Genomic DNA, 144,179 nt, shown 5'->3' on the forward strand with positions numbered 1-144,179 from the left:
TTCTCCCTTAATAAATCAAGAGGATTAAAAAAAAAAAAGTATAAATTTAACAGTTCAGTTACACTTGTCTATGTTTCAGCAAGATACAGCTTGCCCTCATTATGACCCTTAGTTTGAAAACTCAGAAGCAAAGGGACTAGGTATGTAATTTAGCTTGTAAATCATTAAAGCCAGGACATATTACTTAAACTGTGAGATCAGATTTTAGTCTCAAAATATTCTTTCAGCTGCCAAAAACCACTTCACATAGAAGCAAAAAATATACAATTTGGTGATTGGTATATTCCTTTCTGAGTAAACATGTGTCACTTTAAGAAGAACAGAAAACATTGGGAGTGAGTAAATATATTCCAAAGAGAACTAAACTAACATTGTCTTTGGTCCTGATTCCTGAATGGGACATTTTGAAAAGTCCAGGGGAAAAATATTAGGGACTATGTCATCTCCTGTTTAACTAATGAAAAATTATTCTTAGTTGAGATAATTCTTCGTAATGCCACCCTACAGAGTTCATAAGTCAAATTTATATGCAGCCTTTTTGGATGAGCAAACTGCACAAGGCTCCTTACTGTACACAGGCTGCAAATAACATCAACCAAGGGGAAGGCAAGCCTATTGCACAAAGCCACATAGGAAAGAGGAGAAACCTCCACAACAGGAAGTTGTGGAGCTGCCTGTGGGGTGGAAAGCACATGGAACTAAGTTCCCTGCCACCCACACACTCACATTTTACTGGAACCAGGTACAGTATCTTGTATGATTCCCTTCTGTGTCAGTGCTTCAGTAACTTTCCTGCACAGGCCTGCTTGCATAAAGAACCTACTCTTCATTTGCTTAGGGGAGGAAGAGAAAGAGAGGAACGTTTTGTGGCAAGGAATAAAGCCTTCCTCCTTCCCCAGCTATCATTTTGTTTTAGTAGGATTTGTTATAATGAAATGGCCAATATTCTCCTGCACAGAACATCCACAGCTATGTAATTGTCAGGCGTCTTCAGGTTTCATATGAACAGAATTAGGTAGAACCAGTAAATCCATCCCAGAAAAGTAACCCCTGGGTAGATGTAGTGACAGACCAGTATTTTCATAATCCAAAGGGTATCTAGTCATTACATAACAGTTTCTAAGAGGGAGACACCTACACCTGTGTTACCTCCATATTTTTGCCCAGCACCTCCAGATTTTAAAGCACACATTCACTTGGTCTTCAATCCACACCTAATTTGCAGGTGGTGGCAGGAATTAAAGCCCACACTGCGCTTTTGCTTTTGCTGGACCGCCCACACCTGCAGCAAGGCCCAGCCTTTCAACACCTTTTCCACACTTCTTACCAGAAGACAGACAAGTTCTTCTGCAGTAGAACTAAATAATTGCAAAAGAACCAAAATCAAAGAGTTGTGTAAACTACACAAATAAGAAGAGCACATCAGTCCTAGCCAACTTGTTCTGTTGAACCCTCATCACTGATATTTGAGCAAGTGCTTAGCTAGGCAATTGTGGACAGCTTTTTGCTGTAAAAGGACAGTAGGAAAGGAAAGAGGATGAGAAGAAAGCAACCACAAATGAGCAAAGAACTCTGATTCATGAATGAAAAAACACTGATCTTGGCAGCATTACAAAAGTAATATTTTCACTAGAATGAACTGTTCTCAAACAATTTCTCCAATATGTTAGATACAAATAAGTTCTCCTTCACTAGTAGGCATGCATGTCTTCTCTTTCCACCTCTTTTTTTTCAGTTCCAAACCCAAATTTATTGAGGCCAAAAGTACTCAGAAAAAAAAAAGAAAAAGAAAAAAAAAAGAAACTCCTTGTCTAGGTTTGCATTTTAGCTGTGTTTCCCTCTCATGGTATACCACAACAGTGATGCAGTATGAGATCTCATTCCAGAACAATATTTCCCTTTTTTGATCCTTCCCTTTTAATAGTCCCCTGCCATAGAGAAACTACCATCATTTAGGGAGTTTCTATGGCAGTATCACTCAGTTTTGGAAATGAATGAGATTTTCTTTGTCTTTCAAAGATATTAGTAAATCAATACTAATGCTTTGACAAACTCATAGTAACCAATAACATGTTACAGATTAGTTAAACCACAAGTGAAACATTACTGCCTGTGGGAGGAAATGTGGCAATTGTTAAACAGTGGCTGGCTTCAAAAACATTTAAAAGTTTAGACAAGCAGCAAAGTAAAGATCCAACCTTAAGAGAAACTTGAAAGGAGATGCAGACAGGCAAATCAAACCTGGAGTTTGGTCGCTATAAGCCCCCATGTTTTTGTAGGTCCAAGTTAATAACTGCATATGATGAACATCACCAGTTTGCATGTCTGATGAAATCCAAATCAGCAGTTTTCTAAAAAAATGCAGTTCCACACGTTTTCATGGGGAAACTGAATATGTCCTTCTCATTCCAAAAGCACTGCATTAGGGGACTTACTTTGGTATTGATTCAGATGAGACATCTGAAATTAGAATTTTTGTGTGTGAGGGCAGCCTGGAGAGATAGATTTTGTGTTTGAAAATTATGTACTATTTCTTTATTTCCTCGGGAAGGCAGCAGAATTAGAAGCAAAGAGCTTCCTGTTGGATATCATGAGTGTGGATTCTCATTACATCTTGGGGTAGGGACAGGACTTCCCCATCTGCTTTGGCTACATCTAGAAACTGAACTGGAGTTCACTGAGTCTGGAACTGTAAACAGGGTTCAAATCCCTATTATGGAAAAGCTTGCTACAGAGTTTAAAAAACAGTTTAAATCCTGTTCCTGAAATTATTCTAAATATCAGCATTACAACATTGAAAACTTGCACTCTTCTAAGATCATACAGAATCATCTGAATTATCTTACTAATTTAGAGATTTCTGAGCTTCTTAGACATTCCATAAAGAATTTTTTCAGAAAATTAACTTGATAATGTCCTAAAAAGTATGACAATAAATTGACTATCCTCCATTATATCAAACCAGCTACCAGAAGCCTCTTTTCAGTGGATATAATTCCTATTTATTACTTGAAAAAGGTAGAAACTAGAGAAAAGTCTTAAAATGTCCACTGAAAGAAGACAATATTTCTAGAAATATTTTAGCATGGTGTTGTGAAGTCTTGGTTTTCATTGTAACTTCAGTTCAGCCCTCTCCCTTATCTTTCTCTATAACAATAAATTTAACATAACAAAAAACCTCGGTGTGTGATGTTTTTGCAAGAAAAGAACATGTTTCAGATGTGGAAAGTTTATAGATTTAAGCTCCAATCAGGTAAATGATTTGGATCAAGAAAATTTACTCCAAAATGTTCTGTGAACTATCAGTGAGATTTTGAACACATTGGTGTAAATTTTTGAAGTTTTAAGAGATTTGAAGAGAACAAATTAAGAAACAAATGGCTATCAGAAAATCTGATGAAAATAGGACTAATGAGGCTACCACAAATATACAATTTCAGTGGGTCTGTTTGGTTTTTTACAGGTGTAAGTCTTTTAAATGTATTTATCCGAATACTGTCAGGAAGTAAAACCTGGTGGAGGGAAGTTTTTGTGGCAGGGATTTCAGGACTGTAAGATTAACTGCAAGGAGTGAAACATGAGAGAAAAAAAGGAATACACAGTATGAAAATAGGATTTTAAGTAGAGACACCAGCTTGTCCATCAGAGAATTTCCATTGTCCCTATCACCATGATTCCCAGTTGCAGAAATCTGAGAGTTAAAAACTGACAAGGTAAATCTTGCCTCTGAGACAGTGCTACACCTCCCAAAGAACTAACCACCAGTTCCAGTCGAAATGATGAGCTCTTTACATGGACTAATGAGGAAATGACTGAATGTCCTAAGGAAAATCACTATTGTCAGGTCCACAAAGTATGGATTCTGAGAATTTTGCCTGGAGTTTCCCAGTGTTGTACAGCAGCAATCTACCACAAAGTTTCCTGGCTAGGTAATAGCAAAACAAGTGGTAATAATTGACATGGCAGAAATGTAGCATTTTGCATTGCTGTACGATAAACATGGGATGGAAAGTATGTCCTAAGTTCAGAAAGGAGCTTTGGTGTCTAGCTCCCATAGTAGGTCTAAAACAGCCAACTCACTGGAAGTTTCTGAAGAGTTTTAGAGTCGCTGTGTACAAGAAGAGCATGCAAAGAGTGTGAATAAATTCAATTAAGTGGAAAAATTCACACAAAAAGCTGAAGATTCAAGAAGATAACCTTATTTGTCATGCAAAGCTTATTAATCACTTTCTGACATTTCATACGCAAATTCTCTGATATTGCAAGTCCACTCAAGCAGCATCTGGAATTACATTTGTCTGTGTATGAAGTAAAATACACTGCACTGTGTATTTGTAGCAACAAAAGTGAGCAGATAACACTGTTAAGACCATAAGGAAATAAATGTCTCACTGGGTGAGGGAAAGGTCCATCCAGCCCACTGTTCTGTTTTCAACAGGGACAGTAACTGATGGGATTTGGGGAGAGTGGTCAAGCCTGGCCTTGTCTACAGGTACCTATTTTTAAGGCCTTGTTTTAATGACACTGCCAATACTGCATGCTGCTGCTGCTGCCCTTGCTAATATATTACCTACCACGAAGTTTGTAAGAAACCATACAGCATTATAAAAAACAGAATCTTTTGCAATGCAAAGCAATAGGAATTCTTTAGTTATTTCCATTGAAAATTAATCTGAGCAAAAATTAGCCTTATAAAAAATACTCCCAAAATTGATCTGATAACACATATTTGAAAAGCACATATGTTAAAATGCCACAAATAGTTTGATAAATTCTGAATCACACAGATATATTTAATTTATGAATGGATAAATCAAAATGTTGATTTAGATCAGTATTTGAACACTGTTCATCAGCATTTTAGATGCTGCTTCCATTTTACAAACGTTGCTAAAATACAGTGGAATTTCAGATGCTCTCCACATTGACTTAACTCATCTGTTACAGAAATCAGTTGGGAATTCTTCTGAATGTCCCATTTGTGAGAGAACAATTTCACCAGCCCATCCTTTTCTCCAAAAGCCAGAGTTCCAGTGCAGTAGCTTGCTGTTGTGATTTAAATATTTTCATAAAACCAAATGTCATATTTTTCTGAATTACAGACTGAATTACTGGATAATTAGGATTTCCAAGAAAGCAGATTACAGGCTACTCAGCACTTTAAAGATGCAGAATTAATAAATAATGGGATTGTTCATGTAATTGCTTCCCTATAAATAGAAGTCCGCTATTGCAGACCCAACTGACATGGATCCAACATTTAATGATTTTTCTAAATCAATATTTCTTAGTGTGGGATTTCATTCACTTTATCAAAAAAAATAGTGGTGTGCGAAAATAGTCTATCCAGGTGAAGTTTTAAAATAGAATGAAATGAACAGAAGCTTTTAAGCTTCCAGTGCTCAGAGTCATTAGTGCAGTGGCTAAGCATGGAGGTATAGAACATTTCTCATCTAATTCTCTTTACATATTAGTATAAACCCTCTGCTTTTATATTCTACCTCAGTAAAATACAGTTGCATTCTTCCTGGTCTGACCACACAAATCCAAGCTCAGGGAACCCAACTGAACTGGAAGCCTGGAGGTGAAGCAGTATACAGGCTACATGGTGCAATGTACAGAAATGTTTCAGGCTTCCTCACCATTTCTTGAATTACACTCTTCCTCTGAGAATCTTTGTCTACCTCAACGGCAGTTTTTACTCATCTGAACTGTAGCAAGATGATACTTTAATATTTGCTTGATCTGACTAACCTCAACACTTTGCTTTTGGCAATGAAGTAGGATCATCCTTCAGAAGGTGGTAACAAAAGGATTTATAAAATCACAGAATCATTTAGGCAGGAAAACTCCTCTCAGATCCTCGAGTCCAAATGCTAAATCCATTGAATTAAATTTTATTTCTAAGTCTACATTTTAATACTTCAAAGTTCTAGTGGACCTGTAGGAATGGCAAGTAAACTGACTTCAAGTTTTAAGTTGGCTAAGGAGCAGAGCTCATCCTCATACCTTTGCTGGGTTTATCTGGGCAAGAGCTATCAGTCAATGAAGTGCAAATAGACATAAACTTAACTTATTGCTGACATAAACTACCAAATAATGTTTTGTCACCAGAATAAAAAGTGACATATGCAGGGTATTCCAGGGATGAACAGACAGCAAATTTTAAAAGCTAATGACTTGCCTGAAAATGCTCCTGTAATTTCAGTGAACATAAACATTGTAATAATTTTGAAATCACTCCAGTATAATTATAACTCTTTTTGTCCCAAACATAAGTTTATACATAAGAATAAATAATTACCAGTTCTCATGCTCTTACACATTAAAAATAGACCAGAGTTATGGTGCTATTTCATTTTAACTGATGGGGCTGATATTGTTCTTATAAGTAATTTGAACATACCACTATGTGTATGACTTTGCTTTTAAAGTACAGAAAGAAATCAAAAGCATGGTTAAGAGCTCAATCCTGCCATTTTATTAAGGCCATGAAATATCACAAAAGCTATGACTGCAAGCTGTTGTGACAGTAGGTCGTAAAATGCCTGTTATCCCAGCACAGTCTTTACCGCACATCTCAGGAGATGCATTATTCTCACAGCCACCTCACCCTAGCAGTACAACTTTCTTACATTACACCTTCCTCCAGAGCAATGTCTGATTGAGTTGTGATTGCTTTCTGTGAAATGATTTGGAACTAGATAGTCCTATACTTGAATGGGAAGCCACCAGAGTAAACAGGAGGGTTTGCTTCAAAAGGTTCCTGTGCTGAAAGTATTAATCAGAGAATTCAAAGGCATTTATAATTCAAACTCCTAAACCACACCATGTCTGTCTCTTAGGGACGGTGTAAAGCTGGCCACCACTGTCTATCTGTCTCTGACAGATAGGCAGCAACTTGTCACTTTGTAGGCCTAGGACCTTCAGTTACCACTCCTCACACCCAGGACCATTTACCATTACCACACTGACCCAGACTGTATCTGTTCCAGCAGCCTGTTCCTAAGACCATTCTTACTGTGTCTGGCACTTCAAGAGGTATTTAATCCAAAAAATATTTATAATGCAGTTATTTCAGATGTGTATGTGACATGTAAATACAACTGTCTTTGTTTCTTCCAACTGTATTTCTTCCTAGTTCTTGAACTACTAAATCCTTTTAATAGGAGTAATCATGTGCAGAATCTGTTTTTATCTTGGTGGCCATGTGGGAGACAGATCAAAAATGTAAGCAAACCTTGCACCTTGCAAGCAAGCAAATGTGCAGGTGCACATTGCCATTAAATATAGCATCATGCAAAATATGACAAAGCACACAGCAGAAAAACACATCATCCAGTCGGAGCCAAAAACCACTGAAAGTACTCTGAAATACCTACCTTAATTACTTTTACAAGGAACATCCATTTAAATATTCCACATGTGTTCTTGGAAAGGGGTTGGTGGGCAATCAAAGGAAAAGTATTCTAACTGCGAACTGCCAAATAACAGATAAGAATTCTGTCATGAACTGTGATACACTTTTGAAAGATGAGCAACTGAAGGGAGAAGAAACAACAGTAAGTCCACACTGCAAGCTGAAAGCAGCTTGGATGCAGTACGTTCTCTTGCTACAGAGCAACAAAGAACAAGAATTTCTGCATCTTCTTGACATTTCTGAGGATCAAAACAAGATCAAATCACCTGAACTGAGTGTTTTTCCTCATTTTCATTCATTCTTTCAAGCTTTGTGAGCAGTAAAGACAGGGGGAAACCTTGTTAAGTCTCCTTAGCATGACAAAAATAATACAAAACACATGCATGATAAGTAAAAGATATTTAGATTTACCAAATTGTTCTGACACAAAGAAATAAAATATAAAGTTTCATTTTAAAAATACTTTTCTATTAATATTTAATGCTTTCACAATTTGCTTCTTTTTCATAGAACAACAGTATGTAGCAGCAACCAAAGAACCTTTTTTTCACAGTGATAAACTGACACAAAAGTTGGAACAGTTTATTACCAACATCTCCATGATGTTTAGTCAGAGTGATGTCACACTTTTAATAATATTTTTCCAAAATCCAATTATTAGGTATAAAGGCATCCAACAGAGATTAACATCACACTCTGTATCAAGTGATAATCTAAAGACTGCAGCAATTGGCAGTGAGAGTGACTGGCTCAGATTTCAAAACTCTTCTGAATGGAGGACAGTAAACATGCTGAGATAATTTCTTTTCCCCCTACAAGATAATTATTCATAGAGGCTCTCCTTTATCAACACAAGAAAACAGATTAAGAGAGTCATGCTTGTTGGTAAATATTAATGGATTTAAGATACTAACAGTATTTGTTTCTCCAGAAGTATTTCATTATGAAAAAAACTATTAAAGTTTGGTATGGAGAAACCCTGCACCTTCTAGTACTATGTTCCCTGGCAATTTTTCAGAACTACTTTTAATTTTCTGTCTCCTCAAAGAATCAATTGTCCATGATGAATTCATTCAATATCTCAATTTAAATGTTTGGTTTAATGTAAAATTTATTTCATCTCTAATTTGCATATTTTGTTGTGTCTTTCTAGCTTCCAAATTTACAACAAAGTGATAAACAGAGATTCCTAAGGGATTTATTTCAGTTATGCTTGGCTTCAGGGTGGTCCTTATTTCAGTCAAAACTAGAAAACTGATGCATGACTTCCAAAGCAAAAGCCACACCAAGTTGCAAAAAAATAATTCATTCTAACATTTCACTGATGTACATTCATAGTATGTTCCATATTTTATGTTTATGTATTTTCATTCTGTATTTCCAACAGCCTATAAAAATATTTAAATGGTGCTGTAAGAAATGGTACAGCTGACATATCCTTCAAATTTTTTTTCTGAAATAGATTCTTTCACTGGTACTTATAAGCAAGTACTGTATTTTTAAAAAGCCCAATCCTTACAGAATACTATAAAACATTGAAACAATTAATGCATTAAATACAATAATAAACCACCAACACTTTTTCCAGTTAAGTATCACCAGACAAAGAATAAGGAATCAAATTAGAAAATTTAAGAATACAGAAAATATGGTTTAGTGTTTAAATGCAAATGAAAATCATAAGACATTTCCTGCTTGTCTTACAATGAAGTATTACATTTCATTAAAACGTTTTTGAGCAAACATGATGAATTTCACATGAGTTGCCATGTTTCTAAACACCATATTTACTTCATATTTGTCACAGAGAAAAATATCAGATGTTACCCTCTCCCCATTTCCTTCAATTACAATATTTACACATTTGTTGGATGTTTTCCTCTCACCAGAAAACATCAATATTATTAAAATTACACTTGATTTGCCTCTCCTTTCACAACTACATTACAAGTATATTAGTAACAGTTGAGACATACTAATACTTTATCTCTACTAACGCTTATGTCAAGTAAATGTATTTAACAATCTCAGCTACTGCATTTGCAAATGAGTGTCACTTGTCACCTGAAAATAATTGGTGTAGCAAATCCATCTTAAAACATAAATTTTCCCTTTCTTAGGGACTAGTTGAGTAACTTTTCCAAAATGAAGAACGGTAACTGGCTACTGGATTTCTTCCATTTTTTTGGTACATACAGCATGTGTTGCTGAAGCCTACCCTTCATCTACTCAGGTAGGTCTCCATACACACTTTATTTCAATATTTGAAGCATGTAAACTTCTATTTGAGCTCAGAGGTTGTACATGCTTTTGGGCCAATGTGTTGTCTAATGTGAATTAGAATTGTTGACCACCTTCAGAAAACCATTCCTACCTCCCTCAAAGACAGCTCCAAAATACCAGTAGCTATGAAGTGGACAAGACAATGCCATACAAAGTTATAATTCACACAAAGAGGCATCCCTGTGACTATATATCACTGGTTGATAGAATATCATAGAATAGACACAGCAGGGTTGATAAATTATGTTCAAAGACATGCACAGGCATATATTGTGTATGTACATACTTATTTTGGACATAAATTACACTTGCTTTTTGGCAGTAGTGTCTCAGACTATTAATTTATATTTAAATCTTGGTCTTTAATATTCTGCTTTGGACAATTGTATTGTATTTGGACAACTGCACTGTAGAAGTCTTGACAACATAATCAAAGTTAAGATTATTAAAAATCTCTCTTTTTATTTTTTTTTCCTTTTTTCAGTGCTTTTAGATTAAACCTGTTGAAGTTAGCATCGTGTTGCACACTGGAAACACCTGGGTACAAATACTTCTATTTGGAATAAAGAGTAAAACTGTATGATCACTGTTGGATAATTATAGTGCTAAATGGTCTCATTCACAGAAACAACATTTTGATTTCAACCTTTTAGCCACAGAAGTACATGCTCTATTTCAAAGAAATAATTTGCTTTATATTTAAATGCTAATGTTTCAGAAACCCAAATTTTCAGATACATGACTAAAACAAAGTTACAGTATTTACTGATATCAAAAGCATAGTACTGTCAGCTTATGTCTTGCCATAGGTTGTAGAGCATTAAGCCCATTTTTTATTACAAAGCCAAATAAACATTTATCTTAATTTTTGTCCATAGAAATAGTGTCTCAAACTATATTAAATAGTTTGGTTTGTCACATAATACTCTTTCTGAAAGCAAGTATTAAAACTTTTAGCATTCACACTAAAACAGAATTCCTAGAGAAATGAAAGAAACAGAATTTTTCTTTTCTTTCTTTTACTGCAATTTACTTAGAAAATATAACATGAAGATTTAGAGTAAATTACTAAAAATGCTAGATGTTGCAGTGCTATTGCCTTAGCAAGTGCCTTAGTGAAAATAATCAAGCCTAGTCATGACTAGAGAAACAGGCTTCGAGAAGAATTACTTAAACTGTGTTATTACTGTTTGATATGACTATACCTCAAGCTCCTGAAAATTAGACACAGTCCCATCATCTACACAAGTAATTAGTAATTGCATGATTTTCTAAGTAATAATTTCTATCAGTTCAATTTCAGTCAAAAGAAACCAGAATTACTTTTCCAGACAAAAAATAAAACAGTACCAGTGTATCCTATGATATAAACAGAGAAGCTTCAGGCAAATGCCAAAGAATGGAAGACATTAAATTCATGTCTCAAAACTAATTCTGAAAAAAGTAAGCACTTTACAGTTCTTAGCTCCCATCTAGGAGCATATCTTAAAAGGATTGAAATCAATTTTCCTAGTTGAACTGGGAGAACTATCATGCCTAAAATAAAACGTTTTTCACACCTTACATCCAAATAAATCAAATGGGAACTTCAATACATGAGGCAGTAAAAAACCCAAATGTACTACAAATACTACAGCTGCAACGGGGGAGAGCAACATTCTTTTGGTACTTTCAGTGAGCATGCCACAACATTGGTGAAGCACTCTACCTTCATGCTGCAAGTGCTTGTGTTCCAACTTTTAGCAGGGATGAGCCAGCTATGAATAGCTGTAGTGAGCTTTCTTCTTACTTCAGTTCCTACCAGTATTGCTACACTGTGTGTGCTGAGATATTACAGCTGGCATAGTTATAAGGTCACCTCATCCAGCCCTTGTCCATTCAGAAGTGCTTTGCGCCTTTTGCTTATCCTCTCTCATGAGTAGATTGAAGCAATAGGGTTTCTCCTAATTAATAAGGAAATTTATTCTATAGGCTCCTTGAAAGCATTTTATTTTTCCCTTGATACATTCGTCTTTCATGTATTCTACTTGTGAGCAGAGCTGTGAACACTCTCTCTTCTCCCTAGCTTTTCTTTACATCTGTACAATGTACAGTTCCCGTGTACATCCCTGTCATCCTTTGGTTCCTGCTGTTAATTCCCTGCAGTAATTCTGTATGAACTGTGTGGATTAGATAGTGAGCTCTGAGAGGAAACAACCAGATCTCTGCTGTACATGGTGTCCTTCTCCTAAGAGGTTTCTTGAAATAGATTTCTAATAAACTACTATGAACATCCTCCACACAAAGCACAGATAAGATGACCCAAATTAAGGTCTGTAAAGGAGTCTGTTGAATAACAATGACAGTAAACTGAGGTTATCCACTTCATAGCCAAATAAGCCACTTTTCTGATTATTCCAGGTCACAAATATCATATAGGAGAGCCAAATATTTAGGGCCAGATGGTCCAGTTAATTCCACATTTCCTGGCAATCATTAGAAAGGCTAAGGACTTCAAAGGGTGTCACAGGAACTTACACTACTTGGCCAGATGCCACAGGACACAACATTCTGGAAAGGAATAAATAGCAGAGCCTGATTGGAATGAGGTAACTGCCTTTGAACCAGAACTTTGCACCACTGTGATGACCAGACTTCAGAAATTAGGACTTCTCATCCCACAGAGCTGAAGCCCACCTCAGAAAATGATTGAGGACATAGATCTAAGCATTTCCCATGCTTTATATGCCTTCTCTCAGGTAAAAACTGAAATATCTGTAAAACAACATATATACATGTAGGTAGCCACAAGGTTTGGCCTGTGTGATGCAATCCAAATATATTTAAGTTAAATCATGACAGCTTCTTCAGCATGACCATTGCCTCTTCCATTCTTCTCCAGAAAGCAGATAACTCTAAGTCCTTCTATGCACAAAATACTTTTGCTACCTGAGAGCAGATAAATAGAGCACCAGAATAGTCAGAAATGGCTGCTGTCTGGAGAGCTATTAGAGAACTGCTCTTGTCTCCAGGATAGCACGAGGATGGGCTGGAACAGATTGTACACAAATCCCAGAAATCTGACCTAGGTATGCAAAACAGAGGTTGGTATTACAAATGGTAATTATATTCATGCCATATGTCCACTGTCATCTGGTGAAGGCACAGCTGGATTAATGGAGTTTTCTAATATTTCTTCAAGTCCTGCTGCTTGTCAATACCATTGTCAAAAAGTTGCCTTTCCTTAAAATCCTTGTGTGATCAGTTTTCAGTTTTTCAAATCCCCAAAGCACTTGATTTGTTCCTCTTATTATTCACTAGCCTTTAAAATTCTCCAAGTATCCTACAGGCCATGGATTGGTCAATGGACTATTAGGCTGTGCAGTTAAAGAATCCAGTGGACCAAGGGCAACACCCATCAAAGACTTGGATGGAGGTGGCCAAAGGCATCACAGAACTGAGGGTGGGCCTGTTCCACAACTAAGCCCTGCATAGCCTCAGTCTGCTCAGTAATTCTTTTTAATTCATTCCTCCCCCATGGGGTAAGAAAGCTGGAGTAGGTGGTCTGCTGGTCCTCTGCCAAGCTTGTTTTGCTAGCTCCTACAAATGCCCAGACTTAATTAAGGGAAAACATACTGGCCAACTTACTGAGACCTCTTTCCCCTGCACGGTTTACCTGCTGACCCTTCCTGTCCCATACCTCTGACATCAGTTTACTGCTCTTGTGCACAGTCTCAAAGGCAGTCTCAGTAACCCACTCACCCCTTGCATCGTCCCCCGTGTGTCCCTGATAAATCTGTTGCTATTTCCCAGTGCATCCCATCTCTCCTAATACATGCCTTCTGTGCCTCTGCTCCAACTGTCTGCTAACCCAAAGGCCTGGAAGAGCATGAGGGAATAATGGCTTTTATACTATAAAGTGGGCAAGCCTTGTTCCCAGTTTCAGAGCCATGGTTCTGATCTTCCTGGGTGGGCTAGTCATGACCCTGTCTTGACAAGAATTAAGGACTTTCCACACGGGTTGGGCAATATTTAGGCACACGGCATGAGGGAAATGAATCAAAACAGGGATGGGTGGAGGACAGAAGGCTAAGTTGGCAGGGGAGAGTCAAATGAATGTGAGAAAAGCAACTTAGAAGGCCAGAGAACTTTGTAAATCTAATTCTCAAGGCTATCTAAGTTAGATGAATACTGCATCCTTGGGAAATGGGATTAAGGTCAAGAGGAGGAAAAAAGGCAGATGACTTGGACAGCAACTAACTTAATTACTAACCTTCACCTAACTAGCTAAAGAGAGAATCCTAATATTAATTTCAAGAATCTTTCCCAGGAAAACAAATTACTCATTCAGCTATAGTGAAAATATACTGAAAGCTATACTGAAAACACAATATTGAAAAAAAAATATACCTTATCTTTTAAAACACAGTGGTAACCTTGTCTCTTCACTGCCCTGTCCAAGGTTCCTTGAAATTTGATGGTCAGAAGCAGGCTGCAATTTTCTGGGATAAATAAATATCATAATCTTACATCCATGAAGCTATATTCAATGAAGAAATTAACTATCTGTGATGCTACCTATATTGCATTCATCTCAACAAGTACTTCGATTATGCCCAAGGAACTAATTTTAAAACAAGTATCAATGAAAAACAAAAATTAAGCATTTGCATCAGAAATCGGAATTTAAGAGAATTATAGCATGTATTTGACCAGGACTCAGTAGTAATACTGTATAACTTTTGTGTTCATTAGTAACCAAATATAATAAACTTTAAAATATTTTTTTTCAAACACCAAGCCATACTACATTCCAAATTCACAAAATATTTTGTTCATACATTAAGTTTCAAATAACTATATGTAATAATTTCACTGGTTAATGAATATTCAGTGAAGATATTTTTTTCCTTGGTAAACTTGTCACTACTATTTTTCTTTCAGCCACTCAATTTGACTCATGTTCAAAGAGAAAATTTACCCATCTTTATTGAAAACATGATCATTTTTCTATGGACTCATAAGAGAACTGGAGTAGGCCCACAGAGAAGAAACACTCCCTCCTTACTCCATGATATAGTGCATTAACTTCAAAACAGAGTTTTTAGTTTCCTGCAACACTTCCACTGATTATACTGCACCCATTTACAACTTGTTAGTTCATTTTTTATTTCTCCATCCTCTGTAGACTATGCTGTTGATCACAATTCCGGCACAGTTTCACAGCTAGTTTCTTTCACAATCCATGGCCACGTTGCCACCAAAAGGGAAAGTTCTCCCTATTTCATTAAGCCATTGGCCCCTCTTTTGTGCCAGCACTGGATCAGATGGATTGACTCTATTCAGCTGAAAACTATAAAAATTAATTAATTAGTTTTCAGGCAGATCAGATTTTTGATCTAACCAATTACACAGCTGCCTCAATGTTGGTGCCAGCAGAAGAAAAGCATTATAATCCACTGCCTGGAGTAGAAAAGTGATGGCACAGTAGCAGAATGGACTTAAACTGGTTTACACCAACTGTGAAACTGCAGCCCTAAACTCATATGGTACTGAACATACTGACCACCATCTTTCACAGCACACACTTTGAATACTAAATGCTCAAGTAAATAGTTGTTGATGTGACATAGTTAATATGTACAAACAAGAAACTAACATATCACATTAGCAAGCACTGAATCCTCTGTTTATTAAAATGCATACTATTCCACATTTGCCTTAGGATCTTACTGAGAAAGAGAACTGTTAGATAAATCTTTCCCCCTCATCTATTTTTTTCTGCTGCGTAAACATTAACATTTATAACTTGTTATTGAACCTAACCTGACAAAAATACCTGTATTGCCATTTCATCACACGATGAAAATGTCTAATAAATTTTATCTTCATTTTATGTCATATCCCTTACAAAATCTTGCTACTGCTACTATGCATATACTAGTCATACATTTTTGAAAAAAAAAAAATATATTATTTTGATCAGTCCAGTAACAATTAATATATTCACATACAACTTTCATCTACTTCCTCACTGTTCATATGCTTTGTTTTTCTTGTTCCTGTAAGTTTTAGCCCCACAGAAGGTCCTAACATGTAAGCCTAAATGGGTGCTGCATATGTGAAACAATAAGGACATATCGAAGCTAATAGGAGACATAGCAGTAATTTTCTAGAAATGTACTATTCCTATCTGTTGAAATTATTTTATTTCTAAAATAAAAAATATAACAACAAACTCTCTTCTTTACTCCTTTCATCTTAACTATATGATGCTCAACATGGATTCCACCAAATTGAGCCAGTCAATAATTTTATGTCAGCATTGCAAAGTACCGTGGCAGAGCTTTGCTGAAAAATCAATCTAAGTTTTTTCAAGGAACCATAAAGACTATTGTCAGATATTATATAGTTCTAGGGAGAAGTGTGTCCGAATATACTGACAAGAATTAGAAATCACCAGCTTCCTTCCCTCAAATATCACATTTCTAACCATTCCAGAAAGAACTTCATCTTGCTTATTTCTCCCATGGACTCTCTAGACTACGCTACCTAAAAATAATTAAATCACAGAACTACTTTATTATAACTGATAACCTTGTACTCTACATAATTTTCTGAACAGACCCCTAGAACCTGCACTGTTATCAACATATTGCAATCAGGAATTTTTTAAAATTCCAAGGAAAAGAAACCAAACAAAGAACAACCATAACAGAGCTGGAATGTCAGGTTTCTGGCTGTAGTTTTTCCATTTCACCTTTAAATGCCAGAAGTCATTTGTCACTTCTATTGGATTACCTCATAGATGTACAAAGTCCGCCAAGTGCTTTTCACTATTATTTCCATCAACCTTTCAGTGTGATGACTAATCTGCTGCAGAACTACGTGATGTAACACAATGGATAAAAATAGTAAGGAATACCTATGCTTTCTTGTATTGTCAGTCATTTTCAGAGTTCGTCATGCCCTCATGCAACTTTCTGTCCTTATAAAATGAAAACTAAAGCAGCCTTCTGTCCTTCAGTAACACTTATGCATCAGACTGTTTGCTCACACTATATCATATATATATATATATATATATATATATATATATATATATATATATATATATATATATATGTATGTATGTATATAATTATACGCAAAAAACTTACATGTTGAGATTACGACTTGAAGCCCTGAAAATTTAGAAAACACTGGAGTTAGTGGTGTTGGTACAATGCCACTTAAAATGTGAAGACTGACAGAAGCCTTACAAAAAATGTCAGAAAAAAATTAATAATTCTACCTTTGAGCAAGTATTTGGAATGTCTGTAACAAGTAGGGCTTGGAGCCATGCATGATAAGGGCTAAGCAATGTATTTAATAGCTGCTCATTAAGTGCATCCTGCATGAGGTAGGAATTCTGTGGAAAAATAGTGTAATCTCATAATCAAATGTAAACACACAAGGGATGGAGTTTACTCCATCAAAACCTCCTAGGCTTTTTCTCATTCCTTATCCCTTATTGAAGCTCTGTTATGCCCACTGTCCACACTGCTCTTGTTCTTCTCCCAATTCCTTCCATTTATTTATATATGTTTGCCTTTTCCAAGCCTACATTCCACCAAGGCAACTCCTCCTCTGTGTTTTCATGGTGGTTCAAAACAGCAAAAAGAAAAAAAGCCTGACTTATTTGTTCCAATGACTGGACCTAGACCCAATCCAGTTTCAAACATTACAGGAATACATGTGTACAAAGCAGGAGTTAAGTTCAAGGTTATTTTATTTAAAGAAGAACACGGCTGAAAACTTGATTTTTTTGACAGGTGGAACTCTGGAAATACAGTAATATGCAATCCCATGAGCCTGCCTGCAGCAGCAGTCATACCTTAAGCACTGTTGAACGAAAAGTTGGAGGTCATGTAATTAAATGTGGTGCATACACAAAAGCTCAAATCAAGCTGCACAGGTCATGCTAATGCATTAAGTCCTATGATTTGACTTCTGGATTTGAGAACTCTAACACTGTTCTTTTAATACAGGTTGTGAGTGGATGTGCCTGTGTTTGCACACAATATATTTCACAAAATATCCAAATTTGATCAATGCTCTTGATCTAGAGAAGGTGTGATTCACTTCCCACACTGCTTTACACTACTTTAATTTCAGTGTAGTTATTTCTGATGCATATTAATCCACCAGTAAAATATTGGCTCTTTTCATACAAATGAGTACCACTTCCCCCCCGCCTCAGAAATCAAGTTTTATACATGCAGTCACATAGGTACAGGTATCTGCACACTCAAACATCACAACAAAGACAGTGTACAAAGTGTTTCATGTCTATTACATTTTCTGTCTGGCCATGTCTGACTGCATTTGCTCTACTGTATTTTCAGGAAGATTATCTTACTGAGATCGTATTCAAGCTTGCTGCCAGAAAAATTTAGTTTAGCACTAAACTGAAAGTTAAACTAAGACAATAAACTAAACTTACCCCTTACTCCCAGAGGGGGTCCAACAAAAAAAGAACATAAAAGCTGCTTGTTCAGCTGTGGCACTCCTCCTTTAAAGCTATTGTATGACTGCCTCTATTTCAGTGACACATGCTGCCTGTCAGAAGGTGATAGTCTGTCATATTTATTAAAAGGCATTTTATAACTAAGCAGTCTTAAGTAACTAACTAAAGACTGTGATATACATCATGTATGGCATTATAAGGCACAAAAAATGGTTCTCAAAGTAGTTAGCAATGAGTGACTACACTATATAATATTTTCAGCAACACAAAATGATCAGAAAAATATTGTCTAACAGGACAGAAGCTTCAAAACTTTTGACTGTCAAAAGCCATCACTCTCAGCAGCTGAATTTGATTTTGCCTCTCTCTGGTCCTGCAAGCTATATACTTTCTGATAGTTATGCCTTTTCAGGGGCTTATGAGAATAATTTCACCCAACTGTTTCTGCCTCTCATTAACTCTATTTTTTGAAATGTTCCTGACTGCTGATCAAAATACACAATAAATTATACTTTATTTTAGCAGTACTTATTTACTACACCTTTTCTAAACATAATCATCTGATGCATATTTTTTTATCTAGCAATACCATAACATTTAAGGGTAGTGCCACTGCTAATTTACATTACAGAAAGGACTGTACAAAAGGCTGAAGTGCAGAGATGTCCAAGCTCACTTTAAGCCACCTACAAGAAGACATTCTGCTGCATGGCCATGGCCAAACACACCAGCTTATTTAGTCTGGAAAACGTGCACGTTTCCCCAGCAAGATTTCTGCCAGTGGTTAAACTTGCTTATTTATACAGGTATTGGGTACTTTTACATTGTGCTAGATGTGCAGGTTTCATTTACACATCTCTGGTCCTGCCTCAGTTTAACAAGACTTCTTGACTTGGCAGCACTTGCCATGTTGATGCTACTATAAACTTGAAAAGTGTATTTATTTTTCCCTTGGAGACAGCTAGTATGAAATCCTGATATCACCTGATATCACATAATCCTGACACATTCACAATTAAGGTTTATAAAGAAACTAAGCATAACTTTTCCCTTACTATACCTAACACCAGCGCATTGTTAGGTTATTTCATTAAAATTAGGGCAGGTATCATAATACTTTTCCTTTGGACAGTAAAATACAAGGAAATACAAAATTTCAAGGAATAAAATACAATTAAAATATTTCATGAGGCTAAATATTAAATGTGATTGTGTCTATAAGAAAGGTGAACAGTTACTTTGTAAAAAAAAAGTTGGGTTTGGCTGCATAAGAAAACAGCAGGAGAATAAGAGGTCCTGTAAAAGTTAATGCAGGCCTTGACACTAATATAAACCACCAGAATCAAATGGTTGTGAGAGCAGTGCTGCTTATTTCTCTCTGCAAGGAGATAGACAAATGTGATCAACACATATTCAGGTACAGAGATATCAGGTCTTGAAATTACAGAGAAAGAAAAGTGGTCTAAGGAAAAAAGAGATGAAAACCTAATGTACCGGCTGCACTACCTAACAGTTTTCACGCTAAATTCCATTTCTTATTTGTAAGGACTCCATTACCATTAAACTAAACAGATCAATTTCTTTAAAGGAATGTGAAGGACCATCCTATCAATAACCTATTCTGTGGGTAAGAACTAAAAGTTTCAAACCTGAACAAGAAATTACTTTGAATGATTGCTGCTGACAATTGTTTTGCTTCATGCTATTTCTTGACATTGTATCTGGGCGGTAAATAGTTCCTTTCCTCTGAAATTTTGAAATCTCAAAAATATTTCTTCCCCACATTAGAGTTAACCCCAGAAGTTTCAAAGTTTCCCCACATAAAAGCAGTGAAGACAGAGTCCAGAACAGCCAAAAGGCATCAGTTGTCAGTGTCCTTATTTTAATGTCAGACCAGGAATTTGAAACTTTCTGCAACCCAATCCCAGTGCTCCCTTTATTTTAAATATTTTTCATTCATTTCTTCTTTCTTCTTCATTCCTAGTAAAAGTGATCATGAAGTAGCATTTTCAGGGGGAAAAAAAAAAATTACCCCTCCTTAGCAGCTTTTGTAGTAACAGAGAAGAAAAATAGCCAGGCATTTTGCTAGTTGTTAGTGTAACAAACAAAACCAGGTTTCTTGATGAAAATATACTTGTTTATATCAAAATGAGATTATTAATCTAGTCAGTCCTAAGGTGTATGTGTAAGGATGCAAACCATTCTGTTGAGTAAGATATTAAAATAAGTCAACATACTATTAACAACTATTCCAAATATTCCAGATTAAATTGGAAGTGATCAGTCTAACATTATTAGCCAAAGAATTTTCACCATTCATATGAATTTAAATTATTTAAGCCAGTTTCAACGTTTGAAGAACTTTCCAGCTCTCAAGGGAAATATTAAACATATACGTCAGTAATTCACAGACTGCTGCCGCTGCTAGTCACCAGAATTTGGCTTTAATTCCACACAGTTAAAATCTCTCTTCAAATTAAGAGTGTTTAATTCAGTAAAAACATATCAAAATCAAACAGAAACTAAATCAACTTATTAATGATAGACAGCTTAAAATTATACCTTTCCTTTAGGACCTCAGAAAGGGAGGTGCCTGATTATATGAATTATCTGGAGAGTGAGCTGTGATCAATTTACATGGCAGTAAAGAGCGCATAGCTTTCTAATTACTTCCTGCAACATTTGCACACTGAGCTGATGGAACCTGGAGTCCAGAGAGCAAAGAATATGAGGCTATAGGGAAAAGGGACAGTTTGAGCCAAAGGACGTTACAATAAACATTTGGATGCAATTTGCATGGGTGTGAGGAAAAAGCCTGATGGGCAAGAGCTTAGGAGTTTTCGTTTCCCACCCTTCATACGTTTTAGGGCTACTGTAGTGCAGCACTGCTCCCAGAAGGAACAGAGGATGAGGTAGTGGTCCTGGCAATTCAGCCTGCCTTAGGAAGGGCTCTTGTTTGTTGTCTCTTCTTGAATGACTGTGTGGTTTCAGTACGGCCAGCAGAGGATGTTAGGTTGTTAATTTGTCCTTTCATTCTCCCCAGCCATTAATCAGATAGGCAGGGGCTTGCTCTTCTTTTCCCTCTGAAATTCTCCTGTACCATTCTTCAGTAAACCTGGCTATCAAAGGTAGCTTTCAGAGTAGTCACCAGCCATGGAAGGGATTAACAAATCATTTAAGTGCTACCTGACTACTTGAGGAAAGAGGGGCTTTATACTCAAGATCTAACACATTCTCTGCAGATACTGAAGCTGACCACACTATGAATTGCCAAAGAGGTTTCAAGGAATGCAAAGTGGTCCCATTGCTATGCAAGAATTCATTTACAGTAGTATTTATTGAACAGCAGGGTAAGTCATTCCTTTTTGATTTCTTTTCTGAAATGAGACCAAGTGTCAGCTAGGCTTTAGCTTGTCTGACAACCTTTATTTCATGCAAACTGTCAGATACGTATGTTAAAAACTCCCAGTGACAATTCTGGTTCCCACAAAAAAGATTGCTTTTTTTTCTAGGAAGTCCTGTTCTACAGATTAATCTGGAACTTTCTGTGATGTCAGGCAAATAATGCTTCCTCTAGGAGTCCTCTAAATCTGTGTGTGCTTACACACTTCAATTTAATGGACCTAACCCCATTTCTTTAAAAGAACCAATAAGCAGCTTTGTTATACACTTCTGCCTGTGTTAAAAAATTCTTACAGCTGTTTCACTGAGAGGGTCTTCAATCTTCCTTCTTTGAAGAAAGGACTTAAAATTTGGCAGGATCCTTTTCACTGTCACTATGCAGTCTCACCCTGTGCAGACATGCTCTAAACTTCTGAGAAAAATCAGGAGTTTGCACGTGCTCGATGAAAGCTTGCTAGAGGGTATCTACCAACATTCTTTACAGAGCCTGTTTTCACATTTTGTCTTCCAGACTGAACAGAGCTTTTCCTTGCAACAGCTCCTCATGGCTGCCAGAAACAATTATGGCACTGGGCACTGGAACAGAAAAGAGGCAAACAGTCTTCCTGTGTTCTCAATGTTCTTCTTGTTATACACACAGTTCAGAAAAAGAATCACTTGGGTCGGAAGATGCAGTGCTCATAAAAAAAGTGAGTGAAAAGTGTATGGGGAGACTTGACAGGAGAAAAGCTGAAAGGAAAAACTGCTGGAAAAAGTGTGAAAAATATTAATTAGTACTACTAATTCCAACTTAGTACTACTAAGTACAACTACTTCCCACAAGAATCTGGAATAGGAGACAGAGTTCTCAAATTTTAAGTTTCCTCTGCTGTAGGTATCCTGTTGGGAAAGTCATTGCTGAACTGCATGAGTCTTCTCCACAGTGTGGTCAACCCACAAAGGAGATGACAGCTTAGAGCTGTTGCCAAATAGTTCACTTGAAGACACACAAAAGCCTCTGCCACAGGTCAGTAAAATCTCTATTTAATACCAAGATAGCCTGTGTATCTCCACCTAAGAAAAATTCTGTTTTTCAGGAAGGTCCTATTTCCTTTACTACATTCTACCGTGTCAGATATAATGGTACATTAAAATCTAGAGAAAATACGACACATGCTGCAAAGTCTTACTCAAAGTTTAAAACAGGTCAGCATTAGCTTCACCTGTACAATCTTTAATTGCTTCCTGTGTGCAGAAAGAATCTACTTTGTTGTTGTTGCTGCTGTTGTTGTTGTTTTTACATTAATATATTTGAGATCCTTGCTTCATTCAATAGTCAGTGTTTAGGGAACAATTAAGGCCTAGGCTTTGAATAAGGACATTGTCATTAGACTTCTGCCTCATTTCTTCTAAAAGGCAGACAGTACCCTGAAATGAAGAAAAATCAAAGATTGGTCTTCTCTTCTGAATGTGAATTTAAAAGTCCCTGTTGAGCTGAATAAGAGGAGATCCAGAAGGAAGGAACAGCACTCTAGCCCTTGAGGGAGCAGCCTACGTCAGGAGAAAGGTGAGGGAAGAGAAAGCAAGGTCTCACTCATGCAATGGAAGACTGCTCTGTTGGAACTGTTCTGCCTCTGAAGTCTGCCAGAAGACCTGAATTCTTACAACAGCGACACAAGTCAAGAAGATCTCTGCTTTTCACACTTCAGTCTCTATAAAGACCTCAAAACCATATGAGTCATCAGGCCTAAAGTCTCCTGCATTCTGAGGAACAGGAATTCATGACAAAATGGGATTTGCTCTCAGTCTTTAAAGTACACAGCTATTTCTGTGGGGGCACAGAAAGGAGCTCATTTCACAAAGTAAATTATTTCTTGCTCTCAGGAAACTCATTTAATATAGCAGCAATTGCATAGAAAATCCCACATGGAAATTAGTTACTCAAAGCAGGGTTTGGCTAGAGGTCACAAACAAAGCAAAAGGGGAAAACATTGATTATGCAACCACAAAGCTATGCTGTGTTGTCAGCTCATCTGAGGTATATTTAACTGGAGCAACACAGCTCCATATACGGATAGACAGGCTTGCCTGAAAGACAGACGCTGTGACCTCTGGGACAAAACACCCTACTGCCCAACAGGGCTAGTAAGATAAAGGATTCCTGAATTAATTACAATAAATTTATTGCCCAGAATTTACTGATATTACTATAAACAACAGGTGCATGCTAAGAACCAGGATGTAGGGCTACAGGAACCCAAAAGGACTGAAATACACTCAGCTTTCATGTCAGTTCAGAAGTAGCCAGGAGAAGAGACTCTGCTTTTCCACACATTTAGTTGGGAAGCAGATGAAACCTTAAGTCTTTGCCCTCCATTAAAATCTGTTGCACCAGAACATAAAACTAAACCATGTTTTACTTACACCTTGAATAACTTTGGAGATACAGAATGGATTTCAACTCCATCTCTTTTGGACAGCTGCAATTACAAGTCATTTCCTCAAAGAACTTGAAAAGCACAACCAGCAACTGATTTAGTAACCTATGTGACTCAGACAGGAAAAAATATTGCAAAGAGTCTTGAATTCCCTGAATGTTAAACTCATGAGGGACTGTCTTCTTGTCTGACGATCAGTTTCTTAAGGTCCAGTCTGCGTAAATGTTGCTTACATGGCTCTTGGCTCAACAGAAGGACCACAAACGTTGTACACTATGGACCCACTCAACATAATCTGAAGAGAACATTTCCTTCAGTGTAGCTGCAAAATACCATAAATAGGCATTCCCTCTGCTTCCTTACAAAGAATAAAATCTCAGACTTGGCTCAGTAAGACATCTGCTTCACTTGGGGGAGAGAATCCCCTTCATTTCTTTCCTACAACTATGACTATGTAATAGAATCAATACTTTAAACAAAAAGGATGAGTCTACATTGTGCTCACTTTCTCTGACTTAATTATCTGCAAAAAAAAGATTACAACACTATGCAGAAGTAAATTTTACTCCCTATATGCCCTCAAGGAAAAGTTAATTCATAGCAAGTAAGGGGATAGAATAACATGGAAATCAAAGGGCTGTTATAATCACTCTCAGTCCTACTTGTCCTGAACACTTGATGGTTCAGAAGCTAAGGAAAGTTTTTTTCTTTCCTATTAAGTGACAATTGACTTGAACAGAATAAACTGTCATGCAAATTGTTTAGGTATACACATTATGGTAATAAGGGATATACATACATGGTTTATGCTGATACTGAGACAACTGATGCCTACCACAATTGGTAAGACTGGAGATTGGGCGTCCACAGCTATTCAAAGTACAGTGTTCCCTGTTCTTTCTCCCTTATTGCCTCTAGATTGCAATAAAAATTAACAATTCACATGTCAAAATAACACTCCTCTTAATGAACCTGTAACATGAAATCTAGTCCCAGATAAAATGTTCCTTTGGTTTTGAATAAAGAAAACATTATAATCTATTTTATTTTTCTCTTCCTTCAGACAACAGTTGAAAACAATTAGCAGATAAAACATTTCTTGCTCTTTGTTCTTTATATGCAAACACCATGGACACAGTGAAGATAATAAACAGTATTGGTGCCAGTAGAGACCCTTGAGGGACACCACTCTTTGCTGGTTTCCGTTTGGACACCGAGCCATTGACTGACTCTTATCTGCATAATAGTTCTTCTGTCAAATTAATGTCTTTCACAATTTAGAGGCAAGAATGTTGCAGAAGTCCAGAGAGATGACATCAATAGCTCTTCCCTTGTTCACTGATGCAGTTAATCCACCCTTGAAAGCTGCAGGATCAGTTGTGCACAATTGGCCCTTGGTGAATATTTGCCCTTGGTGAAGCCATGATGGCCACCCCTAATCTAACCTGTAAAATGCTGCACACCTTGTTGATGTTTTAGTTAAGAATATGCCTCTATCTTTTTAATTTAACAACACTCATGGTACTCAGATGTGTAAAACCATTTTTTAACATAAGACTTCCGGGAAATGTGGCTTTCAAGCAGAAGAATGTTCCAGCAACAAAGGTTATGCGGATTGTACACTGCAAATAATGTCAGACAGTACAGAGGATTCATTGGTTTTCAGCAAGCATCAGACTGTTATAATACACACCACATAATCATAATCTTTGGGAGCCAATGAGGGGTGACCAGGATTTTGGAATTGCTGACAAAGCTACTAAAATGATCTTTTATTTTGGAAATTGAGTCCTTGTACATATTGCAATTGAAAAGCTTGTGATTATTTTATAGGACTGTTACTCCAGCAATGCCACTGACTGACTATATTCTGCCTGTGGTCATGATTTCATTAAATCAGGGTAACAACTCTGAGAATAAATTTTTGTTAGAAAACATGAATACAAATAGAAAAATTTAGACCCAACCTTTGTATCACAGTAAGATGCAAAAATTTTGACAAACCACTGTTCAATGGGTAACTATGACCTAAATTCCTCTAGCTGAATACTTTCTGCAAGCCAAACAAGGAAGAATTTACCAGTATGAAATATACCCCTTTTCAAACCCATTGGCTTCCTAGGACTTCATTGTCTTATCCATAAAGCTTTGCACCCTCTTGAAATTGCTTTAATTAATAGTGTGTGTCTGGTACCCAGTAAACTGGTTCTGCTGCCATTTCCACTGCTCCTGTTTTTTCCATCGTGGGTAACAGAATTATCACTGCTTGTTCTCAGTTCTGTGCTACTTTTTCTGGTTTTCAACCAGCTCCAAAGACTTCTTGAAAATCTTTATTGCCTCTGATTCACCATATTTTCATACATCATGTGTAGTTTCCTCATCTGATTTATGCATTTTTACCTTTCACCAGCCTCTTTTATCCTCCAGTGCCTTATCCTCCGTTATTCTCTCTGTGAAAACTTCTAAAGGTATGAACCCTGCAACTATTTACTAGATATACTTAGCAGTTATAACTATGTTTTGCCTCACTTAAACTTTATCTCTTTTTAAGTATGCCATCATGTAGTCCTTCTACAATATGGCTCACTGTAATCATTAAGTAAAATTCGGTTTCACTAACGAATAGTTACCCATAAGAAATCAGTGGGTATGTTACTGTTCCTGTTAGATGCTTCAATTCACTTATTTATTCCTGAACAGAGCTTTTCTCTGAAAGTTGGCATATGTTTAAATTACTTCAGTTCTTGTCTTCCTTTCCACTTTTCTGTTATCATCAGTCATCTTGCAAATATAAGACAACATTAAGGAAGGTAAAGGAAAACCAAGAGGGCTGTAGGACAGTGCAATAAAGTGAACAGAGCAAAAACAGAAGGGAACCATCAGACTAAAGAATATGGGAAGAAAACTGAGGAGGGAGTGAACACCAAAGAAGGATGGGGCAAATCACTGTACAAAAGAGGGCTGTGTATGAAAGGAGAAAAGAAGGCAAAGGAAAGAAAGACTTGGGGAGAACACTGTAGCCATAGATAGCATAAAGATTAAACAATAAGAAAGAACAGGCAAAGAGAAGACAGAGAAAACAAAGAAGATTAATCAAGACAAAAAATAATACGCCCTGGGGAGATGATCTAGATCAGAAATAAGGGGTGTTTTTAACCAAAATTGGAGATGCCTCGTATAATGGGGAACACTACAGACCAGACTAGGACAATAAACAGAATAAATATTTTAAAATAAATGAGCACAGAGTGACTAGAGCAATTGTGCTGCTGTACACTCTAAACCAGAAAGAGGTAAGTTATTAACATTAATCTGGTGTTTCTCTACAATTGAAAAGGAAAGCAGGATGGTAAAAGAATAATATAAAACAGGTTGAATATTGGGGAGGGATTTTTTGCTATATGTTACTGATACCTCTATGTGCTACAGTATATTGAATAAGGATAATAAAACCACAGAGCTCTGCTGTTGTCACACAATAACACATGGCAACAGTAAATGTACATTTGACATTGGGGTATATTGCTTCTGATTGTTTATTTCAGCCTTTTGCCAAGCTGTAGTCTGCCCCATTCTTGCTCAACATTATAAATATTTTTTATGGAAATGGAATACACATCAAAAGATGTGATATAATTGTTTTATGAGGCACTGGTTAGACCTCATGCTTAGTTGGGCTCATTTTGCTGCAATTATTGTACAATATAATGGAGTACATGGGATCAGCTCAGTTTTTGATAATTTCTTATGAGAAATTGCATGTTGGCAGATGCACTGATTTCAAGTGAGGCACCCATCTGCATTTGAAGGCACAGGATTCTCCAATGAAAAGAAATCTGCAAAGTTACCAAATGAAACCCTTTGAAATTATATTGTCAGTTTGACAAAATATACTTGGTTCTTAGGGTGCTTTCAACACACAGTGCTTGGTTATTACCATCATGCTCATCTTGTCTAAGGAAAAAAGACTGGGTGACTTGAGAGAGGGCACTTGGCAGATACAATGCCTGAAATAAACCCATGAATTGGTAACATCAGCTTTGTTGAAGTTGATACTAAAATTCTAACTAGCTTCTGCTGTCCTGGGGCTTAAGCAGTTTTCCTATCAGTTTATCTCTTAATTTATCAATCTAACCAGGAAAAATGACAGTGGCCTAGCTCTTTTAGGGACAGGTGGCAGCTTCCACTTGTAGCATCCTCTTTAAAGATTGTTGAAAGGACAACTAGCCCTCTAGACAAGTGGCTGTGCTGGGGGAAAGGAAGGTCTAGTGCCAATCTCTTTTTCCAGGTGGACATGGCACAACAGTTGGGCGTCAAGCATGGTTACGTATCTGAGCAATAGATAACATGTGCTTGTGAGGGTAGTGCATGCCCTTACAGGCATTTCCTAGCTCCTCCTTGGCAAATGCAGCACGCCAGATGGAACTGTTCCTTGGGCTGCCAGTTGGACCACCCTGGTTTGTACCAAACAGGATTTTAAAAAACCCAAGGGAATGGAAAAACTCTGAAAATTAGCAACTAAAAAATAAACAGGAAATGAAGGCAGAACTGTTTCACATGAAGTGCCATAAGTAAATGAAACAGAATTGTCCAGTTGGAATTATTAAAATTATGAATTTAAGTAAAAACACTGTGAATAGTGAAAATAATGCCAGGGCAGAAGGGAAAGGAAGAACTATATTTAAACAAAAAAGCTAAACAAACACAGCTACAACAATGCTATCACTAGAACCACACCTGGATAACTTCAATGTGAGGTAAAGGAATGTGTGCAGAAAAGTATGGCATTCTGAAGGTCTGAAACATGTTAACTGCAGCAAGTTTCCTGTAACCTCCTTTGGAATTCCTTATTTGTCACAGCATAGTCTGTTGCTTGATTTTTTTTTTTCCTTTGTGTAATAGCTCTGAAAATGTAAGGCTCAGGCCAAGTACATAATGGAAGCTTGTATTCCATAATTTGTAAGGATGAGCAATTAGATAGGAGAAAGTCACTGCATAATAACAACAAGAATACTTCACTACTTACCCAGGAACAGTTAAGATTGAACACAGATTTTTTTTGCAGATTAATGTTAAGACACTGTCAGTCTGTGAGGACACACCATTTTCAAAAGACATTATTTAATGGAAATATAATGCCAAAGGGAAATAGCATCACCTACAATATGATAATACTGTTTAAAGCTCAACAAATCAGAAGAATCTCTCTAAAATACAAGGCACAATCCTCTGTTACCGAAATAAAAACTAGATGATCTACACACGACCTTTTCCTTCTGTAGGTTCTGATACTGCAAGGAGCTGTGAAATTGCTTTCTGACTATTCTATTTAACAGTCACACCAACAAAACGTAATACAGAAACCAAAACATTAACAGATATTATTTACACAATGTATCATCTATGCCAGTGTTGAAATACTGAGCAAAATGCTTCAATATGCAAATCCTTTTGGTATTCCAATCATCTGAGACCTTGAGAGACACTAAAGGCTGTGTTTTATAATTTTGGAGTTTTACACAAATGCAGGCACTGGAGCACTTTCATCATCTAAACAGATCCCCAAGAAATTCAAACACAGTGAAGCACAATCAAGCCTTATCAGATATCTTATTAAGTAGGACTTGCTGGGATACTTGAACTGTTAGCCAAAACAACAAAAGCAGCCCATGTTTGTGCAGCAGCCCAGGAGCCTTGAAAAGTCTTGCTCTTCAGCGAGGTGAATTCCACTGAGTGAAGCCTTTGTCCGATCCTAGCCTGGTTATTAGGGTCGGTGGCTTCACTGAACTTAGTGATTTTATGCAGAAAGAAAATCTGAGCCGATTGCTCAGGAACTAAAATGCTTTAACAGAAAGCAACAAACAGCAAGCCAAACAGTTTGTACTGAACGAAACAGGAAAGATGGCACAGGGAAGTCTGTTCCATGCACGAGGACAATGGCAAAAAGTGTTAGGGCATGGCAGGGGTATTTATAAACTTGGAGGAGGAAAGGAATTAGGGCGGAGTTTAGGGAGGGGATCCAATAGGGAAAGGTGATTAAGAATATTAAAATTATTGCAGCAACAAGGAACCAATGAAAACAAGGGAAGCAGAGAACTTTCTGGCAATGATCAACATCCTGGAACTGGAGGATTCTGGGGGTGATTTTTTACTCACCCCTACTGCGTAGGGTTTTCCCACCACCTTAAGCCATGATCCTCTGCACTTGGATTGGAGCTAACCCCAACAGCTGAATAACACTTGATTCTGTGGGGTAGGTGGGGAGCTGGGGAGGAAAACAACAACCAAAAAGAGACATTCCTTTCCTGCATGACATAGGGAATGTGAAGCATCCAGGACAGCAAACTGAAAAATAATCACTTTAGAATTCTTTGGATATTGTGAACTCTCCCTATGGTGTTTCCACACCATCTCTGTCACCACTTTTCAAGGCCGCTGTCTCTGAAGTGTCTGTCACCAAAGGAAGGACCTCTCAGTGGTAATGCTTGTCTACCAAATGTCTTAAGTTAACAGGTGAAACAGCAGAAGGTTTTTTGTTTTTTGTAATTTTAAGTCCCATGGCTACAAGTGTAATATTTTTCTGGTTCGTTCTGCCTTATGAGCACCAACAGTATTTCTATATTTGGAATTTAAAATAATGTGTAGAAGACAAATTCAATACAAGAGAGGCTGGCCAACAAAGAGGACATCATAAGGCCATTCAAGAAGGTGGAAAGAAATTGCATCCTGCTTTAGTTGGCAGGCTACCTTCCTTTCTTTTGCTACCGAAGTGCCACTACACTTCAGTATCCTAAAGTGATAATGCACAAGATGGAACACAAAGCATTTTGTTGCTGTTTTCGGGGTATGTTTTTTTGCCTCTCAAAAAAAAAATAACACAGAATGGTCTTTACAGAAAGACCCTGAGACAAATTCGTAGTTAGAAATTATGCAAATGGAAATCAACAGAGATGTGACAGTTTCAAACAGCTGATGGGCCTCCTCTTCTCTTTTACAACTGGGACTTGAATGTTCCCATAAAAGGATCAGAGGAAGTCCCAGCACAGAATTTCTGTGCCTCAGACATCAAGGACAAAATTTGACTCTGCTACAGGTTTTAATGAAGGTTTTTCTTTAATTCTTAGAGCACAGACACTTCAGCAGCTAAGAATTTTGCAAATTTTTGGTAATTTAGGAATTTCCAATCTCATAGAGAGTAATGGCTTATGTTTTCCTTTCACAAAGTTAAAATTTACACTAAGACCAAAACAACTAATAAGTAAATGAATCAAACTATTAATTTAACATTTACTTATAAAAAATATTAAATATTTACTAATTTACTTAGAACTATCCAAAAGACAAAACCAGGAAATCAACAGAGTTCACACCATCGTTCAACAACTCTCAATTACTGCCCAGAGATGCTTAATTTAATAATAGAAGGAAGCATGCATTTTCTCCCTATACAATATTACCCTAATAAATGTTTCTTCTACAATCTCCATATTTCGTTAGTTTACTTCAAATTTACTCTAATGTTACTCTGTTGACTACTGTAATATGAATTAAATGACAAAATCAAATGCAGATTGCCACTGTGTGGGGCAACATACAAATACTGAAATACAAATGGAAAATTAATTTCCAACAGGCTTAAAATAAAAGACTTGTGTTGTACTGAACTAACTTATATAATGAAGATTTTTAAAATAATTGTATTTAGCTTTCTCTTTCATCATGTCTTATTCCAGTACCATGACTGTAGTAAATTTCCAAAAGCAGGTGATTCAGACACTGTTTTACCCATGACACCGTGTGAAAATAAGATTAATTTTGATGTACATTGTACCAAAATGTCAATACAGCTCCTGCAAATAGTGTTTCATAGCAATACTCATATTTTTTATTGTCAGCTAAAGTGTTTAATGAAAACTAATTACCCATTCTCAGTATGAAGCATCGATGGAGTTGGCGGTGGAATCACACTTGGGTTGCAGCACTCCTCACCATCTCAGCCAAGATCCACACAGCCAAGGGTGTTGGCTACCTGTAAAGCAGTGATTTCATCATTTCCAATTGTCTTCTTTTCACAGATATGTAAACAAATCAGACCATCAACCAATACGGCTCTTTGGAAAGCTGTGTTTCCACAAACATAGAAAATTCAAGAAATTGCATCTCCACAGTATTTTACATTTCATTTTGAAAATGTAAAACTGCAACTATGAAAAAGAAAGAATCTTTATCATTCATTTGAACAGGAATATTTGAGTATTCATATGCTTCTTGCATATACTGATACAACAGATCTTCAGTTCTTTTCTATCAGGACAGTAATAAATATTCCACAATGTTTATAAATTGTGACTCACAAAGCATCAAACCTGTATGACAAAGCACAAAATCTCTCCATTTTTGTTGTTTTATGTGGAAGCAGCTTCTCAGAGCCTTTGATGCCAATGAAAAAATGCATGCTTATCACATGTAGCAATTTAGCAACACAAACTACAGTGTTCCTGTCTATTTTGTGGGTTGCCATACACAAAGACTGCATCTTACATGCCAAATGAAGCAATGAACATTATTCTCATTTAAACACTACAGAAAGTTACAGCACAGCCTGGCTAAATAATTTTCTAAGAGCTTTGGGAATGGAAGAAAATTTTTCTATTATAAACAGTACTTAGATCTTAAGAAGTGCTTTGCATTTCCATAAGACTCCTCAAACAAGTATGTAAGGATTGTGAGCAATAAATAAAGTATCAGCTGAAGTTCAGGTCCAGAAGAGAAGGATCTCCACAGTGAGGGGAGGATCAAGACAGAACAATGGGTAATGACTTTAAACTGACAGAAGACAGGTTTAGGTTGGATATTAGGAAGAAATTCTCCACTGTGAGGGTGTTGAGGCACTAGCACAGCTTGCCCAGAGAAACTGTGGCTGCCCCATCCCTGGCAGTGTTCAAAGCCAGGCTGGATGGGGCTCTGAGCAATCTGGTCTCGTGAATGTATCCTTGCCCCTTGCCCAGGGGGTTAGAACTGGATGATCTTCAAGGATCCTCCCAACCCAATCCATTCCAGGATTCTATGATATGAAATTCAGAGGAACCTGTTGAATGGGCTCTGGATCAAGCCACAATGGAGAGGATAATGCATGAAGAAACTTTGATTTCATTACTCACTTTCCCTTCTCTATTCTATCATTAATTGTTGCTCTTTTCTTTTTTTCTTCAGTATTTTTTCAGTTATAGTCTCATTTTATTATTATTCATGAATCTTAACACTCTTCAAATAAAAGATATTTATCTAGTTTTACCCATCAGTGTGGAATCCTATTCCAGAAATCTCTAAGTTAAGGATCAGTAAGAAGGAAGCACAGGACTGTATCCCCATCAAGTTCTTTTTCTAGAGGTGTCTTATTTATGGCCTACATAACTCCCTCCCTGTAGGAAAGCAGAAAGATAAATAACTCATAACTACTATGTTATCTGCATGAAATTACATTTTTAACATCTTGTTCAAATCAGTATTAAAACTTTAAAACTCTGTCTCATATCCAAAAATACTGAAAAATTTAGAATTATTACCTGCCCACTCAGCTCTGTCAAAACAATTTGATTGTGCAGACTTCCAGACTAGTTCACTGATTTCTTGGTACAACAGCACTCTCAGGGAACATGCAGCTGTCACTTAGAAGTGTTTCCCAAAGTTTTGTCTATACAGATTACCTCCTCCTGGGACATGCAAGTGCCCCTGGTGTTAAAGTTCAAACCCTTTGGAAAGCCATGCTTGGTGGAGCAATACACAAGCCTCCCAGAAGAAATGAATGTTTGGTGTGAGGTTCTACTAGAAAAAACACAGGTCCAGAGAGAACAAGCCACACAGTCCCTCTGCTCCTTCAAGCTGCCAGAGGCACAGGATTCGAAGGTCCTCAGAGCCTTCCTTCCTTACATATAGTCAGATAAGTTTATCATAAGCAGTTCCACAGAAGTACATCTCAGACTCTGTATTAGACAAAAAAATAATTATGCTGGAACAAAGAATTCCCTTGTGAATATCCAGCTGACCCCTGAGTTTCCAAAAAAATGTCGAGTGGCAATAGACAACTCATCTGCCTCCCACTGATGCTTGACTGATTTTCTAGCAAGATTCAACAACTCATCCATGACATAGACATGATCTTGCAAGCAATGTATTTCCATATTAAAAACCATTAAGAATCATTATTCCACTGGATGTGTCTCAAAAAATTGATCCCTCATGAAAGTCAATACTATGTCTGAGTGGTGACCTATATCTACTGATCTTGTCCCAAACACAGAAAGTAGTCTGTAACTTTGTATCATCCAATGCTATTCTTCTGTTTTATAATTTTGGCCTTATTATAAAAAATTATATGGGGAGTAGGAAAAGTTAAAAAGCTGGAATAGTGATGACTTTAAATCATGTTTTTGCCCAAATTAAAATTGAACCTCTGCCGTAAGGGTTAAGTGAAGTCTGTTTACCTCATTCAGACAACATCTAGTCTGCAGTGACCATTCCTTGGGAAATTAGGGATTCCCTCACATCTGTAAAAAATTACATGGAGTGGTACAGCTCATCCTTAAAGTTCATTTGATAGTGATTGTAATACATGCCTTAAGGTTAGGATGGAGTGCTTAACTCAATCACTTGATTATATGCAGAATTTCAAATGCTGCAGAAGCCAGGCTGCATATGGAAGTTCTGGGATTGAGGACAACTCACCTGGAAATCAAGGCTTCTATTGTTCATATCCTACCACAGGCAGACCATATTCACAGGGAGAACACTACTATCTAATAGAGAAAGAAACATGCAATAGACTAGGAGTTTTCTATTAGAGCTGTCTAGGAACAGATGGTTCCAGCATCTGCTATTGTGTCTCCTTATCCTGGGTAATTTATTTATTTTTTAAAATGTGGTTCGGCCTTAAGTTCAGTCAAAGTTCATCTGGCATCCACATCAGTTTACATCTTTATCCAAGGATCTTCTTTGTTCATGCATCTTGCAGTCAAATGAAAGAAATTACTCACATATTGCCACCTGTGTGTGAACCCACCACCTACTTAGATTTATTTCTCACCAAAGTTAGTGGACTCTTCACCTCAAGGTTTGAAGAATTTAGACAGTCCGATCTGTCTTTGAAGATCACATTCCTGGCAGAATAGTATCAGACTGCAAAACCAGGGAGTCCCAAAACCTGATGATTTCTCAGTACTCTGTGCAGATAAAGCAGATTTTGGCCACATCCTAAGCTACTGGCCAAAAATGTGCTGGCGTTCCATTTTAATCACTGGGAACTGGAGCATGGTTTTTTGTTTAAAGATGCACTATTGTACATAATCTAAAATCCTTGTGCTTGAAATTTGCTGTGCATCACAGGAGTGTGAGTGGGGGCAAGCAGGCCAAACTGAGTGACTTCAGTGAGGGATTCCCAAAGAACATCATCGGTAAGAATTAGCTTTTTACAAAATGACCTGTTTCCACCAGCTTTTGCTTTACAAGACTGGGACTCAGGCTACAGCTTTAATCCTCTCCAGATTCGGGTTGGTAACACAATGTTCCAAACAGGGAGACAAGATGGTAAAAGTAAAGAAAAGAGAGGGTAAAATTTGCAACCACAGGTGAGTGGAGGTTGGATAGACATTTCGAAACAATGGCCTGATGTATGTATGACACTGCACAGAAGTGTCTGTGAGCCTGCAGAGCTCGTGTGTGATGCCAGAAATGTGAGGCAGCGTTTGGCACTGCTTGGAATCACTTAACATAGCAGAATGACTGATTTGGGGCAGGCTGTCAGCACGGGACTGAGGATGAGTGTCACGTACAGGGCTTCCCCCGTGTGTAGGACCCTGGGTAGCTGTGAGAACAATGCAACAAAGAGCAATTGAGGAACTCCTTACTTTCCAGAAGATCAATTATGGTACTGAACTAGAGATGTCTTTCGGAAAGCTGCATCACATATATATGAATTGGACACATCCTGTTCCAGAAAAATATGTGGCAATGGTTGCTGACTCCACTGTTATTTTTCATCTGTGTGAGAAAAGATTTCTTTAATTGTAAAGTAGCCCCAAGTTAATGTAGCATATATGCCCGATACGCAGCAATGCTGTACACAATGCTGTAGCATGTATTATACAAAAGCTACAATGAACAACTTCCCCAAACTTTGATTGACTTGATCAAATTAGAATATTTGGTACTTTCTGTATCAAATAGCAATTGACTCACACTGATCTATGGAATAAAGGGAAATGCATATGCACTGAATTAACACAGGGAAAACCTGTGGAAATCCTGTCTAACATCCCAGTCATTGGGCAGCTCACAGCAGATCCTCATGACCGTTTACTTTTAACACTGCCAGGGAAGAATTTCCATCCCCACACTCAGCAGGCTATAAAGAATACTAGGCACAAATATTTAAGTCCATTATTTAGTTCTGGAATGCACAATATCACTTATTCAGAAAGACCTTTACTACTTTGGTAAGTATTACAAGCATTTCAGAGTTCTCCTCTTGACTTCTTATGCAAATTGTTCCTACAGCAAGTTATGGATACTTCAAATATTGGAGTAAGGCACAGCATACACCTGGCTTGTAAACTGCAGTACAGAGTGGGATTACCACAGTCCCTGGCAGGAAAGAAAGATTTTTCCCACAGCAGCTTCCTTTGTTTCTTTGTAACACACATAAATAGAGACCCGCTGTTGAGGTGAATTACAGCAGGTAGTGAAAGTATGCAGGCTATAGGCAAGAGGGCCTCTTGAGTCTTCATTCCCTCATAAAATGCTTTGCTTTATCTGCCTCCTAGTTAGACCAGTCCTCATTGCAAAACTGAACACACGTAATTGAAGGTTTGTGTTAGCAGCTGACGTGATGTGCTAAAACAATCTGCAGGTCCTAATCCCTGATGAGCCAGTCAAGTGGAGTTAGCATCAGTCCAATACTGCTTTTGTACACATATGGGAATCAGGGTTTTTTGAAGTCTTGTGTAGAGAGGAGACGCATTAGTTTACAGACTCAAATGGTCCAGGTGGCTTCAGCTGGGTGAGAAATTTTCTAAGAGCAATGGGGAAATCGGTGGTAAAGGTGTACCCTAAAAACCTTTCTGTGACTGTCTGGGCACCTATTTTCCCACAAAAAATATCGTAAGAAGTCCTGTTCATTCATGCTATACCAGCTTTCACACCTTGTATTTGTGGTATGCAAAGACAAGCAACATGTTATTCTCAACCCCATGAAATTATGTGGGCTATAGTATAGGGTGGGGAGAACCAACCAGAAATGTTTTGACCAACTGAAAAAATTCTGTTACATCACAAAACAAAAATATAAGCAAAAATATAATGGTTTTATAAACTTCTGACTAACCACAAGACATTTTAATGAAACCATTCCAGCAGTTTTCCTTCTTCATTACCAGAGGAGCTGCTACAGCGAGTGGACTTGTGGAGTTCACAGCTGTGGGGAACTCCTGCCATTAAGACTGTCCCAGAGTCAGAGTTTCCTGATATTTCAGTTCTCTGCCCTGAAGCCACAGGAACCCCAGCCCCAGCGATGCAGCCCAGAGCCAGAAAAAACTCAGCTTCACTTCTAATGGGACTCTAAGGACAGTTGGGCTTTCACCCAAAAAAAGCCAGAAGCACAGGAGCCCAGACTGCCAAACCTTGAAACTCCTGCCCAGGTCCTCATTCCAAATTTCCAGATTCCTGTGTCTCTGTCCATCTAGCTGACAGAAAACAGGGAGATGGGAACTTGAACTTTCAGGAGCTGCAGCTGAGGTAGAAGCCTCAGAGCTTGGGCTTTCAAGTTTGGTGTTGTTTCAAAGTAATTTAAACAAACTGTGGGACTTCTAGAAAGATTTTTCTGCTTTTGTCTCTAAAGGAAACATACAGAATTTCAAATTAAAGGCTTTCCTTTTTTTTTTTAAGAATTTAATCTGGAAATAGAACTCTAGTTTTGAGCATCTATAGCACAGAATCCATGACCGAGTGTTTCTTACTGGTCTAGGATACAGATAAGACCACAGAATTTTAGAATATTTTAAGTTGGAAGGGATCCATAAGGATCATCCAGCCCAACTCCCTGCTCTTCATAGAACTACCTAGACTGAAAAGGAATCATTGTCTTCACAACACATCCTACAGTTTATACAAGGACTCACTGGAAAGAGTAATCGTAATAAGATATGGAGAGATTTCACCCTCAAGTAAGTGGATCTGAAAAGAAAGAAAAAAGCTTTTTTCTCTTTACAAAATAAATGTGTTTCAGAAGTTCAACTCAAATTCCAGCTAAAACAAGAGCAGAGACACTCTTCCAGGGACTGAAGTCTTCAGACTGAAGACTGATAAAGACTGCCTTATCTAATTGTGCTCTTGATCACCCCTCCCACAGGGGTGATGCTCCCCTACTAGTATCTGAAATACCATAATTTCTCAGAAGATCTTAATTTCATAATATCATAATTTCCAAGCCTTCTCCGACACTCCAGTATTCATCCTCGTGGCATGTCAGGTATTTGCCACCAGTGTGGAAGGTTGGAATTTAGCCCTGATGAATACACATCTCAGGTGTAGGTGAGGTGACCACATGGGAAGTTTCCCTGTGAATCACAAGAATATGTAAATCTGTGTAAATATGTAAATCTGTGTAAATCAAACAACATCTGTTGTTAGTTTAGGGATAATTTGATGCTCCTGTTTGCTTCTATCAAACCTGGTGCCATGAAATTTCTTTGCCCAACTTCTGCTCCTATCTGCAAACTCCTGTGTAACTGTATTTCCCAAAAGTGACTCTAGCTGCTACACCTTTCGTCTTTTGTTCAAAGTGCTGGGAGTTCATGGACCTAGAAACAGAATCATTAAGGTTGGGAAAGGCCTCCAAGTCCACCAAGTCCAATCTTTGACTGAGCACCACCACACCAACTAAACCACAGCACTAAATGCCATGACCAGCTGTTTCTTGAACACTTGACAGAGATTTCACCCCTCTCTGGACAGTCTGTTCCAATGCTTTAACCATCCTTTCACTGAAAAAAATTCTTCCTGATGTCCAACAGGGCTTCAAGCCTGAAAGCAAGTTTCTTGGGGCAGCTGAATTCCCTTGCAAAATGGATATAGCATAAAATAATTTGAGAAACAGTAAGTTCAAGTGCATGCCACAATCAGCCTTACATTCTGACACATTCAATCCACACCATACAGGTACCCAAGGAAGTAGCATTAGATACATAATAATACTGATGACTTAAAGTCATGGTGTAACTAACCACAGTCTGTTTATCTCCCAGGCAGAACTAGAAGAAAATCTAGATACATTCAAACAGTGTGGCAGAAACAGCTTCCCTTTCTAAAACTTTCTAAGCCTTTCACACATAATTGCATTGTGACCCAAAGATTCTTACTTATGTCCTACAAAGATTCTCATCTGAAGAAATAACAGAATTTATTCAGCTCACTTATGGCATCACCATGTTTAATTACTTCTAGTAATGAGCTTCATGTGACAGAATCCAGGTTGCCTTAAAAAACTGACATGTTTATTACCCATATTTCCTATGTGTGTTTTTTATTTCATAAATATTCCCTTATCTCTGTTCATCAGAGAATGGAAGTCGCCTGAAGTTAACACTCTGAACTGGCATATGCTAACACTGATCTTAAGGTTGCATTATTAAAATTAAAATAAAATCCTGTATCAACCAAGAAAAATACTTCATTAGAAAAGAAGCCAACTTGTACTTTTAAAGATGTAAAGGAACATTAGATTAAATCAAGTCATCTTGCACAAAATCCCGAGAATCAGCAATTTCTATTCAGAGGTTTTAAAGAACATTCAACCTTCTTCAAGTCTTGCTTATATATCTTTACATCACCCCATCAATATAGAGCTTGAAGTTTTGAACACTTTATATTATACAAGGTCAACAGGGCATTCCCCAGAATCGCTGGGAAATGTCTCCATCATAGATCCATGTAAAATTTCTGTGTAGAAAAAGCTCCTCACAAACTGTCAGTTCTTTCTTAGTTTGGCAGCTTGATTTAAAGTCCATTTTGGGAAATCTTTCTCTATCTAATTAATACACCTCAAACTCACCTCGTCTGAGAACTGATACAGATATTTATGCCTACACAGGGAGACACACAGACCTCCTGCTCTGTCCTTAGGCCACTACAGTTCTGCCAGTGTAACCCCCTGTGAGGGAACTGCTTGGAAATAAAAATTACTTTATTGTGATACTGTCATTCTGCTGTATACCAGAATCACTTTCATTTCAGAATAATCAATGCAGTACCACAGAGTAATGGGAAGGGTACAGCTTTGTTGTAGAACTGCACTGCTAGAGTTCTGCTATGTCAGGTTGCTCATGGAACAAGTTCGTATACTGCAAATCAGAACTCTTCTCTAAAACTACAAAGCAAGGATACGGTATCTCAGGAATACACCCTTATTTCACTCACCAACATGAGTGCTGAAGCCCAAACTGCACCACAGGCCTTCCCTACTCATGTGGATATAGCTCAAGCCTTGGTCAGGAAAACCTTCGGTCAAATGAGAGTTAGTGGCAAGACAAGGGGTAGTCATGAGTTGCCTTCAAAAATGCACTTGAAAGGAGAGGAAAGAGTATTTGTGTCTACTCAGTGCTATTTATCCATGCCAAACTCCTATTTAGTTCAGTACGGCTGTTGAAGAGCTCAAGTGTAAATATGAAGAGACCCGCTTTGTTTGGTGAAAAACAGGAACAGGGCGTAGTCGGTATAGAGACACCAGTGCGCGTGAGGAACTTAAGGCAGTACTTTTTACCCTTTCTCCCTCCTAAATGGGATCCCTAAAGGGGATACAAGCCAATTTTTCCTCAGTTTCTGGGATGAAAGCAGCCAGTCCCTGGTAAACACACCTCCAACTTTGGTTATGCAGCTGCCCTTCACCTCCAAGTCAGCTGCTGTAGCTGCACCTGCACCTCAGCTACCTCTGAGGGCTGGGGTTCTCTGGGCTTCCATCTTTTTCCTCCATTTCATGCCTGTTGGCCTTCCCTTTCTAGATGGCTGCTGGCCTTACAGGTGCTTTCTTGCCCACCAGGTACTTGGATCTTCCTGTTCTTGCCACACACAGGTCTCTCCTTCTGGGCACACGGGAGGACGCTCACCCCTGCACATGCCGCTCCCTCACACCTTTGTGTGATGGCCGCCGTGCCGCCATCGCCAGCAGATTGTGCCTCGGTCATTGCGCCCACACACAGCAAGGCTCTGCCAGCTCGCAGCACCTTCGGGGCAAGCCGCGGAGCCGAAGCTCCGCTGGAAAAAGCCACGGGGAGCTGAGAGCAGCTCCCGCCGTCGACGCCCGCCCCGCGCTTGGCCCCACGCCTCTGGAACCTTCCGTGGCGTTGGGGATGAGCTGTGGGGGCAATGGGCGGGCAGACCCCGAGCCGAACGCTCCTCGGAGCGAGGGGAGGGAACCCAGCCCCGGGCACCACCTACGGCGCTCGCCTTCCGCCGGGCACCGCCGCGATCCCACCGGCTCCCACCGAGAGAGGGGAGCGGGAAGCCGCCCGCCCCCTCCCTCCCTCTCTCCGCCGGCCCTTCGGGAGGCCCGGCTCCAGCTCCCCCGGGGGGAAGGGGCAGCCGGACACCCTGGCCGGGGGGATCTCCTCGGGGCGGGGCCCGCCGCCGCTCCCTCCCGCCGGGCGCGGCCCCCGCGCCTCTCCCGCTTCCCGGCGGGCCCCCACGGGCGGCACGCGCGGCCGGTGGATGCCGCCGGGTGACGTGCAGGGCGCGCGGTGGCAGCACCTCCCCGCGCGCCGCTTAAAAAGAAGAAGAAAAGAGGGAGCGAAACATGAGAGCCCGGACGAGCCGCAGCCGCCGCCGCCGCCGGCAGCAGCAGCAGCAGCGGAGGGAGCATCGCCCGGCCCGGCCGCCGCCGCAGTCCCGCCGCGGGGACACCCTTCCTATGGGACGACAAGTGAAGGGCTGCTGCCGCCGCCCGCTGCCCGGCCCGCCCCGAGCCTCGGCGCTTCGGCGCGGCAGCGGCAGCTGCTAAAACCTGTGCCGCTCGCACAACTTTGCCGGCTTCGAGCATCCTCCCGCCGGGGCTCGGGGGCTCGGTCCTCCCCGTTCCTGCCTCTCCGCGTCCGCCTTTTTGGAAGAAGCGGGGGTGGCCGAGGTGGTGTTCCTCCGTCGGCTCTTTAACCGCTGCTGTTATTATTCTCCTCCAGACTTTCCCCTTCTGGGGGAGGGAGGTGGTTTCCTGATCTGAAGTGCAAAGAAAAGTCAGTGGGATTCCCCTCCTTCCTTCTCCCCCCACCCACCCCCCCCACCCCCGGTTTGGGTGCATTCACACGCTCCCTCAGGCATGATGCTCAAGATGCTGCCGTTTAAGCTGCTGCTGGTGGCCGTGGTTCTGTGCTTCTTCGAGGGAGATGCCAAGTTTGGGGAGAGCGGCGCCCGCAGGAGAAGGTGCCTCAACGGGACCCCGCCGCGGCGGCTGAAGAAGCGGGACCGGCGGGTGCTGTCCCCGGAGGCCCCGGGCGGCGGGGAGGCGATGTGCCGCGGCCTCTACCCCCGCCTGTCCTGCTGCTCCCGCTCCGAGGCGCAGGGGCTGCCGCACGCCGAGGCCAAGGTAGGCACCACCTGGGGCTGCTCCGGGCTTTGGGGAAGGTTTCTGGTGTTGTGGATTTGTTTTGTTTTGATTTAATATACGTTTTTGCGCCGAGCCACGCACATGCCGCGAACCTGCCGCGTTCCCACGCGGGTGGGGGCGATGCCGCGGCGGGGGGCGGCCGCTCCTGCCCGGGGGGGGGGGGGGGGGGGGCCGAGGGCGCGGCGGGAGCCGGATCCGGGAGTGGGTCTGGCGCTGCCTCGGGAGCGGGGAGTCAGCGCAGGTCGGCGTCCCGCGGGGGGGGCGCTGTGCCGGCTCTACCGCCCGCTCTGCCTCCGAGTTACTTTTTGTCCGCAGCGCCCGAGTTTCTGGCGGCGGCCCCGGCGCCGGTCCCGTCCCGGTGCAGCGGGGCCGGGCCGCCCGCAGGTACCGCCGCTGCCCAGGCGCGGCTGCGGGGAAGGGCGGAGGAGCCGGGCGGGCTCTCGGCAGCGGCAGCGGAGGGGCCGTGAGCTCGCCCGGCGGTGCCATCCGGGTTGGGTTTTTCCTGGCGTGAAAAATCGTGTCCAGTTTGCTCCGCGTGCTTACTTCGGGAGGGGGTTTGAGTAGTGGCGTGATGCCGGTGTACGAACATTATTCCGTGATCTCCGGCCGCCTCGGGGCCCGTGTGCTACTCACGGTTCCGTGTATCAGCGCCGAAGGACCCCCGAAGTGTCCGCTGTGCAGCCCCGGTCTCCCGGCTCTCGCCCGGGGTCGGTGTCTCTCCAGGTGCCGTGAGATACTCTGTCTTTCCACATTACCTGGCAGCCTCTCTGCCCACTTTCAAGCTGCGGTCATGTGAAGGGAAGCACCTCCTCTGCTCACCGATTTCTTAAAATTGTCAAGTTCTCTGCATCCTTTAGCAAGTTAAATTCTGCTCATCAGCCTGTTGCTTAGATTTTCAAATGCGTGGGTACCTAACCAGGCAGGACCGTGTTTGATAAGGTGTGCTGTGCTGGCCAGTGCTGCGTCCGGGGGTACGCACAGGGAGGAAAGTTGCTGAATAATGTCATTAAGAATCACTGCACATGAAATAAACAATCAGGTGTCTTTTTAAAAAAAAATTTATTACTTTTCCTTTTTTTTTTAACATTTCATCCTCCTTTAGGTTTAATTAAGAATTCCTCAGTTACAACTCTCTAGTTGTCAAGGTCTGAGAGACTCTTGGAAAACTTGTGTTTCAGTCTTGCTGGCCCAAGCATAATAAAAAAAAAATACCCAGCCTGAATCGAATTTTTATGCTCAGTTCACGGTAGATTTCACTCCATTCTCATGTAAACAGCTTCTACGAATCAACATATGTGTCTGGGTGGTATCTCTCACTTTGTTTTGTAACAAAAAGCCATATTGCATCATTTAATTTGCTCAAGTCATGCAAATAGGAAAAAATCAATAGGACAAAAAGGGGTCGACTTATCCTCCTCCCCACTAAACTGCTGCCCACACACAGAGTCCTGTTGCTTATGGCAAAAGAATAACAACAACACCATTGTGTTTGTTAGTTGGTTCACTAATGGGTGAAACTGGAGAACATCATTCTCCTTCAGTCCCCAGCTCTGTCCAAATGTTCATGCCTTTTGAGGGAGCATTTGTCCTACCCCCTCTATTCCCAGATGATTGAGAACTGTCTTACTGCAGGTTTTCAGCTGCAGATCTCTCTTTATTCATACCATATGCAACAGCAGTTTGAGATTCAAGGCAGATATATTTCTTCATGTTGTCTAGAGACAGTGTCATTAGGGTCCTGTGTGATGATTGAATTAAACTATAACCACACACAGATAACCTGAAAGATCTAGCTGGAAAAAAAAAAAAGGAAAAAATAATAAGGACTGGAAAATATGTCCTTAATTCACCCTGTTTGCAATGTCTCGGTGGCATATATGCTATTGAGATTATTCAGTGCTTGGAGACCCTTGTGGTAATTGGTTGAATGCAATAAACTGGAAGTTCAATTTTGGTTAGTTTTCCATCCCCAGGCAGTTGAAGTGTTTATTCTCTTCTTACTATTACTTCGAAAGATCTTTTAATTCCTTTTCAATGTGTTTTTTTTTGTTACAGACAGTACTAAAAACCTGATGTAAATGTGAAGAAGTGACCATATATGTCACAGTACCTATTTCTGAGCTGTTGAACCCATTTTGTATTTTCTTTAAAATATAAATTACATTTTTAAGGAATGTTATTTTACAGGGTTGTAAAATCAGACTTTTTTCACCAAAGATTAATTTCTATGAAACTCACAAATCTGCTTTATCGTATCTGATAAATGTATGTTTTAAAAATATGTCAAAATATATGCCATTTATACTTGACAGAATGGGGTGGTCATTCTGTAAAAGACATGGCAAAGTATGATATACATTTGAATGTAACTTTTCTAAAAGCACATTTTTTTAAACTGTGTTCTACTACAGTTCTCAAACCAGCTTTTTTAAACTCCATCATCTACCTACGTGATGATGGAATGGCCATGCCATTAACAGAAATCTGAGCACTGCCATCTTTAAGAAACAAAAAATATTAATTAATATTAATTAATATTAGACATTCTAATAAGAGCATCTTGATTAAGATCCTGGGTCTGTGAGAATTTTTGACCAAATTATTGATCTGTGCTTATAAATGAAAATACCATCTGCAGTTTTATGAACAATAATGGAGCTACCATAAAGAGCAGATAAAACATTACACTGGCTCAAGTAAAATATTTGCATCCTGTTGTTGACATTTAACTCTTCTATTTTTCTGACAATATGCCCTTGTGTATGAAGGGCTACTACATCCCAGCCAAACATTGTAATATCAATTTTTCTAGAAGTTTGCTTGCAGCCTCACAGGCAAAGAAGTCCTCTCTACCTTGGATGGTTTCACAGCCAAGGCTGTCAAGGAATGGGTGAAAAGTAATTGTTTTCAAGTGTGCCCTTTTACAATCATTTGTTTGCTCTGGCTCTTTCATGAACAAAGGCTATTGTTGAACACATCCAACTAAACAAATAACTCATCTTGGGGTCCCTTTAACAGCTGCCTTGGTACAATGATCTATTTAAATATTACCCTAAAATTGAAACTGAACTCTTTAATGACATAATCCAGCACTATAACACAGAAGAGGCATATGTTCAACTCAACATCTGAATAATCTCATCATCAGATGATTTTTAGACATAAATGCTTGTATATCAAATATGGCTTAATGAAATTACTTATTTCACTGGTTTTTTTTTCCTTCTGTTAGCATCAAAATTCTACTGCCTTTCTCTAACTAGATATGGCAGAGTACATAAGACAGATGACAGTATCAGTCGCAAAGAATTTCTGTCTATTGTGTCATCTTCTGTCTTGTCTTCTTTTACACTCTTCCTTCTGTTGATAAACCAACTTAATATGCTGTGCTTTCCTGTGGATTTCAGGATTTATTTTACCTTTAGTCTACCCGTTTTACTTTCATGTGGCTAGAGATTAAAGGATGATCTAACAGATGTTGTAAATTAGTCAGCAGCAGGCATAATCATTATTAGGCATGTTGCAATAAATGTTTGGAAGTTTTACATATTTTCCAGAGCACAGTTAGTTTAAACCACTGCAGTTTGATGGTTTCACATACGACTTTAAAAATTGAAGCAGAAAATTAGTTTACATTTCTTCAAAAGACCAAAGCCATTGTCAACTTTCAAAGTAGATATCCAACAGAAAAAGCGTCATTTAAATAAGTATTTCAGAATCTGCTTAGAACTGGTTTAGTATTCTCCAGGATAAATACATTATCGATTTACTGAAATTCAGAATAGAGACTTGTCCTATCTCCAAGCCAGTACAGTTACACATCAGACCTCACACAGAGCAAATGTTACCACCCTATTTTGCTTGAACATTCTAAAAGTTAAGTAACATTGTACTTGATTTTCAGATAATTGATTGACTCTCATTCCCTAATCTTCCGATTAGCTATTATATGACCAAGATTCATTCCAGAAATGACATGAGGGGGTGAATTCCTGTGGTTAATTCCTGGATAGCAGCTGCTCAGGGGGATTAGGATCCTTTTGTCTTAACTTTGAGGACTGAAATGTTGGCAAGCCTGTATCACCAGGCAACGTCAATTACGTTTTCCACAAGAAACAGTAAATTAGCTTTGCCATCCTGTAATTTATTCCCCCCCCCCCCCCCCCATTCACAATGTGTTCTGGAGTCTTCCAGTAGAAGTATAGAAGTACAGTTTTCTATCTGCATCTCTGTGGAGTTAATTCAATAAACACGCTGAATATTTACCTAGTAATACCTTGTGTTTACTTGTACTTCTAAACACACCACCACACTGTTACCACAAGAAAGCCTGAGATGAACTCCCTGATGAAAACTTCTGAGACTTCTGCAAACCAGGTGGTATTACTGCATGTAGGCAAGTACTTTGAAGGGTCTGTACTCAAAGTCCTTTGATGGAAGCACCAAAATGGGTCATTTCATCCTTACTTCAAGAGACAAGTGGCATGATGTTATTAAAAAGGAGCATTTATGGATAGTGGTTTTGCTCATCCTCTATTGTCTTCAGACTTTGTCCTGTCTGACAGCCAATGACCTGATTGAATTATACAGGCCCCTTCCCTGTATCAGAATCGCAGCATCCCTTAGGAAAGTCCAGCTAGTGCAGAATATTGCCCCAGAAGGATGGATTGCTGCAAGCATGTCAAATCTCTTCTCTACTACCTGGACTGCATCCTAGGCAGTATTCAAAATCAGTAGTTGGTTATAGTTTACAGAGGTTATCATTACATTTTTAGTTCCTGTCTTCAAGATTTACCGTCTCTAGAACAACATCTGAAACTCAAGAAAGAACTCTAAAGTTAAGAATTGTACTGCTATGGCTCAAATGCACAGTCTAGCAAAAGAAATCCGAACTTTTTCAGGAGAAAAGAGCCCATGGCCATGGAAGAAATTCCCAAAAGAATTCAGGACTAATGCAAACCTTTTGCCATACATGCAACATGCAATTAATTGATTACTGTCTTAAAGCTTTAAAAAAAAAATGAAGACAAACCCTTTACAAAATATGTAAGACAATTATATTCTTAATAAAGGTTTGAAGAGAGATAATAAACTGTATGTGGCAGATGTTAATCACATTACTCACCTGCAGGTGCTCTGAAGATGAGGGTAGTTTGACAGCAGATAGTCTGAAGAACAGAAAATTTAATGCATTTAGTGATCTAGAAAAACCTGAAGGAATTCTGTTTGAAGCCAATGGCAGCACATCCAGAATAAGGGTAGAAGCCAAATGGTGTTCTAATCAGTGGTCCAACTTCCAACACTAAACTTTAGTACGCATTTCAGATGGTGTTTTGAAAATACATGTATGGTAAGAATAAATTTTCCTGGACAGAGTTTGCCTTCTAAATTAAGGCTGTTTTAAATAGGATATTGTTTAAATGTATGGGCCACATATTGTGCAATATTTTTAATAATATCTGTTTTAAACAATTGAAAGTGCATTTCTCTCAAAAATTTGAGGTCTATGTAATTATGCCCCATAAATAAAAAGGTGAGTTCAGACCTGTGTTATTAAAGTACAGCATCCTAGAAGAGACCTGACCTATGAGACAGCAGACTCAAGCATATCCAGTGTGCTCCTGCTCTAAATAACTTATCAAAAGTAACTTAGATAATTCCTCTTAATGCTGGCAAGGCAAGGGAATGAGATTGGAAAGTCCTTCTGTAAATCTGTAAGCTCAAAAATAGGAACTATAGAAAAACTAGCAATATTTTCAAATGTGTGATTGCAAATATTTACAAATTTCATACAATACATGTATTTATCACATCAGTATTTTTTAACATAAATGTCTTACTGTTTCAGATTATATAAATAGCAGAAAGAACCTGAGCTTTGTTTTTGCACTGGATTAGATTCAGACCTCTCAATGGAGAGAACACATTTCCCACTGCCCACCATTGGGATGGAAGATCAAAAAACAATCCATGTGGTTAACAATAGATTAACAAAGTGCACTGTATTCAAAAGCTAATAAAGACAACTACGCTGTTTTCCATTATTTTTCACGATTTGATGACATTGCACTCCTTAGGCTCCTGTGTTTACTTAAACACATCATCAGTTGTGGTTTCGTGCCTCTTTAAGTGTTATGCATACATAATACATGCTTTTTTTCAGGACAAAGTTACAGTTTCCATATTGGCACAAACAAGACATTTTAAATTCTACTTTTGCACTTATAATAGAAAAATATATCTGAAAGTATACAGGGTTTCTCACCTCCAAATAGTGTGCATTAGAGACAGCAAAAAGCAGAGCAGCATTTAAAGCATGAAAAATCCATTACACCTGCTGAATTCCACAGCGGTCATTGCAGCAGCCAGGCTGTGGTGTCGTTCAAGATACACCTATTTTACAAATACCTAGATATGGTTTTCCTGATGTGCTCTGATGGGAGAATTTTAAATTTTAGTCTCTAAACACTTGGGTAGGCCACCTTACAAGTTAGGATTTTAGGTATTTCTTGTAAGAGAAGTGGGCAGGCCTGCTGCTGTAACTCCCTCATATAAATGATTCTTCTAGTTCAGAGGTTGCCTACATGATGGCAGGCACAGGTCCTCAAAATAACCTGAGTACTGTATTCTGATCTGAGAAGCAAGCTCAAATAGGAAATCTTATAGAAGATTCTGTAAGAATCCTCTATAAGAAATCAGAGAAATGAAAATCTCACTGTAACAATGGCATATTGCACATTTCATAGTAATAACTTTTGCACCTCCAGAACAGTGACATGAAACTCAATGCATTGATAGTAACTGTATTGGTTCCACTGGCATTATTTATGGCATTAGGCAATGTAATCGTTCTTTATGTAAGATGGGGACACGGGTCACAGGTTTACTTGTCTCTGGTTTGTGGCTTGCAGGTCCTTTCTGTTACCAACAACACAGAATGTGCAAAGCTACTGGAGGAAATCAAGTGTGCACACTGCTCACCTCATGCTCAGAACCTGTTCCACTCACCTGAGAAAGGGGAAACTCCTGAAAAAGAACTAATGCTTCCCTACCTGTGCAAAGACTATTGTAAAGAATTCTATTACACCTGCAGAGGTCACATACCAGGTAAAACTCGTAACAAAATATGGGGCTAAAGGATGCCTTGATATGTTGATGTTGCCTGAGCAGTTATAGATCCAGCTTTTAACCAGGAAAAAACCTCACTAATATCCACAGGGGAACTTGCCTAAGCGGGGGCAGAATGTCTTCACAGCAGATCTTGTGTAGGGAGATAAATACTTTGAGGACTTTCTTGCCACCGTCCTGTTGAACACACATGGTTTGATTGTTGTCAAAGGCACCTGAAACTATTACCTTTGCTGAAATATTAGTGTGTTCATTCTAATCATGCAAACAAGCAGCTGGCCATCTAGAAGGCTATTCTAAATGACAGATTGCTTTAAAATGCAAGAAATAAAAGGTCCTGGCTGTTTGTAGCCTCTAAAAGCTGATGAGTAAAGTGTTTTTTCTGGTTTTGTTACCCTAGAAACTGGTGTTTTTTTTCCACAGGGTTTAAAGCCCATTGAAATCAAAGGGCCCTATTTGATAGACTTCTGTGATCTTTGAATCACTTCCAGCATGCTGTTAACAACCAAATTCTTAACTTACCTAACACTTCCTCACTGTAGTCAGTGGAGTTAGCTGGACATAACCAAAAGCAGAGTTTGCCCTGTGTTGTCTGAGGCAGTCACCAAATGTGTGCTATCACTTGTAACTATATCAACAAAATAACCGCAGAAGATGGCTCTTTTAGAAACAGTGTCTTAAGACACTATTATGTTAAATAACATCTTTGGTATTCCCAATAGTAAATTATTTATATGTTTAAGACTGTCATTTTTAAACTATGCTTTTTTCCCTGTCCAAACACTACTTATAAATAATGCCACACAGGAGAAAATAATTAAATTGGTTACAATTTTTTTTTATTATTCCTTTAAACTAGCAACACAGACTGGAAAAAAGGACTTGATAATGAGATGAAAAATTAATTTGTGAATAGTCACTTTTAACATATGAACACAGCTTTGTAATATAATATAAACATATTTGACTAAAGGGGATAGTTTAAGTGGATGGGATTTGGAGGACGTTTTTTTAATTGCATGCGTACAGTGAGTACTTGTTTTCTCTGAAACCCTAAGAGCACAGGGATTTTTTTGTAGCGTTCTTTTATTGACTTGAGAAAACATTTTGAATTGACTTACTTTTTCCCTTTACTGCGGTTTAACATGTATCTCAACCCATTCAAATATGAAAATATTATTATTGTCTTTATAAACTAAGAGATGTTTCTAAGGCTTTCTTAAACCGGCTGTTTCTTGCTCTTTATCACATTCCCCAAAGCAAAGCAGAATAGATCATAGTTGCCAAGACTGCCTGCTGAACAGCGATAACAGATTAGATATTCTAAATGTTTGGCCCTTATAAGAAGTCAGCACAAAGACATTTTTGACATGAGTTTGTAGCTAGCACAAATGATTTTCATATTCTGCAGAGCGAGACCCTCAGAATTGTTTTGTGAAATTCTGTGTTTATGAGGAAATAATTTGTTTAATTGAAAAAAAGTGAAAGAGAGAAAAGGGAAAGAAGGAGGAGGTGGAGGGAGGGAGGGAAGGAAGGAGGGAGGGAGGATGAGAAAGGGCTGAGCAGCACAGGAGCTACAGCCACAGGAACCTCGCTCCTCAGATCAACATATGTGGTGACGAATGACAAATTTATTTTTCTACAAAGTTTGTGTATATGTAAAACTGCTGAAGTGCATCAAGATGTCAAGTGCTTTTTGTGACCACCCAGGTTGCCTTGAAAGATAACCAGATGAAAGCATAACTTTAGCACTGGGCAGAGCACTGCGCTTTGCAGGAAAAGAGCTTGCATACTTTAGCATCAGTTAAAATAGGATTTTTCCTACATCAATCATATGCTAATAATTGTTCTAAATACCTGTCCTGAAAGTAGGTTTTACTAACAAAAGCTTGTTGCATGCTTACATCCACCAACAGGATTAATTTGGTGAGTTGACTGGTACTCATGGTTGTTGATACCTATTCTAGGATTTCCCAAAGGTGTTCATTAAGATTCAGGTTCCTGTTTTTGAGAAGATGGCCTATAGGATTTTAATATAGTTTCATAGTCTTGTTCCTTCTGAAATATAAATAATTAAAATAACTTATTTGGGGGTTCTGTTTTCCTTGTGAGACTTGTATATCCAAAATAATATTAATTGCAAAAGAAAGAAAAAAATAGAAAATGTGGAAGCTATATTTTCAGCTTAGCCTGGAGGATTTTACAAAGAGTTGAAAATTAACAGGCCCCCAAACCCAAGGTCTCTGGCAATGATTCACTGTGCATTTGTTAAAATGTCGAATAATTACTCTTCCTCCATTAGGAAGTGCTAATTGTTTCTGAATACCAAGACAACAGAGTGTAAGGAAATTGCTGACTACAAAAATAATTTTATTCCTAAAGTCTTGTGCAAATGAGAAATGTTATTAACATTTATATGTAACAAGACAGCAAGCATCTTTTCTGGGATTGACATGTTAGCAGTACATATTAACCAAGAAGGCTCAGAAATTATGCATCTTTTTTTTTTAATGAGTTAGCTTCAAAAATTCATTTATTGTTCTGTCTCCTACAAAGATGAAAAATCTAGCAGATCCTTGGCTAACTCTTTTGAAAACAGTAGTTTGCCCACCAGTTATGACTGTATCAGAACTTCCACTGACTTCTTTAGGAATACTGAGAGAAAAAGTGGACCCTATTCTTTATTCAAGCAGAATAATATCAGAAGCTGTTAGGATTGCATGGATGAGCAGGAGGGTGTAATGTTTCATGAAGACTTTGAGATTAGAGCTTCTCTGCTTCATTCCAGATAACTGTTCTGGTTATTTCTCATCTAATCCTTACTGCACACCTCAGTTTAAGGGATTATTGATGGAGACACTGAAGTTAAGTGATTTAATGAAGTGTCTTCAGTCAATATGAATTTTAAGTTTCCCCTCTCCATAAGGGAAGAATGTCTGATATTTATTACTAATGTAGCTAGTAAAGAAAGGCACAGCTGGTTCTGCCTTTAGACATAAGCAGAAACTTGATCCCTGCCATTGGAAGTGGCATATTCTAACCTGTGCCACAGCCACGGTGCCATCCAAGGGCGTGGGAGAGATTTTGAGCTATCTGGCCTCCATTATTTTCATTTGAAGAAATGGCTTCCAGATGATTGTGGGTGAATTCAGATCCAGGCCCAGATCTGAATCCAGACATTACCAGAACAGATGTCTGATAGGATTTTTCAAGTACCAAACAGGGTGTTCCAAAATGTTGGAATTCTAGCCCAAAACATTAGAATTCTAAGAAATTCTACAACTCAGAGAACACTTCCAGAAGTTCTAACATGGCTGATTAATAGTCACAGTCAACATAGTCAACCTGCAGAAAAATAGTAGTGGCTGGTAAATTTCCTGCTGGTAAGAAGAGCATGAAAGGGATCAACCCTGGCCCTGCCTGTGTGCAGGAACCTGTCTGAGCAGGAGAAGAAGGTCATCAGTCACTTGAAGACCAGTTGGAAATGATGTGAGCTACCAGTGGACTTAGTACATTTTGAAACAATCTGTCTGAAACCACGTCTTTGGTTTGGTTTTTACTGGCAGTTGAGAAGAGAGGAGAATGTGGGGTTTTCGTGAACAAATTCACATCTAGCTGTCAAAGGTGCAAATCAGAAAAAAACCCCAAAAGGTGAAGGCTGCTTTGATACAGTGCTGAACTGTATGCTCAGGGTCACAGCAAAAATAGAGCAGGTGAGCCTGACTTCCAGATGCCCTCAAAGGCAGCGCAGGTTTACTCAGATGAGTGGATGATACTCAATCCTGTGTGCAATGCAAACAGGAGGGAGTGAATAGGAACTTGACTTGCTGCAAAGACTGAGACATTGCTACCATGGCGCTGGAGTTGTGTGTCAAAGAGAAGAGGTGAGGGAATGGGTAATCAGGGAATCCAGCAAAGTGGAATTTGGTGAAGGTAGGATAGGAAAGGAGATACAGAGTGAGGAACAACTGGCTGCAAATACAAGTAGAGAGAGGAGGTGGGGATCAGCTGGGAGCAGTTTTCCTTTGAAAAGGCTTTTAATCTTGCAATTTATTCCCACAGTGTTTTATAAAGGCGAACACAGAAAGCCTTCACTGTAGCTGCCTTAACTGAAAAGCCTGTCGTTGGATTCTTGTTTGCAAGACAGAAAGTTTAGCATAGAAATGCAAGCCTGTGCAAAATCTGACACTTAAACATGATGTTTAATCATCCTTTGTGATTTCAATTTTCTTTGTTAACACAGGCACTATTCTATCAACACGTACACAGCTGGTAGGAAATTTGTAATAATATGTATGAGTCTTTTAAAACAAATTAGTAAGTACAGAAATTCACTCAGGACCAAGGGTTGCAGTCCCTATTACTTTTTTTTTTTTTTTTCCTTTTCTCCAAACAATTCTAGTGCTTAGGGGCACTTGTCAGGGACCATTCTTCTGGACACTGTATAAACTCTGAACAAAATGGCAAACTGTACACTAAAGACCTTACAATCTAAGCATGAGAAAGAAGATAATAAATGGTTACAAGCAGATAGGAGAGTAGAAGCAAATGTTTCTCTAAATGTCCTCAGTGAAGCTGTTAGTATGGTAAATGGGGCATATATAACACATGGAGATTTTTTTTCTAAATTACGATGGTTTTTATAAAACAAATAGCAAAATTCCACCCTTAATGCACAGGTGAAACTGTATTTACAGAGGTTACATTCCTTACAGTAATGCAACATTTTTCATAGTTTAATTCTAACTCCACTTTTTTACAAGCATTTCTAATGAAAATGGTCTATAAGCCTTATCCTTTCTTAAAATATGCTCATGGGTTTGCTAAAACAGCAAAAGGCAACTGCAGTGCACCATGTACTTTAGTGCATGGTAAAATAATTCATGAGGCAAAGGGATTAGTCTTACATATAAGAAAAGGCATTGCACTGGTCAAGTGAGTTTGCATCTGATTATTTGAAATGGACATGTACCAAGTGAACAATGTGATCACAACCTGCTCTGGGTTTCCCTGACTAAAGGTAACACTCAAGCCAAGAGAAGTTTATCTTTAGTAAAGACTAAATGGTATAATTGGAAAATTCTAGAAATTCTTAGCAATCGTACACCTCTAATTTGCTATTGCATTTTTTGAATGACCCACTGTGCCTAGGGAAATAAATCTTTAAAGTCAAACCCCTGTATTCTTAAGTCAAATAATTCAACAGCAAGATTTTAGATTACCTTTGATTTTGGCATTACATTTACAAGGCTTGGAATACTACTCTATGATTATATCAGAGTTCCTCTTCAGTTGTTCCACTTGAAATTACATCTCCCATTCTCTCCAAATAACTGTTATAAATTAAAAGCAGCTCCTCAGAGATGAAATTTACTGAAGCTCCAAATCACGGTAATTAAACTTTTACACCACAACACACTATCACATGTTTCCAGATACTATTTTATAGAAATCAAAGGCAAGCTTTGTAGTGTCATTTCCCCTATATTTTTAAAGGAAGATGCATATGAAAAGATGTATAGTTGGGCGGGAAAGGCTTTTCACTCTGCAAGAATTCTGGGATCCAAAAAAATTTTCCTATTCCACATAAGGAAGAAATTGAACTCTTTCGAAATTTTCCATGAAGAAAGCCACAGAGAGACCACCCCAGGATAGCTAATAAAGTCGTTGTTAGGACATTTACTTGGGAAATGGGAGATTCAGGGTCAAACTCTTGCCTGACAGATGAGGGACATTGACCTGAATATTCCTCTTCCTAATGAAACACCCTAATTACAAGACATTGGAGTATAGTGGTACAAGGTTCTGTCTTTTTCATTTAGACCAGAAGTTTGAGTTTGGACCAGAAACATCATGCTAAGTAAATTTTTTTCAAAACTGATAATGTTTCTGAAAAAGTGTTGCTTGTAAGAAATTGGCATTTTCCAATGAAACACAGCTGTCCCTGATCAGTTCTTATGGTACTTTGTAAGCCAGAGGTTTTATGGCCAAGATCTATGGATTACTGCATTATTCACAAGTGGTAAAGCCATGCATAAATTAGGCCTCTAATGCCAATTAAGTGCTAATTCCATGTATCCTATGAGTTATGTCCTGGACTGTAGTACATCCTAAGACAGTTGCCAGTAATGCAAACAGGAACGAAGGTAACTTAAGACGTATTAATCTTAACAATGTTCTGGTAAAATCGTACATGAATACCTAGCCAGACTCTGTCTTCTTAGATTTAATACTCCTGATTAAAACATGGGTAGAAATGACTAGAAATAGGTTTGTGAACAGAAATAGATTTTTTTTTATGTACGTAAACATAATGCAAGAAAGTAATAGCAATAGTGGCAGGGTTTTTCTTCAAAGGCTCTCATTTTATCAGCTTTGTGTTTCTCTGGGTCTTTGAAGTCCTCCCCATTTTAACCTAAAGCCTAAGGACCACCTTTCATCCAATGCAGCATGAAACATACTCCCCTTTTCAGGGGATGGGGCTGAAGAAGTCGACTTCACCATGGGACACCGCTCAGCTACTTTAATGCTGGGAGTCTACCAGAGGCCATCTGGATGTCAACATGGTGCAGTTTTCAGCACTACTTCCCACTTCTCATCTCTCCAACCAATGTCCTTTTGCTGGCAGCATTCCACAAAATTTTTACTGCATGTCTTTTACCAGAGCCTTCACTGAGATTTTGACTAGAACTAATCACTTATTAAAAAAAAAAGTTAAACAGAAGCTGCTCAGTAAATTTTACAGCAGATACTACACTTTATTGATAGGGTTAAAATTAGGGAGAAGTGTGTCACAGCCTCAACTTTGAACTTTGTCTCTTAATTTTTTAGTAAGTGAACCATTGTGTCATTTTGAATGAAACTTAAGCACACTGAAAATGAGGTTTAATACAAATACAGATGAATAAACTGTAAAAGGCAATGCTCAGTTTGTGTTTATACATTTGTGTTTACTCAGAGCAGACTCTTTTTTTGCAGATAGCTCTTTGTTTAAAATGACCTCTTTTTCCACTATAATCTATTTAAAGATGAGTTTGATGACACAAGACTGCAGACATGACAACACACTAAATATTTGTATGCTCTTTTGCATTTTTAAGGTTTCCTCCAAACTACAGCTGATGAGTTTTGCTATTACTATGCAAGAAAAGATGGTGGTGTGTGCTTTCCAGATTTTCCAAGAAAACAAGTGCGAGGGCCAGCTTCTAACTCCCTGGACCACATGGAAGAATATGACAAAGAGGAAGAGATCAGCAGGTTCATAAAGATAAATGCTGTTTAATCTGAAAAAAAAAAAAAAACCAACCAAACCCTAGCAAAGCTTGTGGTTTTCACAGTGAAACAGCTCCGTGTGTGCTTATGCTGAACAGCTGTGTTTTCCAGATGTGACTTTCTTTTGCTGTTGCTAGTGTACATCAAAAAAGAAAGTTACACGAGTTTCAGCACTTCAGTACTATTTGATATTTGCCTTACTGAAAAGGTGTTAGAATCCTGCTCTGATCCACCCTGTGGATCTTGATTATTGTCCAGCCTGTGGACCATTCGTAGTTCTGGGAAGGAATCTATACCTAAATTTAGTATTTCTAAATGATATTACTATGATAAGTTTATTAGTAAAATATTTATGTTGTGATCTTCAATTAATTTCATTTGTGGGTGGTTTTTTTTGTGAAAATAATTAAATTAGATTATTCCACCATAAATCATTATTTTAAAATGGATTTTAGAAGCCAAATTTTATCCAAGTGATGAAATTTACTGTTTATTTTATAGTAGAAATTCTGTATTTCTAAATTATTCTCCTCTTTCACCATTTTTTTTCCTGCCAGTGCTCTACTTTCTGGATCTAAGTTTATTTAATGGTTTTTGTTTGGTTTTTTTTTTGTATGCAGACCAAATTTCCCTCAAGTGAAGATCAAGCTGATTTTCTGTATTATGTGCTGGCATACATTCAAGGAAATAATTTATACACATTAGCATATAAAAAATGTTTTATTTTAGACCTGTTTTTAATATCATTGCAGAGCAGCAATTTTATCTTTTAGGGACGCTGCTGTGTCATGGTTATGAGAAAGAAGAAATGTCTCACTATTTTTTTTAAATTTCTTTAGAAAACACAAGCACAACTGCTTCTGTATTCAGGAGGTTGTGAGTGGACTAAGGCAGCCTGTTGGAGCAGTACATTGTGGGGATGGATCCCATCGCCTCTTTATTCTTGAGAAAGAAGGATACGTGAAGATTTTCACTCCCGAAGGAGATATACTCAAGGAACCTTTTTTGGATATACACAAACTTGTTCAAAGTGGAATAAAGGTTGGATTTTATACTTACCTCTACCTTTTTATATTTAAGCATGTATACTGAAGAAATGGGAAGAATAGTTTTTAGATATTAATTTAATATAAGTAACAAAAAAGAGTAATGACAAGAGACAGTGCAGTTCTTTCTGGCAAAGAAATGAAAACTCGTAGTGGGCAGGGAAAACAGTGTCTTGTAACTCTTATCAACCTTTTTTCTTTCCCTTCATTCTTTCCTCACTTTAAATTCAAATGAAACTATTCAGCACCATCATTCCACAGCAATATCTTTGTATTTTCATCCTTTGAATTCATTTCCATCCCATTGAATTCAGATGAGTTTTGCTGTGGTGCCAGTGGCTTAGGGCCTCCCATGCCCCTGGGTGCCCAGGGAGCTGGACAGGAGGCGTCCTGGGAATGCTCAGGGATGCCCTGGAGGGGAGCAGGGGTGCTTATTCCCTCTTGGCTCGACCCCAAATATAGCACAAGCTTTCCTGGGTGGGAGGCTGCTTTAAAACTGTGTGTATTGGAGGGGCATGTAAAAGTGACTGACCCTCTAAATTCAGACATGAGGGCTGGTGGGATGAGCAGCAGCCATCCTGTTCACTGGGAACACTTTCATGGTCAGGGCAGTGAGTAGGGAATGGGCACTGATGGGAATATGTTGGAAGGTGGAGGTAAGAAATTACATCTAGTTATGGGGTAAGTACCAATGGAAAACTCATAAGAACATATTTTACTTGTGGAATGCTGTCAAGTGTTGTTCCATGCTGATTTCTTGTCACAATTCAGAGTGGTAATGCAAGTGAAATCCAGCTATAAAAAGAAGTTTTAAGTTGTAATCAGGTTATGCCTAGAATAGCCAGGACTATGTATCAAAAAGCTTTTATGCATGAAAGTTATAGTGACATACTCTTGACAGAGGGATCTTAAATAATAATTGTGACAAACTAGATCAATTTGAAATGCATAGCACATGTTAACTCCTAATTTTGTTCCAGCTATAAGGGCAAGAGGCCAGTTAGGATAGACTTTTCTGAGTGAAAATCTTTGAGGTTTTTAGTGTGTGTTGAAAAAGAGAGCAATGAAACATATTGCACCTTTTTCAGGAAAAAAAAATACTTTATATGATTATATATTTTGCTGAATGCTTCCCTTTCTGCCCCTGCAGATAGCCATTATGTTCAAGATATCCAAAGAGAAGGGACTTATCAGGGGTGTTTTTGAACAGCCATCTAAGGCTTTTTCATATTTCTTACCAAAAGTTCTGGTCACTGTACTTGTGGAAAACTGACAGTGAAATTTCCACAGAACTGTTATTGGTCCCAAAGAAACCTTTCTTGGAAACTTTTACAGCTGCAACTTAGAGACAAGGCTAAATGGAAAACTGATTTTCCATGCTTCTGAACGGGACTAACCTGCTTGATACAACTCTCAACAGGTACCTTCAGGATCAGATTCAATTTTTAGTTCTGTTTTAAATCTGTGACCTGATCTTTTCAATCTGTACTATTCTAACAATCGTATAATGCTCTACACTGGATCTGTTTCAACTGTAACATTTTGTGTAAATAATTTGATGTTTCTAAGATAGAAAGCCTAATTCAATTCCCTGAGATAACAGTCCAGTGATGGAGGAAAGTTGTAATGTAGTGTTTAAGCAGGCTGGCAAGAATGGAGGCAATTTTGCAGGTAAGGAGAAAGGGAACGTGCCTAGGAGCAAGACTCCAGCTCTTAAACAGAGAGAGTAAAGAATCTGTGGGATGAGTACATTACATAAAATAATAAATAAATCAAAAACCCCAAACCAAATATAACCAAAATGGTAGTTTTAAAACCAGGGTTTGTAAACATTTTTACATTTATCTTCTGCAGTCTGATTCCCATAATCATTGTCCATGGTCCCTTACTCACAAGGATGGGAGATCACTGTGGAAATGGCAGTATTGTCACTGCTTGAGAGAGTATTTGGTTTTACTTAACTGTTACACACTTCAATCCTAGAAATCAGTAATGGAGAATAAATACTCTGTGGACAGATGGTTTTTCAGCAGGCAGTGCAGAACAGTCAACAGTTAAAGAACACCTCAACAAACCACTATATAAAACACTGCATCCACTTGCACAGTGCAAACGTCATGGAATGTGTCCTTTGTACTCACTCAGGAAACATGTATAGTGCCAGAATTTGGATGTACACACTTTGAAGAAAACAAAAAAACTGCTCACATGTTTTCCAGCCTCAGAACAATAATAGCAAGGAAAGGCAAACAATTTTTTTCCCTAAAAAGAAGTAAAAATTTGCTCTCTTATACTCAAGTGTCTGAAAACAGCAGTTTCTGCTATTTTCTTTCTGTACCTGAAATACAAACAAATACTGAACTCCAGTGACAGTAAAACCAGCAAAAATACTTTTTCAGACCTCTAGAGACATATGTTGTACACAGTAAATAATTGGAATAATGATAATGACAATGGTAATGCTAATAATGCAGCTGTGGTTGAATCAAAGGTAATATAAATTGATGCCTCTAAGAAGAATTTTGGACAGCTATCCCAATAAGATATTTTTAATGCCAGTTGATGGAATAATACAATGGTGGTTGATTTTGTCTTCTTTTTTTAATTTCAAATGGAAATTTAGCAGTGATAAAATCATTATGTTGTAATAAAGTAGCAAATCTGTTCCAAAGAATCAACTCAAAACTATCTTGAGCCTGATATAACTAAGAAACTTAAGTGAAATATTTCCTTCATAAAAATAATCCTGGAGGTTAGTTCTGATCTCACTAACATATTTCACTCATTACAGCACTGGCAGTCAGATAAGGATGAAAACAATATACAAAAACAGAGGGAGAGAGGTGATTGCATTGTATAACAATAAGTCATGTTTCCCTCCTAAAAAGAGGCCTCTTTGTTTCTGTAATGGATCTACTGGTCCCTGTGTTGATGAAATTCATTTGGAGTCCCTAACATTGCTGTGAGCAAGTTTGTAGGGCTTCTTCACTGGCCCTGCTGCCCTAAGCACATCAACAGGATTGTCTGGACGTGCTTCATGTCCATCACTCCTGGGAGGGTCTGTGGGTATCAATAGAAAGTGAGTAAGAAGAGTGGTACAACTCTTTGCCCAAGTTTTATTGGTCCATTGGCTTCTAATGTTCATTGAAGTCACTGAGGTTCTCTGCTAGAAAATTGTTGCTGCAGTACATTTACTGACAGTTACATGATTTACTTTTAAGGAATTTAAATTTAAAAGCAGTGATAATTTTATCTACCTCCAGTATCTCAGAAGGAATTAGCACAAGCGTGGAGAAGTATTTCATAACAGAGATAGATTCCATGAATGGATGATGTTGACTTGTGCTCCTTGGCTGCCCTACTCAAGAGAACATTAGATGCAGGATTCCTGAAGATATTAAAAAAAAAAAAAAAAAAAGCTTAAGAACCAGTTTTTCTTTGCACATCTCCTAATTTTGAAAACTGTGACAGCACAGTTAGCAGGAATACTTTTTTTGATCTTCTATTTTTTAACTTCATTGTTAGAAGCCATGACTGGATATTAATCAAGAATTTGCTAATTCAGCATCTGTGGCCTTCTCCAATGCATTTTATGTCACCCTGGCTACATCAGTACTGTAAAGTGTGTGCACAGATTGGGCCCTTGGCCAATTCCCCTCCTGTCACCTACCCCCCATGTCAGGAATGTGGTGACAAGAAAAAGCCATGTACCTTGGCCTTGCCTCAAAGCTGAGCAAGGACATGAGACATGGACCTGTAACTCAAATCTAGGCCATGCACATGGCTCAACTATTTAGGGATATCTATCCCAGTGTAGTGGAGAAAATACTGGTTCCATCTCCTAATATATTAATGTATCCATTAATATTGCAAACTATCTTGAGTGTATACAGAAGAAAAGAATGAACCTTTTACCAAAAAAAACCCATAAAACACCCAAACTAAACGTCTGCTTCCCTGTTCTGGTGATTTACTGCTCCATTATGTTGTGGTGAAGAGAGTTATTAGTTGCAGAGCAACATTTTGCAGTTCTTCCTTCAAAGTTATGTAGCAAAGACAAATTTTTAATGAAAATATTAGAACCCATTTTTTCTTTCAGTCTGATTTTTCACTACTGTTACTTTCTTTCCATTTTCAACTATTGCTAGAAAAGAGAAAGAATGTTGACGTGAGAAGCTATTGAACTAATAATGGTAACACGTTTAAGTGTTTACTTTTAATCAATTATCTAGAAAACTTAGACCTGACGTGTCTGAATCTATTGTCAAAATTTAGGAAAAATAATTAAAGGCTTCAAAAATATCATGCAAATCTGATTTTATCCCATAATGCACTCAGCAGTGGAAAAATGTGTCAAAACAGTCCAAGCACTAATGATTTCCTGAGATGCAACAGTGCTGAATAAGGTGTTATTACAAGATCAGTCCAGTCACCTCAAGATTGTAGATACAATATTTAGAGAAAAATGATCAATTCTCCAACTTTTCATATTCCTGTGATTGTATTTTATCTTATTAACTTTATTATTTCCTAAGATTTGAAAACCTTTAGGTTAGCAGCAGTCACCATAAAATGTAACACAACGTATTACATCAATTTTCACTTGCTTTCTTCTCTCCTGAGCCCAAAAACCTGTACTGGTCTAAAATATATTGGTCTAAAATATATTGTTCAGAATGCAAGGCATTAAGATATGCTTTGGCAACAACAAAAAAAATGAGGAGCTTACCACTTCTCTTGGGAATTAAATGCTATAATCACCTTTCAGGACACTTTTTGAAAAGCTAAGTAGCTCTAGGGCTGCAACTGTTACTCCTTAAATCATTTTTGTGGTTCTTCCCTATAATCATTCTACTTCCCCAAATCCTTTTAAAACAAAGGACCTCAGAACTGTACAAAGTAGCCAAGTTTACATCTTAACTGCTGCCAGTGGTAAAATCAAGTCCCTGTAGTTAGAAGGTCGTTTTGTACTAATAAATCCACCAACTGAGCGCTTTAGGTATGGAATTGCAGCAAGGCTTCATGTTCAGTTGTTTTGTCATCTCTGATCCTTAGGCTGTTTTCAGTTTATTGCTTCTTTTTGTTTGTTTTGTTTTGTTGTGGGTTTTTTTGCTTTGGTTTGGTTTTGATTGTGACTAAGCTCTGGTGCATCTCTGGTGTGTATCTGCTGGCTACAGGGTCATAAATTGTGCAGCCAGCAAGAATGGCTGCACTCCGCTGCACTTTGCCTCACACAGTGCTGAGAGCAGAAACCCCTGCAAAATGGGTGTCTTTAATTTGCCATTATGCAATTACCACTTGCACTTTTGTAGAGATTCAGTTATTTATATTTTTTTTTTAGCTAGTAATTAAATATTCCTCGTGCAGCTCATGGGAATACCATGATAAAGGGCAAAGTTTCTGAGGAAGGGAAGGGAAGGGAAGGGAAGGGAAGGGAAGGGAAGGGAAGGGAAGGGAAGGGAAGGGAAGGGAAGGGAAGGGAAGGGAAGGGAAGGGAAGGGAAGGGAAGGGAAGGGAAGGGAAGGGAAGGGAAGGGAAGGGAAGGGAAGGGAAGGGAAGGGAAGGGAAGGGAAGGGAAGGGAAGGGGGACAGAAAATCTCAGTTAAATGGTATAAGAGATCACTGTTGAGAACATATGAGTTAAACTCGACCTCTGTCACCTTCTTCTCTGATTTAAGACTATGGTTTTCCTTATCAGAAACACTTAAACAGAAACTTCCCCTAAATATGAAGCCATAGTTACCTTCTTAGTTCCTCTTGCTTTCAAATTATTATCAGTAAGACTAAGTGAGTTTTTTAATTCCCAAAGTTTTTTCAATGCTATATTCCTATTTAATTCCTTGCAAATATTTTAACAGTCAGTTCTCTTTGCAGGGAAAAGAAAACTCCATAGAAATATCTGACAATTATTTTAAGTGTAAACTCAGCAAATTTCCAAGTAGCCTTTAGGTGAGTTAAAAGTTAGATATATCTCTTACTGTGTTTTGGTAGTTTTTATATCAGAGCACAACTGCTTTCAGTCCCACAGAATCTTATTAATGAGTGATCCAGTGATCCAGGTAGGAATTTTCTGTGATGCCATGAAGACTGCTGTGGGACACCACAATTTATATGTTCAGTATATGAGTGTGGGAGTGGACTATCAGGTATTAAATATGTTAACTGTGCTGCTCTGAGCCAATTATTCCAGAGTTTCTCAGGATCAAATGAGCATCTGGTCGCCACAGGCATCTTTTTTGCTGGAATGCATGATTAATAGTGAAACATCTTCTGTGCCTTCACATTTGTGTCAAGATACCAAAACAGACTGCCCAGGGAAATGGTGGAATCACCAACCCTGGAGGTGTTCAAAAGAGAGGTGGATGTGGCACTTGGGGACGTGGTTTAGTGGTGAACATGGTGGTGTTGGGTTAATGGTTGCAGTTAATGATCATAGAGGTCTCTGCCAAAGTTAATGATTCCATGATTTTGGAACATGTAATCACATGAGTATCTATTAGTCAGGTCGTTCAACATATAATAATCAAATAATTTTTTTTAAAAAATTGCCACTACTTCCAGCACTAGAAAAGCCTGCTCTAAGAAGCCTTTAAGAGGTTGTGCTGTCTTTGCAGTGAGGAGTGGCCACAGAAAACTACAGGGATATAATCTATTTTAAACTTTAATCTATTTTAAACTATTTTCAGTGTGGGAATCATATTGTTTGTGTTATTTTCTGAAGTGCTCAGTTCTGTCACTGATAAAACTTCTCACTTATTCCTCTTGACTGGATGTGTACATTTGTTCTTGCATCTTGTTGATGCACAGACAGGTCTAAGTTAACACATACACTGTCCATTGATATCCACAGGATTTATGTTACTGACAGAATACCCACAATTCGCATAATTCATGCTAATCCTTCCATCCATGTCCAGCAATTTCAATTTATTTTCTTCTGAACACTTACATGAATGAGGCTAAAATCAATGAATGAACCTTTCTTGAACTTTTTGTCCTGACATCACAACAAGCTGTGCTCTCCTCCACTAAGCACTAGCTTGTGGTCTCTACAAAGGTTATTTGCTCTCTGCTCCCTTGAAAGCCAAACTTACAGTGGCTACTAAATTCCTGACCAATTGATACCAAAAGGGATTGTTTTGATGAATGTAGAGAAAGGGGAGCAATGGAAGGCTGTATTTTTCTCCAGGCTGCACTAGAAGGACAATTGAGAGATCCTATCTGAACTTCTTCCTTCTTCAACCCAATGGGCCTGCAGTTCTTAGAGTTATTAAGAAACAAACTATGAAAACTCTGGAAAGTAAATCCTTATTCTTCTACCACACCAAACTATCATCTCTATATGAAGAACAGGGATAGTCCTCTAAAATAACAACACCAAGGCACAGTGTCATACAAAAGTATGACATGTTTTATGATGAACAAACCAAGATTTCTTTTTAATTCCATTCTACACAATTAATTGCACCAGTGCTGAGTGCAAACTCTATTTGCTGTCCTGCTCCTGTATTTCTAAGAGTAATGAAATAGTAAATCCGTGTAATATAGGTGCATAGACCCAGGCAGGGGGGCAAGGTGAATAAAATCATTGACATATAGCAATTATACATTCTGGTGTATTCTTGGGTCTCCTGGAGCTCCTCTTTCAGGGTATGAAAAGGGGGACTCTAGCATGTCTTTGGTGAGAAACAGAAACACTACATTGCCTGTGTTGTTGCAAAAATGATAGACCTCTGATTTCTCCTGGAGACTGCAGAGGGAAGTGTGAAGTCTGCTTTTCAGCACAGGACTTGCAAGTGAAGGGATGTCAGGTCACAGGACATGGGGGTTTTTCACTCATCCGAGAGGTCAGAAGAGCAGCACTCAGTCTGTGGCACAACAGACATCACTGTTGAAGCCACACCTCACCTGTGACCTGCCCACTAGGCACCACAATGAATTGCTTTTAAATGTCTTGACATAATTGGAGCAGAAGACTCAGAAAGAAGTAATGGTTAAGGTCTGCAAATGACCAAACGTGAAAAAATCAGGACATTTTAAGGATAAACCACATAGAATATCATAGGTTATAGTGACCTTAAATAGTAACAAAACAGGCACAATGCACACAGCACAACAGTCTGCATGAGAATTCAGCCTTCTTCATGAAAAGGAAGATTTATTTTTTTTTCTTAATTTTTTTGTAATTTTCAAGAGGGTGATATTACTGTTGTGAGGACTTAATATACTTTCACTGTGTTCAGAAACTGTAAAATACTGCATTTTAACCAAAGATTGTATAATGACAGTGAAATGTGCCTGGATTTTTCATTAACTATTTGCAGGTTTTGCTTCTAATGCTAATAGGGGCACAACAGGCCTTTGAAAGAGGTTGATCTTAGCACCATACAGCTTTGTTGAAAATCAAGTTTCTTACCATGTAAAAAGCATGTGCCAAAAGCTCTAGAGACCTCTATTTTTGTGTGAGAGACTGCACTAGGTAACCATACTCAAGCTAGCAATTGTGGAACAGTGCAGTGGCTCTCAGGTTGTAAGCTGACCAGATGAAGAATTGCCAGTTTATTCTGAGGAAATTTGAATCAACAAAACATAATAGTTTCTGTTGATTTTGGGTAGCGTGTCTCAGATTTGAGGAGCTGAGAGGGGAAAGAAGATAATACTTTATCATTTTACATGGACATGTGTAGATTTTAATGTTCTGTGTTTCCTTGAGAGGAATCCCATGGTGCCAATTAACCTAACTTATTCCAAAACAATTCTCTGTTTGGAAAGAATAATTTTCATTGTGGGTGTTCCATGAAATTGTATGCCTCATACCCTGTTATTACTGAGATGTGTGCAGTGCAATTGAGAATGCCAGTTTCTTTTCCATGCTCTGTATAGATTATAGCTGTATCCCACACACAGTGCTAGATAATCCCTACTTTAATTTTGTTATGTGTACAAATCCTTTTTGAACATTTAGCGGTTTAAAAAATGTAAAAATCCATCATCTTCTGAAACTACATTTGTTAAAACCAAAAGCTGAATTTAGAAGTGATCAAAACCAATGAATAACATGACAATTATCTAATTAAAAGGAAATTATTGCGTTTGCTGAAATATAACAGGCAGATCATGATAGCCAACACAAAATGGCAAAGAAGGAATAAAGTTACGCAGAAAATTCCATGGTTTTTAGCCAACACAGTTTCAGCCACATGTTTTTCTTTAATGGGAGGAGGTTTAACAGTCCACTAAGGCTCCAGGATTCATCATCCCTTTAAGCTCTTGGACACCCCAAAAACTGTAATGAGGTCCTAAGAATCCTTCAGGGAGTCCAAGATGTACTGGAGCTCTCAAAACCAATCCTGTGTCCTTGGGACTTCTCTGTGCTTTCCTGTCCATCAGAGCTATGATTTCCTTTTGTTACATCCCTTGTACTGTGCCACACAGAAAAAGGATCCTGTGTTTGTCTTAAAAGAGGTGAAAAATTGAGTAACACATTTACTTTCATAGTTAATACAGCCCAACTGCTATTCCTATATATATTTCCCCCAGATGCCACCAAACAATTTTCCCTTATATCCTCTTACACACATTTTCTGATACGCTTTTAAGTCTTACTCCTTAGACAGGATCAGTAAGTTGAGTTGAGGGAGGAACACTTCCTCCAAGGAGCACTGGTATATTATCATGTTTTCCACCCATTTTATCCCTTCTGCAGTAAAAGTCGGACAAATGATCTGCCCCTAATTAATGGTTTATATATAATTTTAGCTTTAAAAAGCAGTCAGAACTAATTTTTCCCATTACCAAAAACATAAAAAGCTCCAAAAGATGAAACCACTTAGTAGCTGACACTTATTTTTCTTCATTGTCAGTGTCTGCCTACATTCTCATATTGCTGGAAGTTTTAAAGAAATTATTCCATAAATCTCAATAAAGTAATATTCTCTCTTAGATTTAATTTGGAAAATGGAATATACAATCTGTGGGAGAGAGGTCTGCAAAATACTTTCAACCATTTGTTTTTAATTTACAGCAGATACTTTTTTAAACCTTGATCTATCTTCAGTGGCTTTGGATTGCAATCCCTACAGCTGAATTGCAATAACTTTAATTTATGTAATAATGATTATTTTTATGCTAACTGAATGCCTTGAAAAGAAATGCCTTGAAAAGAGGGAGTAAATCATCCAAAAACTTTTATATTTTAGGGCATTCTTAAAAATGTGGTGAATCTCCATCAACTGGATTCTCAATCACTGCAACAGCCCAGAGACGACGCACAAGTGGTAGTAGATGTCTGGATCTGAGTGATGCTGTAGTGTAAATGGGAAGAGGTTTTTTTAATATCAAACCACATAAGAAAAGTACTTACTTGAGCTCTTCCTTAAAGAAAGCACATACCTCTCCATAACAAACTGGATACTTAATGGCTAGTAATGAATGTAAAATGAGGTTGTCCACCTCACAGAGGGCTAGTTGAAGACGTGACCAAGCGCTACTGACTCTCTTTATCAAGTAGCAAACCATGTTTAGGGCTGTTGAAACCTTGAGCACTCTAAAGATCTCATCAAACCAGTAGAATTTCAGATCAGAAGAGAGGTGATGTGAAACAGTGGCAGCTTCCATTGCTGCTGTTTTCCTTCCCCATTATGGCCTTACAAGATACCACAGGACAATATTATCAGGACAGGATGGCTCCAGTGACTTTTTGAGGGAAAGAGCAAGAAGTCACAGTGCTCTCATGTAACAAGCAGGTGTGTGCCTGTGTAAATAAGCCAGAAGATCAAATAAACCTCAACAAGCCACCTACGAGATTACTCCAGTTTGTCTCAACAGTGACTTACAGATCACAGCCCTGCCAAACCCAGGCTAGGTCCAAACATATGTCCAAAGTCTGAAGCAGGAGACAAATTCAAAAGTAGGGAATATTAGGGAACTGCCCCACTGAAACCAACCCCTGTGGGGTTTTACCTCTTTGCTAGATCTCCCTCACTGGGGAAAATCAAAACTATTTCACAGACAGGATCCATGTTTCTCCAAAGGCCTGTGGGCCTGGGAAGGCTGCAGGTAAAATTGGATCAAACCCTTTGTTTACAAACGTTTGGTAAAGAAATGTGTAATGGATCACTTAATTTAAAAGTAATGTCATTTCTGAAGCAGAAGCATTAAAAAAATGTAGTTTTTCTGTAGTTAGTGAGTCAGTGTTTTGCATTCTCCTTTCAAATCATATGGTCCATTATTTTTTTTTCTTGTAAAATGCTATATTAGACTTACATGGTACAAATAAAAAACCAAAAGGAGCATAGTTCTATACAATCCATATATAATCCCCTATTTCGTATAAAATGCATATACATTTCATCAATGTATATAAATTTTATCATCTGCATAAATAGTTCAACTTCCAGTTAAATGTTCTAAGGAAAAGAAGGTAGCAAATGACTTAGTGAAGTGAATTTAATTTGCTCCTTACTAACCTAGTAACTTCTGAAATAATTTTATATAAATGGTCAAAAACAAAAAACCCAAACAAAATGCATGAAAGAAAATTACTCTCAATCTGAGCAGAAATAAACTTACTTTTAATAAGGCCTGGGAATTCCTTTATTCAACAAAACAAAAATGTACCTTTGACAACCCGTGAATAATTTAGGTGAATTGAAGCATAATGAACTTGGTAGTGAATTTTGTTTATTTGATTTCCTTAAGTGTTGTAGTTCATTGAAGGAGAAATTACAATCAAACTAGAAATTACAGATGATATGAAAGTGAAGAGAATGCCTTATGCATGTGTTAGAAGTTCTAAATGTGCAGTGAAGGAGAGGGTTTTTGGGGGAAAAAAAACAACAACAACAAAAAAAACCAGTTTCAAAATTGCTGATTTGGTTAGCAAATGTGTATGGGCACTGAGCAGTAAGCAGTGACAAAGAAGAAAAGTGCAAAGGAGTATTGTTGTGTTATAGTATCACTCTGTCTGGAGTATTCAGAGAAGCTCCCAAGGCTGGACTGCACAAAACTTGCACTTCTTCCATTATGTTCCCTCGTTTTCTATGTGAATTCTGCCCATTTACAAAAAGGTAGAATAGTGTTTTCTTAATGCTGTCCTCAAGCACACAATTCTTCATTTGATCAAAAACTAGTGGAATTAGGATTTGTGTTCAACTGATTAAAGGTCTGGGTCCATGATACTTTGTTTCAGTTCTAGCTGTTTGAAACTTTATCGTCTTAATTTTGAGACTGAACATACACTGTGTTGTTCTAATTGCACTGGCTTTTTGCAAAGAACTTTGTACTGTATTCAGCCAAGTTACAGGGTTTCCAAGATCATGGTCTTGGCTCAGGATAAATGGAGCCAATGAGCTAAACAAATTCCTGCTTTCTTGGTTCTTATAGTACGAGAAAAATGGAAAGAGCAGGATACTTTTACTGCTTTATACAAGTGAAACAATCCTGGAAACTGCAAAAATGTAAGTTAGCTGTATTTATGTCAGAAAGACACACTATTTTAGAAATTATTTTTAGCTTTCTTTCAAAAGGTGAACCACAAATTATAACATTAATGAAACAAACATTTCTTTCTTGGAAAGTTTAGGAAAAGTTTGATTTAAGATAATCAGTTTGGGATTTAAAATAATAAAGAAATTGAGGCTAGTACAGACCAAATATTGTGTGCTCGTAACATGTAATAGTAGTAGCTCTGTGTTAAATGAGGATACACATGGCTATATTTGTTTGAACTTCTGCTATTGAGAATGCTTTTCTAATGAGATAGATTTTAAAACTGGGGTTGAAATAAATGAGTAATGGAAAAAAAGAAAGAGAAGGGACTTCTAATCAGGAAAACAGTGTACATTCTTTCAAAGTCATGTTTATAAGTTCAGAGAAGCAGTGGATCTAGTTCAAAGACAAACCATATTTCAATCTGCTTTTCAGAACTACCATATAGTTCACTACTAATGTTTGCTTTCAGATAAATCTTAGCCCAACAACAACTGATTACTTGACATACATTATTGAGCATCATCATGGGCTTTCAGTTGTAAGGTATCCAATCTCTGTGGGAATTCTGAAAGGGCAAATCTAGTCTTGATGCAGATCTTGAACAAAATATATGAGTTGATTCAGGAAGTTAATGTGGTTGAGCCACTAAATAAAAGCGACCATAATATAATTAAGCTCAACATCCTCCCATGGGAACCTACCATAAGGTAATAATATTACAGTACTTTTCAAAAAAGGAAGATTTTTATATTGAGGAAGTTAGCAATAGCCTGAAGGGGAAAGTTAGGAAATTAAAATCCATAGAAGCAGCATGGAGGTTCTTTAAAAGTACCTTATTAGACTCGGGGAAAATATGTATATACTGGAACAATCAGGAATCAAGAAGGTGAGAAATATTACAAGGTACAAGGGAATGTTCAGGCCCCCCAAAAATAATAATCCTATAATAAAATGGAAATCTAACTCAAGTGGCACAAAATGAGCAGAATATAAATTCAGAACACCAGAGTGAGGGTTATATCCTGCCATTGTTTCACTGACAGAGTAAGTAGGAGTCTCCCATAAATATTCATGGTAGAACAACATTCTGAGGTTTAAGAGGAAATTTAAAGGACAAATAGGGGAAAATACAGAGAATTTTTAAAAACATTGTGATAGAAGAACTTCATCAAGCTAGGTGATGATCTTTGGCAGGGGTTGGTTAGCTGGACAGATGGAGTATAATAAAAGCAAAAGATACAACTTGATTTCTTACCATAAGAGAAACTGAGAAAAGCAGATCCTATAGTTGGTGTTTAACTCTGCTGCTTCTCCACCTGCAGGATGAGAAGGTGGGGGTGGGGGGGGGGGGTGGGGAAGAGGGAGAAGAGAAATCATGGAAAGCACCAGCATAAATTACTCTTAAAATAAGGGCTCTAAAGCAACTGAAAATTTGAGTTAAGGTAATGAAGCTGTGCTATTTGTTTTTAGAATATTTCTTCTTTGAATCTGGCTTCAAAAGGGCTCTGAAGGTCATCCTGCAAATAACAGAAGGGAGAACAAAAAAAACTAGATGAAAAATTAGGAGAATTGTGAAATTAGGGCCAAAAAACCATCTTGCTTTTAGGTTAATTTCTTGCCACAAACAGAATACTGTCAAAGAATCTGTAAGATAATGAAGAAAAATTAATTTATATTTCTAGAAGTTTTTATTTCGTGTTTCTAAAGAAAGGGGTATGCTGCTCATGCAATAGAAACACCCTGTTGTGGTTCTGACTGCCGTCAGGCAAGAACTGCACTGTATCAATGCCTCTGGACATATCTTCAGTACACTTCTAAATTAGGAGTGAAAAACAAAAAGAAGAAATAAATAATACAAATCTTTAAAATACTTTTTAAATGTGTAATCTTGTATTGCTTTCAGAAAATCAGCTGTTACTTTGAAAAGTTCATAACTAAATGTCAGAATTTGCTGGTGATACAAGATTGAGTGTGTTGGAAGGAAGTCTAGAGAGATTTTTTTAAAATATAAGTAATGAAATGGCACAGTAGTTCAATATAACATAACAAAAACTTTCAACACACAAAGAGCTTTCTCACCTTATTCTGTTCTATCCTGGAAAAAATATAAGGAGTGTCAGTGGCAACTCAAAAAAATCTAACCAACTAAAAAAAGCAGGTGTTAAGCAGTATCTAAAAGAGGTATTTGGGTAATGAACACTGTCACTATTTAACTCAGTAGCATACTCAGCAGTACAGCAAGACACAATTGACTAAAATAGTATTGAAAAGCGTTTTGACAGTGTCTAAAAATATATTTAATTTGGAATAAACAAGATCTAGCAGAAATAGGTGAAGTAATGCTTTTCAGAGGAGGCAATACTGCCTTTTCATTCTGTTTTTTCTTTGACAAAAATATTTAACAAATTGAATTGTCACACTTGAAAGGAATGACATTTGAGGAACATAATCACTTGTCTGTTACAGGCTGCTGCTTTGATGGTTTTAATTCAGCACCAATTAATGAAGTATTCGCTTGTAGCTTTTCTGTTACTATAATTTATTATCCAATTGTTTACAAAAAACACAGCAGCCATGTAGCTTTCCTGATAGGGAATTGGGCCATCTGTCAATAAAACTGGGTACAGGTAGGTGCTGTGTCTCCTTGTGTGGTAGCCTTTAGAACAATCACCTTTAATCTTTGCTTCAGATCCCTTGTCCAGAAATAATGTAGTGCTAGCGTTTGTTTTCTGTGTGGGACAGAACCAAGCATCTCAAAATTAACTTTTATGTGAAACTTGAGGTATGCTGCAAAGCTTGGTGACTTGATAACTCATTTAGGCTACCCCACTCACATGTGCAAGCTGGTTTGTATCAGGGCTAGATGCAATAGAAAGCATTTCCAGCAGTCACTAGGAATTGTCAAGATATGCTTCTGGGGAGGCTTATAAAATTACAAAATACTGGACACAATATACAATAATACAATTAAATTCAGAGAAGCAGGTCCAAAGGCACATAAAAAGTCAATGGTCCTTGCTCACAGAGACCTGCTGTGCTACTGCATGAAATTAAATATTGTTTGATAAAAGGGACTCATTGCTCTATAGAGATCAAGGACATTATCCAGGATATGCAAATTAAAGACTGCAGTCCCTGTCATGAATCAAATGCAGAATTCCTCTCCTGATCCTTAGGAAGGTTGTTTGGAAACCTTCTCAGGTCAAGACTAGAAATTCTAGTAAAAACAAAAAAAGAAAGGAGAAAAAGTCCATAACACCATAACAAGTGGCTTGATAGGTTAAGTCTTTAGATTAGATGCCTGAACCGGGCTTTTTTTTTTTTTTTTACCAATTAGGATTTTCCAGCAATACCTGCCACAGAAATGTTTTGCCAAAAACCCTAGACTAGCATGAGAGTCACAGACTCTCGCAGAGGACGATTACATTGGGGATGCCTAATTGCATTGGAAATCTCTAATTTCATTGCCACACTGAACTACCCCACTAGCAGAACAAGGTCCTGAAGCCTTCTTCTGTTCCCTGGGCTGAACAAGCCCCACTCCCGTGGACTTTCCACAGAGAGCAAACGCTCCAATCCCCAGCCCCCCTTCACTGGGCTCACTGTGGTGTAGTGTCACCACTCTGGTGCTGAGGGGCTGTAGAACTCACAACTACAGGTGCAGCGTTCTCCTGCAGCCTCCTGAGTGCAGAGAGAAGGGAGGATGACAGGTTTCTCTGCTGCCTGTGCTCTTGTTAAGCAGCCCAGTCTGCGGCTGCTTCTCTGCTGCCAGGGCACTCTGCTGGCTCACGTTCAATTCGCTGTCTGCCGAGACCCCCCACTCCCTTTCAGCAGAGCTGTCCCCAGCCAGTCAGTTCCCTGCCTGCATTGTTGCAAATGTAATGGGATTTGGAAAAGAAAAAGTCTGCAGGAATCTCTATCTGTAGTTCTGATTCATTCCTTCTGGCTGGGCTATCCAGTCAGAAGTAGTTCTTCCCCAACACAAAGAAGATCACGGTTTCTGTTTAAAACCTAGAATCTAGAGATAGCTCCCCTGAGATATCTTTCTTATCCTTCAGTCCCTCTTCCCACCATAAAACCCATCAAGCTGCTTTAAACACTGTAAGGTTTAGAACTTCTTATCAGGCTGGCTCCTCTCTGTCTTAAGAATTGCTTTAATTCCTCAAACACTAGAATTCAAATGAAATTTGCCAAGTGCATGGATGTGCATCAGAGTTCTGAAATAATAGATGCTGTGATGCTATTGGCTTAATGGCTGGGAACTGCAGATGTGCAGAGAAGGGTATGAAAGAAGCCTCACCACTCACACTATTTCAATAAAGACTGTCCTTTAAGGAGCTGATTTTCAGAACTCTTAATCACTGCTGTAACCAAATACTTAGACTTGAATATTTATTATATACCTAGGGCATTAAATACTTATTGTGATTTATAGCTTGGGTTAGGATGTTATTTTTAAATAAGCCACACGTAAAGTACCTTCAATCCTGTCCATTCACACGTGCATGAGGCAGACTCCAAAGTCATGAAATTGGCTTAAAAGCCACATGCCTAAAAAGTCCGTTTGAAAACAGGGGGAGTGGAAATTCACTACCTCCTTACTTTTTAGTTTGATTTGTGCTCTCAGACTTCTTCCTGCAATCAAGAAGCCTGAAGGTTTCAAATTAAAAAGCTGAAAACCTACTTGCAGTGCTTTATTCTACTAATTTCAGCTTTCAATACACCTCTTATACTTTGCAATGCTTGTAATTTAATTGCAAGCACTGGCTACACGACATACTAAGATGTGTGCACACAGCTATGTAGCTGAAAATTCCACAACATAATGAAATATTAGTTGTAATTAACAAGAGACTGGATTGCTGAGGTTCTGTGGCATGCCTGCAAATGTTTGAGCCCACATTCCTTCCATACAGTCAGCTCTGACGAGGCTCATAAGTCCCTCATGCAATGAGACTGTGGGAAGAGCCCATATGGGCAGAGAGCAGGGGAACCTGCTGGTGTTCTGGAGAATATCTGCTTTGTTTCAATCTTCAGAGCAGAAAGGGCAATTTTCATATTACACTTATTACATTTCATGTGTCCCTGGGAGATTTTCCTCTATCAGTTCCAAGAACAATTGCAGGAAAATATTTCTGAGTTTATGAATTTTTGGAGGAAGTAAATTTACCACTTTTAAATATGTTTAAACATTTACATTTTTATTCCTCAGATATAGCAAACTGTATATAGCCTGTCATTTTTTCAGAAGTTACTGTTCTTTTTCTCCTAAGGGAATATGGTTTCTGAAGCTTTAGGGGGGTTCTACTAATTATTACATACCTCATATTTCTAAAGAAGAAATTATGTTTATGTTAGCTATTTTCCTTTCAGGAATTGTTCCATTCAGTACTTAAAAGTATAGACTGCAGATATGTGAATTTCCTATTCCTTTTTGGGGGGAAGAAGAGTAATAGTAAATGTTGACATTTATCAAAGAATAATATATTGGTGTATTACAATATTCTGTCAGCTCTAGTAATTTTTTCTACTTTGAATTGGAATAACTGTCACATTTAGCTAATGTCCATTCAAACGCAAAAGTGTAAATAATGACATCATTTAAAACAGATGACCAAATCTTCCAACAACAACAACAACAAAATCAGGCACAATGAATAATATTTACTTGAATTTCAAGTTTATATTAAGTAATCCAATGGGCTATTTGAAAAAAGCTGTCAGGCATCTTTGGATTAAATTGGTCCACGTCATTTGTGTACTGCATGTCTTTGAAAGATGACTTGAAAGATACAATACCAGTCAATAATTCCATTACAAACTAATCCAAGTGGTAGATATTTGTCTAAGGACAAGAATGCTGATGAGCCAGTCATGTTGAAGAAAAAAAAAATCAGTCCATGACTCCTCTAAAACATTTTTTTAAGTTTGATTCCAAGAAGCCTTTGTGGAACAACTGTGTTAAATGTGCATTTGTCACATGGAAGGGAAAATGGATTCCTACATAAAATAATTATGATGATACCTACTTCTTTTAGAAGACAGAAACACCAAAGACCATAGTTCCTTTCTTCATGTGAACCCTAAGACTCGGGACTGAAACTTTGGTTCTTACAGACAATCACATTTTGGACAAATTGCTACTGCTGTACTCCTATCATTCCTGGACTGTTTGGGGTTTGGTTTTGTTTTGTTTCAAACAAGTTACAAAGATGGCTTAACTTCAGAGAGATTTTCTTAATGAAATCCATTCCACCCAGAAGGTGTTCTCTCTAACAAATGGGAAACATCACTAAATTTAACCCAAAGTCTGAGCATATGGAAAGCTACATAGATGATGTCAGACATTACAAATATTATTTGTACTTGCTAGTTTACTTCAAGGGAAATTATGAGAATGACATCATAATGATGACTGACTAATTTTTATTAGTGTTTTCTCTCTGAAACTCTAGACTTAGAGTTATAAAGAAAAACAGCTTTTAAAATGCCGTATCTGTTATTCTTTTCTAACACTTTGTGATCTTCTTATTTATAAAAGATATTAATATTTTAAAATACCATAGATACTATCAGCTCTTATTCTACTCCTTTGACATGTCAAATATTTTTTGTCAAAAAGAAAAAAAAATATTTAATGCTCATAAAAGATAGGAAATGATCACATCTTCTTTTAAACTAATTGCTGCTTGGGTTGGCCTACCAACCTATAAACTCTACTGAAAGAGTTGTAGTTAATTTCTTTACAACAGTTTCTTACTGTGGGAATGAATTATGCTGATGAAGGGGTGATGACCAGCTTAGCAATAGCGATATGTTCCTGCAGTCAGCAAAGACAACTCACAGGGTGCCACAACTTTGGAAGCATCCAAAATCCACAGAACCTTAGAGCTCTAGTTTACAGCAAGAAACCCAGTAATGCAGGGTTGCATAAGTGCTTTGTGCAAAGGTCTGTTGGATAATTTTGCTGAGGACCTCTTACAGGATGAGCTCCAGCTCTGCAGGGCTGCTCAGGTGCTCCATGTTGTCTTCAGAGCCAGAGAGAGCAGCAGCCAAGGACACCAAAAAAGCAGTGGCTTCAGGGCAAAGCAAGAAACATTCTTCAAGCCCAGAAAAAGGGCATCCCTACAGGAATACTGTGGGAGTTATCAAGGGATGAGATACGATTCAAGTCAGTAGGGACTCCACAACAAAAGCCTGGTGGGTGGCACAGCAAGCCAGAGAATTGTGGAGAATTCCCCTCCCTATATTTAGGAACTTAGTACCACCAGACTGCATTCCTGGGCTCTTTACTGAGGACAAGATTAGGCCACAACACCACAAATCTCCATGACCATTATTAGTATCTTTCTCCAAATGCTCTTGCCCCATTCAGCACCGTGTTTATGGTTGACCTCAAAGGCAACGGTCTTACCAATGTGTTTATGGTTGAGCATGTTCATAGATGTCATACATATTAGGACCTTTGTTTATCTGTGAAGACTTGTTTTCATGAGAAATTAACATTTATGGTGTCACAGTGCTAACACTCCTTAGGGTACTTTAAATGCTGTGCCCTAATGGAGCCATCATATCCATTAATTAATTTAATATGCAAAATTCAAGGATGAGTTTAGCATCAACAATCCCTGCCAGATCTGCATATTTGGCATAAAGTGATGCATTGTCAGTCTCAACTCCCATGTAGCTATATTTACATTAGGTGTGCAAAGGCAAGGTTCACAGTGCGACTCCTATGGCTGAGTCCCACTGGCAAAGCCTTTGAGAAATTGCCCCCTCTCAGTCTTTGTCACCCTCTTGCCTTAGCAATGCTGACTGTCTAACTGCTCTTATTTCATTCCATGCAAAGCAAATAAAGTTCAGCAAATAACTAAGGCTTGGTACCATCATATAGTGTTACAAATTTTTACTTCTGGAAAATCTAGCAACATCTTCCATAGATGATGTGTATGTGAGTTCAAAGATACCCCAAAGCAAGAGATCTAGGTCATATTAATGGCATCCTTCACCTCAGCACGAAAGGGAAGTTAGTTCTGAGACTGATTTGCAGAGCAATTCTAAAGAGAGCCACACCACCATGTAATGGGCCTATGCTCCAAGGAATGCTCTCCTAACCAGCCCCATTTGCAAATGATTTTCAGGATAAAAATGAGCAAAGGATCTGTAATAGATAATAAACAGCTAATCATTGCATCACACATACCACATCAGTTAATACAGATACATTTATTAAACCTCTTTTATATATGACTTAAGTTAAAGCATTCTATTTTATCAAGGACTCAAAGGGATTAGAGTTTAATTTGTTATTTTAGTATACTCTACCTTTAAATTGTTGACATATAAGTTGTATAAATAGAAACACCATAAATCTCTTAAAAAATGTACCATAAATGTTTTATGTATGACCTTTAAGTAACAGCAGTCTGTTGCATAACTCTGCAGGGGAAGTCACGTGGTGGAAACCTCATATTTCCTTAAATTTATGGTTGTTTCTTGGTGGTCTAAAAGACTTCTTTCTTTTTTTTTTTCTGAAGTTGTAATCTTAGTAAATTGTTTAATGTTTGGTCTAATGCAGGTCAGTGTAAGTTCTTATTTAGATTTATAATAGGAAATATATAATGTCAGATACCAATGAAGCCTGGCTAATAAAGTCAAGGATACCAGTGTTATGTTTCATTATAATGATGTGAAGATAATGCCTTTAGCTGCATAACCACCACATTAGCAACAGACCATAAAATAATCTTTATGAAATCTCAAGGTAAGATTAATTAAGAGAAAATTTTCCATTTTTTCCAGTAATTTTTTTCCTCCTCAATCAGAAGGATTTTTGATTGATAAATCCCCTCATCATCATTGTATCAGATCTCATATACTGACACCAAAAATCAAGTAAACGCTAAAGTGGAGAGAATTGGCTGCCTCATGTTATCCTGTTTTGCACTAGAAAAAAAAAAATCAGTGGAGTTTGGGTATGTGCCTAAATACTTGCTGATTAGGGCCTTATGAAATGAAATTTTGTATTAAGGGAATGATCATTACCATTAGTTAGAGGATATTTTCCTCCTTCCAGCTCCAAAAGAGTTTGGTTTACACTGAGAGCAGTGTTATCAGCATTAATAGAAAAGGTCTGCCTCAAGTTAAAACATGGAAGTAAATATAAGTTGCATGAACAAGAAGAAATGATTAGTGGTTTTCCACCTCCACGGAAATCCTCAGAATCCAAAACATGAATTTACAACACTTGGCAGAATAAAAATTAAACTCCACTCAGAAATGTCAATATTTAAAATACGTAGTACAACCATAATTTAATGAGTTCCTTAAAAATACACGGGGCACATACGTGAAGTGCACAGTTTTCAAATCCCTTTCTCCCCAACAGTGGAATTGAATGTTGCAAGCATAACAACATTAGTTTATTCTTTACTATAAAATAAATCCTTTTAGATAGTTTAAAGATCATTTCTTTAAGCCTTAAGATATGCAAATCAAGCACGTGTGCGCTGTTTATATCCAGTCGCGTTCCACTTTTGGGGCTACAAAAACAATTACATTTGATGAGAATTTAACCTACAAGGCCAAGGAAAACTGTGCTCACCCTAATGCTGGGTGCGAGCGTATGTAGTGAATATGTGCATAACCCATAAGCATAAACAGCTTGGAAAATCCAAGCCCTGCACAGTCATAAATCCTCTCCTGAGAGGCAGATGTGCAAGGCAGATGTGCACGTTCCACAGGAGATGCAAGTGAAAGCAGTGCTTTGTGTGTCCAGCCTAGCAGAGGATGAGGGCAGGTTTAGACTGGATATGAGGAAGCAATTCTTGACTGTGAGGGTAAAGAGACACTGGCACAGGTTGCTCATCAATCAAAGCTACCCAGTGGAGTGCCTTCAGTGTCTAAATAACGTTTGGTTTAATAGACTTTGGTCATCCTGTCTAAAGGTCTCAGGTGCTGTGCAAGTTCAATGCCTACTAAAAAGAACGGAAAAGAATGAAAATTCTTTTTTCTCTTTTTTTGAATTCAGACTTCTGGATAAGCACTAAAACAATTAATGCATGTTAAATAAATATCTCCAGGAGTGTTTAACAGTGAGAAATTAGATATGTCAAAAATCTGCTGAAAACCAAATTAAGACCAAGATATAATAACAGCCATTTTACTGTCATTGTATGAGCATTGCTGAGTTAAGGAACAGGTAATTTGTAAAATGAGTGTCTTTGAGCATGGAACAGGGTTAATCCAGAATCTTGACACACATGAAAAGCCAGCAAACCTTTTATTTTCTCAATAATTTTCTTCAAAAAGAGCATTTAGATCCTGAACTTAGAGGAAGGATGATAGTACTCAAGGCTAGTCTGGAGCAGAAAGCAAATGTGCACAAAAAAAGAGTCTGGAACTTTTTCCTATCCATGCAAGGCATTCATTATGCTCACAAATAACAGAAAAATCAGCACTGCTGGGGCTTTCACAAGTAGATGAGGGTGTCGAGGGAGAGGCAAAAATCCATCCCGCAGGCAGTGAGTCTTAGGAACCTCAGAATGCTGGCAATGGCTTCGTTAGAAACCAGAGAGCCTTCCTATGCCAAGAACAGACACTAAAATCTCAGACAGTTAATGCAAGAACAGGATTGAGAGGAGTGAGAATATTCTGAGATTCTGAAAACATACTCTCACCAAGTGTGGACTGAAAGGTTCTCAGAAAGGGCCAAATGAAATATTTCATTTCAGTGTTGACATTCTTTTAACTAAAACTAATTTCCAAACTGAAAACAACTCACTGAAATAATCAAAATTCCGACTTTCACACATACTAGAAGTGGACGTTTCAAGAATTTCAGAAATATTTTAGTTTTTGCTCCCCAAATACAAGATGTGTAACAAGCAAACCTCCCTTTCCATCAGGGAAAGCAGGCACTTGGACAAATCAGCATTTTCCAACACCGTCTTAATTCTGAGAGCTTCCAGCCATTTGTACTGAAGGCATTTTTCATAGTAATTTACTGGTTGTCTTAGGACAAATGAGTTCTGAAGTTCTGTGTCTGCATCAGCTATTGACACACACAAACACATATTCCTCCAATTATTCCATATGCATGCAGTGCCTCACCCTATTTCATTTTTATAACTGTGCATGCTTAACACATTCCTTCTTTGCAATGTCCAAAACTATCTTTGCATTCTCAACAAGAAACATATTTTTCATTCACACATCTTGGGCCAAACCCAGATGGTATTAGTTTCCTACAAGGGTATTTCCTGTATGTCTGAATTGTCAACACGGCTGTGGATTGCCATCATTCTCCTCTTATATACAGATTCTAGTCATGGAGAGCAAACCGTATATCCTCCACCACCCTGGTTTTTCCACTTGGCACATTTCATAAAAATATTCACGTCTCTCTTCAAAATATTAATATTTTTCTCACTATTTTAGTTGAGAGGTAAAGACAAGACCTATATGAGGGATCCACAAAAAATGCCTGATTATTTTAGCTTCCTCTGGTGTTTGCAAAATGTCTGTGGAAAAAATCTGGATACCTCTGGATTTATTTACTCCTCGTTTTCAGGTAGCTGGTGAGATACATATATTTTTTAAGACTTACTGAAAGAACTAAAATAATTTGATTGCTTAAGGCAGTATTTAAAGCCAAGCTTAACTGCAGCAGTGTAGGCAAGTTGCTCACTTGTCCTTCTGCCCTTGGGCTGCTCAGTTCCTGGGGCACTGGGAGGTTGATGGGATAGGCAAACAACCAGGGAGAAAAATCCTTGGGCACTATCAGAGAATTCAAACACATTTTTCTTCCCAGCTCCCATTCAGTACCTTTTCAGAAATGTGAGGGTTCAATGCTTAAATGTGTTTCTGACCCAAGTACAAACATGATGCACATGCATTATTTTTGTTGAAAAAATGCAATCATGGCCATTTTTGGATTATTTCTGGCCGCATTTGTACCAGGATTCCAAAAGGTGCCATCCTTGTATTTCAAGGAGTTTGATTTTAGATAACAAATACAGCTCCAGTGCTCACACTCACATGTGGAAGCTTAAAACTCAGTAGCAGATGATGGACATCTAAATAGGTTTTCTGTTTGCATTTGTGACAATAAGACAAGACTGCCTACTTCTTGGAACAGCTGAATGACCAAAGAACGTAGGTATAAGCAATTTCAGTGCTGGAGTAAGAAGACATAACAGAGTGGCCTAGCCTTCATCCAGTAGTGCTGTTGTATGTCTACTGGTAAAATCTTGAAGAACACTTACAGAGCTTCTAAATAGAAAGTCTGACTTTGCCTATTACATATAGCTTAATCATTACTGAGAAAACCAGCAACACATGCAACCAGCATTTGCTCTGAAGATACGACATGTTATTATCAAAACTATGCTGAATGCTAATTCTAAATATAGGCTGAAATATGCCTCTCCATGCATCCAGCTTTCAGAGTCCAGAAGTTCTTTGGATATTAGAGAGCAGAACAGCATTTTCTTTAATGTTAGGATTTACCCATTTTTTGGCAGCTGAAAAATAATGACATGTTCCCCATCTTTCGAGGCCTGCAGGCAAAGCCTCATGTTCTACACAGGGTCTCTGTGCTCAGAAGAGAAGCTCAGACAAGACCATAGGTGGAATATAAGCATCAACTGTCTCTCCCCTGTGTGTTTATGCTACTTGAACTTCTTCAAATTGTCTCCCACTCCCCTACTAAAAATCATTTGGATAATGCAATTTTCCAGTTTCTTAAAATAAGAAGAAAAGGAGATTTGAAATATCTGGCAGAAATCACTTAAAAGCCTTTCCTAAGTACCTTCAGAACCTTAGTGACTACAGCAAGAAATGTGCTTAAGAAATAACATCCAATGAAGGAGATTACTTTTACATCTACAGCAAAGATGAGCATCATTTTGATAAGTCATGGAACTCACTCTTCTCTCAAAACAGTGACAGAGCTCATAAAGGCCACAGTTTAATCCAGGTTATGTTGCAAACATGAATGATTATCATGGTAATACTTGGTAAAGAAATACAGATGGTGTGGAAGAATGAAGTGCCTCTACCCCTTTATTAATCACTGGCAAAAGGTATCCTGTCAAAGGGGGGCTTTTTAAAATTCTTTTAACCATTTCTTTTGCAAGATGCAGACTGCTAGCAACTTTTGGCACTTGCTGAGCAAGTTTTAATATCCATTAGCATGCAGACAACAGTAAGGACATGGAGACCAATCTAAATGGAAATCTAAAGCTTTTTTTCCTTCGTGCTGGCTGTGGTTTTCTGTGTTCTCCCCCAGCCTTACAATATTTAAGTACATAGCTCATGTGAATGTGCCCTTCCTTTGGCAACCAGAAAAAGCAAATACCTGCTCTAATAGGTGATGGTTCAGCACTGAGAGCCAAAGAAGAAAGGCAGAATTGTTTGTAAGAGTAAGGTCATCATGGCATATTCCCATTTGCACCCCTCTTATTTGAAACTAGTTATTTTTAATGCTTACAATTAGACAGATCAACATTTCTGGTTTTCATTTAATGCAGAGAGTATGATAATTACTGTTATTCTGTTCTGAATTATATCCCTAAATTTCCATATAAAGTGGTCACGGTAAAACAGCATGAATTTGTTTTCGATTATCAGAGTATAGAATTTGTTGTAGGTTCGTTCATTTTACATAAGCACTGTCAAGTTTGCTCTGTGTCACCATACATCCTTTTTTTTCCCTCTTAGCGGAAAAGAAAATAAGTCTTATAGCTCATTTAAAGTGCTGTAGACTTTTTTGTGGACATTTATCAAAATTAGCAGCTCAAGAAGATCTTTGCATGGTAGTAGGATTTTTATTTTTCCACAGCACATTTTTATCCATAGGAAGGACAAAAGTGACAGCAGTGATTGGCTGAAATGTCATGCTATAAAAAAAGCAACTTATGTATTGAATGGTAATTCTTAGAGTCTTCTGAAAACTCTCTGCCATTAATCTGTATTTTAAACAAAATGAAAAATTGTATTGAACTGAAAAATAAAGTTCCATATACACAGTGAAGGAAGGAGAGCATGAGAACAGATGGCTGAAAGGATCATAGTCATATTAAAGCATTGGTAGAAAAGCAAGTCGCTAGTAAGATTCCTTTGTATTGTTTGTGTGTTTACAGAAAAATAAAGTCAGATAGCATCAAAGTAGGGTGCAAGTTTTAAAAAGTCATTCTTGATTGGAAAAGGTAAAGCCACCGTTTTTGGTGACTAAGGAATCCTTATTTGGGAATGAGGATTATTAGTGTCTTGTCATCATGTCAAGTATTTGTGAATGTTAATGGAATGTAGTCTGTTCTCTGTGGGCCATCATCTGAGCCAATTTTATTGGACTGCCCATGGAAAGAGAGTTGTAAAATTTGTCATTATCACAGAAGTGACGTGGAAAGGTGGGTAAAGCTTCAGAGCAACAGCAAGGAGGAGATAAAAATACAAAGGTCATCAAGTCTATTCTCCCCTATTAATGAAGGATTTTCATGGTCAGTAAATTTCTGAACACTTACTGCATTCTCATTCACTGGAAGGAAGCTTTCTTGCTTTCCTGGAAGGCTAATTATGCAGCACAATAGACCTCAAACCAATGCAGCAGAAAACCTGTCAGGGAAAGACAGTCTGTAGTGAGCAAATGCTGAAAAGTGTAGGAGAGCAGATATACCAAATAAATAAATAAAAGACCAGAAAGTGGAGGCGTGCCAGGGAATTGAGAAGGAGCATGCTTATTTTTTACCTTCCCATAGTGGCCTCGGCTGGTGAACCACTCACTGAGTTGCTGGTGGAATGTAAAGCTTCCTTGAAAATAAATCCAGCTGGGGACAGAGGTGGAATCACCACCTGTGTTCCCAGAGGATAAATGCTGCTTACAGCTCAAGAGGCCTCTGTGGTGCAGGAAAGTGTGTAATTCACACCTTCCTGAGCCAGCTTTACTGAATGCAATAATCATCTGGTCTTTATTTGAATCTCCATCTTCCGGGACTGATTTCCACTGTCTTCTGTTATTCCAATTCTCCTAAAGCAGTGCAGTACATAAAGTTTCCCAGTCCAGATGCAGACCTCACATGGGCTCATGGCCACCTCCTTGCAAACACACTCGCAGCCGTATGTCACTCTGCCCGAAACCTCTCAATTATTGGCTGGCTCTGGGCTGTCTCAAAGCTTTCAGCTGCTCCCAACCAATAACTGGGAGAGTTGTGAAAGCAGCATTCCTCTTGTACCAGAAGAGTGTGAAGGAGGCAAGCTGTGGGTTTGTGTTGGGTTGGCATCTGCATTTATAAGTTTCATGTACTTTCTTTAGGAGGACGGGAAGAAAGAATTGTATTATCAGGGGACGAGGATTGTCATTTGGATTAAACTAAAGACTTGTCCAGCAGAACAGCAAAATCTGGAGTTGAGGAATTAAAAAAATAAGTACAGAGGACTAGGACTAGAAGTGAAAGGTCCTGCATTTAGTGACTGGTATCTTCAAAGGACTGTGAAGGTAAGGAAAAGAAAAAAATGATCCCCCCATGTCAAAATTTTGTCTTTGCTGCAACAGAAGTAAGAAGAAAAAAAGAATTGGACTCTTAAGTTCTAGTGCTATCAAACATCAGAACAGAAAACTTTGTGATGGATGCACTTTGGCCATTTTCAGCTAAATCCTGCCCTGCACCTAACTGAATAAAAAGCATCTCTAACTTTAGCAAATTTTGTGCTTAAATTCCAAGTCAGAGTACAGCCCTTTAAGTATTTCTCGTGTATAAATTCATTTGTAAAGCATTCCTGTACCTAAAGTCAAGTATTAAAATAGTACATTTGTTGAAGTCAGTAAAAAATGATGAAAACGTTTTCTAAAAAAAATCCTTAGATAACTGCAAAGCCTTTTATAAACAAGGAAAAAAGTGAAGCTCTGCAACACAAGAGGAAAAAGGAAATGCTTTGGAGATAGGGTCTAGTATGTAGACCATACTGAGCCATGACATCAGTGTAATTATTTTCCCCTAAGGTAAATGTCTTATGTTTCAAATCCTTCCCTTGCCAGAGGCCTCAGGCCCCACAGATAGCAAAGCACTGGAGTCCTCAACACCCAAGAGGTCTCACAGGAGCTCTGCTCCTGCAGCGTGCCTGCAGCCCAGACAATTTCTGCTCCTTTCATTCTGTTAGCTGTATTTCCTCCAGTCAGGGGCAATTCCCTCTTGCGAAGCTCAGAATAGGTGCTGCAGCTCGAAGGGCAGGGTGTACCCCTGCAGCAGACCTTGGCAGGCTTCTGCTTCTGCTGGAGTCACGTTTCTGTCCTGTGCTGGGGCCAAATTTCCAAAACATGGCAATTAAGCAAACAGTTCCCACTGAGAAGAATACCTGACACTGATCTTCAGCCCTCCTGAATCTTGTTCTGAAGAGTTCAGATGGTGCTGCCTGATAAGAGGTTTTACCCTTCACCCATGTTTTTTACAAGTAAAACTCCTTAAGATCAAACTCTTGGTAAAGCATACTGGTTATGCTATTTATTACATAGGAAATAAACTAAATTAAGGTGATTGTATTACTTCAACAACTTATGCAGTGTTTGCGCTATAAGAATAGATTAAAAAAATATATAAAGGTATTATAGTTAAAATATTAAGTCCGTGTTTTAAGCACAGCCCCTTTTAAAAAAGGTTGTTATGCCATTCCAGCATGAGAGTGAGTTTGTCCAGACAAAAAAGTCAAGTATAAATGCTATTATATACCATATATATATATACACACCATGATAGTACTGTTAAGTATAAGTACTGCTATTTTATAAGTATTATATAAAGAGTGCATTTCAAATTCAATTTTAAAGGGAAACTTGGGCTATGCTACCTACATTGTTTACTATTAAGCCACACAGAGTAATGGAAATAAATGGTCATGTCTGGTTTTGCTTACTAGCATTAATTACTACTAAGGATACGTAATTAAGGGTCATACTTACAATATGATCTATTTTAAATTAAATAATTTAAAATACCAATTAAAGCATTCCTGTGTATTTCTCTGTATTTACTATATGTAATAACACATATATAGACATAATTAAATGGCTTAAAAATAAGTGCAGCATATGTTTCTGTATTATAGAAACAGTATAATATCTTAATAATGTAATAAAACTTTTGTATATAATATCAGAGGTATACCAGAGTAGATCTGAAAGCATACAAAATGGAAGCAGAGCCCACTTCTAAGGAGTGATTTGATGAAAATAGCACCATTCTATAAAAATCCAGTATTCACATGCAAATTATTTCTTTTAGTGTTAGGTCAAAATACAAAGTGGATAGTTTTGTGCACTTGTTTAACATTTTTACTAGTGTAAATATATTATAGCAGAAATTGCAATGCAAGAAGAAGTATCACAAATATCCTTCAGTTGAGAACACATACTGCTGCAATGTAATTTCAGAACTGACATAACATAGCTAAACAGCCCTTTAAAAATGAAAAAAATACAGAAACACTTTGTTTTAATGTTTACTTGGCTTTGTACTGACTTTATGGAATTCTGATTAAATTATTCTCATGGCTGTGGTCTTAAAGTAGGCCAGACTGGGGTTTAAATGTCCAAGGTTCCTGTCCCAAGGAAATCAGATTTGAAAGAAAGGGTAGTATTGGTGCAAAACGTGTCACAGCCACGAACAGGAGAGGGGAGCGTTCAAGCTACAGAGCAGCACAGACAGACATCAAAAGTGGGAGCTGCCAGATTCAGTTACGACACAAATTTCATACTGGCCCCAGTCCACAGTATGTTTAAGTAATTAATACTCATTTCAGCCAACCATCATTCTTTGTCTTCAACAGACTTCCCAATGGAATACAAAGATTTGTCTCATTCTTCTTGCCCTTCCTTATACAGCTGACAAACATTAATGGTTATTCCATCAAATGGTGCCGTGCAGAATCTCATACAAGCTGCTTTGTCATCTACAGTTTGTTGGTGCTGGTTTCATGTAAAGGGAAACTTTCAAAGAAAATAATGTCAATAACCTTTCAAGGTGCCAAGAAAAAGATACAGATATTTGACACATGGCATCCACAGGAGAGACTGGAAAGCCTAGGATGCTGGTTTCATATCAAAAGTCCATTGATAAAAAAATAAAAGTGCAGAATATTTTGTAGAGAAAGTCTGAGATTTTGAACATAATTATTCGGTTTGAGAGTACTAAATTTACTGCTGCTAAGGGATTTTGCTGGATATCTCTCCATTTACCACACAGCATATGAGACAACAGTTCAGAACTACAACTATATACTTTCTGGCACATAGAGGGCATTTCAAAAGCTATGGAAATTGTGGCAGGAATTTGATTGGGAAGAACAGGTTTGCCAGTTAGTGATAAAGTTGAAAAAACACATGAAGAATCAGTTTCCAAAGCCAGGAAAAGTAAATATGGAAAAACTCATCTGTATTTCTAATTGAACATGAACTAACTAATGGCTTGATGCTGCACTGATTTCAGTGTCTTGAAAGGATATTCACAAAGTTTTTTATTAACTTCCTGAGTAAGTAGACTTTTTAGAACAAAACATGCCTATCTGACTTTGAAAAACAGCAGTGTGACTTTTTAAGAAGCAATAGAAACAATCCACAAAGTGATACACTGCTCTCCAACAATGATGAAAGACAGCAATGAGTAAAAGTCACGGCTTGATCCTACAAATGCAACTTGCCACAGTTACTACCTTGCAGGTCCTGTGTTTCATTCATTTTTCAAATTCTTGCTTCATGTGTACTTGATTAAAAGCTCTTAATTTAATTTTCACCTGTTTACGCTTTCAACAGCTTCACTTTCACACTGAGATGGCTGCCATGGCATCAAGCACTAAATAAAAATCTTCAGCTCAGTAACAAAAAGATCTTTTCTTACTAATACTTTCAATAACTCACCTTGCATGGCAGACCTAGTGTGACTCACTGACATTCCTGGGCCCTTAAATGAGTTGAACTCATCTCTCAGGAGAAGAAATAGGACTGTCTTTGTCTGGGCACAACAGATAGAATCATTCATCAGGAATCTTTGAAATATGCCTTCCTGTTCCCAAAGCAACTGATTTGCCTCCCTTTGTTTCAGGCTTTATCAGAGCAACTTGGTCAAAACCCTTAGAAACTCAAACAATAATATCTACAATCAGTTCAGACTCAGCTGCAGAATTATTTTTGGCTCATAAAGGAGAAAGAGCTGGATTGGCAGTCCCTTCATCCATGATGACTGCAACTGATTTGGCAGCTCTAACTAGACTTTCAAAACTAACCTCTCTGATAACCCCCCGAAACTAAATTTTTCTAGCAAACAAACTAGCAAATTTTGTCTGCGTCTAAATTAGCAGGATCCAGATTTCATTGTACTAATCTGTTTGTATGGAAATCTCTTGACCTATTTACATCTCCATTTCTGACTCAGGTTTCTCTTTGGTGGTTGTGATTAAAAAGGAAGTACGACAATCATATTGAATTAAAATAAATTAAAGCTGTGCACTTTCCCAATTAGGCCTTTTGTGGGATGACTTTCAACAGGAAGACAGGCCCATCTATCACTCTGAAGTGCAAATACATTTTAAAGCTTCATTCTCTCTTATAATTTCAAATTTCATAATTAGTTATCTTGGGTGTGGTTAGAATTGCAAAATGTCTCCTTACGGGTGCAGAGCTGGAGCACTTGAATCTACAACAGAGTCACTGGTTCTAGTTTTGAAGGGCTGACAAGTCCTGAGTCAAACCCCAACACATCTATCCCCTTGTGAATAATCACATATATTAATTTAATTTGAATTGTTAACTATGTGCTGTGTTTATTTCCGTGCCTCAGCTTCACTCCCTGTATTACCTCAACAGCAACAAATGAATCTAAGTTTTATTCTTTGTTGATATAAATACAGTTTTAGGCATAGTAATAGTGCATATACTTTTTAGAAGCTTTTTAGTAGCCAAAAAGAAAATAGCCTTCTATTTAAGTTAACAGTGTATTTGCATTGTCACAGTACATTACATAGATTGGATGCTTAACATATAACTGTACTAATCGTCATGGCAAACATAATAACAAAAGAAAGTTGTTCTGAGATTTTTCTATTTTTATTTTTAAAAAATAACAAAAAACTTTTCCAGTGAGGGACCACATGTAAAGCTATGGTTTCTCTGCACACAGACCAAGGCTGCTTATTACCTACAGTACACCAGCTATGATGAACAGACCACCATAGTTGTGACAACTGATGTTGCTGCCTCCAGGGTAAAACAAAGGTTTACATATTACACAAGCAATTTAACTGTTTTCTAAACATATTGCCAAGACAGTGGGAGCTGGCAGCCAGCACTATGTTTTAGGTTTTGGATACGTGGATTAGAAGTGACTGCTGATTATAGACCTTTTTATTCATCTTCTACGAATTACAAGCAACCTAGTAACCCAGAAAAGAATCCTTCACAGCACTTAAACTTGTCTTCATGGCTTCTCAAAGATTACATACACAAATCACTCCACAAAAGTGGCGTAACAGACTTGTGCATAGATAACTACATAAGGCAATTGTCTTGTTCTAGCTCTTAAAGACTTCCCCAAAGTGAAATGTTTTATAATCCTTTTTGTGCAGTAGTCAGGAAAGAAATAAAAGAGTTTGGGCAAAGATTATCCACAAGAAAGAAACTTTTTTTTTTCTTGGGTTCCAGCTGAAACACAATAAAGAACATAATTAACTTCACAATTCTTTGTGTTTTTCATTTGACTGCAGGGAGGAGATGAAAGAGGACTGTTAAGCCTTGCATTCCACCCCAATTACAAGAAAAATGGAAAGCTGTATGTGTCTTATACCACCAACCAAGAACGGTGGGCTATTGGACCTCATGACCACATCCTTAGGGTGGTAGAGTACACAGTATCCAGGTATCAGTAGAAGTCTAAAATTAACAAACACTGTATTTCTCAACAACCTCTGCATTTCAGTATTTCTGATTGCTAAAATGAATTTGAGGTTTCCCATGTATAAACTTGGGCACCTGCAGAAAAACTATTGTGGATTTTTTTTTTTCAAATACTAGTTTTGGAACGACAGTAACTACAGTTTTTTCTTTTAAAGACTTTTTTTTTTTAGTCATTCTGTCATTTTTTAATGTTAATTGCTTCCTACTTATTATGTATAGGCATCACAGTAATTGTTTGTGAATGCTAGAAAATGGAAATTTCTCAGAAAAAACTGGCATTTTTCCACCAAGTTACAACGTCCACGTCTCAGAGCATAATTTGATTGAGTCAAGTTATTTTCAGAAAGAACAGAGAGAGTGAACTGTGAAAACTGTGCTCATACCTTTAACTTGCAGGAAAAATCCACACCAAGTTGACATGAGGACAGCGAGAGTGTTTTTAGAAGTAGCAGAACTACATCGAAAACATCTAGGAGGACAGCTGCTGTTTGGCCCAGATGGTTTCCTATACATTTTTCTTGGAGATGGCATGATCACTCTAGATGACATGGAGGAGATGGATGGTTTAAGGTACAAAAACTACTAGTGGATAGAATTCTATTATTGTGCTCAAAAGGCCTCTTTGGCTCAGCAGAACTGCAGGTGCTCCTGTGGTTTTTAACGTATTTTTTAAGTATTAGGATATACTTAAAACCCAGACCAGAGAGCAATTGTAGTACTTGGTTTTAAATTAATGGAATGGAATTAATTCAAACACCACATCTTTTCATGTTTATGAAAATAATTTTGGTGCTCTTCTTCTACTTCTCCTTTCTTCCATCACAATCACAAATATAAGTTAAAACATTTTAGTTTCTTCTGTTTCATAAAAAACAAAGTTCTGAATCTTTACAAAAAGTATCAACAGCTCCATTCAAACAACACAATTTTTTATTCTCACTTGCTTTCTATATAATTAGTCTTTGGATTGTATTGTGACCAGAAATCATTGAATTCAAGAGTAGGATCCAAAGTGTGAGCAAAAAGCACTTTGCAATTACAAAGTGATTATATCCATAGTTACTCTAGATGACACACATAGCCTTATATTTGAGGCCCTAAACAACTATAATGTTTGGAAAGTTGTTCTTATGATCAAGTTGCTTCCTAACAACATGGTCAGAGGCATTTTAGTCTGCACATAATAAGGCAGGATACTTGCCAAACGGAATCTTTGAAAGGTTCTGCTGCTCTTCCTTGGACTTGCATCCACCATGAAATCAATCTCTACATGATTAATCAGTAAAGTGGGTCATTTATTTTGCTGGTTCACTCTAGTATTATATGAATGAAATCTACCAGTAAAATACTTTTTAAAAACCCAATTATTTTACCCTCCAACTCTCTCAGTGATTTTACAGGTTCTGTATTGCGCCTCGATGTCAATACTGACCTGTGCAATGTCCCTTATTCCATCCCACGGAGCAACCCACACTTCAATAGCACAAATCAACCTCCTGAGATTTTTGCACATGGACTCCACAATCCAGGCCGGTAAGTAAATTTTAATCAAACTGAAATTACTCTGGAACAGACACTGCTTTCAAACAGGCTTTTTTTTTTTAAATACAGTCAGGCAACAATATTTCAATAATAAAAGCACTCGTGAACTTTTTGAATCTTCCACTCCTCCACCTCCACACATATGTCACAGTTAAAACAAATGTACATTGGCAAAGGGGAAAGAGAAGAGCATGCACAATTACTGCAAGTCAAGACCAAAATGACAGAAACAAAGTACAGGATTTTTAGTTTTAATTAGTAATAAAATTACTTTTTTTTAATTAAAATTACTTCATGCAAGAAAAGAGCTCAAAGCAGAGAGTTGGTAAAGTACAGCTGAGATGGGAATCTTGACTGGGAAAAAAAGGCACCTGGAGAACAAATGAGAACATCTGGTGATATCTAAACAATAGCAAGGAGGAGAACAATGCTTTAACTAAACAACACATAATTCAGCAAATTAGGTGGGTGGTAGTATTGAAGTGACATTTAAAGTTATGGTTTGAAAAAAAAATCTGAAAGTCAAGTTGTTCAGATAAGGACTTAATTCTTGGAGTTTTTAACAGTCCAAAATTCCTACACCATATAAGTTCATTTAGCTTAAGGCACTATTCTTTTCAGGTGCTATAGTGCAGACTACATTATATCACTAGGGAAAAATAGTTCTATTTCATACTGCATATAAATGGTGTAGGAATGGGAAAGTTGTATTATCTCCTGTATATAAATACAACATATTTCTCAGGTATTATGGCTCAGCATGAAATAGGTCCCTCAAATGAGTAGGCACCACAAAGAAACAATAACACTTTAAAAAGTAATACTTCATATTGATAATTATATGTTATGAACTCACCTTTCTCATGGATTTTCTCTTTTTTTGTTGTTATAAAGGTGTGCTGTGGACCGGCACCCAACAGATGTAAACATCAATTTAACTATACTTTGTTCAGATTCAAATGGAAAGAACAGATCTTCGGCAAGGATCTTACAAATAATAAAGGGCAAAGACTATGGTAAGTTCTATCCAGGGTAAAGCTGCTGGCACCACTCAGGTGTCCATATTCTATGTCCATAGAATAATAAACAGAAAGCAGAAGAGAATACATATAGGCCTGTATAACCATGATAGGAATCTTACAGCATAGATAGGCTAGACAACCTATCTGAGATAGAACTGAAAAGTTCTGTCTTTTCAAGAGAAAACTTCGATGTAGAAGCGGATAAAAGATGCAGGCCAAAACCAAATTAAAATGACTCAACTTAGTTCTTGTTGGTGTAGAATATCATGTAAATAAGATTTAAGAAATTTGACAGTTGCTAGTCTGTCAAATATCTCACTGTTGCTACATGTTTTGGCTCATAATGAGAATATTTTGGAATATCAGGAAATGATGAAAATGTATTCTTAGTCTTTCACAAATAACATTTTAAGACAGAGAATGGAAACCTCATGTAATGTGCCTCTTATAATGGAAAAAGTGAGATAGACAACAACAGACCACAACCAAACAGGGAAATGACTGAGCTCTGTTTAAATGTTACTAAAAATAAAAAACTTAGGAAAAGGCACTATGCTACTACTTCATAATAAATGACAAGGTTAGATTAAATTACAAAAATATAAATACACTCAATTAGGGACTTCAAAACAATACCATGCTTCATGCTCTCTATGAATCAGTATGATTGCCAGTCACAATTCCAGTCTGAGGTTTAACTCTGATGCTCACCAAGATCCCTTGCTAGTTCAGGTAAGTTCAGACACTTCCTCTAAGCTACCACCTGCCTTGAGTGCCCATTTAGCAGCTTGTAAATTCCTGATGGTAGCATGAGATAAATGCCAACGGTGTGTAAAGACCTTGAGAACTGGCCTGTGTCTTGGAATGTAGCATTTCCCTTTCTTATTCACATCCCTTGGTTCTCCCACCTGTATTTCCCTTAAAAGCAAAGCAGCTGTGCTAGCTGGCACAACTGTACACAATAGCATAATGCAATTGTACTACTTCAGTTATTGCATGGATTTTCTGTGTCCATTTTATAAAAGCCAAACCAAAGAATTGTATTTGGTTAACCACTGCTCCAGTGGAATTTTGACTGCATCCTTATTGCAGAGTAAACTGAGCAATATTGTTTCTATCCAGAGAAGCTTGCGAATATTAATACTAGTCTGTGGGTCAATACCTTCAATAAAAAAGAGTTCATCTTCCTTTTCTCCCCCATAAAATTTCAGCTCTAACTCATGTAGAACAATATGGGAAATGCATTTATCAAAGGCTTGCAGATAGTCCTCTGACTAAAACAAATACCTATTAAAAAATGGTCTACTGGCTGTAGCTGTTTTTAAAATTATGCAGCTAGCCTGCCAAATGGAGCCTACTTGTACCCTAAACAGTATTTGGTTGCATGAAGAGGAACATGAACACTGAAACTTCCTTGAAGAATTGTTTGGTAGGACTAAACTCTGGTTTTGTGAAATAAAAGTGTGGTGGGGGGGAAAGTACAGGAATTGCAATAGCAGCATAAAATAAATTACCATGAGAAGATACAGCCAGTAATAGTAGTGTTTTATGGGGTATAACACACATACCATCTTTAAAACTGTGATTTGGAAAGTGTCTCAAACCATTGAAAGGATTTCAAAACTAATTCTACTGAAAATCACTGGAATTTCTGCACTGGACTCTACAGTGAATGGAGGTTATTTTGTTCCTGAAGTTCAGAAGATCCAGTCTGCAGACTGGATTGACATGTAGAAATTAATTGCAGCAATCACAATGATTTCAATGGAAGTCCAGCCTAATCTTTATGTAGTTTTACTCTCCCAGCTTGTGCACATGGAAAAAAGCAATTATAGCCTCTCCTTTTGAAATCTCTAATGGATTGTTTCACAAATAGACTTTGTTGTAATTTTCTGATATTTTTTAAACAATTTATTTCTGGCAACACATCTTGAATTCTGAGGAATATTTAAATGGAATTCATCTCTTTCCTAGAAGCAGTAACATTTTTCTAGATGTTCATCAATATGAAAATGCATATGATCTAATGCTATGGTAGTTCCTTTTCAGAGAGTGAGCCCTCACTTCTAGAATTCAAGCCATTTAGCAGTGGGTCCCTGGTTGGTGGATTTGTGTATCGGGGCTGCCAGTCCGAGAGGCTCTATGGAAGTTACGTGTTTGGAGACCGCAATGGGTAGGTTTTGTACCACTCACTCTTAAACAAAAAATGCATGTGAAGTGTGTTTAGTCACTCAGCTGCCTTTATAAAGCCTCACCAACAGTTTTGTATACTGTGCCACTTTGCCAGTTTAGCAGTGTGGTAATGCAGATTAGATTCTAGATCTGTGAATAAAATAGCACCCAGCATTCTAATGAATGGTGACATAAAGAACATCCTTGGAAAAAAGGTACAGGAAACTGTTAAGACAAGGAACTGCACAGATGTATCTATAGAGCTACTTGCATCAACTTATTTATCTGGACAATGAAAACTCTGTTGAAACTGTAATGTGACTTTTTTCTTTTTTTATGTGTTTTTGAATGTAGAAATTTTTTAACACTGCAACAGAGTCCTGCAACCAAACAGTGGCAAGAGAAACCCCTCTGTCTTGGCAACACTGGCTCATGTAGAGGTTTCTTTTCAGGCCCTGTCTTGGGATTTGGAGAAGATGAATTAGGTAAATATAAAAGAATTGTTCTTAAATGATAAGTCTTATCAGTAATTCCTGCTGAAGTATTCATAATTATAGTAAATGTTTAAAAAGAAGGCTATCTGTCCTTTGCCTAAGCTGTCCACACTGCTCTAAGCTACACCTCAGCAGCCCTGTAGGAAAAACTGAGAAGAGAGTGTGTTGCTGGAAGGGGCAAAAATCCTTACTGTGTCTCAAGTGCTGTGAACCATGGCACTCACTATGACACAATGTATAAATACTTGATTTAATTTCCAGCGTTAAGGGGCTAAGAGCAGATTGCATGAGTAGACTGACCCCTCTTCTCCCTTCCTCACCAATTTAATTTCTTTTATCAATTCTGTATTATATAAAAAAATAACTTTCATGATAGAATATTTTTCACATTTTAGCATCCATTTGGGGAAGGTGGTTATATAAATTTTCAAATCACAAATGATTCTGTGGTATATTTCAATGTTTCTTCTGAAGCTTTTTTAATCTCATTTGGCAAATACAACCAGATCACAAAAGTCACATGTTTAACATTTTAGAAAAGGAGAAGTCATTTATTGCACCGTTTTCCCTAACAGGTGAGATTTACATATTATCAAGCAGTAAAAGTATGACACAGCCTCACAGTGGAAAACTCTACAAGATTGTTGACCCAAAAAGGTGAGTATTGCACTTCTCTTTGGGATCAGCCTTTCCTTCAATAGGTTAAAAACCAGAAGGTAACTGCAGTTCTCTTCATGTGGCTGAATTATGCAATACTGACATTCAATAAAAAGGAAAATTCTTAATGCAGGGGGCTTCCTAAAAGCAAATGTTCCAGCAGCAGCAGCAAGCAGAATAGATTCACTGTCTCATAGCAAGTGAATGTCAGAACAACAGAGGGGAAACCAGCACTAACTTCTGGGAAGTTTTGCACTTTGACATTGTGCTGAAAGCTGCCCACTTTCCACCAAGATGTATATTCTTAGCATGTTTTCTTAGAGAAGTAGACCTACTTAATGTGGAACTGGCATGGATGGTAAAAGATGGTAAAAACTGAAATGGACTGGTAAAAGATGCTCCCAGTAGTTCTGAAGACAAATGATTTGTAAGTATCACAAAAAATTATGCAGCATAGTGGAAGGCAGATGATGGAATTTTCCCCAGTGCTGCTGCTTCCTTACCTGCTACTCTGGTGGGACAGTGCACAACAGGAGCTGGCTCCAAAGATCATCACTGTGACAATACGTGTTCTGTGTACTAAAAAACAAGTACAGAAAATAACTTGGCAGCCCCAGCCAGTGTCAGTTTGGCCATAAGTAAGCCCTAAGGGACTCATTCAGTCTTTCCCAAACATCTCTTCTGTTGTACAGGAGATACCACCAATGGACAATAATATTGAGAGGACTCAGTTCTCAGCAGGTGTGAGTTGTCACTGCTTACTAATATTCAGCAGCCTTCCATACCCCTTTCATTGCCTGTGTCTCCCTGGGCAGGCTTGGAGCACCAAGGAGGGGAATCCTCTGTCCTTGGACTCTGTGCCAGAAATACATGAAATTCTTTAACCATTCTTAAAGAACTGCTTCCAAAGGGCTTATAAATCCCACTCAAATGATTTATAAGACATGGAATTAATAGGATTGCTCTAATTATTTAGACTCATTTACCAGCTGTAAAATTAGGATAAATGAAAATTATCAAACGAAAGTTCCTCAAGGCAAGATCTTTGCAGAGCAGCTGGAGATATGAAAATATTTAGGAATCTGGAAGGACTGCAAAAAGCCAGTTCCCAACATGACCCAGGGGCCCTAGCAGCAATAAGAGCTGATGACTAGCAGATAGATACTCACTTTGGCTGGGGGAATACCATGTTCTTCATGATGTCTCTTTCTGCTCTATCAGACCAAGTTCTGACATGTAAAAGTAGCACATTCATCCTGCAAAAGTCTCAGAAATCAACACAAAATGAGACAGCTAACAGAAATGAAGTTTGTTGTGTAATTACTTTGACCCCATCACACCCTACAAAAGCAGCTTCCTATTTGTTCAGCATCTACTTCAGCAAGTTCCTCCATGACTATCAGATACAGTCAGATTTCCATTTTTGGCTTTGCTCTTAAGGGAGGAATTTATTTTCTTGTCAAACTAAAATTCTAAACATTGTTAATGGGATTGCAAGGGAATACAACAAGAAACTCATGTCACTGGATGCACACTGTACTGTAAGTTACAGTAGAGTTTCAGTGGCAGTGGAGTTTCAGTGTTTTATAATTGTACTATCCCAAAACTACAGCAAAAAATTTGGAAGCAGATGTTACTCCAGGTTGGTGCAGTCTGTCAGTCAAGGTTATTATGTATGTTTTATTTATGCTTTCTGGTATTGAAAACATTTTTTTTAGAACAAAACTTGCCATTCTTCCTGGGATTGTTTAGTCTGTTGGTGTATGGTTTTAAGTGAATTTTACACCCTAAATCCACTATTAGTATCTAATTACATGGGGCTGCCTTGTTTGACCTCAGTTTTTTGTTCTTGTTACCTCTTCCAGTAGGGTGGTCTTCAGCTGACATACCTGAAAGGCCAGACCTCCCATTGCTGCACTCATGGTTGGCTGTTTTCATGCATGGAAAAGGGTCAAGACTGTGTTTTGTTACTGGTGAAAGTAACCAGAAAACCATAAAATACTTTTTTTAAATGGGAACACAGTTGAAATTAAACAGAGTGTGGCAAAGGGATATAGTTTTTGGTGACACTTCTCAGAAACACAGGATAATTTTCATTCAGGCAAAGTTTTGAGTTTTGTTGTTTTTCAGTCTCACACTGATTTTGCAGATTTTAAGGGAAGGACAATGAGTGATTTCCACATTAGAGCATTGCAGATGTATTTACCATTCCATGCTTAGTTCATACCACCCCTGTAAACAACTTAAAAATTCTATGGCTTTGGTAAAAGTTCATGTAAAGTTAAACAAAATATTTTTATTTACAAGATAATATTGTTTTCCATTTTAATACTTTGATGCTTCTCCTTGTGGTGTGCACCATACCAATACAACAAATATTCACGTAAACTCTACCACACTAAGATTTGTAGAACACAAAGTAAAGATGCTACAGGTGGACTATGAGTATCAGGTAAAAATAAAATCATCAAACTATGAATTTGTCATGTCTTAGAAATTCATTGCTTATTCAAAAAGCCCTGTGAGAGGTGGCCCCTGGCAGACCTGTTTATTTGCAAAGAGAATCTTCCACACCTGGGGCAAAGTAGAATAAAATTATCATTCCTTGCAGTAGCCTCTTGCTGGAAATTAATAATTCCATGCAACCTCAACCTTCTTCTGCTAGTGGTCATTTGTAAGCTGCTGCAAGCTTACAAAATTATTCTTTTATTTTAAAAAATAAACATTACATGAAGGTGCAGGATTTGATTTCTTTTGATATTTTTAGGTTATAAAAACATTAAGGTTGGAAAAGACCTCCAAGATCAGCAAGTCCAAACTTTGAGAGATCAACACCCTGTCAACTAAACCAGGGCACTGAGTGCCCTGACTGCTAAGCCCAGGTGTTTCTTGAACACCTCCAGGGATGGTGACTCCATTGACTCCATCATTTTCCTGGGCAGTCTATTCCAATGCTTAAAAACCCTTTTAGCAAAAAAATTTTCCTGATGTCCAGCCTGAACCACCCCTGGCACAGCTTGAGGCTGTGTCTTTTTGTCCTGTAGAAAACTACTGCAAAATCAAAGTTGTTCTCAAACATAACTATTACTTCTATTTTTCTTGTCTCAAATGTAGCTTAAGACAGAAATCGCCTACTTGGATATAGAAAAAAAATCTAAAACATTGTAAGGTTAAAATATTTTAAGATCACAAGATGAGAGTAATCCACAGAACCCTCTGCATTAGTCATCAATGCACAGCAATGGGAAAGTCCCATCCTAAAACTCTCCTTCAAATGTAACAGAAATGAGGTAATATATGAACTGAGAACTGAGGTGACATATGACAAATTGATGAACATGATCAACACAGAAGTTCTCAATCCAACAATTATCAAAGCAGTTTGAAATACAGGATTCCAGGTATCACATTAAAACTTTGGTTCAATTCTTACAAGTACTTCATATCAATAACTAAATGGACTCCCACTGAAAGCACGGAGTGAAATAATCCTTCTCTTTGTAAAAAGGTTGTTATAATTATGCATTAATGCCTGAGAGCTCATAGACAATGAAGTGATTAAAGAAAAGCCCTAAGTATGTGAGCTTCAAAATACAGATATACTACATATTGCCAAAAATCCCATAGAAAAATTAGAGAGACAATAGCATATTTAGCTTTGAGGATGGAGGAGATGTGGAAACATTTAAAATTACAAGCATGTAAAATCAACATTGGGGACATTAGTTAAACTAGCAGTTAAGAGAAGTTCTTAAGTTAAAACTGTCTCTGAAAAATAAATCCATTGTTTGATGATTATCAAAAAAACCCATTACCACTACTTTTCATGGATTGGAACTAGTAAGAAAACATAGGGAGAAAGATTTATGTTCTTCTCAGCTACAAGGTAGAGTCAGTCAGATATCCTGAATGTCAGTGCAAATATTAGCATTTTATAAATTGTTTTTGTGGCCAAAAACCAAAACATTTTTATTATCTAGTTTTCTACTTTCTGTTTCATAACTTTTCTGTTGTTTCCTGTTTCTTAAAATACATACTAATATAAATCACAAAAGTATTGATGAATTGAAAAGAAAAAAATAAATAAACTAACTAAATAAACTAAAACTAAATAAACAGTGAGGTAGAAAATGGAATGAGGTCAAAAAATTCTGGTTAGTCGATAACAGAGAAAATAGGAGACAAGCCCATTAAAAAAGAAAAAGTAATCCTTTTTCTAGCATGATGAGAGAAGAAAATCAACTGTGAAAATGAATATTTAAATAAGTAAGATCTGTTGATAGGTCCATGCAGTCTGTAATTTAAACATTATTACTAGACCAAGAAGTAAGAAAATAAACTTCGGGAAGTGGAAGAACAGCCTTTGTGAGTCTTCTTTTAGAGTACTTATAATATGATCACTTCAATTTCTAAGGAAATTACAGATAAAAGGAAAGATATCCAGAGAAGAGTCTCAAAATGATAGACAACGCAAAGGTTTTCCTTTTAGAAGTTGTCCTGTGAAGTTTTAAGTGTGAAGCTTTTAAAGAGTTTGCCACCATCCCATACAGTGATTCCAAAGGGGACAAGTGATTGTTTTGAGCAGGATGGCTCACTGAAACCAGCAGGTGATTTTTATGAAAGAGGGCAGAGCCTGAGTAAGTGTTCCTGCACACAGAAGAAGATTTCCTCTTCCTCTCCTTGTAACACCTTCTAGATCTGGATTTCAATGTGTTTCATATCAACAGCCGGAATAGCTGCTTCCCGTTGGATTGAAACTTGAACTTGATTCAAACCATCTCACTCCTCTTTCATGCCCCTCCAGAGTATATAATTCCACTTATCATCCTTTCCATCATCACCTTCCGGGATTTCCGCTGTCGGAGAGCATTTCCAAACAGACTGATTTCAGACGTGAAGGGACAATACCTAGGTCATGCCTCATTTTGACACTGTTCAGGCTCTTTAGAAAACCATTAGTGATTTGATTTTTTTAATATGAGACAGGAGAGTTTGGTGGTATGACAGAAGAAAAGCATTTATTAAAGTGAAGCTCTGCTTGAGACTTTAATTCCTGTGGAAATGGAAAAACACGGTTTTAGAGTAACCTGCATCAAGATACTCAGTTCTGATGGGTTATAGATAAACTCCAAAGCTCCTACTGGAAACTCTCTGTAGAAGGAACCAATTTTGTTGGTGAATGCCCTCACCAACCGAGGTGGGCCATACGATTTCTTTCTGTTCAGAAAGTTACTATCCCTTAAGTCATTTGAGGGAATGGAAAGCCAGAATTAATGTCTAATTATGTTTAGTTTAGTCGAAGCATGCAAAATTCTTATCTCATTTACCTACCCACATGCAGTTACTATTCCCACAAGAGACACTAAAGAGAAATTAGAGCTTTTTGCAAATACCAGTCTAGAGAGTTTCACTTTACAGAAGTACTTCACAAAAACTCTTTTGTAACCTCAATGGAAAAATCTAAGGATTTTTTTCAATCACATCACAGCTCACTGACTGTAAAGTTTTTGTTTTGGTTTCATATTTTTTCCCCTTTTCTTAATGTCTTTCTAGCACTGGCTATGAAGGAGTTCTCACTTTTTATCGCTTTATAAGGAAAAAAAACAGCTCAGTTTATCTTTTGCTTATTTTCTGTAGCCTGCAGGAAGCCTCTGCCATCCTAAAGAAAGTCACACATAATAGAGCAGCTTTAGCCCAGTAAGCCAGTCGTTCCCAATTCATCAGTCAAAGTGTTATGCAAGTGGCCCCCTAAATTGATAAATTCCCACAGTGCCTGTTGACCCAGCTGCCAAGTGCTCATGCAGCAGGTGTTGTTTTCATGACCACCCTGACAGTAATACAAACTGTTTAGCAGTTGCATTGACCTCTTAGCTATTAACATTGATACAGACTTCACTAGGGACTAGTTTTCAAACATGACAGAATTTCTTAAGACTAGAGGTCATGAACAAGTATACCATATAAGAATAAATTTGATATGCTGCTGAGTTTAAATCTTAAAAGCCATGAGTTTTTTCCACATTATTCCCATGTAGTAAATCTGGAGACAAGTAACGAGCTTTTGGCATCTCTCCCAGGACTAAAGGTATACTTTTTAATTTTAGAAGCTGTACCTGAAGAGATGCTATATTTATTCTATGACAAATAGTAAATTTAGGTTATGACAAGGAGTGAAACAAAATTATTTTTTCTTGACATTTTCCCTTATAAAGGATAAAACCTCAGCAACTAACGCACAAATGTTGGTGATATACTTAAGTATCACTGTAATAACTAACACTTATGTGCAGGTAATTGAATCATAACATTCCATATATTTTTGTATCGAGATTTCTACAGCAGTGTCCCTTGTTTGAATCTGAACATCCAGGAATTTCATCTACCTTTTTTTTCCTCACTTCAGTAAGGAAGTAGAAATTTTTGATACTAGGTCAAAAGTCTGCTGGAGGAATTGTTTTCTGTTCAGTACCATTGTTTTACTGCTGAGTTTGGCCCTCCATTTGCATTGATTTATGCACATCTGAGTTACAGATAGCACATACAGCAATTAAATCACTCTATTTATTTAGTGGAGCTGTGAAGAGATGCACTAAAGAAAGTATGAAGCCCTGAGCTATGCCAGGATGAGTTTTAATCTATTAAAGCATGTTGGGCTTTTATATGCCTCTAAACAGTAGAGGCTGCTTTCTTCTACTAGCTATGGTAAGGCAGCAAAAATTATTTTACACATTGCACAGTCAAGAATTCCCGGCTCACTGCACACGTCAGCGAAGGGATCCAGCGAGGCCCCAGCCCCCAGTACAACTTTTCCTCCATGTTCCATACATTTAGAGTTGTTATACAGTTTCATGAAAGTCTGTTTTAACAAGCAAGATATACTGTACTCTACTGTATATATGAACAGCTCTTTAAGATAACTAGAATTGTACAGACCATATAAATAGTCATTATCAGCTACATTTTTGGCTGACTTTCTGTGGACCAAATAGTGCTTACTGTAAGAGTAATCAAGCTGTACCCTTTAGAGTTTTATAGATTGAGGGATACAAGAAAAAAATTCTCTCCAGCCCAGAGTGTGGCTCCATCTATTCCCTTCCATTTTCCACATCAGGAGACACAGCGAAGCACTGGTTATATAAACAGAATCATGGTCCTGTCTAAGTGCGGGAGAGTCCCAACAGTCAGTGTCAGGACTTACGTTATCTTTGTGAGATTCACTTCAACTTGTGCTGAGTCTGAACATTTCCACCCCTTCCAAGCCCTAGAGGCTTTCTCTCAATACATGTTGGTCCCTGAGAAAGAAGTGTGGCTTTTCCCAGAGCACAACTAAGGAAAACCAGCGATTCTCACACGAGAGGATTCCGCTGCAGCTGCATTTGTATTCCTCTTCTCCTAAGGCACCCTGCCAAACAGAATTTTTTCCATCTTTGTTTCTACTCCACCCCACCATTAATAAATATTATCCAAGGCTGATGAGTGCAAGTTCTTGATTGATGGTAGAATAAAAGGCAAGGTTATATTCACAAGTACTGAGAGAAGTAGAAAACTTTAAATCATAAAAGTGACCAGCCATGCTCGGCTGGATACAAAAAAGTGTGACTTCTACCTTCCTAATTGCATACAAAAAGAACCATATTTTATAGCACTATCATAGACAAATACTTTACATCTATTAATAAAATAAATCATTATCTTCCCAAATAAAATACCTTTGTGACTTACGAGGTCATTCTTTGCTAAAGATATGCCACTGGAGCTCTTTTCCAAGAGATGCTCCAGGAGCCTGAGGTTATGCTTCCTGCTAAACACTGTACTGCACTTGTGTTTGAGCAAGAGAAGCCTCCCATTTAAAGTAACTTGAAATAAATTAGCTTTAAATAGTGACAGATAAAGAATATTGCATCCTATGTAGTTGGCTATACAGAAACAAGTTCAAATGTAGATTTTTTTTTGCAGATGTAGGAATTGGAAGACAGATTTTTTTACTTTAAATCTGAACAAGTCTCCACTGAAAATTGTATTACTTTCTAGAACCATTTCCAAATCAGCATTGCATGTGAAAATTGCTTATAATTTTTAAGCATAGAAACTTTCTTAACCAGATCATATGTAATGCACTCATTGCTCATTACAGAACTGGAATTCCTTACAGGTCAAAAAATAGTGCGTTCTATTTAAAAGACAGCTGTGGAAATATGTAAACAGTAAAACTGAAAGGGTTTCAAATATTCTGCACCAAAGGTGTCAAAACATGTTTCAAAGCCTTTAAATAATACAGGACCTTCAATCTGATTCTCAGAAATGCTTTGGAAATCAGGACTTGGTGCTATGCTAAAGAAGCATCTACACATTCTTTCTGTCCTTAACATCTTTGGGGAACCAGTTCTTGTGTGTGGATGTTTAAATAATCATGGCAGTAATTAAGACTGAGCAGAGAAAGTGCTATGCTGAAACAAACCAGTGGGCCTGTACTGCATTACTGTTTCAAGTAAAAATGCAAGAAGCCCTGTAGTGGGCCATTAACAAGATGCATGTCAAAATGGAAGGGGGAAATGTAATCCCAGCCAGCTAGTGAGGGACTTAGGTATAAATGCTTACTTTTAAAAATTTATTTTTTGCCCTATCAAATATTACTTTGAATGGCCCCACTGTGCACAGAAATACCTATGTAAAATCCTAGTAAGACATGGGCTTCAGATATCTTTTTGATGATTTACTAGCCAGAAGTTCAGCTATTTTATTTTATTTTCTTTAGCAAAAGTTTTTTCCCTTGATGTTTTTACTCATGTTGAAATGGGAGATAAACAGGATTGCCAAATTTTTCTCCTCTTTTTCTTCTGTCACCATTTTCTGCACCTCCATCATGCCTGTTCTTTCTCAGACCCCAAAAACTGTCCTTTCCTCTGCACAGGAGTATCAGTCTAGGAATTTAATATGTGACAGAGTAATCAATGCACAAACTGTTGTTCCAGCTATCTGCATATAATTGGGGTGTTAATACTGACCTCGTATAATGAATAATGTTCTATTCTATTCTATTCATCTCATAGAATTTTGTTTGGATTCTAGCTGGACACTTAGCCAAGGTTTCTCTAAGCTCTCCACTAAACTATTAAAATCTTTTTCCTGCTCATTTCAAGCTTTGTATGTAAAGTAGTAGTTAAGATGATTTCGTTGGGAATGAGTAATTTTGTATTTGTCACTAATTACCTTAATTTTCCATGATGCTCCTATTCAATTACTTGATTAAATCACTTGGGAGATCCTGGCGTTCTTTTCCAAACTTGTACCTGTGCAACCAAATCTACAGCAGAGACAAAACATAGCACCTCCACTGGGATCCTGTAGCCTTTGGATGATCCTATCATCCTAACCAAAACATCCAGGGTCTGAAGTAGAATTCCCTTCATGCATACATTGCACAGAATCACCTGATGGTGAATGGCTGAGTTTGGAAGGCACCTCTGGAGGGCACCTGGTCCAACTCCCTTGCTCAAACAGGGACTCCTACTGCCAATTTCTCAGGACCATGTCCAGACAGCTTCTGAGGATCTACAATGATGGAGACTCCACAACTCTCTGGGCAACCTGTGCTAGTGTTTGGTCACTCTCAGAATGAAGAAGTCTTTTCTGATGTTCAGATGCTTAAATAAGCATCCAGAATGCAAAATACAAATATTATTCCACGGAAATATGAAAATAAAAAGCTGGAAGTTTAAAACTGAATTTATAGATAGAGGAAATACTTCTGCAAAATTATTACATGTCATAATGTGTGAAATAAAGCTTGTTCAAGTTATTCTTCTCCCTTTCTTAGGGGAAATCTAGATCAGCTAGAAATGCAAAAAAAAAACCATCAGATGCTGCGTGCGATAAGCTGGCAGCTTTATGAAGATAAACCTTTAGCAAGCTGGTTTTGGCAGGTTCATGCTTTAAGAATTCTCAAGGACTATTGCTTAATCTTGTGGAAGATCTCTGAAGGCAGTTACATGAAATAATAGCAAATTGCACTGTATTTTTCTATACTGTAACATATCATCTCTGGGCTTACTGCTTTTTCTGAGGAAAAAAATCTCGTGATTTCTTCCACTGATAATACTACAGCAGAGAATCAGACCTTTAATAAAAAAATCAAAATTTTTCTTCTTGATCCCAACTTTTAACTCTTTGCTTTGTGTGGTTTTATTCAGGCCTTTAGTCCCTGAAGAATGCAAAAGAACAGCTCAGGCTGCACAGATACTGACATCTGAATGCTCAAGGCATTGTCGAAATGGGCACTGCACTCCCACAGGAAAATGCTGCTGTAATCAAGGCTGGGAAGGAGAATTCTGCAGAACTGGTTAGTATACAGATTTATAGCAACAAGTGAAAAAAAGCTGTGACATGTCATAATTGGCTTTTAATTATTTGCTCAGAGAAATTTTCAGTATATGTTGACCAGTATATTGGCCTTCAGTTCTAAGACAACATTAAAAAATACTGATTTCATGAGCTGCAGGAGAACAATAAGTCTTTAGAGGAGTGCAACTGCTAAAACATCTAATTCATTGTGAGCCAGTGCAGAATGCAATTGATAGCATAAACATGACAACAGTATTCGTTTTTTATTCCACTAAGATCTTCAAATGAAAGGAGATGCAGTCAATACAAGTCCTGTGTTTGGACATTCACCTTCCATTTGCAGTATTATCACTGTCAGTGTCAAGGAGAGGTGACTTATCAGGAAAGATGGTAAATCAGAACTACAGTTCTCCATTACATCTTTTGCACTTCACTAATTTAATGCAGATCTTTTTATTTTTGGTACATTCTTGCTTTTGATCCTAGCAAATGAAAGGGCTCTAGTTGGTTAAAGGGAATTAATTCTATATACAACATATCACAAAATAGCTAATAATCAATGTTATTGTGATCCATTATTACAGGGATTTAATCAAGTCCTATCTTGTTGCTTTAGCTTTTAAATGTCACTTGGAAAAGTGATTGTGCTCAAACTAAGACAATGAGTGAATGAGCCTGGAGTGCCACAGCTGTGCCATCACTGTCTCAGAGGCTGGTTCTGTCTGAGCTATGTCATTTTGGCCAGTGCAGATGTTCCAGAGCCAGCCTGGGTACCAGGAGATGTTATTACAAAGATTTTATTCCTCAGCATCAGCCGAGTCCTCTGACTGGGCCTATTTGGTCAGTGAGTTTGACCAGATGCCCACACAAAGAGATGTTAATATTGTGGCAGTAGAATTCAAAGAAATAGGAAGGACTAAGGGAAAACAAGGATACCACGATGGATCATGGATAATTCAGGATGGAAGGGCACTTAGGGCCCTGGTGAAGCAGGGTCAGCTATGAAGTCCTCATAGGCCACTGTAAATTGCAGCAACCTCCAGGTTTTTAGTGATGAGCAGGAGTGACTTTGGAATGATATTAAGTGAATTAATCAGTAATAAAGTATCTCACTGGCAAAGATTCATGAGCTGACCATCTACAACCCAGCAATGAAGCCAGGTTAGAGAAATAGATGAGGTAATCTGGCCAAATATCCCAGCTTCAATTGTCCTCACTTGTCAGAGCCTTTCTGCATTTAGAGAATGAAGCCCATTCTACAGCTTTGTCCAAGTGGAACTGAAAAGTAAAAAATGCCTCCAACATGAACATGAATGGGTCTTGAATAACCTATTTTATTTTAAAAATCACAGCTTTATAATAGATGATTTGATGGACACAATGAGCAAGAAAGCCACAGAAAATATGTAGACTAAGGATCTTCCTTCTCTGCATTCCACACAACAATTAATAGGGATGTTCTAAGTTGAACCTCAAGCTACTATTATAGTTTAAATAAGAAAATTTACCTTACAAGGTATGAGTTTAATTTTCATGTAGTTAAGAAACTATTGGATAAAATAAAAAACCCTACATTTCTATAGTGTATTACAAATATTCATAAACCTACATGAAATTCATTGCAATAGATAACACTAAGCAGCATAACACCTGCAGAAAAAGAAAGATATATTTAATACACTATATATCACATTCCTGTGACTATCCCAGAAGAAAATACTTCCACAACTAAAGTTATTGATTATGAATTTTGCTAACAGTGGCTACAATTTAAAATAGGAACTATATTTGAAAAACTGAAGCAAGCTGATTAGCTTAGACCTCTATAGATAAATCATCAGGCATCTGCTAAAGAGAGGAGAAAACTTTGAAACTTATATAACTGATAAAAATGGTTGAAAAAATACCCTGGCTCTTTTTTCTCCAGTAGGAATTCAATTTTGGTCCCAGCGTTAAGTGATTCAAGAGCCAAAGGAGTGCATTTGGTACATTGCTCAGGTGTAGTCTGCTTTGCTAAGGCACATGTGTAGTGCAGAACGCTGAGAATACAAAGGTGTTTGCCTGAGATTCTTAAATGAAACCTGAATATGAGAATTGGACATTTCAAAAAAATCTGAGTTTACCAGACTTTCCTGGGTGACATCCTCACAGATACACAAAATTACTTCCTCCCCCTAATATTCTAAAACTTAAAAAAATATGCTTTTTTAACACTCTTAATGTTTCATCCTTTCTCTGTTGTTTTTAATTTACATGCTTTATCGTGGCAAGGTTAGAAGAGCTCTAAATGAATGTGTACTGTATCTTTTTTTTTTTTGGTTTGTGATGTTCTCTACAAATTAGAAAATCGCTGTTTTTTCACCCACAGCAAAATGTGACCCAGCCTGTCGACATGGAGGTGTCTGTGTAAGGCCCAATAAATGCTTGTGTAAAAAAGGCTATCTCGGCCCCCAGTGTGAACAAGTGGATAGAAACATCCGAAGAGTGACGAGGGCAGGTATTCTTGATCAGATCCTAGACATGACATCCTATTTGCTGGATCTAACCAGCTACATTGTATAGTTTCTGGGACTATTTGGAAACTCCACTTTCAACGGGCATTTGTTTTGAATCCTGTCATTTTTGAAAGACTGTTATCCTGCAGCAAACACCGGTGATTTGATTTACTTTATTAATTTAAGTGTAATATCCACCAATGTGCAGAAAAATCCCTTGTATGTGTGTAAATATTCCTGCACGTCTCCACAGACGTCCTGATATCCAATATGTGCACACATACACACTCAGCCGCTATCACAAATACGATTTTGCAGAGAGTGGAATCTTTTTTTAATATTTATTTCTTCATGAGAAATAGTTTACGAAGCAATTCCACTGTAAAACACATTTTCGTCAAAGGACTTTCCTGATGTCTTAATGGATTCTTTGAGATCCCAGAAATCTCATTCCTGTACCTATCTGATGATAGCAGTGAGAAAGCAGTTTCCAAACATCGCTGTATAAACTGCTGGACTTAATAAAATCCAGTTGTAACAGTTTCTAAGTTAAACTGAACTCCATCATGAGACAATATTTCAGAACTGCTTAATGCATTCCTATCTAGGCAATTCATTGTAGAGACTGTAACCTTCACTTTCATCAATGTAACTCTATTACAGAATGTTATTTCTTTATCTAGCATAGATGCAAAAATCTGGTTATCGCAGCTTAATATCAAGATTGTTTCAAGTGTTTAATAATTAAATTATATTCGCATATTTCAAAACCAGTCATCCTAGAAGGTCTGCTTTTTATCATATATTTTATTTAACGATGGGCACTGGGTTCATGTTACATATTTATATTATTTTATTTTTATAATATAGACATCACCTAGATGAGACAGCTTTACCATGTTCTGTAAAATACTAAAGTTACATTTTTCACCAACTTAATTGGAAAGACTGGGAAAGAGAGAGCAAACACATACACACACATCAATGTGTTGTGGATCTAATCTAGAAATGTACCCTTGTGTCGACTTGTGTTCATTTACACCAGATGAGCAAAAAAAGCAAACAGCCACCAACCATAATAAAATTACAGCATGTGTTAAAAGTGTCCATAAAGTGGTTTTCACTGTAGCAGGACAGTGCACAGGCAGACTCTGCTGATGCCACACTGGGCAGGGCTCACTCTGGGGCCAGAGCTCACTCGAGCGTGTGCTCCCTGTGTACGGTGCCACTTGTGCAAAACCTGCAGCAGCTCTTGCTAAATGCTAAATGAATGCTAAATGTTCCTTGGAGAGCCAACAGAAATCCGAGTCTTTGTAAATGTATCAATAAATGTGGTGTACGTGCTGTAGTGAGGTTTTCTAAATATTAATTGCTTAGATGTATCTGCAGAACTGGTGCCCTCATCTCCAGCTCTACTGGCAGTTTCTTTGTTCACTATTTAAAAGCTATTGTGTTTCCTTTGCACTACCTGCAAACTACCTATTGCAGCTTCTGCAAAATCTTACTTAAGAAAAGAAAGCAGAGCAGCCCCAGTGTGCGCATCCTGTGGTCCTTAGAAGCAGCTGCTCGTGCATCAGAGATTGACAGCACTTCAGCCAAACAGAACTAAAAGACTTTCACCATGTCAACTCTCCCCTAATAAAATATCTCTCCAGGGTAGCAACGTGCAACAAATTTTCCCTTACAGAAATTTGTCAGTGTTCATTTAGTGAGTATCAGATCTGAAATTACAGCATAACCGACACTTGCATTTCTGTGTCTCACACATTCCAGCTCCAAGGAACAGACAATTACATTTGCCTTCCATATATGTTTGCCTGGGTGTCGAGTGACCTCATGCCAAATGGAAATTGGTTGAGAAATCTTGGTTAAGTGCTCAGAGAACAATGGTCTGCATTAAAAAGTGCATGCATAATTTTGCACAATGTAGATTCAACTGACAGTCCATTGAAAGACATCTTGGGATTAAATGAGCATGAAGACCAAATTGCCCTCTCACCCCAGAAAAGGGTGGTCCCTTATAGTCACCCGAACACTTCATTGGCTAAGCAGTGTGACCAATCTTAAAATGAACCCTTGTGGTAGCATCTGTAGGTTAATAGCTGCTCTTTGTCTCCGCTGCTTTCTGCCTTTAGTCTTTTCCCTGAATTCCATCACAAAAAGTTTTACAATTAAAAAAATGTCCTGACAACCATTTTTGTAAATTGACCTTAGCATCTAATCTTTCCTTACTCAACGTGGGTGACAAAAATGTGAACTTCTCATGAATGAGCCAGCTGTCTAAATCTGTCACATAGCACGGTTTTATTGCACTCTTCATAACCAGCAAGGCAAGAAAGTCACTGAAGTATTTTAGCAACGTTTAAATATCTGACAGAGATAACATCTTTAACACTTTCTTCAGTGAAATATATTTAAAAATAAACCCAACTTTAACTCCCCTGTGACACATTATTTTCAACAACCAGCTGGGAAAATGTGATAGTTCTTTTCTTACTGCTTTCTGCCTTTAATAGTACCACAGATGGCACCTAAATTGGAGATTCGCAATAATATATATATGCCACAGTCATGCAGAGAACAGAAAACAATGATCTTGGAGTTCTGATCTTAATAATAAAAACAATTTAGTTTACTAGTGAAATCTGAAAATAAAACTCCAGTAACAACTAAGATTTAAATCAAGGACTCATTCCAGTCAACAGCAAAAACTCATGTTGACTGTGCTGCACCCAGAAAATCACTTTCAAAATTAAGCAAAATTTAAGCAAAATTCTTCAGTTTGTTTTATTAAAAAAAAAATCTGCTCTGAGTCATTCCATAAAAATGTCAAAATTAAGAAGTAATCTAAGTGAAGGTTAGAGGGAGAGGGGAGATAGTTTGTGAAACTGTTTTGATTCATTTTTAAATCATCTTTTATATTGTATGAAAGCATTAAGCCCACATGTTCATAGGAAGTCCCAGTGGAAAAGAAGTATTCTCATTAAAAAAAAAAAAGACACAAAAAAATCCTAGCTGCTTATTTATCAAAAGAAATTATACTGTTAAAAAGAGTGAGCAAACCCCAGGCCTAGCCACCCAAGATGCTGATATAAAAAGGGCAACTGCAGTAATTGCCCTGAGAATTGGCATACAAAAAAAAAAAAAAAAAAACAAAACAAAAAAAAAAAAAACAAAAGTGTCTGTAGAAAGCCTGTTGCCAGTTAGGTCATTCTGCAGCCATTCTCACACAACCTCCAAGAGTGTCCCAGAATAAAACTGAGCTTATAAATGAAACTAGATAAATGAGGCAATTAGATAAGGGCCTCCAGAAAGGATTTTATGTATGTGTTCAAGTTGTCTCTGCCTCTGTGTCTCTCTCTCCTAATCTTTTATTCCATTCATTTCTTCCTTTATTTGGAGATACTGCCTCTCTGTTCCCAACACATTGTACATTTCCAGCATTCTTTCAACCTTTCTGCTGCTAAAGGAGAACAAACATACCTGTTGCAAGAAACGTGACTCTCCCTGATGCCTGCTAGTGTTAAACCCCTGCTTTATTATTTTGGGACAGAAAACTCATCTTTCTCTTTTTAAATTCCACTGATCAGAAAGAAGGCATATAACTGGAATATAAGGAGAAACATCTTTACTCCAAGATAAGTAGGGAAACAAAAAGATGTTAGGCAAAATCAGTTCAAAATCATTTCACTCCATTTCAGAAAAACAGGAAACTCATTTTTCTACTGTTCCCAGTAAGAAATACTAACTCAAAGCCTCCCCCTCTGGGAATAGATTTCTTCTGTTAACAGACAGGGACACAGATCCAAACCCTTTTTACCTTTAAATCCTCACACGTTATTCTATTTCATGCAAACAAAGTGTAAGTTAGGTATAAATAAGAATATAAATTCTGTGTCACTGACATGACACCTCTGTGTACCTCCTTCTTTCACTTGTCCACATTTGGTTTTGCAGCTCCTTCTTTTCTAGACCCACAGCAAACATCAACAATCCCTGGCTGCTGTAGGTGCTTATTATTTTTGAAAGTGCCCGACAGATGTGTACCTGACAGATGTGCGCATCAAAATCTTCCCAGCAGCTGAGGCTTTTATCTTTTGGAAAATCTTCCCAGCAGCTGAGGCTTTTATCTTTTGGACATTCCACAGAATTTTGTTATTTTATAGTGACTTCTAGCACAGTGTCTTAGCTGGGCATTTACAGTTCAGGAGTACCAGCTTCACACAGCTCAGGCACAGACAGACTAAAGCTGGAGGAAGGCAGAAATCACTTTCAGTCCCTGTGCTTATCACAGTTACCCATTGCAATCCAGTGATCAGATGCCTTAACTGAAAACCAGAATTATATCCCTGGCATGATGAAATGTAACTTTTCAGTACACATTTTCTCTATTTTGGGTTGAGAAACAAGGACATTTTCCTGTAAAATTACGTAAAATAGAGATGCTAAAAGTATGAACAAGTAATTCCACATGTATAAAGTTGCACTATGATGAAAATGAGTATTCATACATGTAATTCTAATTGCATCCATGAAATAGGTATTTATAAAATTAGTTCTACATGGAAAAAAAGTCCAAGGACAGCCTGTTCTGCTAATTTCTCCTAAATCATGTAATTTTTAAAAGAATTCGTGCATTTTAATTTACTATCTTTTCAATTATTTGTGTACCAGTTTAATTAGGAATTACACCATTTTGAGCTCCTGTCCAACTTAAAAGGTGTCCATCTTGAAAAAAAAACAGAAGGAAGCCAAGTGGTAAATAAAAACTAAATACTTTCATTTTGCAATATTACAAAAATAAAAAGTAACATTCTCTTTAAAAATGCAGCCAACCCTTTAAATTTATTTCAATTCGAATTTGCAGAAAACTGGTACCACATAATCTGGGTTCTGGCTACAAAAACCTGATAAATAAATATTTCTGTAAGTAGTTTCAGGACAAAATGTGTCAGAAACATTGAAAAAAAATTAAGAACTGTTTTGCTGTAAAGTTTGTTGTCAGCACAGAGTAATTCAGTGAAATAAGGCACATACTTTTTGGAATATAGGTGTGAAACAGCAGAAGCCACCTGAAAGCTTAGTACAGGATTACTTTAATCTTTGAGGGCCTGACTCCAAGCCCATTGATGTCAACTGATAATCTCCTATTGACTTCATTAGTTATAGGATTAAGTCCTTAAAAGATATCCACTTATCTGGCAGAAGATCTTAACTTCAGACATCAGTGCACACATGACCTCTCAGTGTCCGCATCTGCAGCATTACACCAATGTTTTGTGGAATAAGGGTGCAGACCCGGCCCTGCAGAAAGCCCTACAGAGCATTCCAATCTTCCTGGGTCTCCTTATAGGTATTGCCAGAATTTACACAAAATCTGCCTGACTTCTTGATACGTTTTAAATGTCCAGCAGCCAGCTGATGTGAAAGCCGAGTGACTCACCTGCTTCCCTGAGCTCTCAGTACTGAAAAAGTATCATCTAGTGATCATTCTATGCTACAGACATTCACAAACATTTAATATTCTGACTTATATGCAAATAATGTGTGTCTTTGCCAACTGTCCACTGCACACAGACAGGCTTCCATAAACATAATTGTCAGATATTCTTGCACAAACAGCAAGCTGCATTACTGGAGAAAAGTTTTATTTCTACTTATAAAAACCGACTTTCCATCTGTTACACATTATCAAGAGGGTCCAGTGTATCATGTAGTAAAGGTCTTTCTATGGTCTCTGAGATTTTCCTATTTATTTTCATTTTGTGATGAAGTAAAAAAGTAAAAAACATTTTAAGTGAAAAACTGCTTAAATTCCCAGGAAATTTCAGAAAGGCTCGTCAGCTAAAGCATGTGAATATAGACAATGGCTGTGCTCACAGTATTCTTGGAAAGAAGGCAGAGAGAGTTGGCTGGTTTGGAGACAGGTTTTTCTTTTTTATGTAGGATACATTTTACAGGAGGACAAAAGGGTGTTTTGCATCACAAGGCAGTAACAAACAACCCCATTTTCTGAACGTTCCTAGGAGGAGCTGTAAAAGAAAATGTTCTAGGCAGTCAAAACGGGTGTGCAGAACTTAATTCATACCAAGACATACTGAGATCAGAAACCACCTGGTATTGAGCCACCAGATGTAGCTTGTAGTGGTCTCCATTACTACCAGAAGCAGTAACCCTATCCTGTGAATTATCCAGAAATGCTATTAGCTGTCCCCCACAAAATATACTGCAGAATTAAAACTTCAATTCCCCTTTGAGAACAATTAGATCGTAATGGGAGCCAAGCAGAAAACGAAATAATGAACTTTTGTCACTTGAGAGCATTACTGTAGTGCATTCCCCTAGATTTCAACTAAATTTATTTCATAGTAGCTGTCTGGTGCTGTATGCATTTGAAATGTGGGAAAATAGCTCAGAAAATATCACTCAAGCTAGGTTTAAACATCTTCTGTAAACTGAATTATACTACTAAGCATATACAGGCACCGATCTAGCTGGAAGCACACAAGTAATTTTAAGCATATGAGCCTCACTGAAATCATGTGCTTAACATTATTAATATAATTAAGTGCTTTCTTTGTTTGGACAAGTCTTTGCAAGCCTACCTACACAGACTCCATATGCTATATGTGCATTTCTTTTTCGGGAGACAGCAGGACTGAAGTTCCCAACAAGAAAATTCAGTTGCTGTCCGTCACAAAGTCTATATAACCTGAAATAATCGCATCTTTGTGCCTCCAATTCCCATCCAAAAATTAGTGAAATCAATCCTTGTAAAGCGCTTTGAGCTGTTCAAAAGAAAAGTGCTATAAAAACTACAAATTATTATTATATTATTGAACACCATGTATGTATACACACTATTATGTAATATATAATATATGTATAATGCATATAAATTCTAACAAATGTATTTGTGTAATATCTGAGAAATGGAACAGTTGTATCTGGAAGTGATAAATACATAGAGTTGGATTTATTGTTAATCTGTGGATTTAATGATTTTTTTAGACAAAAGGATGTTTAAGTGTATAATTGCTTTTCTTAATTTAATATATTTATGTAAATGCATGCCTGAAGTTCTGATTAGATAGTTATGTTGTGTCTCTTAAGCTAATAAAATATATTAAACTTTATCTTACTATATAAGGTACACCTGCTGCTTTAATTTTTTTAGTATTTTTATGACTAAATGCATAATTTAAAGTTCGTGAAATTTTAATTTTAATCGGCTCTTTGATCTTTGCAGTAAAAGAAAAACTCCAGCATTTTATATATCCTTTGAAATGTACACTAGTTTTATTTATATAAATTCTAAGATGCTTTCATAAAATGTGACTGAACACTGCTATTATTTTTGGAATGGGAAGTTTGGAATGGCGTTTCCTGGACAGAAAATTAAGACATCCATATTGAAAAGATGCCTGTTGCATGGCAAGCGGTGTGTGAGCAGACTTGGAGCTAGGGGGATTTCATGCACAGGCTTTGGAAGTACAGGTACCTTGGAGAATTAGTTCAGCAACAGCAGGAGAAACATTGGGGTCATTTATTTGTTATTTATTTCATATTTTCAGAGGAGCACATCATCAAATCAATGTATGTTAAATTCAGAGGTACCATCTCCAGTGGTTTAAATGAGGGCCATAAAACACAGATGCAGAGTGGAATTCTTTCCTTTGCTCCCCATCCTAAGTAACAGGTTCTGTTCCATTGAACTCAGCACCTGAGCATACACATGGGAGCAGGGCCAGCTCCATAGATCAACCTCCTGCATTTTATGATACAAGAGAGCAATTAATCATCACAACACTTAAGTGCAAACTACACTTGCATCTGGGACAGCAAAAACCAGTTGGGACAGGGAGCACTAAAGTTCCAAGGGCTTCTTCACACACTAAGTTTACATTTGGTGGTGTGAAATGCTGTTGAATTAGTCTTTCACATTTAACTTACTTAAAGCCTTTAGCCTGTCCTGTGTTTATTTCTTAAACTAAAGAATGAAGAAGCATAACCAACTCTACGATATTGATGCTATCTCTTTCAAATTGAAGCCAAAATAATCTTGAAATTTTCATGAAACTGTTTTTCCATTTTTCAGCTAGCTATACCATTGGTGATATGGGCTGGTGGCCAGCCAGAGAACTAGGATCCAAGGAAAATTTGAACTTCACCCAAATTTGAGGATATTTGGAAACTGTATTTTACTTCAGCTTTTCAATTAATAAATACAGCAGTTGAAGCAATGTTCTTTTAAACATATTTTCTTGAATATTTTCTTCATTTGAAGAAGTGCTCAGAACAAGAAAATAGCTGAAAGATGGCAAATAAATAATGAAATCCATGAGCATTGTTTTGATTTCTTAGTGGTACCTATATATTCATGTAGAGAGCAAAAAGAATTCTGTGAGTTTTGTACGAAATTACAATAAATAAAGTTCAGCGTGTAGTTCTGGTGACATCATGAGTCACTGAGTTTGTTCTTGTAATTTATTAAGACATTATGAAAACTCACTGACATATTTATAAGCCTTGGAATTAACAGCTACCTTTCATTCCTTTTACAACACAAAAGACATTAATTTTACTTAGAGAATTATATACACTCAGCTGTGTACAGTAGGACTATAACTCTACCTAGAGCTTCTGATGGTATCCTAAACCTGAAGGGCAAAATTCTGAATCTGCTTTCAGATTTGCCAAAGGAGGTATATTTGGCCTCTTGAACAAGGCTTATGTGGTTTGCCAAAAGCTATCAGAACTTTCAAAAGGAATCCAAAGCCTACATGCCCAATTCAGGAGCATTTCATATTAGTAATACAGTTACTACTCATATATTTGATTAAGTATTTAATCAGTAGTCCCAAAATACATACTTTGAACAATCTTCATTTATCGCCTTCCTTTTATTTCCACATACAGCTCTGTTCCTTAAGTCCTTGGTTCTTTGTTTTCTTATAAACATGCTACTTCTCCCTTCTGTTGCACTTAATTCACTACGTATTTACAAGTGTTTCATGAGACTGATTATGGCACAAGTGCTTTTTATCTGTTTTACTTTAATGAAAACACTAAGTAATGGATCAGCCCCTGGTTTGACTGCAAATTAAAAATGCACCCCAAGTAGGGTAGAATCTTTAGGATGCCAAAGAATCATTTTGGTCTATGTGGTTGGGTTTATTTATTTTGGGGGAAGGGTTGGTTTGAGTCATATTTGATGACATGTCTACGGGTGACATATGACATACATCTCTGGCAGAACTGGGCAAAGTAGGACATAGCTTTGGTTGGGAAAACCTCACTCAACAGTGGCTTCCTTGTTTGCTTCTTTAGGGGTGGTTTCTGGGGGTTTATTGTTTAATTTTTTGTCTTTCAGAGCTAGGAATACTCCTGGATTTTGCGTGAATTCCAAAATTTTGGGCTAAAACAGTTGAATGAATGGTTCTTACACTGGTTCAACATTCAAGATTCAAAATTTCTGTTACTGTCAATGTTTCAGTCATCTTCAGCTTTTGCTTATCTTCCATTAGCACAAATTCACTAATATCAGTGTTGTCAGGAGGCAAATCGGGCTAAGCAGTGGCTTTTCCTTTTCACTCATTTTATATCACTTCAAATACATTTCATTCAGAAGTGTCTGTCATGTTGTCCCACAATGAAACTGGTGTCATTATCCTGGCACAGTTTGCTCCAGTTGTACACACTGGAGCAACTTCTACATGTTTCACCTTTCACTGTGTATATTTGATTACTCAGAGAGAGACTAAGGGAGGGAATTTAGGAGTTGTATGCCTGTCATTCATTGGAACAAGAGGTGTGTTCTTCTTTCAGTAATAGAAAATTTGGATTCTGTGATATTTATATATATATATATATGTATGTATGCAAGCTATTTCCACTTCAGGGAAAGGTAGCATGCATGTGAATCAAATGGCTGCCTTTGGTTCAGGAGATTTATAAAGAGATCCAAACTGCACAAACTCTCCTGCAGTGGAATTCATGCTTTCCTGGTCAGATGGATAGAACAGGTGCAGACACAGCTTTCGGGCCTTTAAACTACACCAACCCAAATAAATTACAGCTACAGAGCATGTTTAGCAATTTCAAGCAAACATTAGAAATGCAATGCCCATGGTGCAGATAAAGTGCTTATGAAAAAGGTGGACGTAACATCTGTACTGGCACAGAACGCCTGTTCTAAAGTAATAGCTGCAAAATGCCTCCTATAAAGCATAAGACTGTTAGTACAGCTGCAGCTTTTAATAGCTATTGAATTTCTTGATCAGGGAGGCAGGTCCAGAGCAAGGGAAATGGACAAGTGAAACTATAAACTGCTATTTTACACCTATGAATGTAATATCAAATAAATGTGGCCAAACCCACTTTTATTTTTTTAAGAAATTCATCCCCAGAGAGCCTTGTGCTAGATCTTAGCTAGCAAGCCATCAGAAGGCACTTATGTCAGCCTTACCCTGAGGTTTCCAAGATGTATAGCTATGCAGTCTACATATAGATATATATATATGTATATACCTCTTGCTTATTATATCTATAACACAAACCTGCAGCCACACACACATGCTAATACCTCATGCATCATTTCTGCACTTACTCAGAGCTATTTGGCTCTGGATTGATGCAAAAAAGCAGTGAAAAGGTAAAACAATAGGCAGTTTTTTAAATTGTTAAGCAAGAAAAAATTATAGCAAAGTTGCACAGGCTTCAGTAGGGGCAACAGGATGCAACCAGTAAACTCATTACCATGTTAGGTTATTAAAATTATTCCAAAGAATACAGCTGTCTGGCATTTTCTCAGGTGTTTTATTTAAATAACTTAGTAGTAAGATGAATTCATGTCTAAGAGGTCCCTGCAAATTACTAGAATAATTTTTACTCTGCATTTATAATTACAGCTTTTTGTTTCTGATGGAACTTCTATGGAATTATCAGATTTTCAGTATGCAGATAAACTGCATTTTAATATTTTCCAAGCTTTTTGCAAATTCTTGCAAATTCTTCACGTCTTCTATTAGCCTGGAAATGAAGATCTTCACCTAATATTCATGCAACAGTGGTTGCTGAAACTGCAGATTCACCCAAAATTACCCCAGATGGATCACTCTGAATATTCACAGAATATTCTGAGTTGAACCCACAAGGATCATCAAGTCCAACCCTTCAGATAAAGGCCTATATGGGGATTGAACCCATAACCTTGGTGCTGATGTCTCTCAAACACAGATCAGACAGGACTGGTTTGGTTGTTTTGTTGTGTTTAGGACCACTTTTTCCTCCCAAAGACAGCAGTTTTCAAGCTACATGCTAATAATGCCTACCCAAAGTGTGTCCCAAGCCTGTAAACCCTTCTGAGTCCCAAAGAACAACTCCATCTACCCAATTTCTTAAATATCCCAGCACCTGAACTCACTATACTTCTTTTAAAATGGCTAAATTCTTTTTCTGGCTGGCATTTTTGCTCAGAAGTACCCGAACAATATGGAGATAGATAATTATCTCCTTCTAAAAGCAATGCAGGGTAAGACATACAACTGCCAAAGCTTACTTGAGAACTTGGAGAATCCTGAAAAGTTAGTCATAGCCAGCAGCTCAATTAACTTCATGGGTGGTGGTGCCAGTTTAATGATAAGAACACCACTACAATTCAGAGGTGGATCTAACTGCTGGTTACTTCCCAAAAAATTGTTTTGACTGCAGTCTTTCTGAGTGAATCCAAGGTACAGTGAAGCCAGAAGCAATAAAAAGCAGTGGATCAAAAGAAGAGAGGGAAGAGCAGAGTCAGGATCTTCTGGCCTAGAAAGCTTATTTGAAAGTGTTAATTAGCCTACTAAATTAGTCCTCCTAAGCAATTTAGATATGCACACTCGAGGAAGCAGGACCAAGTGCCCCAGTGCCTACTTCCAGGTGAGTCAAACTCCTTTTTCTGCCTCTGTGCTCTGCTTTTCCAAGGGGTCTGCAACAGTCAGCACTGACAATGCTCTCTCTTCCACATTTCTTCACTTAGCCCTCACTGGGACAGAACATCTCTGAAATCCCCAGGAGGTTTTGTAAAATAATTAAGGGACAAAACCCAAAGTGTTTGTTTATAGGGAATAATCTGGGATTTTTTAAAAAATTATTACTATTTAATGAATTATAAAAACCCCTTTTCATAGCACAGGCAGAGCATCTCCTCCACTCTGGTAACAGAGTGCAGTGCTGCATCCAGCTCTGGGGACCCCAGCCAGGAAAGACACAGACCTGTTGGAGCAGGTCCAGAGGCGGGACACAACCATGATTGGAGAGATGATTTTCCTATGAGGAAAGGATGAGAGAGTTGGGGTTGATCAGACTTGAAAAGGAAAGGTTCTGGTGAGACCCTGCTGGAGTCTTTGAGTTCTTGAAGGGGACTTCTAAGAAAGATGGGAACAAACTGTTGAGCAGGGACTCTTGTGACAGGACAAAGGGTACTGGTTTCAAACTGAAGGAAAGTCGATTCAGATGAGATATCAGGAAGAAGTTTTTTTTACAAAGAGGGTGGTAAAACACTGGCACAGGTTGCCTGGAGAAGTTGTGAATGCCCTACCCCTGTAAATATTCAAGGCTGGACAGGGCTCTGAGCAGCCTGATGCAGTTGAAGACATCCTTGGTCACAGCAGTGGGTGGACTGAATGGCCTTTAAAGGTCTCTCCTAATCCAGACTATTCTGTGACTCTGATTTACAGGGCAGACTAAACAGAAAAAGCACAAAGACATCACACAAACTGCTAAGAAAACAGTGCCAACATAAAAATTACCACCTGAGAGCTAAAAATTTTTGGTTTTCAAAATCCACCTGCCAGAGGAAAGTCACAGAGTAGATCCAGATCTGTTGATGTCCACAAGAGCACTGCCTGTCCTTTCAGAGGTGCCAGCATACCAACCCAAGAGATTAAAATCTGATGAAACTGAACAGAGACTTCAGGAAAACAAGTTCAGACAGCAATGGGCTTCAGTGGAGCACATGACTATCACTGCAAGTTTAGAGCTTCAGTCCTCTGAAAAGAAATACTCCAAAGAAAAGCTCTAAACAAAAGATTTGCCAGATTATGGCAGTGAGACACTAAAACTCCACAGGATTATATGAATCCTTTCATGCATCTTCTGAACAGGTAACAGAAAGCACTGAAGTGTTTCCTATATTATAAAAGGAAATGAAAATGAAGACAAGTCTTTGCTGAAGTTTTGAGTGACTACTGAGCTGACTGGGAGACAGCTTTGAGTCATCTGGAGTATGAGCAGGAGCCCGGTGGTGGCATCAGGAAGTCTGGGGCAGCAGAGACATCCCAGGTATGCCCAGAAGCTCTGCAGGACTGTTGTAACTGTAGCCTGCATACTAAAGTGCTTACAGACACCTCATTCAGAAATGTATTCTGGCTGCTGCAGTCACTGTTAACTGCAGCACAGGCACAGCAGAAATTTCACTCATCTTCAGTATCATTACTCATTTAAGCAGAACCTTCCAGAGATCAGAAAATGGTCACTTGAATTAACAGGGATGAATTAATAATTCATATTAACCTTTTTATAAAGAGTAAAAAGAAGCAAATGAGATTCTGTACTCTGACTGTTTTAAAAGCTGCCTGCTCCGAAAGAGCTTTCCTTCAATTATCTGTAATTGGATTATTAGCACATTGTCCTCAGTAAGTTTCTTCTCAGAAACAGATAATGGTGATAAACTTTCCACAACAGCTATAGGAGACAAGCAATTTTAAACCAACTAATATTCTCTGCATTGCAAATATTTAGATTAACATAATCAGGGTAGTGATCAGCACTCCTATAAAATGACAGCACACTATAGGATAATGTTTGAAGTACATAAAATGGATTTTGCCCATGTAAAATATTTTCATTTATTTCAATTAAATGTAAAATTCTCCTGCCTCTTCTGCCTCTATTTCCTACTAATATAAAATAACTGCTACGTTGCATTTCAACCACACAGATAGGTTAGCTATTATTACTTACCCCCTGCTTTTTATGTGGTCACAAAAGCATAAGATTTGGCCTCCTTTCTGTTAATTCTTGGTGACCAAATATTTCAAGTATTATTTTGGCTACAGCACAGTTTTGCACACACAGAATGTAAGCTGCTTAGCACAAAAGAGAAAAGGGTTCTTTCTGCAGGCCCAAATCTTGCCACAGAGTGAAAAGAAACAAAGTTTAATCCCAAAAATCAATGATGTGCTGTACCAGATGTGCACATATATATATACTAGTGTATTTAACTCTTAAAATTTTACATGCATAAAAATTACACTTATTTTTAAATTAGAGAATCCTTAAGCATCAGCTATATACGTACAAAATATGCATTTACTAAAATATATTAAAGTGATGCCTCAGAAATGTAGATGGTTCAACATATTAAGTCCAAGAATACATGTGGAGGGGGTAGTCCCATCTATCAAAAATTAAATATGTGTGAAAACATCTGGGAGCTGCTATTGAAACTGAAACAGAAGATGTTACCTGCAATACCCCATTCTCAACATCAACCAGCCAATACATCACAGATAAGCAATGGAAGAACATGGACCAGGAGGTTTCATATCCTAAAAAAAGATTTAGGCTTAAACTGATATTTTCAGCTTGCTTCTATCAAGGAATGATCATAAGAATTTCCAAGCAATATACAGGGGAATATTTGAATAACAGGAATGGAATAAAACCCTGAGAAAAGGAATTAGAACCTGATTTTTCAAATCCTTTGCATAGAAAAATGATGTCTGAACTACCTTGAATGTCTGGCTTTTATTTCCTGGTCCTGCAAATTGCCCTACTTGCCAGCTTCACAAGTATAAGCCATTGGAATGAACACAGAGCATCTGTTTATGGATTTTTAAGTTTCACATATATATTTTCAGAATCATATCTTAACAATAAAAATATTCTTTTCATTCCTGCCTTCCTATGATATGACGTGACAACCTCTCCAATGCTCACAATACAGAGTACCCTGAGTTATTCAGCACAAATGTGTTTACATTTTTTAGGCATATCAGTCACTTGCAGTAGTTTTTTTTCTTTCTCTCTCTTGATTAGTACATTTCCCAATGCCTCAGCAGCCCAAACATGAATGTGAATAGATAAGCTAAAACCTGAGAATTTCAAGAGCAGTGAAGTGCATGCTTTCACCTCTCCCCCTTTTAAAAGTGTCAAATGCTTCCTGACACGCTTGGGTCCATGGAAATGGAACATATTTTCTCATTATGTTAATTAATGGGTCTGCTTGGGTGGTATAATTCAGTATAAATTTCCTTTAGTATTCTGTCATACCTAAAAAGGATCTTATTTTTGTGATGTCTTTAAATTTTTATGACTTCTACTCTGTTTAGTCTGTGTGTAATCCTTCTTTTGAAACCTAATGTCCTAGAAAATCTGCAGGTTTCTCTCAAAACTGGCACACTCTGTAGTTTACAGTCATTTCTTTTTCTTGCCTTCTTAGAACTCCCTGCAAGTCCTTAAGGTGTAGTTCACAGCTCAGGGAATTTATGATTACATCTTCAATGGGAACCCAAGCACTGCAATATATTAAACCTGACAAGATGCCATTCATTAATCTCTGAAATACAGCCAGGTGTGATGTAATGAAGAGAGGCTTCCAGCTCAGAGAAGCCTAACACAGCTCCCAGCTCAGCTTGATGGTGGCTTCCTTTACCTCATCTGGGAGAAGGACTGCCTGGGTGGGGACTCTCCTGGAAGCGTAATTCCAGAAAAATGTGGTTTGGGGAAAATGAGACAAGGTCATCTCTTGCCATGCCAGTGCTTCTCAAACAGCTCAGCTTCTGCTTTCTTTTCATTTCCAGGTTAGAGTACTAATGTCATGCTGTCATGAACCCCAACTTCCCAAGGAAACGGTTTGATGGGCTGGAGGTACATTTTTATGTACCAAAAAAAAAAAAAAATTTAAAAAGCAGGCTCAGAACACAGAGCAGTAAGTCAAAACAAGGCTTTAACTTGGTTGTGACAATTTACTCTTTTTTTTTAATAATTGCATCATTTCAACACAAAAAAGGGTAAAATCAAACCAGAGCAAATATAAGGAAAAGCTCGACATTTCCACATCATTAATTCAAATCTCAAAATAAATCAATAAATGTTATTAACCAATTTTACTTCATTAACAGCACATGGGAAATATATATTGAGTAAAAGTAAGACTTTGAAATTCATCCTTGTCATGGCAACAGAAGAGACATTGTGAATGAAACTCATATTCCTGAGTTGAAAAACAAACAGATCTGTTTTTTAAATATTGGGGGGGGGGGGGGGGGGGGGGGGGGAAGGTGAAAATAGGTTTTTATACAGTCCATGATTTAGCATTTTGCATCCATGAAACATTGAACTCCACATCCTAAAACAAGTTAGGCCACTAAGTAGATTTGCTCTCTGCAAATCATAACCAAGCTGGTTATTGCAGCAGTGCAAATCCGGTTGATTTTCACAGGTTACTTGATTTGATTAATTTTATGCAGCTACAAAGATAAATTTTGAGAACAAAGATAATTCATACTACATCTACCCTGGAAACAAAAGACATATCTTGTCAGAAATATAAGAATTTAGGCAACCTCTGTACTACCTTTTGAAACTTCTAGGAAAGAATGCAGAGCAAGACTAGCCCTTCATTTTCTTCTGACCATGGAAAAGTTATGTGGAGAAGGCTCCTCGCTTTAATTTGTCTTACTAATTATTTTTATAATTGTTGTTATTTTTACTGTATTAAATTTTCTCTTGTTTATTTCAGAAGAGATTCTTCCTAGCTCTTCCTGTCCTCCTCATCCATGGATAAAGTGAAAAACACAGGACAGAGGAGTAAAAAAAGAGTGGAACTAACTGGAAACAGACAGATCAGATAGTCTGGATTTCTGTCCTAACATGCACAGCCCCAGCCACTAAACACTATCTTTAGAAGAGAAATTGCATCAGTAAATAGATAGGAATACTCTGGGATTAATCTGCAGAAAAAATACTACACTTAAAATTTTAAATGTCTGAAGGATTTACTGTATTTATGCTCAGGACTTTCAACTATTTTTTGCAAATATTCTGGCAATTACTTTCAAAACTGATTAGGTAGATACTGATGGACATTCCCACGAAGTGAATCATGTATTTAACAAGAAACCATATTTTTAGAATTGTATTAATCATTAGATTGGAAATTTCTCTTTTGGCTATCATGATATGATAGCCAAAATAATATGATATAAAATAAGTACTGCTGATTAGTTGGTTGATTATCACAAAATCATACAACAGCTTGTGTTGGAATAAATCCTAAAGATCATCTCATTCCAACCCCTGTGCCATGGGCAGGGACATCCAGCCTGGCCTTGAACACCTCCAGGGATGGGGCTCCCACAGCATCTCTGGACAACCTGTTTCAGTGCCACACCACCCTCACAGCAAATAATTTCTTCCAATTATCTATCTAAACCTTCTCTCTCTTTCAGTTTGAAGCCATTCCCTCGTCTCCCTGTCATTCCATGCCTTTGTGAAAAGTCCCTCTCCAGCTCTCTTGCAGCCCCCTTTAGGTGTTGCAAGCTGCTCTCAGGTCTCTCCAGAGCCTTCTCTTCTCCAGGCTGAATAGCCACAGCTCTTACCATTAATTCAACTACATATTTCTTATTTAATTACATTAATTGAATTAAACATATAAAAATATGAAATTACTCATTCCAACCACTTGAGAATATCTTAAATCTTCAGAATTACTTTGAACTCGCTCACAAAGAGAAGAAAAGGTGATGCACATCAAATTAAATATTCCACAAGAAGAATTAATTTAGCAACGGTCAAGGTATGTTGCAACTTCCTCACTTGGCATTGCATTCCTGCCCTGAGTTAACATTATATCAATTCTGGATCAATTCCTGCCTTGCAAGATAATTTGACACAAGAGTTCTTGCTTTTGCTAGAGGTGTGCCACCAACACTTTATCCTGATCTGTCTCAGCCTTTCCAGGCTGCTCTCTAATGCAGGAAAGGCATTTGGCAAAGCAAGAAATGTTTCCTGTTAGATAAATATTTAAAAGAGCAGTAACTGTGAAACAAAAGTACTCCAAAACTGACACAATATCCACCACATTTGGATGCACTTTTTTTCCACAATAGCCAGATTTACCACATTTCAAGACTAAGAATAAAATTTAAATTCACTTGATGGCAGGCAAACAATCTCCACTAAACTACTGAACCCTCTAGGTCTCTTTCTGTACTAATGCTACATTCATTAAAAAAATTCATTAGACCCAAGCATGATGGTACATTGTGGTCAATCATTTCAAGTAAAGGTGGACCCAAACTCATAGTGAATTAGTTACCTGATCTCAGGCTGTGTAAAAACTTGGATCCATCATGAAAACAACTGGTAGAAAAAAATAAAGAATACAGAGTCATACTTCAGGAAAACATTAAACCAAAAATTTTGTCCACAAGAATGACAATTACAGAAACTGACTGCAGCCTTGGCCTTGCAAATCAGGAACCATTTATGGTTTCAAGCTAAAAGACAGAGCAGGTTTAGATCAGATATCATGAAAACATTCTTGACTGTGAGCATGGTGAGGCACTGGATCAGATTGCCCAGATAAGCTGTGGCTGCCCCATTCCTGGAAGTGCTCAAGGCCAAGCTGGATGGGGCTTTGAACAACCTGGTCTAGTGGAAAGTGTCCCTGCCCATGGCAGGGGGCTGGAACTGGATGATCTTCAAGGTCCCTTCCAATCCAAGCCATTCTAAGACTGATTCTATGATTCCATTCCATTCCAAATGATACTGAAGGAATCTGAAGGCTTAGATTCCCTTTAATGTTTTGAAAACATTAAGATTTATATGCTTTTTGAGACACTTATCAAATTACTCACGCAAGAAATAATGCAAGAGCAACTCTGAGCCAGGTTTTCCTCTCAAAAGTTCACTGATACATGGAGAACGAAATCTACCACTGGTATTTGGTATTTCCACAGTCTTTATGTTTCCCCTGCAGCAACTGTGACATTTAATGTCAGCTACCTTAAAATAAATAATGAGGCAATAATTCATAATACAACAAATTATTATAAAAATTTAGGCTGCTAGTCAGGAAAGGGATTCACACTTGATGGTCTTGGATACTGTCAGAAATATCCTTCATCACTTAAAAATGCAACTGTTATTGCAGATTCCAGAAGCAAAAAGACAAAACCTCTGTGTATTCCAGGTCTCTTGCAAGAGGAACAGACAAGAGTTCTCAAAATCCTTCCAATGCTACAGTTTCCAGAGTCATTGGCCAACAAACCTAAATCTCAGCCACAGAAGGAAATTAACCTTTAATTAATTACCTTTCAATAGCTACTAGAGCTGTTGTACAGATGCTTTATTCAGATAAATTAATAGCAACACTGCCTTCTGCACATAAAATCAGCTGTTAATACCAGAAATAAACAATATTCCCTAAGAGTATTGACATCAAAACTATTCTGTCTCTCTTCTTTTTCTTCTTGGTACTTGGCTAAAAGTTCTGGGCCAAATTTTATGTTCTAAAATTAAATACTGACACTCAAAATTTATACCTTTATGTCACCTTCTACCCAAAGTTTCAGATAACTTTGAAAGGGTCTACTAATTCTCTAATTAACACAATGAATTCATTAACATAATGAATATTAGCTACATCTTACAGAAAAGGAAGCAAAAATAAAGCTGGCACAACAAATCTGAATCTGATTTTTAATGCTGACTAATCTAAGGCCTGGAAAGAAACCATTTCTGTTACTGGAAGACTGTGAATATAGATTCTGAATAACAACCACTAGGTTTGAAAAATATACACTTAAATAGTGCTCAACAGATGTGGAAAAAACATGCTGGTATTATCCAATAGCTACTTCTTTCTTTGTGTTATCTCATTACAGTCATTACTCTATCCTCAGTTCTGTATGAGCGTCCACCACCCACAGACACATTTTATGGAACAACCTCTCTTTACCTGAAAACAAACCCTGTTCCTTGCAGAAGCCTGTCCCACTCCACTCTGCAGATTCCCCAGAGCACAAATGCGTGACTTACAGAAAAAAGTTTGAGATATTTATTCATTTGTGCTGGCACATCTGACCACACTTCTCAGAAAGTTTAATACAAAACCCCAGGAGAAGCAGAAGGCTTTTCTAAACATCTGTCATACCTATGGCCACAAACTATTTGCCAGTTGAGATATCCAAATCTGTCATGGTCTTTAAAAAGTCAGCCTCTACTGAAACAGAATCCTTCTCTAAACAGAGTGGGAGGTTAACTGATTTCATTCTATCTGCTTCTATTCTTTGATTTTATCTTTTAATATTAATATCCTTGAGACCACCCATCAGCTAACCTGCTTAACAAAACTTACTGCCCAGTTATCTGATCAACAATTGCAGTGAGGCAGAACTCCTTAAAAAGATTGATAATGTAATTATTTAATTACATTCTTATATTATGGATAATTCCATTTGATTATTTTTAATCTAAATATTCAAAACAATATAGTAGATATAGGTTGATATTTAAGATGGTGGGACACTTTAGCAGTGAGATTTGATTCAACAACATATTCAAAGCCAAGTAGTTCTACTCAGATTAGTTTGCAAATAGTAAGGCCCAAATTTCTTACCTTTAGAACTTAGTAAAAAAAAAAAATTAATCCTCTTTAAATTTTGAAAACTTGATGTGATATAAAAATAATTCCTATGCGATATACAAGATTTACTGAATTACCTAAAGTAAAAGGAGGATGAGAGGACTATTTGTGGTGGACTTGGTATTGTTAATGTTTGAACTTGATGATCTTAAGGGTCTTTTCCAATCTAAATGGTTCCATGATTCTATTTTTAAAAACTCTGAGGGAAAAGCAAACTAAGAACCATTGTTGTATCTCTTTATCCTATACTGCATATGCAATTTGTTTCAACAGATTCTAAATGAAGGAAGGCTAAAATGGAGCATTGCTAAAGTTCTGTGAAGCCTCAGAAGATTGTAAAGCAAAGGAGGTTTGCATTACAGATATTAAAATAGCTGACTTTGCCATTTAGACAGCATAGTACAGTCCAAAGCATAGAAACACATTCTGCATGCGTGGCTGCTCTGGAAATGCACCTCCATTGCAGGGAAGGAATTCTAGGATTAATAACGTTCACTCCGAAAGCCGAATTTACGACTTGTAAAAGCACAAAACACAAGCTAGATATTGATTAAAGGAAAAAGGGTCCATCCAGTTTCATTGATGTGCTGTCAACACCTTGTCACCAAGTCCCTGAAACGTGCCACCTAGTGGAGCCTGTGCCCACATCCCTGCAGTCCAGGAACAGCAAGATCTGCTCTGGTGCCTTCTGCTACCTTGCCGGGGAGAGCTGCTCTGCATTTTCCATTCCTCTCCCTGCAAACCACCCATCCTCTTCTGCCCTCCCTGCAAAACTTGCTCTGCCTACAATTTAACCGGAAGATTTCTAGAATATCTACTACTCATGGCTAAAAACACCTAAGTAAACCCTGAACCAATACCAAAATTTGTTGAGCACAAAAAAACGTGCAAACAGGAAAAATCAAATGCAGCACTTTCTCTGCTGTCTGCCTAAGAGTGGAATCTGCATGAGACATTATTCCAGTATAAGAACATAAGATATTCCTGATTCTTTTCCCTTAACATGAAGTAAAGGCTTGAGATGATGAGAAAAGAGCTTTTCACTGCTAAACAGGAAGACAGAGACATGCATAACTCACATGCCTGAGGAAACAGCTGGGAAAATTAATCTGGAGACAGAAGAAGGGCAGATGAGACCAAAAAACATCCAATTTCAGCTGCCTAGAGGACAATAACTTCTTAGTCTAAATTCTACATTAATATGCAATTTTCCACAGGATGACCTTATTTTCCGAAGATCCTGAGCACTTCTGATGGCAATACTACGATTGCTCCTATAAACTTATAGCACAAACCAGATCACCTCCACCTTTCACCCAAAACTAATTGATTCTTTTTTCTTGAATTTGAATACAAAAACATGTGGATTCTTTCAACCTTATGTTATAATAAAGAGAACTAAAGAGTGGAATTTGTGTGTGTGTGTGTGTGTGTGTGTGTGAAACATAATTGCATTAGTTATATGAATAGTCCAGGACAGAGGCACTATGAGAGGAAACAAAAATTACATTACTTCAAAATTATGCAGATCATGAATTGTATACAATATTCAGTACACGCTTCTGAGTTACATATGATATTTAGTTAAAAGTATGAAGTTCCCAGTGTTGAATCTCTCTCAGAAGAATAATACAAGACATATTCATAGATCCTAAAATACTCTGAAAGTTATGTGCCCTTACCTGTTTTGTAATTGCAGGAGAACTTGAGGGTACTAAAATAACAAATAACTGACAGGTGTAGTTTCACTGTACACTTTTCTTTTGCATTAAATTCTCTGAGTTTAAGGATCTTTGCTTCATATAGTAGAAGGTACAGTAGGCAATAAACGTAAGACATTTCAATACAAGTAGAAAAAACGTCCAGAGAAATATGAAATAGATTTACATACTGAGATTCTCTGACAGTTGCACCAATGTGCATTTCTAACAAGACCAGACCCATAGAGACCTTGGACAAATCACCTACAGACCTTTTTCCCCTCTCTTCTTCATAATTAGTTGTAAATAAATATAACAGTGGAGAAGCAAAGGAATATAACCCACCCACCAGACAGCACTGCATGGAACCATTGGGACTCTAGTCCAACACACTACGAGTACAATTATATATTTTTTGGAAAATGTGTAAGCATAAACATTGCTTTACCAGTCAGAGATTTATGGCAGTGCACAGGTTTCTAACACAGATGCAGCCAGTGCTCTGTTAAACTCTGTTTGTGCTTTGAGAAGGAGTAGTCTGTCCAGAGAAAACAGACTAGGTGTGGTGATAACAGTGAAACGTAGGCATTTCAGAAAACATCCACCTGTTGGGATATCCACAGGGATGGATATTAAGCATCTGTTGAGGAAAATGAACATCAGCTAGATTTTTACCATGTTGCCCTCTATACCATGGTAAGGCCTAAATGCTCCACTTGAATTGCAGCTGCTTTATTTGAACAAACAAAAAACAAACCAACCAACCAAAGATAAATTCTTGTCATATATCCAGTCTAAAAGACTCAGTTGGACAAAAAGCTACAGAATGCTTTCAGACTTTGAAATAAAAAGAAAAACCCTGGAAAAGAAGGTTGGTTTTCTTAGGTGAGACACATGACACACCTCCTCACCCCAAGATACAGCAGGTTCTAGGGAACAAAAATAAGCTATATTTGTCATTTCTTGTAAAAAGTAAGTTCAGGTGGCTTTTTTTTTCTTTTCTCTCCTGTCCCCAGAGTCTGTGTGTTTCTGCTGCCAGGACCCTAGCTGGTAGATTGGAAAGGTAAAATTCTTTCACCTTAGGCAGGTGCTAACATTAATAAATTATTCTGTAATATCATGGCAGCTGCAAGTTACCTAACTAGTCTGGTGAAAATTAATTTCCTTTGCTCCCAAATGGTGATTCCCTCTTCTTGTAAGAATAGCTGGTGTTCTGGTCAAAATATAAGCAGAGCCACAGTATTTCAGACTTCTGTACAACTCAATTTTCTCTCATGAGAAATGAGACTCCTCAAGTCTGTGTTAGCTGGGGGGAAAAAAAAAACTAATCTAAAATGAGCCCGTTTCAATGAGAAAGAATAAGCAAATTAATCATCACACCTCTAATGGTTTCCTCAAACATATATTCCCTGTGCTGTCCAGCACTGTCCATGCCCACAGCCAGCCTGTGCTGTGAGCCACACAGAGTTCCACTGCAGAGAGCCTGGACCAGAGCATCCATCAGGAATTAAAGAGGGATGAGAAAAGCAACTGGTAACAGTTAAAGCAAGTGTTCACAGGCTGCTTTGAATGGGTTGCTCTGCATTCTTTTGCAATGAATGGGGAAAGCTGTGATTGGCTCCATATGACTGGCAAAGGTGATGATAGCATGACTTATGAGCAACCTGCCACAAAAAAGTATTTATCTTGCAATATATGAGGTGTGCACGAGGAAAGATGCTCCTCTAGAGGCACATCACACAGTAGTTAAACACACAATTTAGTGAGGTGATTATAAAATCACCTCAATACTCATGTAAGCAAAGAACTTTTGCAGCCACAAGGCAATCACAGGTATCAGAACTGTGAAGAAAGTAGTGGATTTTACTCAATTCCCACTTTTAGAAACAAATATCTATTAAATAATCTCAGACCTTGAAACCAGCACAACATGCCAAACTAATGACACAGGTATCATACTTAGAGAGAGTGATAGAACTTTCCAAGTCAAAAGGAACAATCACATTTGCTTCCTGCTGTGTGACACATTATCACAAAGGTCTCCTCTTGGCTTCTTCTGTTCTTTTCCAATCTACTGTAGTCTGGATTCTCTCTTACTCATTGCAATTTTGGTTGTTTCCTCTTTCAAGTTAAGTTTCCAGATGTTGCTTACCCAATTTTCCCTGCCACACCGCATCATCCGCCTGAACTTCACCATTCCCTTCAGTGTTTCCCCCCACTATTCAACTCACAATCTAAGTCAAGGTTTTGAAACCTGTTGTAAATTACATTAATTGGCAGTTCTTTCCTGAAGCTGTGTGCATTTCTTAAGACCACATACTTACAGGGCTTGGGGGGTGGTTCTTTTTTACCTTCTTTGGACAAATTTTATACTAAACCAAATTGCACCTGGTTCCAACACCATCTGAGTAGTCATGCTGGTACCTTTCAGGGGCCCTAGCAGGGACAGGTTCATAATTATTTTGTTCAAATGGAAGACACTTGTATTGGAAACTTATGAGGAAAACTGGATTATGCAGAACATGCTTGAATACTTCATGTTATCTTAGGTAGCTCATCAGTTTTTCCTATGTGCTAAAGGCAAAAAATACATTAACAAATAAAGAGCTTTAAAAAATGTGAGTCATGAGGTTGCCTGGTAAAAATGTGAGGGTGCACGAGCATGGTAAAGAGTTTTATTAGCCCTGCTAATAAGGAAAGTTTCTATTTTTATTTAGAATCAATTTAACCCACATAGTTTAGAAAACAATTATTTAGAAAATAATGTAGGTTCCCTTAAAATTATGGTATTAATTTCCACAGCTCATTTTATAATATGGCCTCATAAATTAAAAACAAAATCCTGAAATTATTCAAAGAAAATATGAATAAATCCTACAATTCAGACCACAGCACTATAGTATGCCAAAATAAAACCCTGAATCTCTCCAATATCTTTGAGTCCTAACAAAAACATTCAAGGAAAGATACTGTTTCTTTACACATGCACTACAAAATCAGTAAGGAAAGAGTAACCAGGAAGAGAAAATTAGAGGGAAACACTTTTGAATTTAGATATTATTGTGACTTTTCCATTTCAAACTAGGGGGGAAAAAAACCCTAGCTTTGTTGAAAAATGAAAAAGTGCCATCCAAATATTCCATTTATAGATATATCAGAATCAGAAAGCTCAAAACCACTGTGGCAGAGTATCAGTAACCAGTAAGGCTGTCTGTAGAAGACACATTTACTCTGACCTCCAATACCTCTTCCCCAGTAGAGCTGACCGGTCTAAAATTTCGACTGCAAACCCAAGACAAATCTGGAGTCATGCAGGGAAATTAAAAGTGCCTCCATCAGACATATCTGAGGCCCCAGCAGTGATGTACCCTCCCATTTTCAGTGATCAGTTATTCAAATTAAGCCCTGCTCATTCCCAGCTCTGTGTCCCTGCTGCCCTTTCCCTATGCTCTGTAGTACTCTGGCCCTCCTCTATACCCTCTCCCTTCTTTCCTTCATCACTTTCTTCTCACCCAAATAATACAAATGAGAATCAAGCTCAAACAAATGCTGTTCCTTCAACAAGAGCACTTATGGTGGTCTTCATGCTGTTACAAATCTCCCCAAGGACTGGAGGAACAAGGTATCCCTCAAATCTCTCTCCTTCTGCGAAACAGATTTTAAATTAGTCAGTGTTTAAAAAAAAAAATCACATGTTAAATTGTGAATAGAGTGAAAAATGTAGTAAGTAATGACTGTCTCCATGCGTAGAAAAATAAATTTCAAATACTTTCTGGCTGCATCTCAATTTCTGTTGGCTTTACTAGACATTAGGGTAAAGAGGCTGACAAATAGCTTTCTTTCCATGTCTAGTAGAAGAATGATGCCACCTAATCCAAATCCTACAGCTCTTTGAGCTGTGAGACTCTATTGGCAACTTTTGGGTGCCAGCATACTGACCGATTTACAGAGGAATACTAAAACTCATGCAAAATAAAATAAGTTAATCTTATTTGTTTTCATTTGTTTTAACAACAGATTTTGTTCACATTTCCTCCAAGAATATACATTATTAAATTAGGCCTACAAATGCACTATCAAAACAAGCACACATTTTAAATTTAAATTTTCCTAAACACTTTTTTCTGTATCTTGCTGCACTGCCAGGTTTCTAATGCAGAGTTTTTGAAAACAAGGAGCCTGTACAGGGTTTAAATTGATGAATATTGGAATGCAGTGAAGCTCCACAGCATTAGACCAGCAAGTCTGGTGATGCTGTGCACAAAATAATGTTCTTTAAAAGTAACCTTGTTACAATTAAATTAACATGTAATAATATAAAAATTACATGCAGTTCTTAGGATTACATATAAAACCCTGACAAGCCAAACGTACCTGAGGTTTGTCAGTGCCTCAACATGGCTTTACAGTGATTCACCAGCCTGCTGGCCAATCTATAATGAATTAAGAGAGCTTCAGCTGCATCCAGGGTTCAAACCCACTTGGGTTCAATTATCATCCAATCAACAAATAAAAAATATAAATATTTTTATTTTTAAAAACAAACTTGCACTATCGATTGGACTGTGTGGTTTAAATCAGCTATGGAATTTGGACAAACAAATAAGAACCATTTTACACAGCCAGCTGCACATCAAAAGTAATTTTGCAACACAAAAATTTTCTGGCCAGACCTGCCTTTCAGACAGTTATAGATCCCAGTGGAGGCATGGGAAGACCAGAGTTCAAATTCAGTTTACTATGGCAGTTCTCCCAGCTCTGAATCTCAGCCATGTGACTGGCAATGCTTACTGTCACCACAGGGGAGTCTTAAAAGGGAAAAGTGGTAGCTCTGACATTCAAAGAAAAAGCAAATACTACCATACAAAACTCGTGTAAGAGTAGAATGTTTCTCAGTACAATTTCAAGCTGTTTCTTAGCATTGTGCTGGTATCTCATTGTTGCTTGAGAGTGACTGCAGATCTAGAATAAATGCTATCAACCCAGAAAAGTGCATTTGTCACCTTATCTGCTCCACTGAGCACAAACTGAATAAAGTAGATACACCATGAGGGAAAGGTAAGAGACACAATAACTACATCTACATTAGCAAGCAGTGTTAGTGAAGTCACTCCCCTGGTGACAGGGCAGTTACTACACTGACAGCCTCGAGAACGCAACAGCCCTGCACAAATACACTTCTTGAGACTTTCTGTTTCAGAATTGCTTTAGTTTGGGGTTGTGGATAGAACACCAGTAGAGTCTGGAGCATGCACTCCTGGAGTACAAGTTTCTCTTGAAAGGAATCCAGTTTTTGTCCTCTGGGAATTCACTGTGATACAAATGAAAAACGCAGCAAATGGAGACTACTGTGAGTTTTGTTTCAACAATAAGGTGATAAAAAGTAATAAACTTGTACCTAAGGTTTAGAAGCATGAAAAGGTATTCCAGGGGAAACAAGTCAGTACCTATAATGATCATCCTCAAGTCACAAATATTTATCATCACAGCAACATATCCAGGCAACGGATTTAATACTTCTGTGCCTATCTTAACACCAATGCAATATTTTGAATGAATACGTGGCATTTTTAATTTTTTGCAAGCTTTTCAAGTCCTTTCTTCCCAAATCAAATATTATACCTGTTCTACCAGTTACTATTCTTTCATATTTTTCACATTAATGGTAATTTAGGGAGACTTCTTTCACAGAATCACAGATTAATTAGGGTTGGAAGGAACCTCTGGAGATCGTCCAGTCCAACCACCCTTGCCAAGGCAGGACCACCTGGAGCGGGTGACACAGGAACACATCCAGGTGGGTTTGGAATAGCTCCAGAGAGGGTCTCCACAACCTCCCTCGGAAACTGTTCCAGTGCTCTGCCACCCTCCGCTTAAGAAATCCTTCCTCATGGTGAACTGGAACTTGTGTTTTGGTTTGTGGTCATTGCTCCTTGACCTGTCCCTGGGCAGCACTGACACCATCGTCGTGGCACCTGCCTTTGAGATATTTATGTGCATTGCTGAGATCTCCTTCGGTCTTTTCCCGACTAAGCAGACCCAGCTCCTGCAGCCTCTCCTGCTAAGAGAGATGCTCCAGCCCCCTCATCATCTATCTCTGTGGCCCTCCACTGGACCCTCTCCAGGAGCTCCTTGCCTTTCTTGTGCTGAGCAGCCCAGACACAGCACTGCAGACGTGCCTTACTAGGGTCAAGGAGAGGGGCAGGATCACCTCCCCCAGCCTGCTGGCCATGCTCTTCCTGATGCACCCCATTGTCCCTCCTGGCTGCAAGGACACACTGCCAGATCATGGTCAACTTGTCTTCCACTTGTCTTCCAAGAACCCCAGATGCTTTCCTGAAGAAATGCTCTCTTTACATTATCCTCTTCTGTTAGCTTCTTTCAGTGATTTATACTGAAGTCAGCACCATGAACGTAAACATACAAAATACATGTTTGTATCAATACAAATTGAGTATTGTTAATCAATCTAGAGCAAAGTAAGAAAAGGGAGCCCAGGAATTGTAACTCACCCCTACAAAACATTTCTTATATCCCTATACACCCAGAAACAACTGTAACACAGAGGCTGAGAATTTTAAGAGACCAGACACAGACATAGCACCCCTTCATAAGAGAGAAGTAACACAGATGAGGAGTGACAGTAACTATAAATTCAGGATGCTGACATTATTCAAACTGTGCTGGTTGTTCATGACATCAACTAGTCTATACTAAATAGAGTACCTAAATCTGGCCAGTGCACAATAATAGCCAAGGTGAGTATAAATGTTGTTATCATAGAAGCTTCTTGAGAAATCAAAATACAGCATAATAATCCAAATGGGTAACATAGTTTGTGAGGAAAACCTATGCAATTCGGTAGTTGATTTATGCTTCAATATTTGAAGGAGCTAAGTATCTAGCTTTCTATGCCAAAAGTACATAAAATATGAGAAGATTGACAAGATATTTATTTTGGGGAGCAGCTTTGGGGAACAGTCACCAGGACTGACACAGTACTGACACAAACAACCTTTCTTTAGATGCCTTGGTTTTGCTCATTTGTACAACTGGAAGTAATGACCTCTTCTCAGCTTTAGCATAATGGTGATTAAGCATTTAATCCAAACCCCTGGCAAGCTAATAAGTATTGCTAATCACAAATTGGAGGAACTGAGGAACAGGCTGACCCTGCAATGAGAAACATTGTATTTGACCTCTTCTGTGACTTCTGAAAATCTGTAAACTCATAAATGCAAAGTCATAAACTATAACAGAAGATTACTGTTAGTGAACAAGAAAGATCCTTTCCATCCAACAAATTATTGAGATTTTGTGCAGGTCTTCTCAGTGCTAATTTTAAAAACAGATGGAAATAATGTTGTCATATAGCTGCCAATTTGTAGAGTATATACAGATTTGAAAAACTTTCCCTGCAACCATCCTCAGTTTTGTAACTTTTCAATAATTCAGCATAATTCTCCACTAACAATACGAATGTCATTGATGCATTTCTGAGTAAAATTACAGAGTCAGTAACAGCTATGACAATATGGCTTTGGCATTTAAAGGTGGTTTTGCTATCAAAAAAGTGCACAGTGGAACAAAGTGTTTCAAAAGTATCAGACAGTACAGGAATTTTTCATCTTTAGATCATGCTTGACCTCCAGTCAGACCATCCCTAGCTGGTGTGCCAGTGACTCCCATTGAACAGATAATCAACCATATCAACAGAATTACTACTACAGTTGCCAGCATCTGTGAAAAAAAGCCAATCAAGAGATCAAAAATTACATGGGCATTAAAAAACCTACCAGACATTGTATTTTTTTTCAAATTAATTTTATAATTTATTTTAAATCTTTCTTGCTGACGGCACTACAGCTTAAGGATAAGAACATTTAAACTTGTTTCAACAAGCTAACTCCAGGATGAGAAACAATTCTGTTGAGGGATCAGTGAGCACGGTATTTGGCCAATTATCCTGCCAAAAAGCCAAGTGATCATCTTAGCTAAGTGCCAAATGTGGGAACATTGTACCAACACTGCTACTACAGCTGTTGAGCTTGTGCTGTACAATCACCAGATTACAGGGCTGTCACTCTGCTACGTGCAGGGCTGGACTGAGTTTGTGTGGCAAGGCTTTGGTACAGGGGTGGCTTCTGTAAGGAGCTGCTGTGTGATGGAGCCAGTGCCAGCCTGGCTCCAGGATGAACCAGCTGCTGGCCAAGGCAGCAGGGTGGTAATGCCTCCAGGAGAATGCACTGAGGAAGGGAAAAGAGCTACAGTGCAGAAGGGAACTGCAGCCAGAGAAGAGAGGAGTGAGAATGCATGAAAGGAGCAGCCCTGCAGACACCTGGGCAGGTGAAGAAGGAGGGGCAGGAGATGCTCCAGGTGCCAGAGCTGGGGTTCTCCTGCAGCCCATGGTGCAGCCCATGGTGAAGCAGCTGCACCCCATGCAGGACCATGGTGGAGCAGAGATCCACCTGCAGCCCATGGAGAAACCCACACTGGAGCAGGTGGATGCCTGAAGGAGGATGTGACTCTGGGGCAAGCCTGCACTGGAGCAAGCTCCTGGCAATGCTTTCAGATCCATGGAGAGTGGAGACCATGCTGAAGCAGGTTTGCTGGCAGGACTTGTGACCTTGGTGACCCCCACTGGAGCAGTTCTTGAAGAACTGCAGCTTGTGGGAAGGACTCAAGCTGGATAAGTACATGGAGAACTGTCCCCTGTGGGAGGGGAGGCACACTGAAGCAGAAGAAGACTGTGATTTCACCCCTGAACGGGAAGGAGAGGCAGAGACAACGTGTGATGAAGAACCTGCAATGCTCCTTCCCTGTCTCTGTGCACCGCTGGAGGCAGAGGAAGTTGGGAATCAGGAACATAGTTAAGCCCAGGACAGAAAGAAGGTTGGGTTGAAGGTGTTTCTAAGAGTTTATTTTACTTATCCTACTCTGATTTGCTTGGCAATAAATTGAATTAATTAACCCAAGCCTTGTCTGTTTTGTCTGTGACAGTAGTGGATGAGGGATGTCTCCCTGTCCTCATCACCACCCACCAACCTTTTGTTATATTTTCTGTCCCCTGTCCTGCTGATGGCTTTAGTGGGCATCTGGCATCCAGCCAGGCTTAGATAAGAGTCTAAATTCATATGCCAAATGGTGGAAAAGCTGGTCTACACAAGATGTGTGCACAGAACACAATAATGAAATTTTGGCAGGACATAATTGCAATTACTTAGTCAAACCTGTAGTCATACTTTTTAAAACCATTTGGGAGACATATTTCTGATACATAGCTTATAGATAAAATAATAATTAAGCTATTGCTCTCCCTGCATTATTGTCACTTATTTTTAAAACAGCTGAAACATTTCTTCTCAATGACAAAAGCATGTGCCATTTTTACCCCTCGGATTGGGAAAGTTCTGAAAAATATTACAAACATATCAAATGGTTTCCTTTCATGTTTTTCATCTAAATGAAGTTTTCAACAAAAATTGCAGAAGTTAGAAGGCAGAAGGTTCATTTGAAGGCTTCTTCAAGTGCTTCCTAGCTCCAGCTACTTGAGTTCCATGCAGTACAAATTTTTATCTCTGACAAGATTATATTTCAATGATAAAGCCTGGCAACTGCACTAGAAAAAGCTACAAAGATAAGAATATATGTCACAAGATTGTAGCCCTCGGAAGGAATGAGACTATTATTCTACCACGAGTAGACAACTACCAATCTCATTGCAAAATAATTATTTTGAACAAATCAAAAATGGCCCACTAAGGAAAACACAACTGATTTTTTTTTTATTTTCTTGTTAGGGTATTTTCTGTAAATAAAAAATTATGCATAGAGAAAAACCATTTTTCATTCACAAGATAGAAAAAGAGTATATCACTCTCCACATTATTTTAAATTCTGTTTTTAGTGGGCAAAAAAAAAGCTTACATAGAGTGTACTTAATATTCTTTTAGATTATGGAAGCCCCTCCTTGTAATCAGGTCTTCCTAATTCAGTGGCAACAGTCAAACTGAGCATCCATTGGAGCAAGCAGGCTCATCAAGTTATTCATAAAGGAAAGAGACAAACTTGTTAAAAGGTTAATGAAGTTATAAGGAGGAGAATTTATTCTGATTCATTCCCCTGGCTGCACCACAGCCAAAGGCATTGCTGTCCTCATAGGGAGAGTCAAAGGACACCAGGCTGATAAAAGCCCAGAGGGCTAAAAGTGGATAACAACCAAAAGTAATGGCTTGAAGTCATCAGTTCACGTCCTTCATTTGCAAAAAGAACTTCAATATGTGCTTGAAATGCTTTGTTTTAATTTGTTAGCTGTTCTGCAAAGATCTCTTGATAATACAGAATTTTTCCACAATAAATGTTGGCCAGAACAAGTTTACTCTAGAGTTTTACTCTATCATTGAGCATTTACAAAATAAAATAAATTTAAATAAGTCAAGTTGGCCAAATGCAAACCACAAATCAAAAAAACCACCAAGTAGGACCATCCTGCCTGCCAAAGCTTAATGTGACCTAATGGGAGAGCTGTAAGAGGTTAGAGTTGGTTTTTTATGTAGCTTCATGTAATATTTGGCAAACCAAACGGGCTGGGTCAGGACTCCTGATCCTTAAGCAAACATTTGATGTAATTTTTTTTCACTTTTTCACTATAATAATACTCTGCATTCTGCCCTCCTATGACCTCAGCCCCTTTTCCCCAGGGTGGGTCAGATTTAGAACCTCCTTCTTCACTTACGAGTGCCATTTGAATCAGCCCCCTCCAGATGTGCTTCACCTCCACCCACAACAAGCCCTGCAGGTCCAGCAAAGTGCAGAGAGGGAAAGGAGCACGGGAAGAAGGAACCGTGCCCTGGCAGCACATCAGTTGGCTCCCAGCTTCTGCCTGAGTTTATTATTCATAGCACTGGTGGGAGGGCAGGGGGCAGGGTGACTCACACAACATCTTGTCTAAACTGAAAACCAATACCAACCCACACCCCTGCAGCCGAGCTGTGGTGGGTCACTGCGGTCAGCTCTGCTTCCACGGGGTGTCTGGGCTCCAGGGATTTGCTGCTCCAGGCTGAGCAGGTCACTCAGTATCACTGAAATGGGAGAGAACAGCAAGTTTCTCTTTTCCTCCAACCCATTCACAGAAGTGATCTCCACTGCCTGCTTTCTCTGAGAGAAGTTAATGCTTGTGACAAGAGTGAGAGTCAGTGTGAAGTTACTTGAAATATTTTATAATTTGCATGAAATATATAGAGGACAGTATAAACCCCCACCCCAGCACTCCAGTTTAGTGCAACCCTAAAAATACATACAATTAAATAACCATCTTAACCAGCGTCCATCCAAATAGAAAAAGGAATGTTATTTAACCTGAATTCCACAATATTTCAAATGCAACTGGGCAAAAAATCTATGGTCCTAACTGCAGATTGAAAGAGTAATGTAGTATGGCAGAAGTAAAGAAGTATTTTCTTTCTGCTGCTGAAAAAACAGTACTTTAGCTGCACTGGATACAATAGCAAAGTATTTGCCTAGCAAAATAAG

At 38.0% G+C, this 144,179-nt stretch overlaps 1 protein-coding gene across 1 annotated transcript; it reads left to right on the plus strand.

The window, feature by feature from the left end:
• The first annotated feature begins 42,365 nt into the window (after positions 1 to 42,365).
• On the plus strand, positions 42,366 to 110,319 carry HHIP (hedgehog interacting protein). The gene is made up of 13 exons (XM_062493867.1): positions 42,366 to 42,632; positions 49,565 to 49,760; positions 56,882 to 57,038; positions 57,893 to 58,094; positions 91,340 to 91,491; positions 91,926 to 92,099; positions 92,919 to 93,062; positions 93,966 to 94,087; positions 96,143 to 96,266; positions 96,620 to 96,750; positions 97,335 to 97,416; positions 107,607 to 107,755; positions 110,126 to 110,319. The coding sequence occupies exons 1-13, from the start codon at positions 42,366 to 42,368 to the stop codon at positions 110,317 to 110,319; spliced, it is 2,094 nt and encodes a 697-aa protein (XP_062349851.1).
• The last annotated feature ends 33,860 nt before the right edge of the window (positions 110,320 to 144,179 follow it).

This window comes from Cinclus cinclus, chromosome 5 (assembly GCF_963662255.1).
Source record: "Cinclus cinclus chromosome 5, bCinCin1.1, whole genome shotgun sequence".
In the NCBI taxonomy this organism is placed as follows: domain Eukaryota; kingdom Metazoa; phylum Chordata; class Aves; order Passeriformes; family Cinclidae; genus Cinclus; species Cinclus cinclus.

Bases quoted from the DNA above. Each gene is read 5' to 3' on its own strand.
- HHIP (XM_062493867.1), top strand. From the start codon at position 42,366: ATGATGCTCAAGATGCTGCCGTTTAAGCTGCTGCTGGTGGCCGTGGTT. The intron at 42,633-49,564 runs GTAGGCACCACC...TGTGGCTTGCAG, and splicing joins TGCCGCACGCCGAGGCCAAG to GTCCTTTCTGTTACCAACAA. The intron at 97,417-107,606 runs GTGAGTATTGCA...GGTTTTATTCAG, and splicing joins AAGATTGTTGACCCAAAAAG to GCCTTTAGTCCCTGAAGAAT.